This window comes from Hydractinia symbiolongicarpus, chromosome 12, assembly GCF_029227915.1.
Source record: "Hydractinia symbiolongicarpus strain clone_291-10 chromosome 12, HSymV2.1, whole genome shotgun sequence".
Lineage (NCBI taxonomy): Eukaryota > Metazoa > Cnidaria > Hydrozoa > Anthoathecata > Hydractiniidae > Hydractinia > Hydractinia symbiolongicarpus.
In genome coordinates this window covers 12,918,703-13,062,881 of record NC_079886.1, presented here as the reverse complement: position 1 = coordinate 13,062,881, position 144,179 = coordinate 12,918,703, and the positions used below count along the sequence as shown (strand labels likewise).

At 41.4% G+C, this 144,179-nt stretch overlaps 7 protein-coding genes and 1 long non-coding RNA gene across 12 annotated transcripts in view; 3 read left to right on the top strand and 5 right to left on the bottom strand.

The window, feature by feature from the left end:
* Positions 1–18,355, top strand: part of LOC130622762 (protein PopA1-like) — a 32,430-nt gene extending 14,075 nt beyond the window's left edge. For 2 of the 5 annotated variants that reach the window (XM_057438260.1, XM_057438261.1), the window contains exons 2-14: positions 3,533–3,988; positions 4,138–4,266; positions 4,799–4,843; positions 5,168–5,230; positions 6,070–6,111; positions 7,372–7,586; positions 7,740–8,052; positions 8,215–8,349; positions 8,467–8,601; positions 15,741–15,880; positions 16,560–16,586; positions 16,698–16,724; positions 17,859–18,355. In XM_057438260.1, coding sequence (XP_057294243.1) covers positions 3,533–3,988; positions 4,138–4,266; positions 4,799–4,843; positions 5,168–5,230; positions 6,070–6,111; positions 7,372–7,586; positions 7,740–8,052; positions 8,215–8,349; positions 8,467–8,601; positions 15,741–15,880; positions 16,560–16,586; positions 16,698–16,724; positions 17,859–17,915 — 1,784 coding nt within the window. In that variant the 3' untranslated portion in view covers positions 17,916–18,355. The remainder of the gene's footprint in view (positions 1–3,532; positions 3,989–4,137; positions 4,267–4,798; positions 4,844–5,167; positions 5,231–6,069; positions 6,112–7,371; positions 7,587–7,739; positions 8,053–8,214; positions 8,350–8,466; positions 8,602–15,740; positions 15,881–16,559; positions 16,587–16,697; positions 16,725–17,858) is intronic. The other 3 variants (XM_057438264.1, XM_057438262.1, XM_057438263.1) reach the window with 3 other exon arrangements.
* Positions 18,356–32,258: 13,903 nt separating this feature from the next.
* LOC130621262 (uncharacterized protein K02A2.6-like) lies at positions 32,259–35,286 on the bottom strand. Its single transcript, XM_057436569.1, has 2 exons — positions 35,141–35,286; positions 32,259–35,037 (listed from the first exon to the last, which is right to left on the bottom strand). The coding sequence occupies exons 1-2, from the start codon at positions 35,284–35,286 to the stop codon at positions 32,259–32,261; spliced, it is 2,925 nt and encodes a 974-aa protein (XP_057292552.1).
* A 1,629-nt stretch (positions 35,287–36,915) lies between these two features.
* Positions 36,916–40,246, bottom strand: LOC130621818 (uncharacterized). The gene has a single exon (XM_057437172.1). It carries the CDS (start codon positions 39,424–39,426, stop codon positions 37,321–37,323), a length of 2,106 nt encoding a protein of 701 aa, XP_057293155.1. The 5' UTR covers positions 39,427–40,246; the 3' UTR covers positions 36,916–37,320.
* A 5,055-nt stretch (positions 40,247–45,301) lies between these two features.
* On the bottom strand, positions 45,302–78,015 carry LOC130621566 (uncharacterized). The gene is made up of 2 exons (XM_057436870.1): positions 75,750–78,015; positions 45,302–45,432 (listed from the first exon to the last, which is right to left on the bottom strand). Exon 1 carries the CDS (start codon positions 77,416–77,418, stop codon positions 76,594–76,596), a length of 825 nt encoding a protein of 274 aa, XP_057292853.1. The 5' UTR covers positions 77,419–78,015; the 3' UTR covers positions 45,302–45,432; positions 75,750–76,593.
* LOC130621261 (protein adenylyltransferase FICD-like) lies at positions 69,980–71,233 on the bottom strand. The gene is made up of 2 exons (XM_057436568.1): positions 70,447–71,233; positions 69,980–70,255 (listed from the first exon to the last, which is right to left on the bottom strand). Exons 1-2 carry the CDS (start codon positions 71,191–71,193, stop codon positions 69,980–69,982), a joined length of 1,023 nt encoding a protein of 340 aa, XP_057292551.1. The 5' UTR covers positions 71,194–71,233.
* On the bottom strand, positions 73,797–76,094 carry LOC130621260 (uncharacterized). Its single transcript, XM_057436567.1, has 2 exons — positions 75,983–76,094; positions 73,797–75,880 (listed from the first exon to the last, which is right to left on the bottom strand). Exons 1-2 carry the CDS (start codon positions 76,092–76,094, stop codon positions 73,797–73,799), a joined length of 2,196 nt encoding a protein of 731 aa, XP_057292550.1.
* A 4-nt stretch (positions 78,016–78,019) lies between the features above and the next one.
* Positions 78,020–80,815, top strand: LOC130621565 (nuclear factor erythroid 2-related factor 2-like). Its single transcript, XM_057436869.1, has 2 exons — positions 78,020–79,236; positions 79,403–80,815. The coding sequence occupies exons 1-2, from the start codon at positions 78,192–78,194 to the stop codon at positions 80,083–80,085; spliced, it is 1,728 nt and encodes a 575-aa protein (XP_057292852.1). The 5' UTR covers positions 78,020–78,191; the 3' UTR covers positions 80,086–80,815.
* A 3,317-nt stretch (positions 80,816–84,132) lies between these two features.
* On the top strand, positions 84,133–89,618 carry LOC130621969 (uncharacterized). The gene is made up of 3 exons (XR_008980969.1): positions 84,133–84,362; positions 84,564–84,758; positions 88,743–89,618. It is a non-coding gene; the product is annotated as an uncharacterized LOC130621969 (long non-coding RNA).
* The last annotated feature ends 54,561 nt before the right edge of the window (positions 89,619–144,179 follow it).

Below are 144,179 nucleotides of genomic sequence, written 5' to 3'. Positions count from 1 at the left end.
ATAATCACTTATAAGATGTACCTATTTGAGATGCGTTATTTCTGACATTGTTATTATCCGTGTTGTGACTGTTGGTGTTCCTACTGTCAGGTTTGTGAGTATTGGTGTTTGGAGTGTCGATGTTGTGAGTGTATGTTGTGAGTGTCGTTGTTGTAACTTTTTATCAACTAGATTTTGCACCTTGCAAGCTGTTCTATTTTATTTTGTGTAAGATTTGACATTTGACATTTTGTGTAAAATTTTAAGAACATTTTTTTGTATATGCATTGCTTACATCAGCAAAATATCTAAAGCAACTTTTTTTTTAATAGCCTTTTGCCTAAGTTGATTTTTCCATGGGCCTTATCGACTAGTCTCTATAATAATTTGAATTGTGTCTGTGTGTGTGTCTGTAACAGGCAGAGTGGATGTGTTCATTTTTCTTTGATGTAGCCGAAAAAGTTATGTCTACTACTTTAACTTCAATATCATATATTAAATTAATGAAGCCGTTACAGTGCACCTAAAACTTTGAGGTCAAATAACTTGGAAACGAGGTAGTGACGTCAATGATTTTTCACCGCATAGGTAACTAGGGACCACCTAAGACCAATTTGGGTAATTTTCCAAACCTGCATCCCCAAATCTGTTTTGGAAGAGACAGGTTTATGACGTCATTGAATAACCTATAAACCCCAATACCTCTGCAACCGTTTGTCAAAAGCACATGATCCTATACATTTTCTTGATCAGCGCTTCTAGATCTATAAGATGAAGGCAACCGGTATACAATTTTTTTTTTAAAAAAAAAATTGGTTTTGACGGGCCATTGCTGACGTCAGCAAAATCTTTAAACCCTAATATCTCATTAACCGTTCATCAAAATCAAATAATCATATACATTTTCTTGATCAGCGCTTTAAGATACACAACAGATGCAACGTGAAAACAAGGTTTTAAATACTTTTTGTGTGGTTGGGTTGCTGACGTCATGAAATCCAAATGACGCTTCTCTTTTTCATTTTTATTCTGCCTTAGTGGATTTTTCCACGGGCTTTATCGACTAGTCTCTTATAATAATACGGGGAGTGTGTCCGTCTTTCTGTGACAGGCAAAGTGGATGTGTTCATTTTCCTTTGATGTAGCCGAAATTTTCTATGAAATCCCGAAAACGTTATATCCATTTTGCTAGCGGGTTTACTTTGTTTACATCACATGATGAAAATGGAGCGACTTGATTTGCTAAAATAAATTTAACAGCTTTCTTTACAAAAATGGTGTCCCTCGACACCGAAAAAAACAGCAATAAAAGAACTGTCCCTTCGTCTTGAAAAAAGTGCAAAAAGTAATTCAGAAAAAGAAAAGTCAAAGAAATGAAGTAAGAAGTGGTAGCTAGAGCTAGAAGTAAAGTAGTAAAGTTAGAAGTAGAAAATAGAGGCTAGAGTTTAAATTGGTTTAAAATCACAAATAGTAAGAACTTTGATGTTTTCAGACGTATAGTTTTTATGTCACTAGAGCAAGCACACTGGCATTTTCCAAAAAAGCCTCAAATTCTTGAAGTTTTATATTTTACCGCTTTTTTTTTAAAAAAACCAAGCCACCATATTTGTTTACATTTTGTTGCATAATTAATGTGTCCCCTGGTGCGTAACTAATGTGTTTGTCCTAAAATTGAAAATGCTACATGCCGTTTTTGCAATCCGGGAAGAACATTTGTTGAACTTGTTCTGCCCGGATAATAAACGCTGCCCTTATTATGTACGGCAGCTTGCCCCGGTTAAGAACAGGGCAGAAAATACATAATCAGGGCAATATAATCAGGACAGGCCCCTTATTACTTACCACAGTTTAAAAAATATTATTTGGCACTTATAAAGTCAACATAATCAGGACAGGCCGGTTTATGTACGTACAACACTTTTATATTATATCACTTATAGAACTAAAACTTTCAAGAACAATGTGTGGTTGGGAAAATCAAAACAAATTTTAAATAACGATCAGTTGTGCTCCAATGTATTAGAGGTTTAAACATTGTGTTATATACAAATTATAATGTTTAACATGGGAGAGAAAAACAACACAGATTCTAGCTTCAAAGTCAAAACCTCTTTTGCAAACAAAATTCACAGCTTTAAAATTAGTTATTTGGTATAAAAGGTGTTGAAAAACATAAAATAAACTTCCTCGGGTACATAGAGCACGAAATCCGTCATTCTGTGACAATAATTCGTGAATGTTTCATTCACAATAGTTCGGAGAAAATGCCAATCACAGTCTGCCGGGCCAGCGTACAACCACAACATAACTAGAGCAAAAAAACATAATCGGGCCATGCGTACATAATCCGGCCGTCCTGTTTATAAACAGGCCGTTTTCACAATCCAGGCAGAACAAACTTTCTGCTCACTGTAATGTTAGTATTTTTACATTACTATTGGTTCTCTTTATATGTGTTTTACTAAGCATAAATAGCTAGCTTTAGTTTTAGCTAAGTGTTTCCAGTTTAAGTATATTTAAATGGGGGTCTTAGCTAATGTAAGCCTCCAATGCCTGCTCTTCATCCCATGGCTAGCTCTAACCTATGTCTTTATTGTTATTCCTCTTTTTTAATTATTAGTTAGTTTTCGTCTTTTTTAATTATTACTTTACTTACTTTAATTATTAGTTTTCCTCTTTTTTAATTATTACCTTAGTTTCCAAACTTCTTTTCTTTTATGAGCAGGAATTATGATGTAACAAGCTAGCTAGTTACCTACAAAATCTTTAAAGACTTGAACTTTTGCAGAAGTATTTTATATTTCTTTTCACATTTCCTGTAAACTTACAAAGGGACCACATGCATATGACAAGTGGAATAATTTTTTTTCAGAATTTAAAGCGTGTGTGTTAATTTATTTTTTATTGTTTTGTTTCTGACATCCTGTTTAACTTTTGTCAGCCTACATGTAAAATGCCAGGTTATTTACATGGGTTTTTGACTTTATTGTAATTTATGAGAGGATGAGAGGTTGTGTGTTTTTGTTTGTGTTGCAAACTGCTGTTTTTTAAACTTTTGTGTAAACTTTTGTGGGAAAAAGACCACATGCAATATACTGAAAAATCAAATTTTTGTGGAATTGGACTCCACTAAAGGCTGTTGTGAAAGCTAATGGCTTTTTCATATTTCGTATTAAAATTTTGTGGGTGAGAACTAAACTGTATGTGATTTCATTTTTGCTGGAAGAAAGTTCCATGGTGTCACGTTTTTGCTAATTGTTCTGATAAAAACTTTTTTAGATTTAAGCAACAAACTAAGAGACAAGAATATACTGCAGCAGTTTGTTATGATTGTAATTAAACAATTCCGCTTTTCTCAGGTTCGACGCGTAAAACTTAAGCTTTGTGCGCTATTAATATAAAGAACAATTTAACATTACCTAACACAACAAACATGTCAATCGAACAATTAGAAGAAGAATTTAAATAGTTTAGACTATAGACTTAGACTTATAAACCCAGAAGGCCTTATTGCAGAGAATGATGTTGTGCAACCAGATTTTCATTTTTTTAGTGTTTGCGAAACCGCTTGATATAGTAGCAGGTAAATCAGGAGAGCAACAAGTCAAAGAAGCCTTAGATAAAGCTGAGAAAGAGTCCGAACAAGCCGCCAAGGAGACAAGGAATAAAGAGGGTGAACATAATCAAGAAGAGGCTGAACATTTTACTTCTTCAGGTGATAAAAGTACACGATCCTCTACAGATCTGAAAGAAACATTAGATAAAAAAGTTGCTGAGCTTGCAAAATTTCATGAAAAACCAAAGAGCAAAGAAGATACACATGTTGCAGATGTCAAAGAAAAGGAAGTGGCAGATCTCAACAAAGGGGATAAAGAAATATCTGCAGAGCTGACATCAGCAGAAACAAAAGAAAAAGAAAATGCAGCTCTAGAGGAAGAATCGGATAAAAAGATGGTTGAAATGGCCAAAAAGTTAAATAATTTAGTACTGAAGTTTCAAAAGAAAATGGGTAAGTGAAGAAATGTCCACTTAACGTGATTAAAAATATTCAGAACATGCGATTTCCTAGATTACAGCAAGTGGAAATATATCTTGAACAACGCGCGCTCGTGAGCTTTCCAGCACCATATTTTTATAAAAAATTTTTATTATTTATAGGTCGTTTAGACCATCGGCCAAAGAACGCAGAGGAACTTATTCCAGAAAAAGACGGAGATGGGGAGACAACCGTAAAAAGTATTCGTGGAAAACCAGCCACCCATGCACCCATTGATCTTGCAGCATTAAGTAAGTGCATTTCAGCTAGTCACATTTGTCACGTTAGTCATTAGTTAAGGTGATTCATGATTAGCATGATCGAGCTCCCTGGTCATCTGGCACGAACATTACATCATTTCTTGTTCAATGTATAGGTAACGAGTGAAACTTTTATAAATCTGGCATTTACTTCCTTTAACATGTACTATTCATAACAGGCCCGGGCTGACGGAGTCTGAAGATAATAAGGAATTATCTTAGAAAGTTTCAAAATACAGTTAACGAAAGCTTTAAAATTTGAATTCCGATTTAGGCAATCTGGAGAAATATCAAAAGATTTTTTAAAGCAGCCCCAACCATGATGGGGCCTACTTAGTTATTATAATGGCTCCTCCACCTTCAAATCCAATTCGTCGGCCCTGTCTTTTACAGTAATACAGTATCTAACTTTTTTAGCTACCGAAATATTGTAAAACCTATACTATTTGACCAGTTTGCTTCTGCTTTGATTTTCGTTAATGTACACCGCTCGCGTGTCACCTTCAACGTTTTTTTCTTGCAGTGTCAGCGATTCGCGGAAAACAAGTTCAAACTCGTCACCCTCTAAGTAGGTGTTCTTTATAAAACGCCTCACCTCCACACTGTCATTCATTTATCATTATTCCTGTTGCCATGGTGACTATTTGTTGCATGAACAATAATTTTCATATTTTATTTCCATTAAATCACTTGATTGGGAGATTTGAGCTCTCCCTAGGTAGTTTCTAGGAAGTAATAGCAAATTTGATACAAACTTTAATAAATTTATAGCTGCTTATAAAAAACATCTGAATGCTCAAGGAACTTCACAACAACAAAAACAGTAAATTATGTAATAAAAAAAACTTTCATACGTCCAAACTTTTACAGATAAAATCTTTTCTTTCTGCAGTGCTGAATGTTAGAACCAAACCTGCTCCACCTGTTGCATCCGACCTAGTATCAACTGGATTGCGTAGGTTTATTTTGTAGCACGCGCATATGCAGTCACCATATCTTTAAATATCTTATTCAAAGCGCATCTAGTTCTTAAATAAAAATACATATCGAAAAAGCCTATTATAGAAATTAAATTTAAAAATCGAACGATTTCACTTAATGAATCTCTTAAATTTTATACCATAAAATCCCGCATATAAGAGGCGTGGCGTGGCGTTTGCATCCCCTACGTTGATTTTTATTTTCTAACTTTGACATGCTATTGACCAGACTATTTTAGATTATCTATTAACTTATCTCTGTGTTTAATCTTGCAAACTACAGGATGTTAACAAAATAGTTGGATAGGTCACATTTCACTTTTCTTTAAAACATGTTTTTCCACTTTGCTCGAGCATCAGGTTATTGTTTTGTTTTGCTTGGTAGTGGTGTGGTATGAAGCTAAAATAAAACAAAAAAAACGAAGAAAACTTTCTTGGACGCAATTAATTGTTCTGTGAAAGATGTTAGTTTGCCTTATAATCGTATAACCTAAATATAGCTTCTTTTTTTCGTCGTTCAAGTGGGCTTATAACTGGACGGAAATATGGGTTTATATACAGAACAGGATATATACTGGATTATTTGGTACGTTTAAAACGGTCAAAAGAGTTTTATTTTTCATTTTTACTTATTTATTGTAACAGCAGATACCAGAACACCCTTCTCACATCATAAATTAAGCATAAAACTGCGCAAGAAAGGCGTACTTCAAGCATGCATGGCATTATTTGAATGTAGGAACGTTGACATTATTCTAGATAATTTCTTCCTGACTTCAAACAACTGTAATTTTTATTATTTCATATCTTTTAGGAAATGCTTTGGGTTTGCTGCATACAAAAGCAGTGACCAAAAGTAGGTGAAAAAATTTATGTACTTGTTTTTTATTTACAGATTAATCTAAGTGGATAAAGAAGGAGATTAATCTATTAAATTTCTAACGGGCTGTGTTCTGGTATTTCTTAACAGGCTCTTCTTTTAATTGATCTTTTTTATGAAACTTTAGCGGTTTAGCGTGTGAATTATGCTACGCTAAAAATAATAAAACTTGATTGTCCCATGGAGGTTGGATTTTACTACTAATAAAATATTTTATTTTTTAAAAAAAATAAGAACATAATTTTAAAGTTTTGTGCTACCAATCCCATTACTAAAAGCATCTAAGACGTTAGCCATACAATTTTATCAAGGACAATTTACATTGTTTATTATGTCTTAATCTAACCGTATATTGCAGAATCAAAAATCAATAGAATTTAGCTAAATATTCTAAAATAGCTAGCTATGCATGCCTCACAACTTAGGACAACTATTCTCAGTAAAAAAATTGCCCATACAAATCAAAATTGCATTAGCAGTTCTCACAAAGAACTATTTTCTGAAACAAAAGAACAAAATGGAACGTCCAGCATCGCACACAACTGAGAATTTGAACCTGCGCTAGCAACAGACATTTCAAAGAAAATTAGAAATCGCAAAGGCTGCTGCGCTGGCTATAATAATCCATCGATTGATTATATTTGACTTTAAGTGCGTTTTATCGTAAATACTAGAAACTATTGACAGCTATATTTTTGGTATACAAAAAACATATTTACGTAATTGTAGGTTGAATTTGGAACTCAGCAAGTCATAGTTCTGCGGGAATTTTCCGAAATAAAGCTGCAGCGCAACCCTTTTCAACTCACAAAAATACGGCTAATATTACAGGTTAAGATAAATATATTGTCACGTTTTCTATCCATGTAAAAATCTTAAACAAACTAGTAATTTTGGCTACAAACGTATATATTGAGGAAGTCACTACTAGTAGCTACTAGCTGTTCTTATTTAAATTGTTGCAATAAAGTTTTTTCCGAAAAAGGTATTACGCCTATACGGATGTGGGAAAGAGTTTATCTGTACTAAGCGCTCAGCCTGTTGTTAACATCGAGCTGTTTCCTTTTAAATTAAAAACAATATAAAATGAATAGATTTACGTTTCTTTAAATGAAATTATACCTCCTTCTCTTTGTCCATCCTTCTAGGTTTGATTTTATTGAACACTGCACATCTCTTAGTATTTCTGCACATACCTAAGCACCTTAATGAATTGATAAAAAAAAATTCTGTTAGGTGGTGATGAGTCGGCTACAAAAACATCATATAAAGAAGACACGAAACTGGAAGATCGTTTAGCGATGGAGGCCGAAGAGGAGAAAAAATTTTCTAACGGAGATACATACGATGATGGAGAAGATGAAGCGGCATCTAAAAGTTCTACTGGCAGTTCTTCATCGTCAGCTTCGTCATCATTATCTCCCAAGGAACAAGCATCACAAGAAATGCAGGTAAAGAGCTAAGCACATGATACTTTAGCATGTCATAGTTTTCTTGTATGAGCACACAGCAGTTGCATCTTTCTCAGAGTATTGAATAAAATTCGATTTATTTTTTCCCTGCTGGTGCAATATGTAAACAATAACTATGATTATCCTTTTTAGAACTATAATGCTCTTATTTCATCTGAAAGCAACCGAGAATTAACTCAGATTCAAGATGAGATAACTAAAGCAACGCAAAGCAGCATGGGTCAAGTAAGTGTAGTTGGACAGAAAGAACAAGTCAATACAGAGTCCCCGAATCTACCCAACATACCAGGAATTGGTGAATCCAGTTTTTCCGGTTTAGGAGGAGCTGGAGGTTTATCCGGTTTAGCTGGCGCTGGTGGTTTATCCAGTCTAAGTAGTACAAGTAGTTTCAGTAACGCAGGAGGACTAGGCGGAACAGAGGAAATAAATTTAGGAAGTTTAGGAGGTATACTTATTTCTTTCTCTTGACACCTACTCATTATTACAAGTACAGTCGTACTACCACACCTAGCAGTAATGGTAACTGTCGTGTGATAACTAATTTAAAACTTGACGATAGCAAAAATGTTCTACCAAACAGTGTTACTGTGTAAATTTTTTCATTTAGGAAGTTCTGCAGCAGATCAGTTTCAAGGCTTACAAGGAGGCGCAACAGAAGGATTGGACCCAAACACTGGTTCTCCACAAATACCAAATCAAGCAACTTCACCTTTGACTGAGTCAAGTATGACAGATAACAATGGTAAGCCTGCACATATTGGTTTTGTTTTTGGATAAGCACGCATCAAATTATTTTTCAAGCAAAAATTAAAAGACTTGATAGATATTTTTATAAATTAATGTGTTGCCATTTTTACAGGAATCTCTGGTCAAACCATGAGCGCAGCTACTCAATTAAATATGGGAGGGCAATCTCCAATTGAAATAGGAAGTTCAAATCAAACTCCTGTAGAAATGGGAACTCTCAGTGGTGGTGCAAACAATCCATTTCGAGGTGAGTCCTTTCTAGAGAGATACTTTCGTCTCGTTTACAAATTAATATAATTTGAGACGATAACGAGTTTAGCAACGAGTTTAGAGGCCCTTTTAGACTGAAATATTCGAGTAGATAGCTCCTCCTCCCCACACACTCGGATTCGATAAATCCAGAATCTTATAAGGTGAGCTAAAACCGGCGAGCTGGAAGTAAAGGGTAAAATGCGTGGGTATACTTCAATCCTATCTTCACTATAAAAATAAATCTAGAAACAGATTTTGTCATACCAACAACTCTGCTTCCATATACGGAATCTACATAAGATAACTCAAAAATTTAACCATTGCAATTCGATATAAATATGTTAAGGAAATGCAACAAGCCGCAAAATCAACACTTAAAAAAATCGTCAGACCGGACAACATAAACACCGCCTGGTCTGCAATAAAAACTTTTATAGTAGAGCAAAAATATCACTTAGAACTCATCGAAAAACTGAAAAAAGTATTTAATTCATGGGAAAAACCGAGATCGATGGAAATCCTGAAAACATACAACAATATACAAAAATTAAGAGCAACAGGATCTATAAAAAATATTGTTGTAGATGTTGGTGTGTGGTTATAATTAAATGTAAAAGAAAAACATCACCAGTTTCATCGATATCTATATTGGCAAGACATTTAAAGGTAAGACCCGGTGAACACATGGGGATCTCAGCTTTAACCAGAAAAGCGACCAAAAGTCCTTATTTTTCAGCCGTATCCGAGCATGTATTATACTGTCAGTCTAAGCCTTGTTTGGAAAATTTTTCAATGCTCTTCACCGCTAGGAATAACTACGATCTAGAGCTGAAGGAGAGTTTATTAATCCATAGGGATAAACAAGCTTTGAATAGAAATATTGCATCTGTTCCATTATTCCTCTTTGTTGATTGATATATCGTACGATAATTGTATCGTACGATCGTAATGTATATAAAATAAATATAATCTTTTACGTAATAATGTTTGTAGCATGACTTGATAATGGCCGCATACGGCCGAAACGTCGTCAATATAATTAATTGATGAAGCTGGCGATGTTTTTTTTTTAAGTTTGATCTATAATAAACGTCAAGAACACTGACAACAATTGTTTTATGTACACAATAATATTAGCATTTTATCATGCACCTTAGGCGGGAGCGTCTGACAGAATATTTTTGGATATTCGTGCAGTCGTTGGCCGAGAGTCGAATATCTCAGCAGATATCCGATATCGAATATCTCGAGATATTCGATAGTCTCTCCGGCACTTGTATTTCTTTTGTATATATAGTTCCTTTAAAAAATTACATGCAAGTCATTCAGATGGAGAGTTTAAACTAATTAAAAATAAAGTTGCATACAAAGGATGTATTATATCGCACTCCATCTTTTATTGTTCTCGATAGTAGTACACAAAGGATTATCAATCAGAGGAAGAGCTGAAAATAACTGAATCGCGAACGTTTTAAAACAACAAGAAATAAGAACAACGAAAAAGACAAAAACAAAACAAAATAAAGTATGGAGAGGTTCACCACTTTAGATAAGGATTCCTTTCCAATAGTGCATGATAAAACAGATATTCAGCGCGGTAAAATCGGATATCGTAATTATTAAGTCTCGCTTTGTTTATATTCGACTCCGCTGCGCGTCGTCAAATATCACACGCTCCACTGATTAATTACGGATATCCGATTTTACCTTGCTGAATATCTGCTTAATATCAACCAAACAGACGGCAATATGAATGATATATGTCATGTTGTTTGAGATATTTTCAGTCAAACAATGCCTTCCAAAAACATACGAGTGTCTGCAGGACTAAGGGACTAATAATATTAAGTAAGAAAGAAAGATTAAAACCGAAGTACAACCTGCTGAATAAGAGTGCAAAATTCCCACTGAGCTAGCAACCCACACGAAGCCATAAACCTTTTCCAAAATCTTATCGGTGCCTTACCTTCTCGGAAATACTTTTCTCGGCAAACTTCCGTATCCCAGAGGATTGTGACCTAATCCTAAGGTGCGGAGATTTTTTATTTTTTATTTTTTTGTTTGTTTGTTTCTCTTTGTTTTGGTGGTTTATGGGACATTTCTACCCACGCCAGGGATCTGAACAGAGCCCAACACATGGATTTAGAACCACGCGATTGTATGCAGGTACGGCTGATCCTTCCTCGCTGATCCCGTGTTCTCACGGTCCGTTCACCACAAGACAATACTAGTAAAGGTCCAAGTTTGATATTTATATAGTCACTTTTTTATTCTGTGTTTAATACTGACCAATAAATAATTTATTACTTGAAAGCTCATCAATAATAGAAAGTCATTCATTTTTATTTCTATAATATTTTCAAAAATAAAAATAAGTTTACTGAATAAACAAATAAGCAACGGGACACTCCAATCTAATATATAAACACGAGTGTTTATTGTCTTTTAACCTCTTAATAATACCACCCCAATCCTCAAGCACACTGTTTCCCTCTTCAATCATTTTTACCTCGGAATGTTAATAAGAATTAAAATACAAAAGTATCTTCTGTTGTCGTCAAATGTTTATTGGTATTGCTGAATAAACCTGGGACAGTGACCACAAAGAATGTAATCTATGTCTACCACTAATACTCAAATTCATCAACGATTGTCTCTCCTTATCCAACCTTTCATCTGTAATAACGTTATCCATCATAAACACAACCTCCCAATCTCTCAATTCCCTACTAAAAATTCAATAACTTCGAACAACTTATCACCAGGTTCTACCAAAAAATACACAATCATCAGTCCACAACTATTCTTTTTCCAAATAAGTCTTATTCCACTTCAAAGTAGAACACAAAACCACAACATATTCAAAACAACCATTAAACTCACCACCCCACAAATCCAAAAATAACTTAGTCTTACCTCAACCAATCTGTCCCACAAATAACGCTGTACAAGAATCCTTCACAAACATTTTAATACAAAGGATTTGAGAATGTTTCACCCATAATATTAATTTGTGCGTGAATATACAAAAACATATGCGCGTTCAGCTTTCCCTCACCCTCAGCAGCCTTCTCTATCTGCAAAGTAACACCTTCCCAAGTGTTCTCCACCCTTCTACCACTTCCAGGAAGCTTTATATCTCCAGTAGTTCTAATATGAATCCACAACGCAAACTTCTCGTATAATAACCACCCAAATTTATTCCTCCCAACAACATTTCCTTCCGCACATTTTCATACTCCTGCAAGCGACCACCAGCAAAATGTTTCTTCACCTCTTCCCACCGATGATAACTCCCAAGACCCGAACTACGCAATTGATTTGGGTCACCTCATTGATCTGAGGATCTCCTAAGGCTTCTCGCAGGTACTAACTTATTTCTCTGCATTTTTTATTCACCCAGATTTCTTTCTAAAGTGTAAAACAACCTCATTTATTTATGTATATAACATATATTCTATATATTATAAATATATATATTTTTATCATTATTTATCTTATACACAGGGCCTCCATTGAGAACAGTTTATTTTTTAAATTGACGGTAGCCACCCTGTATAAATATGTTTTACATAAATAAATAAATCAATAGGATAATCTATGCTAATTTTATTTCCATTACCATCAACAATACTAACATTCAAAGAATGAATCTACGCCCATGACAACCTCTTATACAAAATATTTTTAGGTTCCACATTTACAACGATTCGAATCTCCCCCCACTGGCATGTCAAGTATATAAATCCCTACACCAAACTCCATCAACTAAATTATCACAACTATTTAACTCCTTAAATCTAAACGACAAAGACCTAAGGCCAGCCAAAGTATCAAGCTTAAAAATCATTTCCCTCAAATACTTAGGCATAACAACGTCATCATTAATATTAACCTTTCCACTTTGCTTATCAATATTAGTAACCACAACAAGTTCTATAAGCTCGGTAAACGTATAAAATCTGGCCTTCAATAACTTTTCTTTACCACCAAATGAAACCACCTTGTCCACAAAAACATTATAACATGAAAATATAAAACTTGCACTAACCAACCCTACGTCAATATCATAACCACCACTAATAACACTCTCAAACTCAAAACTCTTACTAATATCCATAATCCTCACATACATTTATCTTCTCCACAAATAATATCCCAATAACGCAATCCCACCAGCAACAACACTATCTCTTCAATCTTCTGTTTCTTACTATGTACGTAATAGTCATTTAACTTTGGCTCCTTCAACACTGACAACCTAACCACTATAACCTGATAATACTCCCTTATAGCACTATCATACTCACGAAAATCATCCCTTGCCTTTCTCTCTCCCTCATCAAAGTCTTATTAATCATCAATCATCTGAGCCTTTTCCTTATTAAATCTATCCCTGTCCTTTGTAAGTCTCTCCAAAGCCTTATCATGTCTAATTCTCTCTTCATCAGTACCACCAAGCAATCTAGCCATCACACCACCACCAGTAGCGTGGTTAATGCACTAGCATTAACCACAGCAGAACTAGCCATCATTGCTTTTGCACTCGCTGTTTCCTTAAAACTAAAAACAATCCAATCTCACCCCAACCAACAAGACCAATGTATTCTTCTCTTCTTCATGTTCCTTATAAGGTTTCCTTACTTTGGGTACATGATGGCTACCCACTTTATTCTTTATTATTGGATATCTTTTATTTTTAAAAACATCTGTAAATACCATTATGACTTGGCTATCCTAAGCATGTTGGGTTGGTAGTATTAGACTGGATATTGGTCTTCATCATGTTATGTATTCAACAAAATGTAATATGAGCAATGCAATCACCCAAAGTAATACTCATAAGTATCCTCTAGCCTTGATTATTTTAAAAGTTTTAGCCTGTTAGAATGTTACGGTTGCAGCTACAGCTAATTGTTGTTGTTTTTTAAATTCACAAAATGTTCTGTCAATAAGTAGTATTTCTATAAGTATTGCCAGTAATATTATATTTATAAGTATTGCCAGGTTGTTATTTCACGCCAGGTGTAACTATGGGTATTGTAATTTATTTGTACGTAAAAGCAAAAATCAACAACTTTGTAAAAATAATTTTTTTAAAGGGTGCTCTGGACAAATCTGATAGAATTAACATAGTATTATACTTGTTGAGTTTCCGAATCTAAGCTACTGTAAAAGGGCAATAGATTTTTTATACACAGAAAACTATGTATTTTAATGAAATAATAATAAATAGGCATTTTTGAGGGGAGGGGGGATGATGATTTCTTCAAAAGCTAGGAGAATTGTAGATGAAAAAACCGCTCACGATTTGTTTGAAGTCACATTTTGTTTCAATGCAATAACATTTAGCCATTTAAGCTGGACAGCACTCTCTTAGATATGTTTAATACTTGATCGATTTACCACAATAACGTATAACCGGTGGCCTAAGAAAGTTAAGAAAGTTTTAAATATATACAGACGGCCTTACAACTAATAAATGGCTTTGTTTTATTTTTCTGAGGATAACCCAAACGCCTTACAAGTTTAACACTGTCATTTTCAAAATAGTTGATAGAGGCCTAATCTTGTTGTCATCTTGTTGCCAAAGAGAATAAGAACAATTTTAAGAATCTTAAATCTATTCTCTTAGAGAATAGAGCAACACTACACCTACTTAATATTTTTATTTATATAAATGTGTGGCCTGTGATAAAAATATTTCCGTAAGAACGGCAGCATTTTCAGTTGTTTCTTCACCTTCTGAAAAAATTAGTTTATGCCAGAACCGAAAAAATAAACAATTTGTGATTAGTATTGTAGGTTTATCGTTTCTTGAACATGTTCAAGAAATCATAAGCCTACAATACTAATATGAACCTGAACAGACAAACCAAAACAATAAACAATTTGTGATTACTGAGTACACTGGGTTAAGCCAAAATATGTTTATTATAAATGTATACTAAATGGAAAGGTTAAAGCATATTAGCAGAGGAGTGTGACAATAATAACGATACATAGCTGGACAGCACATTATCCCTGAGTACATGCTAGCTATAACAACCAACCTATAGCTGGCCAAAACCTGGGTAACTTTTTTAGGAAAATAATTATAACCTATATAATTATAATATATGTAAATTATAAATTATAATTATATAAGTTATATGAAGTTTCAGTAAACTAGGTAAACATTTTATAACTTACAGTATAGAATATAAACTTTTTGTAGGAGTAACAAAAAAGACGTTTGTTGGCTAGCTAGCCATATAGCTAGCTGCCAATATTAGAGTTGCCATAAATACACACTTAATATCGATAAATATTCATTATTTTTTGTCACACTACCACTACTAATACCCTCAATATACTTGTATCCACTACGATCCTTTCAATATGGCAGTTGAAAATTATAAAACCAACATTTGTTGATAACTAAGGTTAGAACAGCTAGTAAACAACTTTGCGTCCTGAACTTATCTAAACTAACCTCTTTCCATGCAATGTTTTGATTTTTGTCACCACGGCTGGTCATGAAAAGGCGATATTGAAATAGGTCTATTTACCATAAGTACAAAAACCGGATACTTTCAACAACAAATCGAACTTGCAATATGGCGGTTTCAGCTTTGTTTACAAATCTTTATTTTCTTTATACCTATGAATTAGTTTCAAAGTTTAGTAACAAAAATAAAAATATTTTTGTCGAGTTCTTCAACTTATAGCATTTTTTGCTATTTTGATCTTTAACTTGTGTACTAAAACGGTGTGATTATAAGGTGTTGTTATGCTGCAAAGTTTTAAGCCATAAATTCACCTTTCTTAAACAAGCAGCTTTAATTTATTACCCCTTTAATATGAAAACAGCAAATCTTTTTTGTTTAAAGCCATTTTTCACTTGATTTGATGCTAACTAAATATTACAAAACCTTAACAATTGTGAAGATTTTACGGGAAATACTAGACCAGCGGATCTGGTCCTTGAAATTAACTCGAGCATCATGAATTTCCAATCAGCAGCCGTGCCCGCGGCTGTTCGCCCCTCCTTTAACAGTAAAGTAAAGTAAAGCAAGACCTTCCTAAGAAAACAATTCTGCGGTAGGGTTTGTCCATTTTGGCTAACCTAAAAACTCTTTTTTATATTGTTAGGTTCACAGTCAGGTCAACAGATGGAAAACGTGTCACCAGAACAAATGCAGAATAATTTTATGTCGCAGGGAGGACAACAACAGTCTCTTGAACTTGGTCAGATAGGAGGAGAACAGCAACAACGTATGTCTTTTAAAAAGGTCGGTCTTGTTGTTCAATTGATACACAAGCATGAGCCTATGCGTGCTTTGATGATCTATTTAGCTATGTTTGTCATTTATACCAGACAGGAAAATCTTTTGCGTTAAAGTAGCAATTGTAAAAACAACAACAAGAACTTTTGAATTGCCCGAATACGCCCCAGTTATACATGGTGGTGCGGCATAGATGGATAACTTCTGGATACATCGATAAAGTTTTTTCTTGCTAGTGATTGTTGCAGCATCATCTCTTTAAAAATGTGGATTATGAAGGGTACATTTTGAATAAATTTATCCAATACCAGTTATCCAATGACTTGAATCACAGTGTGTAGAAGGAAAATTGCATGTTTTTGTGTAAAAATTTGAAAAACAAGATAATATAAATTCATACGCCTGCCATTTATCTTCTATTATTGTGTTTCGTTTTTTGCTTACATTGCACAGGGATTTTATGAAGTCTGTCCTCTTCAGAAAAACCTGTATTGCCACTGTTAATACCAAAAATAATACGGCTGAGTAAAACACGGTTATTTCCATTAGGCTTAGCACTGTCTACTGGGTTAAACCTGTCTGTGGTAAAGTCTTGCATATATGCTATGTTGCACATTTCTATGCCTGGCTAATCGCAGATGGTAAATGTATAAATTTTTACAAATTTTTTTAAATTATTTTTTAGTCCAAAATTTCCGATGAGAGAGAAAAGGTATAATGTTAAATAAAGCTATCAAAAGTATTCTCCTAACCTATCTGCTTTTAGTTTTATTTCCTTAACATCATCAGCAAGTATTAACACATTTTGCTTTTTCGTATTTAGAAAGACAATCGTCGTAAAAAATATCAGGTAGGCCGATATACTTTGGATTATTGCTTTGAGGACTTTTCCTAATTCGTGTAAAACTTTTAAATCTCATAAAATTGTTTGCATATATGTTGATCCTATTAGAGGGGAGAAGTGCTTTAATTGTTCATGGCTTTTTTCTCATCAACCAAACCATCAACCAAATGCTATTTAGGTCCGGAATGTAGTACCACACTATGTTAAAACTAGTCCATAAGCCCATGAAAAAATCCAACTAGGCAAAAAAAAGCGAAAAAAAACGTGATTTGAATTTTGATTACGTCAGCAGTCAATGCACAAAAATTCTTGAAAATTTAGAGTACCCGTTACCTCCATTGTGTAAAAATTTAAACGCCGATCAAGAAAATGCATAGGATCATTTAAATGTCTTTTGATGACGTCATTAACCCGTCTGTTCCAAAGCAGGTGTGTTAAACAAGATTTAGAAAATAGGTCCTATTTTGGTCCCAGATGATCCCTAGTTGCCAGCGCGGTAAAAAATAACCGACCTCACCGCCTCGTTTCCAGAGTATTTTTCCCCAAAGCTATAAGTGGACTGTTATGGCTGCATTAATTTAAAATGAGTTACTGACGTTAAATTGATGGTATTGACGTCCCACCGGTACATTAGAAAGGTTAACAAATAAGACATAACTTTTTCGCCTACACCAAAGGAAAATAAACACATCTACTTTGGCAATACAGGTGACGGCTAAAAACAAAAATAGCAGATATTTCCACGAGCCTTATCGACTAGTCCCTTCAATAATAGCCGCCGTCTGTTTAATTCTACGCAAATAGTACCGATAGTAGCAAGAGACACAAGTCCGGTCAATAAAGGACGGGCGAACCCGTGGATTTATTCCGTATGTCTGATTTTGCGCAAGATTGTACCACAATAACGACACACAAAATGCGGCATATAAAGGACGGGCGAACCTGTGGATATATCCACAGGCCATTGACTTCTCAATGATAACTGCCGGTGTCTAGCGATGCGCACAAAATGGAGATAATTTGCGGTGTATTGATTGGGAAAAGGTGTACTTCTACTAGTATCCAGTATTTAAGATTTCCAAAAGGTTTGTACAGAATTTGGTTGTTAATCAAAGAATTTTTTCTTATTCTTTCTATTAGCTATTTCAACATAAACACCACGCGAAAACGAAAGTGCAAAATCGTCAAAGAAGTTAACAGCACAACATCAAAATTCAAGATGACACAGCGTGTTTATAGTACAAAACATATTGCACACCCTCGCCATGGACAAGTAACATAACAGTCTACATTAGCTAAGCCTAAATGTCACGTTTAGTCTTTTTTATATTATAACTATTCATCAACGATTTATTTCACAGCGAAAACTTACGATTTTGGTAGGTCTACTCAGCCTATAATTTGTCTGCCGCCATGTACATGGTAATGTTTTAATTTTCTACCAAGATACCAAGTAATATTCTGTCTATTTTGTTGACTATAGACTGTACGACATATTCATATAACCTTTATAAGGTAATTAGTCATTTTCATGTAGAAAACAATAACCACGCATGACACGATTTGTATATTATTGTATATTAAATATACGTAACGCTCTCAGAGAAACCTAGTTTCTGTAGTTGAGCAACATTTTATTCTCTGGTCATCCAGTCATCCCAAGTTTCTTTTTTTGTCCGATCTTTCAACGGAATCGTTCAATCCATCTCTTTAATTGTCGCGAATTGGACATGGTTTCACCCAAACAGACCTCAAAAACATTGTGGAAAGGTCTAAAATGTAACAGCTTACCAAAGTTTATAAAGCTCGGTGTCTAACTGACGTCAATCTTGCTGAGTATGATTTTGTGTGAAGGCAAGGCGTACCCGCAGCGCGACATTGCGCCACTTAAACGCTTGTTAGGCGTCTTATCGGCGTTTATATCGAGATCAAAGAAAGCTGACATATTTCTGCATATTTTCTGCATACTTCTGCATTATATTTTGCATAATATAAATACAAAAAAAGTTTTATGCAAAAATGCTTCTAGTGTGAACGTCGGCAGATATCTTATAGGTTAGCGTTTAATCGAGACGTTTACCATACAGATAGTTATTAACGCCAGTTAGACGCAAAAGGTGTGATATTTAAAATGCTTTTAATTAACCAAAACTTTATTTTGATAATTAATGTATATAATTTTAGAAAGAACGCTTATCTGATTGAAATTTTAATGGGCGGATGAAAACTGACTCTCCTTCAAATGACATCTTAAAATATTGCTTTAATGAAGTAAAATATGGGTGGCAAACAATATTTGTGATTAAAATAAGTCAAAAATAGGTTTATTATTTTATCCATAATTAAGTACTTATTAGCATAATTAGCGGTTATTATATGAAAACTTACAACCTATATAAAATGTGTTCTGGTCAAGCTTTTGTTTCAAACTTGCAGGGGCTATTCTTTATATGCTTTTGTAGGACATGTACTAAAATGATGAAATTTTATGAAATATTTTTTTAGATATGCCATTTTGAATACTTGATGGATTTCGTCAATATTATAACACTTTGCGACAAATTAAAAACTTATCTTAATAGTGGCTGTTTTTCTTGATTCTAGTTCATGTCCTAGCATGTATGTTAATGAAACAAAATTTCAAGGAAAAATCTTGTTCAGAACTCAAGATATGAAATTTGATACAAGTAAAAGCGGATAAAAAAGAAAATTGCACAAAAAGTTACAAATTAAAGAAATCAAAATTTAAAAAATTCTTAGTTTTGTATGAAAAAATAAATTTTGGCTTCAAATGCAACATTAAAATTAAAAAAAAAGTGCATATGTTTTACCTTCTACATGCTTTTCTGCATCTATAAATCCTTTTCTAACTGCTCGTAATTTCTTTCTACGTCCAATTCCACGTTTTGATGATTTCAAATTCATGTTACGCAAACGAAGACTGTCTTTTCGTTTTGTTGCCAAATCCATTATCCTTCCACACTTAATTCCACATCTCTTTAAAACACCATATAACCCTGTACCACCATTATTGCACTCGATAGCAGCAGAATCAACTGCCATTTCAATAATTTTTCGACTGACGTAGGTATTTTGGGGGCATTTATTCCAATTAAGATTGTTGATTGATTCGTTGGTTATTTTGCGTCTGTTCATTTAAACATCGTGCCAATAAGTTTTCAGAACTTAAATTCCTGAAGAGTGGAATTAGCAATTCATTAATAGCCAAAGGTAAACTTAACTTTACTTTGTACTTAGATTCACCAGTTAGCTGGCCTGACTGCCACAGACACCAGCTGTTGGGTTTCAGGAACAAAATTTATGGCGCTTCTTTAGATCATCGATCTTTGAATTGTGGTATAGCACTGCCCACACAGATTTCTTTATTGAATAGATGTTATCTGTATTCTGCCTTATTGCCATTCCATAATAGTTTTGGAGCGTATTTATTGGTTTATCAGTTAGTCTTCCTTTTTCCATAATTTTTCCTCCATCTGATAACACTGCAACTTTTTCATGTTGTCGTAAAGTCCGTAATCTATTCCCCATTCTTTTTTGCACATGTCCTACACATTCCTTTTTGTCAATAACAATATCTACACCATATGGTTGTGAGTCAACTACTTCATTAAAAGTGGAAGTATCACCATCCCCAATGTAAGATGTATATCTCAAATTGTTTTTTTTTTCGATAGAACGTCCAAACATCTTCACGGCTCCGGCACCTTCCATAGCGCCTGAAGATTTATCGTGATTTGCATTGCAAACATGATTTGTTAAAAATCTGTCAGCTACTCAAACTATAGAGATTTCTTCATTATGTGTTTTTAACTGGAGGTGATGGAACAGGTAAATCCAATTTAATAAAAACTGTTCATCATGCTTTAACTAAAAAAAATTTATACTGTATATATACAACTCAAAAACTTTGGACAAACCAAAGGTATTATTACTTGCTCCAACAGGTGTAGCTGCTGTTAATATTAATGGAACTATTATTCATTCTGCTCTTGGAGTTCCAGTTGGTAGATTTGCAAAGAATTTACCTAGACTTAATGATAAAAAGAGTTCTGCATTAAGAAATAATCTGTGCGAATTGCGAGCCATTATTATTGACAATGGTCTCCAATTTACTACTTTTGTATATTCACTTACGGTTAAATGAAATATTTGGGTGTTCTGATGATGTTCCATTTGCCGGTATAACTGTTATAACAGTAGGTGTCTTCTATGAACTGCCTCCAGTACAACAACGAAAAATATATTCTGAGTATAATGATTTGTGGCAAAATTTAGCACATTTATGGAATCTTTTTAAGGTGGTTGAACTACATGAAGTTATGCGCCAAAGGGGTGAGCAAACTAATTGATCTCTTGAACAAAATTCAAACTGCCTCAATTGAAGAAGATGATGAGAAACTACTAAAATCTCGCTTCTTATCCTAATCACGCTCTTAATTTCTTTGCAGAAAATAAACCATGATGTGAACAACATAATTGTCAAATGTTAAGATTAAATGAAAACTGTTTGTATTCAATACTAGCAATTGATGATTTGCCTAAAAATGTTGCTAGAAATGTTATAGTTCCAATCAAAGTCAAACGGGTGGTTTGGCAGGCAAACTGGAAGTCAAGGTTAATGCAAGAGTAATGTTAACAGTTAATATTGACATTAGAGATCGTTTAATTAACGGCCAACTTGGGACAATTAAACATATATCATTTAATGCTAATGGTTGTGTTAACAATATTTATATAAAATTTGATAATGTTCAAGCTGGTCTTAAAAAGATGCAAAACAATTCTTTAGCAAGGCAACAAAGATGGGTACCTTTTGAAAAAGCAGAGGCGAATATTATAATTAGGGCTAATAAAGATAGTTCTCCAATTATAAAGCTAACACAATTCCCATTGATGTTAGCTTAGGCATGTACCGTTCATAAAGTGCAAGTCTTGATCAGGCAATTATTAGTTTTTCGTTGTCAAAACAAAAAAGTTTCAACAATGGTCAAATGTATGCAGCTTTGACCTTAAATGGACTATTTTTACCAGGTGAATACAAACCATCTGCTATTAAAGCTGATGCCAAAGTAACATGTCAATATGATTGCATGAGAAGAGAAGCAACACTCCCACCATTACATTAAGATTATAATTTAGAAACTGCATTGACAATAACATTATTAAATACAAGGTCCCTAAACAGACATGCTGTAAATATTTTTCATGATTAATTTTTGGTAAGCTCTGATATATTGTGTCTCACTAAAACTCAACTTTTACCAGAACAAAGTACAGATAGTATTTCTGATATTTTAGGTAATTTTCGTATGTTACATAACAAGTCCAATGATAAGTTTCAAAGTATCTCATTTTGCCGTGATCTTAATGTTGAAATAGTTAATATTTACCAAAGCACTGGGATTTCTATTATAGAATTTAAAAAACCTTCTTTCTCACTTAATTTGTTTAAGTTAGTGTTATTATACAGAAAAAATACATCTTGTTTGTCTGAATTCTATGAAACGTTATTTGATATTGTTCAGTTATCATCAATTTAAATTGTTATGGGTGACTTTAATATCAATGCCTAAGATTACACATGTTCAAATGTGTTGTCACAAATATTGGAGACTTTTTACCAGATAGTACAAGAACCAACTCATCTTCTTGGAGCAACACTTCACCATATATATGTCAAGAAAGAATTGTTCAATGATTTTAAACTTCGTCATTTTGTGTATACTTTTCTGACCACGATGCCATCAAATTTCAATTAAAAAAGCTTTAAAACATTATGAAACAGAATAGTTATTTGGTTTAATTTGGTTAGGTAGACGGTTTAAATAACCCAATTTTGTTTTTTGATATGTGGTTTTCGCAAGTGCAATGCAGGTTAAATTAGAGGGGGGGAGGGGGAGGAGCTGGGTTTTAGCCACTCTATGTACATAGATTTGTTACACTGTGTTTTATTGTGTGTGCTGTGACACGGTGCGGGAGGAGGTGGGTTGGGGAGTGATAAGCTTTTTATTATCTTTTAAATTGTGTTGCCTTAACACCTAATATGGCAAGGCCTTGGTGTGTATCAAGTGCAACCAGGCAAGAACTGTACCACAGCACTTGTATATATTTGTTAGTTTGCCTGCACAAGTAGGCTTTTGTTATATTTTAAGATTTTTGTACATGATCTGGAATTATGGAAAGTAGTTGAAGAACTTCCAAAGAAGAAACAAGGGCCAGTTGTTTATTTAAGTTTGAATTCAAAAGTACGTCAGGTATGTTCAGCCTTAACAAAAGAAGAATTAAATGAAGGCGATGGTTTAAATAAACTTGGTAATAAATTAAAAGAGCTTTATGGTATTACTGAAGATCAAGCAATGTCCAATGCTTACGAAAAATTTGAAACCTTTTACCGTTCCAAGACAATGTCGATTGGTGATTATGTAAATGAATTTGAACAGTTGAATTAAAAACTTGAGTTACCAACCCGACATTGCGGTGGGATAAGACATACCTAGAGAGAGCCTCATTATGGAGGGATAGCTATGTGTTCCTGATAGACCCCAAGGACCAACTTTTCGAATGGATTAAGAAATTGTCGTTGTTGCTAGCGAGCGAGAACACGTTGTTTGTTATTGATGACGTCATCGCTAACGAGGATCTCGATAAAAAAAGGCAGCCCTTGCTTGAATTAGCTATCAGTGGTAGGCATAGAAGGTATAGTTTGTGGTTATTAACCCAAAGTTTCAGTGCTCTTCCAAAGAATCTGAGAAGGCAGAAGAAAGCCCTGTTTTTATGGTACCCCCACAAACGCAGCGACATGAGGCTAATTAATGAAGAGACGAATCTCATCCCGGACTGGGACGAGATCAAAGCCGAGCTGAAGGCTCGAGCACCCTAGGAATTGGAAAATTTTGGATTGAGCACAGCAAAAACCTCTGGCTTACGTTGATATATTAGAAAGATGTCCAGGAGCCATTGAGACACTATCCAATAATCAGGATCAACCTATGTTTAAACGCGCCGACTTGGGACGGTTTCTGGGTATTGAAAAAGTTAATAATATGACAATACCTTTGGCATTCATATGAACCAGGTCAGAAATAGTGGGGTCCAATGGGGCATCTCCCATGGGCCCCCGATCAGGTATGCGGGGAGGAGGGAAAAATGGACATAATGTCTTTGTCACACTCGAGGGCGCCCTGGAAATTGTGCGTAGATCAAAGAAGCCAAAAGCTGTTGGGGTCATTAAATGGTTGGGTGTCCAAAAATTATAAGATGTAATTGAGGAGCAGCGTCAAGCTATGGAAGATAGGGATGGGGCCCTTGCCTTACTTAATGATGAAATTGATGATAGAGATAGTCAAATCGTGATGTTGGGAAATGAACACTTTGAAGATACCGGAAAGGATAATAGCATGGTCATCATCCGGAAGAATAATGGCGATCCCTACCTTGCCATCTGTGGTCAACAGGAGTATGTAGCACAGAAGATTCGGAATAAACTCGTTGATTACCACAAGGGTGAGATCGTGGTACTGGCAGAGACCCCGAATGCCATAGTCCATTACAACTGGCTCCGGGAACGTGGATGTATTGAAGTAAACCCGGAGAGGGTTAGGCATTTTAGGCTTGGTGAGAATTACACGCATGAAAGACTCTTAGAACTCGCGGAATAGGTGTGGAAAGATTTGTCCACACCCAACCAAGCACGATTTTCACTACCCGCAGGGGTTGCGAAAATTATATGCAGAAGTGGGTTGGTTACCCCACCCCCCCCCCCCCCCCCCCCATTGAAGATACTCCTTACCACTCTTTAACATGCTCCGGTGGCACCCGAACATCCTCTGGTATCAGCATGAGCTCCTCCGAAACAAAGCTGCGATCGGGGCCGTCTCTTAGGTAGTATAGCACGCGACTACCCGTCACAATACGATCCAACCTATATATTTTCCTACTCCACCAGGGATCGGTGGCACGTCGTTTAACATCACCGTGCTCTTCCCCGGGTTGTAGCAGATACAAGTATAAACCATCCCCGGGTAGAGGCTTTTCCTCGGGATATTCTTCGCTTTTTGCGAGTGGTACATCATCCAGCTTGATAGCCTTGTTGGGTTTCATGCCGATCATGGTAGTTTTGGTATTGTTTAGACTCTTCACTATAGTGTACAAATGCTTGACCCAAGTGCTACTAGTCTCGTTAGAGACCAACTCCTGTGCATCTTGTGGCTTAAATAGTCTCTCTGCAAGGACCTTGTTGTACGATTCGACGAAAACCGTGAATGTATGGTGATATTTCGTGGTAGCCGTCTTGATCTCAATCCCTTTGTCTTCTGGGAGGTTGCTCACATCCGATTTGAACTCAGAACCATTGTCACATTGGAATGTTTTAGGGTAATGAAGGGGTCCCGCTTTATATATATCTTTGATCATGTCCGCGACTTCGCCAGCTCTCTTCGTTCTTAGGGTCCTCGCTACTTTGTAACGTTAGGCCACGTCAACGCCTGTCAGGATGTATTTATATGTACTACCGTACAAACGATCGTGAGGCATGTACAATAGATCAAACTAATGCATCTTATTTGGTTTTGTGATGGTAAAATGGGGTAGTCTATACGCTTTGGGCCTCGAATGTGTCTCAGCCAGAGAAGCTGCCTACTCAGCCAATGTATTACCATCTTTTTGGAGAGGCCACTCTCCTTCGCTTGTAATTTGACGGCTTTGCGGCCGACCCACAAATTTTCTGGGGTATAGTAGATATTGCTTAGCCTTTCTGCTTCCTCCTCTGTAACGATATGTGATGCTTTTGACATGTTTATTAGATATGTAAAAAACGTTCCTATAAGTATTTGTAGACTATAAAGCCTAGCAGGGACAGGCAGCCAACAACGAATGTTAACTCACCATCTTGTTGGGTTTGTGAAGGGGTGTAGAAGTCCTTCAATTGCGGGGCCTTTTTGTCCGAGTTGATGTAATACTGATACATATCGTCGTCCAATTCTTTTAGGCTTCTGCCAGCTTTTATTTGCATCTCTCTTTGTTCGTTGAGCCAGTACAATTTAGCCTGCCGTTTACGTATCCACTCCGCCTGGGCTGTATTGAGCTTTTCAACGACCTCGTCGTGACGCCTACGCTCCGCCTCACCGTGCCCTGTTTGCTGAATAGAAAATTTGTGCCCGAAAATGCAAAGGCGTTGATTAGCGCGCCCCCCGCCATGATCATAAGAGTAGCCATTTTATTAGTACTCCACCCTATCCAATCTGCCATCCAAAATATTCAGCTGGGCATCTTGTAAGAGGTATACATAACATTTGAACTCACCAGTTCCGTCGGCTTCTTTGGTGATATGCAGGGTGATTCCAACACTCAGTCTCTGTAATGGTCTACCACTTGCATGTAGCACATCATTGGGGGAGCTCTGGAAGTCCACAAACAGGGCATACCTTTCATTGAAAAATTGTCCGATAGTCACATTGGAGTTCCCGCGTCTGCCAAAGATTTGACGATCTGTTCCAGATGATCCTTGGGAAGAATGGCATGGGAGTACAATTCATTAGGTTCCCCCTTAAAATTGACGCTGATCTTCTCAATTTTAGGATTGTAGAAGACTTCATTAACGCCGGCATAGGGCTTCACCTTTCTCGTATCTATAAAGAATAGTAATACACCTTTGAAGGACTTGGAAGGACTATCAACCTGAATGTTGTAGCTGGTGTCTGATTTTTTCATAGTAAGTACCTTCATCCTGAGTACTCTTTCATAGGGCAGGGCAAGCCTTGCATACCGGGACATCATGGCGCTCGCAAGGCCTTCATTTATAATTTTGTCGAATTCGAGTCTGATATTACTAATTTTATACGCAGAGTCAGCCGGCTTGGCCCCCGTGCTCCCTACGGCTGCCGTCCCCGCAACCTTGATGACGTCACCATAAGGCGCGAAATTGATGATGAATTGTAATCTGTCGTACAGGCCTGCTGGATATAGGAGCACATCCCGGGTCAGCTCAAACATCTTTACAATGGGTATACAGAAGGTGTTGCCATAGGCTTAAACAAAGGCCTTTTCCTCATCTGTTTCCACATGACCAGTTTCCTTGACCTGTAGGGCCCTGATAGGCCCATCATTAGGGTTAATACTCTCAAGAATAACGTTATTATTGCGCTCAAACTTGGACAGCCAGAGATCCCTATACAATGCCAGGATATTGTATTCGCTGACATTCTGTACCTCCTTATTATTTAGAGTAATACGTAGGTTCCTCACCAGACTTTTCCCAATATTGCTGACGATCGTACGTGTTGTATTTGTCCCAGTCAGCGTCAGATCAAATAGAAGCTTTAGACTACCCGGGATAATGACATCATTTTGTGGCATGTTGGGAGTATCGACATATAGATCTTCTTTCTGGTCAATGGTTGATGGTGTATGTGAAATCTGGACTCTTTGCCGGGGTCCCTTCATACCAAGCAGCTGTTTGCTCTCGGCATAGGGATCCATCAGTATACCGTATGCGTTCATACTTATTTATTATATAGCTGTAAATAAAGGATGGCTGATAATCCAGTATTCACACCTGAAGAGGATATTGGTAAGCATGATGATAAAGGCGACAAGCAGGATACCCAACAATCAACTCAACTCCCTGATGTTCCGGGCACATCAACGACAGGTCAGCAGCAGGTAGGTGCGCGTAGACGGTTGGGGTTGATAGCCTATATACACATCTTAGAGACGGACTCGGTATGACGCCTCATACAATGCATTACGATAGGTTCCGAATGGATGAGGGTGGTGAACTTATATTAAAGAGGGTTGTAACGGGAAAAAGATCACTAGCGGAAGTACCACTGACGTTGCAAAATGGTAATTTTCCAACCATTGGACAGCTCGAAAAGAGGCTGATTAGTGCGCGTATGAAGGCAATAGGTTTTGATAAATATCAAACACTCAACAAAGGTAGTAGGACAGAGGCCCAGAATCTTATACATGATGTTAATGTCCTTATGAATAGGGATGAAGAAGATGAGAGGACCCCTTTGATAAGGCCTAATGTGATGGAGATGGAGACGATTGATAGTATTCAAAATTTTGCCCAGGACGTTGAAGGCTAAATAGATACCTCATTTGCAGGCATTGACGATGATGCCCTCGAGTTTGATATAAAATCATTAAAAGTCGAAATTGAGACCCTTCAGAAGAATATCAAGGAGGTAAGGGCGAAAATATAAAATATGATAGCGACATCAGGACAAAGGAGGGTAAATTGAAAGAGGAACTCAAGAAGCAGACGGCCGGGGCGAAAAGGCCTCAGGAGATTGCCAGGCTGGAGAAAGATATTGATCAATTGAAGAAGGATAAAAATGTTGCACTCGGTAGGCATGGTCTAATTTCCTCCAAGGTTTTTAAGCATCTACGGAATATTAAGTCTGATTTGATGAAGATTGCCGGGGATGGCATGCCTTTGCTTGAAAAACTTAAAACACTCTTCCGTGAACAGGGGGTAACCATAGCCAGCATCGTCTCTGCTGTTGGTCTACTAATTTCCACCATTATTCTTGCTGTTACAAGGAGAGGGTGCGGCAGCAGATGCTGCAGGGGGAATCGCAGGGGGTGGTGAAAAAGGGTTTGTGCAAAAGCAACTTGAAAGGCTTGAAAATTTCCTTAAATATCTAGCAGGTAAAGCCGGTGCTGCATTGCCGGGTATTATCGGTACAGTGGTCTCCTTCCTTTTAAGAGTAGCGTCAACCATCGTTACGTATGCAGCTAAACATCTGTATATGGCCATTGCGGGAGCTGCCGGGCTTGTCGTGTTATACATAAAATAAGCCTTATTTTTTTCTCAACCATATATAGGCCAGTATGATGCCTACCCCTATGGTGATTAATGAGGCCTTGGTATCCTCGAGTTGATTTTGTGAGGGTTGTTCGGGTATGGGGGACGATGTTGTGGCGCCGGGAGGTATGGATGGTATAGCCGTATGGTATGATCGGGAGCATGTATGGGAGGTATAGGGGGCCCGGCATGCCTTGGGGTATGTATGGGTGTTTTGATCGTATGCCTGGGGGATGTGGCAGACGCATGCCGCACAACAGGCTTATTATTTAGATCAAGCCGGATACCAATCACCGCACTTGCAGGTGCAATCAAAATATTATTGTTATACCCGACAATCCTCCCCATACGCAGAGTCATGTCGGAGGGCAGCATATACACATGGCGCATGATAGCGAAGTTCACCGGGGTCCTCGCATGCTGCAATACTTTTTGGAATTCGGTGATGTCATAGCTTACATTTTCTTGCCTTTGGACCATAGCCTCAAATTTCTGTACTAGAATCTGGAGCACATCATGTGCTTGGCACATATGGCTAGGGCCGTCGTCACACAATGGGTAGCAAAACTAACCTGGATATTCCAATAATTCAACGCCTGCCCTTTCCAACCCATGTGAACGGGGTCATCGAGGTAGGTTGTTGGAACTTTGATGGCATACTTGGTAAGCTCCGGAAATACTCCGGAAATATGGGAGTCTGTACTCACGTACAGGTCCTGATGCTCCAAGTTGGTTACACCAAGCGGCCATTCACCCCTGTTACTTTTATACTTTGCAGAGTGGTTGTATTGTAGATACAACCACATTTCTTAAAACAAAAGGACATGAAACAACTCTATATCACCGACATAGATAAACCTACCATATTTGAAGACTACGTGGGACAGGACACCCGTATTGCTCTAAAATCGATAAACATTCGATTTGGATGGCTGAACTTATATAGCAACAACGATATCACTATACGTAAGGTGGGACCTGACCATAGGGTTACAAGGATTGAGATCAATAATGGCCTGTAAAAAATCGAGGACATCGCGGCTATTGTCAACAGACAGGCAGAAGATAAGATCAAACTGTTTGTATTTAAAAATGCATATTGTAGACTCCGTGTCAGTGACAGGTATACGGTGGTTATCGGTAGGCAATTGCAAGAGCTCCTGGGATTAACCTATGATCCTGCAAAAATATATTACACAAAGGGTGACTATGATACCATATATAGAACCGATATATATATATCAAAAATTAAGACTTATTTGTCCACAATTGGGTGAAGACGACTGCCTATTGGATGGTAAAAGATCGAAGGTTCTGGCCCTGTTTCCCACCAAAAAATTGAATGCATGGGAAAATATGTTAACCTGGACTTTTGACAGTCCTATTTACATTCCCTTAAAGGGAACCACCGACTGTCTTGAGTTCATGCTAACGGACGTCTACCACCATGAAAAGAATGTGACGTTTTTTGACATCACAATGTGCATTCTCATAGAATAAAGATGAGCGATATAGCTAAGCTGTACCCAAATTTACCGAGTGCACCCGCGCAAGGCTCTGATCTGACGAGGGACAGGTTATTAGACTGAAAAAAATTGAGGAGATAGAACAATATCTCTGGGATGAAATAAAGGAGCGGAATAGATTGGCGAAAAAATTCAAAATGCACAACACGTGGGTCAGGATGTGCGACCATGGTCTGCTTGGCGTAAGTGTTATCACGCCAGGGCTTGGGATAGGAGCCATGGCCCCAGGCATGGGGGTACCCTTGGCTTGTGACATGGGGGGGGGGACTCGATTGCCGCCGGAATAGGGCAAGCCGGTCTTCGAAACGCTTCAAAACGTCTACGTTTTAAATCCAAAAAACATGAGGGTATAAGGCTGCGGAGACGAATCTAAACTCGATTGTGGACCTAATCAGCAAGGCAATGGAAAATGGCGTTATCAGTGCCCAACTAGTTGCCAAGGGTAGGGAGGAAGGGAAGGACGAAATTTAAAAAAAACTTCAATCTGTGCAATATGCAAGCACTATGTAGAGTCCCCACCCGAGTATAGACCTTAATTTTGTATTATATTTTATAGATCTTTTGGGTCTATAAAATGTATGTTTTTTCTAATTTTTGCTTAGTAACCACTCCTTTTTAAAGTCTTTATACCGACATTCTGTGATGTGTGTCTGGGGGTAGTGGTTTTTACCTTGTACGTATACAGAAGAAAAGGCTAGAATGGCAGGGCTTGGCAGGGCTCATCAAAGGGTACCAGCATACCATAGAACTTGGTGGTAATTGTGTCCTTGTATTATTCGAGCTTAGCATTCACATAACGGTCCTTTTTCACGGGCTCTGTCGTTAATTGCTCGGATATCAACACCTCAACTTTTGACCATATTTGACGATACTTAGCGATCCAATCCGGATACTCTTCAAAATCGAGACTAATTGCTGGTGACGCATTGGCGTTATATTTAGTCACCCCATTTGTGGACCAGATTTTCGGTGTCTTTACCCTCAAGGCAACCACAAGGACCTGTGTATGGTACCCTACCACATATCGTTTGTCCTTGCCTCCATTGGCAGGCATGGCATTCGATATTGTTAGGTATTCTACATTGATATCTTCGATGTTTGTGAAGGTAGCAGCAAAATTATAGAATATATTTGATTTAACAAGTTCATTTTCAAATTTCGACATTATTGTATATTTTGAATGACTGCAGAGAATTACATGTCATGGTACATGCACAGCCGCCCCCGTTATATGTGATATATTCGTGATAGCAGTACCAGCATAGCATTTTACCACCCACCATGAACTTCCGACCACAGGTACATTTGTCATATGATTCGAGTACTGTCAAACAGTTACTGCATTCCTCATTCATTTATTAAGACATCAAGACGAGCCTCCAAATCCTTAATCCTCTGTTCATTAGACCCTTCCTTCTCCTCTTGTACACATGCCAGGGTTACAAGTGGTAGGGATAGACCGATGGCGGTAAGGAAGGTCATGAATAACATACTTTTCAAGCTATATTGACAGTTGATACATATTCATTATATATTACACATATTCGAGCACCTCGGGATCCTTTTCAACAGCCTTATTGCACATGTCCTGGGTCTTGAGTCGGTCCAGTACATGCCTTAGCAGCCATGGCTCCTTTTCAACAGCCTTATTACACATGGCTTGTATCTTGAAACTCATCTTTATTAGTAGTATTTATCTTGCAACAATTGCTGTAAGATCCTCTGAAAAGCACCAATCGATGACCCTATCATGATGCCAGGCTAATGGGAGAAGATCCTCCTTAATTCCGGCCTTTCCCATCTTCCTGTAATAGTAGGCTTCGAGTAGTTCAGGCTCCTCCTCAACAACCATATCCCATATGTCTTTAATATCGGGAGAATAGGTTAAATAAGAACACGTGTTTACAATATATCTCTGTTTATCTCTTTTTTCTATTCACTATCATAACTCTCGTGTCATCAGAATCGTCCCTCTTCTTCTGCCCAAGTCCTCTCCATCGTCGATGTCTTTACGACATTACATCTTCCCCTTCGCTAGACGATATGCACGTAGTCCGTATCTAAATGTAACAAAACAACAGCAGGCAACGTTCAAATAAAATGTCAGGGGTTTTGACTGCTGAACTAACTTTCTTTAACATAATGTCTTATATGGTCCTAATATTTACACATGGATAGTGTTCAGTATTTCCTCCACTGGTGAACTGGTCTTCTTGATCTGGTGGGATAAATTTTGCGATTTTGGTTGGGCGGTGTATAGTTTCTGAATGGAGGTTTGTTTGCGGGTTGCGATACTGGAAGTTGTGGCTCTATGGCGATGTCTTCCTCCTCCTTTACAATGATAGGAGTTGGTGCAGTTGTCGGGATACTTTTAAAATGAGAAATATTTCTTGTGATGTTGGATGACTCAATTTCCGATTGAGCGGTAACCATTGTGTCATTTATTTTCGTAACTCTGTAGGGTTGTATGCTGTAAGGAGTGGAAAGCTTATTGTACTTCAGTTGCTTGACAATGACACGGTCTTCTTCACATAACGATGGTTCTTTCGTATGTCGACGTTCATCTGCGTACTGTTTGTTCTTTATTTTGGCCGCTTTGTTATTGTCAGTGGCTATTTGTTGCTGGTTTTCGTATGTTAGTTTGTTGTCTATTAATGGTATTGAGTAACTAATTTTTCTATTGAACATCAGTTCTGAAGGGGCAACTTTGGTGGTACTATGAGGTGTGGAGCGGTAAGCAAATAAGAATCTATAAACTTCTTCCCTCCAATCCTTGTGTTCTAGTTTAGCTGTCCTCATTATTTTATTAAGCGGTTGCATAAATCGTTCTGCTTCTGCGTTTGCCTGTGGCCATAGTGGAGTGATGCGTCTGTGTTTTATCCCCCTTTGCTTGAAGTAAGATGTGTTTTTCTGCGAGCTGAATGGTGGGCCATTATCGGAGATAACGTTGCGTGGATTACCGTATGTGCTGAACATTCTATCTAAACAAGGTATCAGTGTTTCAGCTTTGGTACTCTTGAGAAATTCCACCTCTGGAAACTTAGATCTTTGGTCGATCACGACAAATAGGTAGTATCCTGTGGGAAATGGTCCAAGAAAATCAATGTTCAAAGTTTCCCAAACTTGTTCTGGTATATCCATTATTCTGATAGGCGCATCTGCACTTGTTGGTGTAACAGCTTGGCATGGAATGCAGTTTGAAATTTTCTTTTCAACCATATTGTCTATTCCTTGAAAATAAACTTTCGATCTGAGTAACTCTTTTGTTTTCTGAACACCTTGGTGTCCTTGATGAGCTAATGTAACAGCAATGTTATGGTAGCATTTTGGTAAGATAATGCGTCTTTGTTTTAAGACAATGTCTTTGTTGTTCGATACGGTGAGTTCGTGTTTGAACTTGCGGTAATGCCTCAGCTCGTCTAGTTCTTTGCTACTTAAATCAGGGTAGTTAGTCGGTTTGTCTAGTAGGTGCCAGTTGTTCTTTTCTATAATACTGGCTAGATGTTGACATATTTTATCTTGTGAAGTTTGTGTTTTAATATCGTCTAGGGTAACCGCTTTTGGACACGCATATGTGGCTGTAAAGTTTACATATTCTTCTATACCGTTGCTTTTTTTGTCGTCGCTGAAGGTGTGAGGGTGTCTGCTAGCGTAATCTGATATGTTTTCTGCACTCTTTACATGTTTTATTGTGAAGTTGTAACCTTGAAGTCGAAGTGTTAGTCGCTCGATTCGCAGAGGTATCGTGGATTTTGGGTTATTTAAGAGATTGACTAATGCTTTATGGTCGTTGAATATTGTGAACTCTCTACCGATTAAGTACAAGCGATTTTTTTCGCATCCGTAAACGATGCTTAAACATTCTCTTTCGATTTGTGCATATTTCATTTCAGTTTCTGTGAGGGATTTGGATGAATAAGATATAACCTTAACATCATCTTTACCCTTGCTTTTCTGCAACAATACGGCGGATATACCATATGGGCTAGCGTCTGTAAACATAAATGTCTCTTTGTTTTCATCAAAATATGCTAAGCAGGATTCACTACTCAAAGCGCTTTTCAAAGTAGCAAAGGCATGTTCACATTCGGATGTCCATTTCCATTCGGCTTTCTCTTTGATCAATTGTCTAAGTGGATAAGTTATTGTACTGTAGTCCAGTATGTATGTTTGCATGCAGTTGGTGAGTTCCAAAAAGCTTCGAAGTGACTTGACATCTTCGGGTTGAGGCATGTTTGTAATGGTTTCAATTTTCTTTGGGCTTGGTTTCATACCTTCTTCTGAGAAGATATGCCCAAAAAATTCTAAATTGCTTTTGCAGAATACACATTTTTCCAGGTTCAATGTGAATCCTTTCTCTTCGAAACGTTTTAACACCTTGTTTAAAATAACGTCGTGCTTTTCTTGAGATTTTGCGAATATAAATAAATCGTCCGCAATATTTTCAACTCCATTAATGTCTGCTATTAAGGATCTAAGCACATGTTGCATTTCTTTCGACGCGGAGTTCACGCCAAAAATCAGGCGGGTGTAACGTTTTATTCCAGTTTCGGATTGGAAAGCAGTGATAGGTCGTGAATCTTCGGATAATTCCAGTTGATGAAAAGCACTTCGCATGTCTAACTTGGTAAATACTTTTGAGCCACTTAGCTTGATTTTTAAATCCTCTACGGTGGCGGTTGGATATCTTGTTCGGTTAATAGCCTTGTTTGCTTCTCTCATATCGAGACAAATTCGTACTCCTTCCTCGGGTTTGGGAACAATAACTAGCGGATTTAACCATGGCGTCGCTTCGTTTGTGACATCTTCTATTATGCCTGCTTTCTCCATTTTGGCGATTTCTGCATTGACTCGCTTTCGTAAAGCAAGAGGTATGCGTCTTTCTTTTTGCACTACTGGGGGTACGTTGTTATCTATGTGAAGATGCACTTGATAGTCCTTCAGTTTTCTGATTTTCTCACTGAACACGGTATCTTTATAACTTTCTAAAACTCTGCGGAGGTGTGTTGGAATGTTTTCTTTTGATTTTAGTTTATCAGGTGCTTTGTAGTTTGGCTGCATGCTTCGCTGATTTTGTAAAGAAAAATGCTTGTTTCTTCATCTGAATGATACGATGGCCCTCAGGTGTCACTTCACTTCTTGGCTTTTTATTACTTCTCTTCTGCATTTTGTGAATTCCCTTCACCAGTTTTCTATTTCTCTTCTGCATTTTGTGAATTCCCTTCACCAGTTTTCTAATTCTCTTCAGCCTTTTAGTTCTTATTTTCACCGATTTTCTATTTCACTTCAGAGCTTTTTTTGTATTTATCTACACCATATTTAAATATTTCCAGCGTTTTTTAATGTGTTAAATTTCAGTATATTTGTGTTCTCTTCAGTATATTTTTTTTGTGAAGAGAAATAAAAAAATTTTTGAAGGAAATAACGGAGAGACATTTCACACGCAGCCTTGCTGTTGATATGGCATTGTCATTGCCAAGTTTACCTTGTATTAGTGATGATACTGGTAATCTTACTTTAGATGAATTAATATCCAAGTACTTTGAAAAGGGATTCACTTACTTAGAAATCAAAGAATTTATAAATACTCGGCATGGAAAAAAAGTTAGCTTATCTACAATTAAAAGGCACTTGAAAAAACTGAAGCTTTTTCGACGACCTTTGCTTAATCGACGAGTAGACGATGATATATTGCATAATGCAGTGAGAGATGAAATCGCTGGGAGCGGATCGAACATCGGTTATAGGCGATTATGGGCTCATTTGCGGACTGAAGGTATTCTAGTTCGGCGAGAAGACGTAAGAAAAGCCGTTTTGAGCATTAACCCAGAAGGAGTGCTGCAAAGAAGAAGACGAAAATTACGAAGGAGGAAATATTGTAGTCCCGGACCAAACTACGTCTGGCATATAGATGGTCACGACAAACTTAAGCCGTACGGATTTTGTATACACGGGTGCATAGACGGATTCTCCAGACGGATTATTTGGCTCGAAGTATCTTCGTCCAACAAAAAGCCTGAACTGATTGCGCAGTTTTATTTAGACGCCATCAAAAATTTAAAAGGTGTGCCGAAAAAGATCAAAGCTGATGATGGAACAGAACACTCGTTAATTCAACCAGTGCATATATTACTTCGGGACTTGATCGGTGACCAAAATGCTTTAACTTCGTTCTCTATCGTTCGATCACCACACAATCAACGTATCGAGGCTTATTGGTCCAAGTTACGTCAAGGAAGAATGGGTTGGTGGCAAGCATTCTTCAAAGATATGATCGACCTCGATATATTAGATCCAGCTGACCCTGTTCTAATCGATTGTCTTCGCTTCTGTTTTATTGGTATTTTACGCCGTGAATTGCGAGATATTAGTAATGAGTGGAACCAACATCTTATTTCAAAGAGCGTAAATGCAGGACCATCAGGTCGACCTGATACAATGTATTTTTTACCGCATCTTTACGAATGTGAAGATCACATCCAAAGTATATCAAATGATGATGTAGATGAGTTCTCAATCGACGCTGATCAAATTCCACGCGATTTCTCCTCGGAATTTGAAGAATTCGCTCAAACAATTATGACCGATGAGGGACTTACTATCCCAGGAACTATAAGAGAAGGATTTGATTTGTATTTGCGTCTGTTTGAGAAAATTGCCGAACATAGTTAGTATTTCCGACATAGTATTTTTCAGTATATCTTTATTTTGTTCTAAGTCCGGGTTTTTTGTGTCATTATATGTTTTTTATTCAACAGTTAATCACAGCAAGTGGAGTTCTTTCTGAGGATATCTACTGAAAAGACATTTTTCATACCTTTCAAAGAAAAATTCAATGTTCTTCAATGTTACAAAGCATTTTTTCAACACAACTATCGATCCTCTGAAAATAACAAAATACAAACAAAAAGTGCCATACTATCAAGCAACATATAGAACATAACATATTATATCAGATGTATCCTGCTATATAAATCCTCTTTTTAACTGTATACATAGCTGTGAACATCAGTATACCTCAGTTTGAAATGCAAAAAAAAAAACAGGTTAACCAGTAACCAGGTGAACTAGAGCCTACTGTATGTCAACATTATTTTAGGAGAGAACATATGCTAAAAATTTTCAATGCTCATCTATCGGTTTACGTTTGATCATGAAATATAAACAAAATAAAAAACTTATATTCAAGTTATTTCACACATATAATGATAACAAAAAATCTCAAAGTCCATATGTTTTGTATTCATATAATGTCCATGCTCCAACTAGATGCAGATAAGATGTTATGCATTTCTGCCCTGAATTCACAGAAATTAGAATACGAGGAAGGCATTTCCAACATAGGTGCACATGTGTGTGCAATCGGGCGCCTAGCTGCTGTTGAACACGGTACAAATTCTACTCTTAATTTTTCTACCAACAATACATCTGAACCTGTACAAAATCTTAGGAACGTTTTAAGTCCGATTTCATCCAACCCACGGATAAACTGCTTCAGGTAATCAAAACATTCCCTCTCAGCTGCATTTTTTGGTTCAGCGTTGAGTATTTTAACAACTTTACGATTAGTTGGAAGTATTTTTTTGTAAAACAAATTGATGTCATTGAAAGTGCTAAATTCCTGAAAATCTCTTAAAACATTCATTGACTTTGTCCAAGAGCAAACCATAAGATATGGTCGTTGTATCAATTCTTGACGTGCGATCTCTAATATCACACCATACACATTCATTATGGTAACACAGCTTTTACAATTAAATCGATCCAAAATATCCAGGAATTCTTCATCTTCAAATAAACCATTGTTTTTTCCATGGAGGGCATCATCAACAATCTTCGACTCCATTGGAGTCAAATAATTCAAAAAAGATTGAATTAGATTGTCATTTTGAACATTACCAAACAAACAATACATAATAAAAGCCTTGCATAGTTGCATAGGAAAATACTTTGTGTCATAATACCCTTTCACCAATATCGTAGCAATAGAACTCCATTCATCTAAATAAAAATCATGTCGTACAAATGGAACACGCTCTGTATGTCCTACACACAATCCATCTAATATGTCCTGCCAAACAGAAGAATATATATCACGATCAACCCCTATGCCAATACCAGTTTCTTTTTCTCCTCGTGCATCTATAACAACAAACTTGATTTTTTGAGGTACTGTTATTGTTTTGAATGCTTCCACCATATCAGCTCGAATATTTGTACGGTGAACAATAACTTCCTTTTCTATGTCACTCTCTGTGAGGTCAATGGTTGGTGCATGTACGGCTTGTGTTTCTGTGGTTGATGCATGTACGACTGGTGCTTCTGTGGTTGATGCATGTACAACTGGTGCTTCTGTAGTCGATGCATGTATGACTGGTGTTTCTGTGGTTGATGCATGTACAACTGGTGCTTCTGTAGTCGATGCATGTACGACTGGTGTTTCTGTGGTTGATGCATGTGCGGCTGGTGCTTCTGTGGTTGATGTTGATGCATGTACGGCTGGCACTTCTGTAACTGGTGCTTCGTTAGTTGGTGTAGGTGCGGTTGGTTTATGCTGCGAAGTGCCAGAATCTGTATTCAAAAGATCATCTTGTTGGTGATCAGAATTTTGAAAGAGATCATTTGAACTACCAAAATAACCTTGGTGGTCAGATGAAGGTTCATGATCAGCTTCAATTATTGAACTTTGTTCTACAGACGATGAAAATACTATGTCATTGGATGAGGGAATTGAGGTTGATGCTGCTAATGGATCAATGTTTCTTATTGTCTGATATACAGAAGGATAACAGATTCTACATATCCCACCAACCATTTGACAAAAACATACAGAACACACATCTGTTTCGAATACGGTTGAATCAAAATAACCATATTTTGTGTGTAAAACAAAGTAAAATTTACTTATATAGACACCTCGATTTTTCAAGCAGTCCTTGAGGGTTAGTGATTCGTCAATCGCAACACCAGATGCATCTCTAATGGTAATTTCACAATCATTTCGACTTTCACCAAAGAAGTTTGTTCCTTCAGGAAAATAATGGTTGATGGCTTTTTCCTTGATTGATTCAACAGTATCGAAATCATTAACAACAACAAAGCGGTGGCCACCACCGTGTTTTTGCGTTACAGTTGTGTGTGTACCTTTTAACAAATCTGCACGTTTCCACTTGACATTAACATGCTTCTCCTTACCTTCCTTTTTAACATCATCAGCAGAGTTTGAGGTACGAATACGTTTCAACAGGCTGCCAAGTCGAGTCTCTGTTTGTTTGTTTTTTATTTTATTTGGAGGGTCATCTTTATTCTGCATTTCGTCCCTCACGATTCTTTTGACCAGATTTTCCATATCCTAAAAAATGGTAAAAATTGTAAAACATATCACCAATGTTTTATTCAATCATTGAACTTTTACTGTAATTATTCACCAAGCTGTATATTAGCTATAAACCATGTTTGTTTATATCGCTTTGATATTGTTTGTTTGTTTTTTTTTGTTTTTTTTCAATGACGACACTTGTAAAAGTTTTTATGTGTCTGGTCTGTGTGTACACTGTGTGCCATAACTAACAATATCTATCTTAGAAAAGACATGTGTTATCCTTGATTTATAATATTTTTGCCATATGTCCCAACTTTTTTGTTTCCATTCATTTTGCTCTGACCACTCTAGATAGCAAAAAATTACAAAAAAGCTGTCAAGGCTGTTGTCTGAACTTTCGCTTTCGCTCCTAACACACAGCAAATAGGTAGCCATATTTGATTCCTAGCTTCAATTATTGCTGATGCAAACAAAAAACTTTTTCGACTCCTCCCCAGAGAGGTGTAGATTTTCGAAATGAAATTAACAAAGACAAAAAACAGTAGGTGTAAAAATTTGATGACTCACCGAACAACACTTCGTCAACAACGTGTCACACAGATAGAGACCTCTGGTACGCTAATCAAAAATTTCCCTTCACTGTTTTTTCAAATAGCGAAGGTCAACTAAAAAAATTCCCTTCACCACTTTTTAAATATGCAGAAGGTCACAAAATGTGTGCCATAGAAAAACCCTGAAGGGAAAATCCCAAAAATCCTGAAGGGAAATGGCAAAATTATTGAAAAATTCAGAAGGGAACTGAAAAACGATGAAGGGTAATAAAAAAATATACAGAAGTGAAGTGACACCTGAGGGCCATCGTAGAATGACGTCAAGATCAACTGCTGTTCGGCCTGATAATAGGTTTTTATGGGAAGTGTCGATCACGAAAAATGGCGCGTAATCATTTTAGAGGTGGTTTCTACTAAGAGGTTAACGCGTCCTAAAACTTTCAAATTTGAAGTGTCACTTCCGTACGTTACGACGCTTGTTTTTGTTTTGAGTAGATTTAATTTTTTTGGAAGGCGTTCGTGTTAACTGATTGAAAGTACGCAATGTGAGAATGTTAACGCTAGCTCCTGTATCGACTAGAAAATTTACTTTTCCTCCTTCTAATTTAACAACAGTATTGAAATCAGAATTTTGCTTACTATTCTTATAACTGTGATTACTGTTACTTGTGTTTTCTGTGCTATCGAATGGAGAATTCACAACATCAGACGAATAAGACACAGTACTAATCATAGGATGTTCACAATCATACAAAGTTTGGATATAAAATAACATTTCATCATCACTTTTAGCTTCAAGGGTATTTTGCATAGCAGAAAAATCGTTTAACGGCGAATGAGTAACGTTATTCAAGGGCTGTCTTGATTGGTAAAAGGATCCCCTCCCCAGACGTGCTCGGGTGTTTTGATGTCGATATGTTTTGGTTCTACAACATTTTGAAAAGTGACCCTGGTTTCCACATGAGTTACAAATTTGGTTTTCAGCAGGGCATCTGTTTTGATGGGGAAATGGTCCATCACAACGATAACATTTGGCATTTTGAGATCGGCCTCTTTTACTCATTCCTCGTTGGTTTAAAGAATGTGGCTTACCTCGGCGGTCGGTGTATACCGACCGCGATTCGTTGATTCGCTCTGTATCGTTCGCCTGTGTTTTTTGAAGAACTTCTGCTTGCTGTATGGTGCTTTCTAAAGTCTTTCCTGTCACCAGTATTTCTTCCAAGGTTTTATCAGGATTTCTGAAGCTATATAAACGTAACTTGTTGTTAGTAGTAGAAAGTTTAATCTGTCTTTTGATTTCCAAATTTTTATCGTGAAAGTCACATTTTACTGCTTGTTCTTTTAATCGTATAAAATACTGATGTATCGTTTCATCTTCCTGCTGTATTATATTGCGAAATAAATATGTTTCGTAACTTTTATTTACTTGTGGTTCGAAGTGTTTTTCTAACGCCGCGATGACATTCGGATATGTTACATCTTCTTCGCGTTCAGGCTTAACATTTTCATATATTTCATACGTGCTATCTCCAACGTAGGTCAACAACATAGCTAGTTTTTGAGACTCATCTGTGACACCAATAGCGTGACACAAAAGTTCAAATCTTTCTTTATACTTCTTCCAGCGCGAACTGAGTGTAGACACATCTTCTGTGGAAAACTCTGGAAAGGTTGGCAGATTAAGATTTCGAACAGCCATCGCAAGTGCATAAAAATTTAAAATTACTTCACAGATAAGAATTAAATCTTGTCGAATTTAATCTTGTCGAATTTAATCTTCGTCTGTTATTCCCTTCTCCTCGTCGCCAGTTTAATATCGGGAGAATAGGTTAAATAAGAACACGTGTTTGCAATATATCTCTGTTTATCTCTTTTTTCCTATTCACTATCATAACTCTCGTGTCATCAGAATCGTCCCTCTTCTTCTGCCCAAGTCCTCTCCATCGTCGATTTCTTTACGACATTACAATGTCTAGGGTGATAAACCAGTCCGGCACATACCTGAGAACCCAGGGCTTCTTTGCAACAACCTTATTACACATGCCTTGTGTCATGAGCCGATCCGGCACCCAGTAGAGCATTTCGGGATCCCCCTCAACGGCCCTGTTACACATGTCCTGCGTCTTGAACTGGTACGGCACATTCATGATCAGCCGGAAATCCCCTTCAACGGCTTTGCTGCACATGTCCTGGCTCTTGGCATGGTTCGGCACCTGCCCAAACATATAAGGGTACATTTCAAAATACATATTGCACATGTCTTGCGTCTTCAGCCGGTCCGGTACGTAGAGGATGTCGGGATATTTTTCAAAATACTTATTGCACATGTCTTGTGTCTTGAATTGATCCGGCACCTGCCCGAACATATGGGGGTACATTTCAAAATACTTATTGCACATGTCTTGTGTCTTGAACCGATTCGGCACATATTCGAACATCCAGGGCTTCTTTGCAACAACCTTATTACACATGCCTTGTGTCTTGAACCGATCCGGCACATATTTGAGTGCACAGGGATCCTCACCAACAATCCTGATCCATCTGGGTGGCCTCCTCGGTACGCCCCCCAATAAGCTAATTAATTCAGCTTTACGTAATCTAAAATACCCTGTTAAACCACGACATTTTGCAATATCACGTAATTGTTTGACAGTTTTTTATTCCATTCTCTTTATTATATAGAATTTTTGCATTGTCGGAAGATTTCATTCTGTTCGAAAACTAACGCATCTTATTGCGCATGCGTTGATTTATGATGAATATTATTATCATTAAGGAAATTCCCTTTTTGCTCATTTGCTGTATACTTTGATGTGCGTTGATTTTTAGGGAATAGCGCTAGAATCTTGATAACGTCATTGAGGTGAATAATAGGTCTTATGTAGATTAATATGGGATGGTCTTGGATGGTGCGGTGAATATTAGGTCTTATGTAGATTAATATGGGATGGTCTTGGATGGTGCGGTGACTAATAGGGGATTGTCGTTGACTTTGCTGGGGGTTGCCGTGACGTCACTGTTGTACGCGCACGCGACTGCGCCAGAACATACATTTTCCCATCTCTTTCGACTCATTTATTTAATATCGTTTAAATCTCAATATGACAAGAACAGTTAATGTCTCACTTCATGAGCCTTATATTCTCCACTTGATTAAGGGTGACAACTGATTCATACATCGACTACGAAGCAAAAGTCATTTTCGTGCAGAAGAAGACGACATTGACGTTAAAAAATAGAAAAATCTTTTCTGCAATAAGTACCTTCGTAATATAAACGCCTTTCTTGGGTAGTAAAGTGCATGGATTTATAATTTGGGAATATTTTGTGTCAACAGTCAATTACGTCAGCTTTTAAAATTAGTAGATTTACCTAGATGTACTGTAATATTCAACTGTAGTGAACCTTTTTTTTCAGTTGATATGTGTAGTCATTTAATCATAAAATATTAGTGTGTATAAATTTTGAAAATTAATGCTCTTCTCATACAGCTAGAGTAGGGAGGTAATTAAAGTACAGTTTAGGTTTTCGACGGTCAAACCCCTATTAAAAAACGCTGCTTTTAGACCCCTTAAAACAGCTGTGACGTCACAGATTTCATCATACCTCAAATGAGTAAACAAGTCACGTGATATCCAACAAATTTGCTGACATCATCAAAAATGACGGCACTCGACAAAACTGCTGACATCAACAAACGCGCAAATCTGTTTGAATAGAAAGGGAAATTCCCTACTCAAAATTGCGACCTCTGTTAGTTGAAGTCTGAATGTACTTATAATAAAGAGATATGAGTTGGTTCAAGAATGCAATTAGTAAATTATATAGCGCTGTCTCAGCGCCAGTAGGAGCAACTCGCGATGCCCTTGCAGGTCGACTACAGAGCGTGCGAGACACTGTTAGGCATTATTATAACAGGGTGAGGGAGCAAATTGCTGGAAGGGCAACACTGCACGATGAAATCGAGAGAGAAGCGCGAGAGGACTTTTATGATGCTGGAGACATACAAGACGAATACAGCGGAGTCGAAGACATCAAGCACATGTTCCCACAAGAGAAAAACCGATCCGAAGGCGTCGAAGACATTCAGCATATTTTTGATGAAAATGACACACAGATGTTGGAAGACGGAAATCGCGTCAAGACATGGCGGTTCAACAAGAACCTTAATCAGCCACTGGCGGAGACCATCATGCGCAAAATTACGCCCTACATAGACATGAGAGTCAAGGTAGTCTACAGTTTTGCTTGCACCATCTACGAAGCAGGAGGTGGCACGGCTCCGTATCACAAGACCAAGGGAAGCGAAGGATCGCTTACGAGCCTAGCTGACATCTGACAAGCCTTTATCGAAAAATGCGAAATGCAGCGATTAGATCTAGGAGATCATGAGTTTTGGGGGAAGGCGTACTTGCCACCAGAAAGAACAATCGAGACCCAAGGATCGTACGAAGGGAAAATAGTCTTCCAGCATGTGCAGATCAAGATCATCTCCACAAGGGAGCCCCTGTTAGGCTGTGGACCTTTACCAGACTGGTTGCGAAAGAAGAGGTGCATCTACAGCTTTGACAAGGAGGATGAGAGAACCGACAATTTGTGTGTCTGGAGATGTTTTGCCGTACACTACCGTGAAGAAGGACAGCAGCCCGAGATACGTGTCACGAGACCAGCTCTCGCGCTAGCACGCGAGTACTACGAGAATCCCAAACTAAAGAGGGAAGATGTACGTGCTACGAAGCTCGTTGACTTTGAGGGGATAGCGAAGCGTTTCAAGATCAACATCAGAGTCTTTGAGCCCCTGACAAACTCTGAAAAGGCACCCTGGAGACTTGTGTACGGTCAAAATCAATACAAAAAAGATTTAGACACGATCAACCTTGGTATGTTGGATGGGCACTGTTTTTACATTAAAAAGATAGATGTTTTAACGCAACACTGGGAATGCGAAGCCTGCAAACAGCTATTCACCAGAGTTGAAAACCTAACAAGGCATAAAAAGAACGAGTGCGAGGGAAAAAAGCCGACTATCATCTGCAAAGGCGAGAAGGTCAAGCGCATGCCTAGCAAGCCAGAGAAGGTCTTTTACGGTGAGGGCTTCAGCTATGACGCTTGTAAATGGCTTGAGCACATGTCGAGGGAAACTGGAAGACACATCCATCACGCGCTGTGTGGGCATGGAGGAGAACGCGTGATTCGCTATGGCAAAAAGGAAAACCAAGTCTGCCTTGTAGACGGCTATGAACCTCAGACCAAAACAGTCTATGAGTACCACGGGTGCAAGTGGCACGGATGCCCCTGCCAAGGAACAAACACGAATAAATATCGATATACGGCCACCAAGTCTAAGGAGTAAGGCATCCGAAAACTTGGCTACAACCTCGTCACAGTGTGGGAGTGTGAGAGCCCACCCAAAGCCAAGAGGTACTTCAAGAAAAAATTTCGACCCTACCCTCACTACATCGTGTTTGATTTCGAGGCCCTCCTAGCACCTTTACACCAGCGGCAAACATCCGATCTAACATACATCTCGGAGCATGTACTGGTCAGCGTCGCCATTCACGATAGTCTGAACGGAGATCCAACGTTCTTGGTGCACGATGATCCCAAGATCTTGGTTGAACGATTTGTGGAGCAGCTCGAAAAGAGACACACCCTCATCGTGAAAGACGTGGAGAGAATGTATCCAAGACCCGATGATTTTGACATGCTTCCAGACAAGACTCAGAAGGCATGGAACGAGTGGGTAAACCAAATGGCCGTGATAGGTTTCAACAGTGGAAAGTATGACCTGAACATGATCAAGCGGTACTTTGTCGATCAAATTGTCAGAGGCGATAGCGAAAAGATCAACGTGGCGAAGAAAGACAACGACTACATGTTCCTCACGACCTCGAGGTTCAAATTTATCGATATCAAAAATTTTATAGCTCCTAGTATGAGCTACGACCTATGGTGCAAGTCTCTGGATTGCAAGCTCGAAAAGCTGGTGTTCCCCTACGAGTGGCTGACGAGCTATGACAAGCTAAACCACGTCGGCCCCGTGGAGCACGAACACTTTTATAGCAGTTTTATTGGTAAAAACACCCTCTCTCTTGATGAGTACGAAACATTCCGTGCAGAGTTTTACAAGCGAGGCTGCGTTACCATGATGGACTGGTTGCGCGAGTACAATTTAGCCGACGTGGAACCTTTCATCGAAGCCGTGGACAAGACAAGGCGGCAGTACTACGACGACGAGATAGACATTTTGAAAGATGCGGTAAGCATTCCAGGCGTATCGATGCGCTACGTCTTGAACAAGTCTCTACGACTGAATCCAAAGCAAGAGCTATACGCTCCAGGAGAGCCTTGTAAGCATACTGCTTCAACAAGAGTTGCAAGGCGTGCAAAAAGGTGCAAAAGGCTTGCACTGAGTGCACGAAGAATGAGGCGTATGAACTGCTTCAAACGGGCATGGTGGGAGGGCCTGCCATCGTGTTCTGTAGGTACCACGAGAGAGACGTGACGGGTATCAGATCCCACATCTACAAGGAGCCACGGAAGTGCAAAACTGTTTTGGGTTTGACGCGAACATGCTGTACCCGAGTACGTTGATGCAAGACTTTCCTTGTGGGAAGGAGAAGCTGATCAAGGTGCCTACACCGACAGCGAAACACAATCTCGAGCTACTAACACAAGGTGTGCAAAATGGATCCCTCTTCGGTTTTGCGCAGGTCGATATCGAGGTCCCTCTGGAACTGTATGACAAATTCAGCGAGATGGCTCCGCTATTTGTGGTCAAGGAGATACCCGACGATCAAATCCCCGAGCACATGCACAAGTACCTAAAAGCAACAGGGCGCAAACGTATTTCAGGCACACGTAAGCTTCTAGGGTTGATGAAAGCTAAAAAGATCTTGTTATACACTCCGGTGCTAAAGTGGTACCTCGACCATGGCCTAAAGGTGACAGCGTTTCACCAGTTCATCAAGTACAAACGAGGTAAGCCATTTGCATGGTTTCCGGAAGAAATTGCGGATGCACGACGACAAGCCGATAAAGACCCTGACAAGCGTATTGCGGGAGATACAGCCAAGCTGAAAGGGAACTCGTTCTATGGGAAAATGATCGAGGACCTAGCGAGACACGCGAACACCATCTTTACGAGAGATGAAAAGAAGGTGGATGCAGCGATGAGATCGCCATACCTTGAAGACCTTGAAGAGATAGGCGATGCTTACGAGATCCGAGAAGGAAAGAAAAAGGTGCATATCGACAGAGCGTACCAGTGCGGCATTGCGGTGTACCAGCTGGCCAAATTGCGCATGCTGGAATTTTACTACGACTTCATTGACAAGTACGTGGATCGTCGAGACTTTGAATACATTTACATGGATACGGACAGTGCCTATTTTGACATCTCTAGAGAAGAGTTACGTGATGTTGTTCGCCCTGAACTGCTTGACGAGTACGACAAAGACGTGAAAAACTGGCTGGTAACCGACAAGTATTCGAGTCGAACAGGAGGCTTGTTTAAGCTTGAGTTTATGGGGTTTAGGATGATTGCCACGACAGCCAAGTGCTATTTCTTCGAAGGGAAAGAGGGCACAAAATTCTCGTGTAAAGGCATATCGAAGAAGCAGAACTCTATGACATGGGAGAGGTATAAGAACGCGTTGAATGGCTCTATTGACACTGCGAAAAACGTAGGTTTCCGGGTGCGCAACCAGGGGATGGTTACGTACGAACAAAACAAGCTGGGCCTCTCGGCGTTTTATGATAAGCGGAAGGTGCACGCTGACGGCATCCACACAGTACCGCTAGAGTTGTAGGTAGTGAGGTTTCCCCGTCCAGAGTTTTGTGAAGTACCACTTCACAAAAAGTAACAAGATGGAGGACAGTAAAAAATGTACACAATGTAAGCGAACCCAACAAAAACCCTCTGGGTTCAAACAACAACAACAACAAAAACCCAGAGGGTTCCCTTGCGAGGGTTTTGTTTTGAAAAATAAAAATGATGAACGACATAAGCCTCACCGTAGCAATAATCCTTCCGTACGTCTTGATCGTGCTCTGCTTTTTGCGCTATAGAAGGCTTCTAATAAAGATGAGTGAGATTACAGCTATATTTGATGTTGCAGACACACAAGCAGAAGCTTTTGAACATCGTGAAAAACCTATCGACAAACGTCAAGCTTTGAAAGAAGCTATACGCAAAGGCAAACAGCATCTCTTGCCGAAGAAATGTACTGAAAGCTTTGCTGACAAGGCATCAGATGAGGTGATCGAAAAAGCGTATGCGGAATTCGTTCAACGTGAAATTCACGAGAAAGGAGAAAAGACCGCCAAGGCACTATCTTCACATGCGATTAGCATGTACGCGAAGGCCGTAGGTAATGTTGTTAAACTAGATAGTGCGGAGGGTCTGAAAAAAGACATCGAGGAAGATCCGATTATCAAGGACTCCATGGCAGATTTGGGGATCCTTGTGTACTCTGCCTTTGAAAAATTTCTAGCGCCACTATTGGTTGCTGCTCATACCATTAATCACACTCAGCTCTCTGTGAAGCATGTGTCCAAGACAGATGAAAAGCGAGATGATGAACAGCAAGAAGAAGATGGGGAGCAGTCAGATATTTAACAAAAAATTGAAAAGGCAGTATTGGATGGTAGACGAAGAAATTTTGAGCAAAACTTGGCTCTACTAGAAAAGTCGAAAATTCACTGATTTGTCACTAAAAGGAAATTTTGTAAAGCTCTTTACAAAATTTTTAGCCCAAGCTTGCCTTTGGTCGTTTAAAACGATGGCTTTTCCTTCATTATAGGTCCCTGTTGAATCGACAGTCACCTCTACCCCCGATCTGGGCACTTCGGATAACGACCTCTTTTCATCTACTATTTTTCCAAGGGCAAGTCTAAATAAATGAGTGAAGAACAATCTAACCAAGTCATAACCAAGAAGAATGAGGGTCGTGTTGCTGCTGGAAAAAAACTTGCTGAATGGAATCGCAAGAACAAGGCTGACTTACAGAAGAACTTGGGCAAAAGTACTTCGCAAGAGGGTCAGGAACCTGTCGCAAGTCCTCACAAGTTCCCAGACAGTCTCTATGTCGCTGGAGGTCTAGCTGCCGTACTTGCTGTTTGCGTGGCAGTCTATTACATACGTAAGAAGCCTGCTGAAACCGTCTCCACAGGTGCGCCAGCGGATCGCCTGGCGGCTCAGCATGAGCAAGGGCCGTCTCAACCCACGCAAAAGCAACGCGATCGCCTGGCGACCGTGTCAGCGGAAGGGCGTCATATCGACATTTTCAAGATGCGATAACCTTAATAAATGAGCAGCAAAGAGTATCAGAAAGAAGTCGTCGATTCCTTGTGGGAATCTCTCAGACTAGTATCCTATACTATTGTCTTGGCGCTAGGCGCGAAAAAGGCTCTGGGAGTTTCTAGACCGGGGGCCAAGATGGACATGGAGGACGGCTTGAAGCTCGCTGGCTATATGACAGGAGCGATGTTATTCGACGATTACGCGATAAAACAAGGGTGGTATAAGCGTTCCATGATGCCTCCAAAATAATTGCGAAAAAGCCGTGTTTGTCGTGGAGGGCAAACACGGCTTTGAATAAAATGGACATTGTCAAAGACCCGCATACAGCAATCTTTACTGGACCGACAAGCTGTGGCAAGACGCAGCGTGTCCTGGATTTGCTTGAAAACGAGTATAGGCACCATTTCCACAACATTGTCATTCTCTGCCCTACAATCCGCTGGAACAAGACCTATCAAGAGAGATCCTCGCTATGGAGGGATGACTACGTGTTCCTGGTGGAGCCCAAGGAGCAGCTGTTTGAGTGTATCCAAAAACTGTCGTCATTGCTGGCGGGCGAAGAGACGTTGTTTATCGTTGACGATATGATAGCCGACGATAGCCTTGATAAAAAGGGACAGCCCTTGCTTGAGCTTGCCATCAGTGGTAGACATCGCAAACACAGTCTCTGGCTACTAACGCAGTCGTATACCGCCTTGCCGAAGAACCTTCGAAGGCAAAAAAAGCAGTTGTTCATGTGGTACCCCAACGAACGATCAGACATGAAACTCGTCGACGAGGAAACAAACGTGATCAGCGACTGTGAAAACATCAAGGCTCAGCTCAAAAAGTCAAAGCACGCTTGCCTATATGTAAGACTGGAGCATCCTAGAAGTTACAAGATTGTTGGTTAGACTCTTAACATATAAGAAAAGATGAATAATGAGAGCGTAATTAAAGCTGTGTATCAAGCTCTTTTGAGAGCCCACGACAGACTGATAGATGCAGTGCATGATGACGATGACAGCAAACTGGTAAACACGACTCGGGATATTGATCGCCTGCGGCTCCGTCCTGACGGGCAAGAGTTATGCAAAAAATATCCATGGCTTCCTCAGCTTGGTGTTCGTTATTGGACTTCGTAATTTTGTGACTTTTTTCGAATCACAAAAAAACTGTGGTTGAGCCTTGGCGTGTATAAGAAATATGTCCTTGGTCAGTAATTTTTTTGAAGGAAAGCAAGTCCGATCATTTCGGTATAAAGGTCAGTATATAGGTCAATACATCGTTGCCTCCGATGTTTGGAGAGCTGACGGGCAAGAGTTATGCAAAAAATATCCATGGCTTCCTCAGCTTGGTGTTCGTTATTGGACCTCGTAATTTTGTGACTTTTTTCGAATCACAAAAAAACTGTGGTTGAGCCTTGGCGTGTATAAGAAATATGTCCTTGGTCAGTAATTTTTTTGAAGGAAAGCAAGTCCGATCATTTCGGTATAAAGGTCAGTATATAGGTCAATACATCGTTGCCTCCGATGTTTGGAGAGCTGTCGGGTATAACGATAATCGTGATGGTAGAAAAGCTATTCAGGCACATGTACCGGAGAAGCATGTAAAGCGGGCCTGGGAGGTTAAAAGTGCCGCAGAAGACAAGGGGGTCGATATCGCCCCCCTTCATCCAAACACAGTTTTGCTGACAGAGCCAGGCCTTTACTGCTTCCTCTTGAGGTGTGGTAGACCTGAAGCAGAACCATTTTTGGATTGGTTTGTTGGAAAAAAGAAAGCGGAGCTGGTTCTGCGCTACAACGACTTGAATTACAAGGATCGAACGATAGCCGCACAAGAGCAAGAAATCATAGAGCTACGACAGCGACATGTTCCATGTGCGCAAGATCCTAGAAAGGATAACGGAATGGTTATAATCCAAAAGAATAACGATGATGAATATCCGTATGTCGCTATATGTGGGCAACAAGGCTATGTAGCGCAAAAGATTCGCAACAAGTTAACAGATCATCCCAACGGTCAACTCGTCGTTCTTGCAGAAACCCCAAATGCCATTGTACATTACAACTGGCTCCGAGAGCGTGGATGCATTGAAGTAAATCCCGAACGTCCAAGGCACTTTCGATTAGGTCGTAATTATACACATCAGAGATTGATGGAGCTTGCCGAGATCTAGGATTTTTTTTGTAACCCTGATAGATTACAAAAAAAAATATCGTCAGTTTACCACTCCTTGACATGCTCTGGAGGTACTTGAACATCCTCTGGTATCAGCATCAACTCTTCTGAAACAAAGCTCCGCTCTGGCCCGTCTTGCAAGTAATATAGCACACGGTTGTTTGGTAGCACGTCTTCTCGCATCACCATGCTCTTCTCTAGGTTGCAGTAGGTACAAGTAAAGACCGTCCTCAGGTAACGGCTTTTCCTGCCCGTCAGGACGGAGCCGCAGGCGATCGCCTTTCGTAAGTAGGACTTCATGCCCGTCAGGACGGAGGCGCAGGCGATCTAGCTTGATTGCCTTGTTGGGTTTCATACCAATCATGGCAGTCTTGGTATTGTTCATGCTCTTCACGATAGTGTACAGATGTTTCACCCATGTGGTACTAGTCTCATCAGTGACCAACTCTTGTGCATCCTGGGACTTGAAAAGTCTCTCAGCGAGCACCTTGTTATAGGACTCGACAAAGGCTGTGAACGTATGATGATATTTGGTGGTTGCACGCTTAATCTCGACCCCATTGCCTTCTAGCAGTTTTGTCACATCTGACTTGAACTCACTACCGTTGTCACACTGGAAGATCTTCGGATAGCGTAAAGGTCCTGCTTTGCCTCCGGGCTTCGCGTAAATGTCCTTGATCATGTCAGCGACTTCGCTGGCTTTCTTCGTTCTCAATGGTCTAGCTACCTTGTATCTCGAGGCTACATCGATCCCTGTGAGGATATATTTGTATTTCGAGCCATACAGGCGATCATGAGGCATGTAGAGCAAATCAAATTGGTGCATTTCATTAAGCCTTGTGATTGTAAAATGCGGGTAATCAATCCTTTTAGGTCCTGGAATATGTCTGAGCCAGAGCAACTGACGAGATAGCCAGTGTACGACTTTCTTTTTAGGTAGTCCACTGTGCTCAGCCAGCAATTTAACAGCCTTCCGACCAGTCCAGAGATTTTCAGGGGTATAATAAATACTGCTTAATTTTTTCGCTTCTTCTGGAGTAATAATATGTTTCGACATGTTTATTTTAATATTCGACATGTCGAAAACATTTTACGCCCATTTGTACGCTGCAAAACCAAGGAGGGCTAAGGATCCAACGATAAACGTTAGCTCACCGTCTTGTTGCTGCTTGCTGGGCGTGTAAAAATCGGATAGTTTTGGAGCTTTTTCGATCGTTGCGATGTAATAGTCTCTCATACCTTCATCGAGCTCCTTCAAGCTCTCTCCAGCTTGCCTTTTCAGCTCTCGTTGATGGTTATACCAATCGATCTTTGCCTGCCGATCTCTTACCCACTGTGCTTGAGCAGCTTGCTGTTGTTCAATTGCTTTATCATGCTTTTTACAGCTTACTGAACAGATAGTTACTCCCCGAGAATGCTAGAGCATTGATTATAGCCCCACCCGCGAGTACTAATATGCTTGCCATCTTTATTTCAATATTCGACACTGTGAAAACGCCCATCTAAGATGTTCAGCTGAGCATCTTGAAGTAGGAAAACGTAGCATTTAATATCCCCCGTTGTTCCGTCTGCTTTCTTTGTCATATGCAAGGTTATACCGTCTGACAATCTCTGTAACGGCCTTCCAGAACCGTGGAGACTATGATCAGGTGATGCTCGGAAATCAACAAACAGAGCGTATCTCTCTGTGAAGAACTGCCCAATTGTCACCTTTGAATCGTGGCTACCGAATAAGTTTACGATCTGCTCGAGGTGATCTTTCGGGAGCATCGCGTGCGTGTAGAGCTCATTAGGCTCACCCTCGACAGTGATCGAGATGTTTTCGATCTTTGGGTTGTAGAAGACCTCGTTAGCACCCGAGTAAGCCTTCACTTTCCCAGGGTCTACAAAGAGCAGTAAAACGCCTTTCAAACTTTTTGCAGGCGTATCAATTTGCAAATTGTAGCTTGTGTCAGCCTTTTTTATCGTGACAACCTTGCTACGGAGTACCCGTTCATAGGGTAGCGCCAAACGACTATACCGCGACATCATAGCGCTCACGAGACCCTCGTTATTAACCTTGTCAAACTCTAGTGCGATATTAGTGATCTTGTAGGCAGCATCTGGTGGTTTAGCTGCGGTATTTCCAACAGCTGGGGTACCACCATCTTTGATGACGTCACCGTACGATGCAAAATGGATCACAAACTGTAACCTATCGTGTAGCCCTGGCTGGTAGAACGGCAAGTCTCGTGTCAATTCAAACATTTTTCCCAAGGGCACGCAAAACGTGCTGCCATAGGCTGCGACGATCGCTTTTTCCTCATCTGTGCCTACATGATCAGTCGCTTTTACCTGTAGGGCGCGGATTGTACCGTCGTTGGGATTGATCCCCTCTAGGATCAAGTTGTTTTCCCGATCAAACTTGGGCAGCCATAGGTCCTTGTAGGTAGCGAGCACCCTGTAGTCGCTAATATTTTGCACCTCGTTGCTATTCAAAGTGATACGAAGATTTTGCACCAGGGCTTTGCCGATATTGCTGACGATAGTGCGCTTCGTGTTTGTTCCCGTAAGTTCCAGATCGAAAAGTAGTTTGATACTAGATGGAAAAATTACATCGTTCAGCCCCATGTTGGGGATGTCAACATACAAGTCCTCGTTCTGATTAATCGTACTAGGGACATGACTTTTACACGCTGCTTCTTGCCTTTTATAGCCATCATTGTTTTAATCTCCGCGTAGGGATCGAGCTTAGTTCCGAATATGTTACTCATGCTTTATTATTAGCTGATATTCGTTTCAAATAAATGCAATGCCGATTAATCCAATATACGAAGGAGACGACTTTACGCAAGAGGAAAAAATTTCAGACGAGGATTTCAGTACGCTCCAGCCTGATGCCAATTTAACGCCAGATCGCCTGGCGGCTCTGCAAGAGCATCAGGGTCAATCGCCTACCGTCTCCGCAAGAGACACCACGACAAGACAGAGGGAAGAGCTACTAAAATCAAAGGTCGACGATCTTTACGAACACCTTGCTGAGGAGCTGGGGCAGCCAATCGCAAGATTTTATAACGAGTTTGAGGTACAAGGAAACCAGCTTCTTTTCGATGGCATAGAGATCACTAAAAGGAATGGTGAATTGAGGAGCGTTGCCGAGATACAGAGGAGATTAGGTACAAATCGCTTGCGAGAATTGAGGTTTACCGACTAACTACACCAAACAAAGGCAGTAAAGCAATGGCTCAGAAACTCCTTAACGAGATTGTTCATGTTGATCGCCTAGCGGCTCAGCAACAGAAGGCCGATGATATTGAAATGATGCCGCTGCTCGAGAACGTCCTTGATGAAACGGAGAGCCTGATAGATCGCCTACCGGCTCAGCAAGAGCAAGAGACTCCTTTTGGCGCCAGCTTCACAGAGCGTGAAAGAAGAGGGCTCAACCTCGAGCTTCAAACGCTAAAGGGTAACCTAAAGCACTTGAAAAACAAGATGATCTTCTACGACAGCGAGATCGCTAAAGCAGAAGCCAAGGTGAAAAGGCTTGAGACGAAGAAGGCTACACCTGGGGCATCCAAGGAGCAGCTAGCTATCTGGAACGAGGATATCGCGAGGGCCAATGAAGAGCTAGAACGACTCCAAGATCAAAAGGAAGCAGTACGAGAAGCACACGGTTTACTTTCCTCGGATACCCAGAGCCAACTGAAAGCTATTAAGGAGACGCTGATGAAAATCACAGAAGACGATAAATCTCTAGCCGAAAAGCTTAGAATCTTGTTCAAGGAGCAAGGGATTACTATAGCAAGCATCGTGGCGGCTGTTGGTCTACTGATTTCCACCATCGTACTCGCAGTTACAGGTGGTGGAGGTGCTGCAGCGGCAGGAAGTGCCGCAGGGAAGGGTTTCATACAAAAACAGCTGGAAAGGCTTGGAAAATTTTTGAAATACCTGGCAGGTAAGGCAGGTGCGGCGCTACCAGGGATTATTGGCACGGTTGTCTCGTTCTTTTTTAGAGTAGAAGCAAAAGTTGTTGAATACGCAGCCAAACACCTCTACATGACAATCGCTGCTGCCGTCGCTTTTGTTGTGGCATATGTTGGGAAGAGAGGCAAACTATCGTAGATGATCTAGTATGTTGACAAAAAAAACATATTAGATCGCCTTGCGGCTCAGCATGAGCACCTTTATTTAAGCCATAGATATGCTAAGATGAGACCTACCCCCACACTAACCAAGGTGGCCTTGCTGTCCTCGTGAGGGTTTCCATCTCCTAGACCTGACTGAGGTATCTTTTCAGACCCCGGTTTTCCTAGACCTGACTGAGGTATCTTTTCAGACCCCCCGGTTGGGGTGGCACCACCCCTCGATATTTCTTGCCCAGGTGACCTGACTCGTTTTAAACCCCAAGGCTGTGTGGTAATGGGCTTGTTGTTTAGGTCTAGCCTTATGCCAATCATCGCACTCGCCGGCGCAATCAAGATGTTGTTGTTATACCCCACAATTTTACCAATACGCAGGTTCATATCGGATGGTAGCATGTACACGTGGTGCATCACGGCAAAATTCACTGGGGTCCTGGCATATTGAAGCACCTTTTGAAACTCGGTGATATCATGGCTTACGTTCTCCTCACGTTGTACCATGGCTTTGAATTTCTGTAGTAGTATCTGTCTCGCTGTAAAATTGTCAGCATCCGAACCTATAAGGGACCCTAGTAGTAAAATCACGTAAACACGAATACTCTCGCTAAGCTTCGACAGACCTTCCGATGTCAGGCCTTGGCTTGTAGGTATGATAAACTTGGCCCAATCACCATCTACTTGCGGCCACCATCTACCATTTGTGAGCGAGGACATGAGAGCCTTAAACTTGTATTGGACATTGGGGTCGGCACCATATTCACGACAAATCTGGGCATATCCAGATGTAGAGTAGGGGTTCTCGTATTGAGAAAATCCGTCATCGTATGGCATGGGTACCTTCATTCTCGCTAGGATACGCCGCATGTGGTAATAGACGTGGAATTTAAAGACTATTGATGAGGGGTACCGAGCCATTCAAGTGTTTGGCGGATATACCCAGGGCGGTGCTAGCGCAATGACAAGCGAAATTAACTTGTATATTCCAGTAGCCAAGGGCTTGACCGGTCCAATTTACACTTACCGGGTCGTTCAACAGGTTAGTGGGGACTTTTATGGGGTATTTCGTGAACATCGAGAAGGTCACGGGAATGTGCGATTCTGTAGAAACGTAGAGGTCTTGATGTTCTAGATTAATTACACCGAGAGGCCATTCGCCTCTATTGGACTTGTATTTTGCCTTGTGGTTATAGCTATAAATGTTCATGTTTCTTTAAGAATAAACATGAGACAGCTGTATGTGACCAATATAGAGAAGCCTACGATTTTTAACGATTACCTAAGGGAGGATACGAGAATTGCCCTGAAATCAATAAGTATCAGGCCCGTATGGCTGAACCTTTACAGCGATAATGATTTTGTCATTCGTAGGACAGGGCCTGATCAGAAAGAGATTAGAATTGAAATTATGAACGGTTTGTACAAGATTGAAGATATCGCGGCCATCGTCAACAGTCAAGCACAGGACAAGATCAAGTTGTTTGTATTAAAGAACGGACTATGCAGGCTTAGGGTTAGTGACGGGTATACTGTGGTAATCCATAGACAACTGCAGGAGCTTATGGGGCTACTCTACGACCCTGCAAAAAAGTATTTTACCAAAGGCGACTATGACAGCTTCTACAAAACTGACGTGTACCAAAGATTGAGACTCGTTTGCCCTCAGTTAGATGAGGATGACTGCCTGCTGGATGGGAAGAAATTAAAAATTCTTGCTTTGCTTCCAACGAAAGAATTAAACGCATGGGGAGACATGTTAACTTGGAATTTTGACAGTCCAATCTACCTTCCTTTGAAAGGCTCAACAGACAAACTGGAGTTCATGCTGACGGACGAGCATCATCATGAAAAAAATGTTTCGTTCGTCGGAATAACGATGCATTTACTCCTAGAATAAATGGCTGATAAGCTTTACCCAACTTTGCCGCCAAGTGCGCCTGAGCATGAGCCTGAAGAAAGTCAGGTCTACAGACTAAAAAAGATCGAAGAAATCGAGCAGTACCTGCGGTCTGAGATCAAAGAGAGAGAAAAACTCTACAAAAAGTTCAAGCTTTGGGGGATGGGGCTTCGCTATGCTGATCATGGTATGATTGCTGTTACAGTCATCACCTCCGCAGCAGGTATTGCCACGCTTGCAACCGGATTCAAAGGCCCTATAGCAATTGGTCTTGAAGCCGCGGCTCTTGCAGTGGGCATAGGCCAAGTAGGTTTGAAGAATGCTTCCAAAAGGATACAGTATAGGGTGCACAAGCACGAATCCATCAAACTCCTAGCTGAATCAAAACTAGACACTGTATACGATAAGATTTCCAGAGCGATCCAAGATGGTATAATTTCAGACGATGAGTTTACATGGATCATGCAGGAAAAACAGCGCTATATGGTGCTCAAGGAGCAGATTCGACAACGAACGAAAAAAGCTGTGAAATCCATCAACGACAATGAACGCGCAGAGTTGGTGGCGCAAGGCAGGCAAGAAGCCAAAGATGCAATTTTGAAAAAACTTCAATCTGCGCAGTATGCCAGCGCTACTTAGAGTCTCCACCCGCCTACAGAGTCTAATATGTTCGTCAACATACTAGACGATCACTTCTCCCGTATCTTGATCTATGAGCAAGTCGCCATCATGTACGACACGTCGCTGAGCGAGATCCCTCAAATATTGTTCATGATTTTTCTCCCATGCAATTTTAGCACAAGGCTCGCAGTACGGTCCGTCCGTTTGTGTCGACGCATCCTTACACTTGACCTTGCGTATGGCTTCAACAAGGTCTGCTCGCTTCAACGTAGAGTACCCCTTGAGACCTAAGGCCTTAGCTTCTTGTCGCAGTTTGTCCATTTGTTTATGTGTGAACTGCGCCAGGCTTTCGTTATTTTTGTGACTGTCTCCAGTCACAAAAGATTACTTTTTTTGTCTTTTTAGTCTTCCACTTCCACAAGGTCGTAATCATAGTAAAATTGACCAGGATTCTTCCCAGTGATTTGATGAACATCTGACCTGTTCGACCTATCAAAGCTTCTCTCAGTACACTCGTTGCCCATGCTTGAAATCGTTCACCATCGTAATCGATCAATGTGATGACAGTTGCATCACCCTTTTTAGTCTTGATCTCTTCAACATACTCAATTTTGAAGATGATTCTAGTGTGGGAACATCACGCCACTTCATAATGCTCTCTGATTTCAAGGCATCAAATTGTTCTGCGGATAGGAAAGGCATCTCTTTATTATAGATTTTTTAAACCTCAACCAGGATCCAAATACTGGACATTACTTCCATAATTTAGATATCTCGCGCTTTTCTTCCTCATCTACACACCAATTCCAAAATCGATCCGGATGCCACGCCACTGGCAGTACCTCATTCCATAGTTTTGCATAAAAATTACGCTTGTGATGATGCCGCAGCAATTCATCATGAATGACATCAAAACCACGCAGCAATACAACAATCTCGATGTGACCATTGAAAGCTGCAAGTTTCATGGCCCAATTAAAGTTCGTCGCACCCCACTCTTTGCACAGTTTAAGAATCTCAATGTGACCATTTTCAGCTGCAATTTCTAGAGCCCAATCAAACTCTGTCGCACCCCATTCTTTGCACAGTTTAACAATCTCGATGTGACCATTTTCAGCTGCACGTTCCAAGATTGCATTCTTGAACCAACTCATATCTCTTTATTATAAGTACATTCAGACTTCAACTAACAGCGGTCGCAATTTGAGTAGGGAATTTCCCTTTCTATTCAAACAGATTTGCGCGTTTGTTGATGTCAGCAGTTTTGTCGAGTGCCGTCATGATGTCAGCAAATTTGTCGAGTGCCGTCATGATGTCACGTGACTTGTTTACTCACTTGAGGCATGATGAAATTTGTGACGTCACAGATTTTTAGGGGGTCTAAAAGCAGCGTTTTTTATTAGGGGTTTGACCGTTGAAAACATAAACTGTACTTTAATTACCTCCCTACTCTAGCTCATACAATTTCTAACGAGTCCTTAACAAAATCACCCACCTAGAAAAAATAGCCATTGAATATGGCGTTTACAAATAAAGCTGTTCCAGGATGTCACGTACACAGCGCAGCTAGCTAGCTACAGCTCATGAATTTTAATGGCAATAAACCTTCAAAACATTTTCTAAATTAAAGGCTCTTTGCCAATATTAAACAATCAAGCTCCAGATCAATAGAGTAAAGTAAGTAATATTCTAGACTGACAATTTTGCTTGCGTCGACAAAAAAGTTTCTTTGATGTCGTGTTTTTTTTCGCCTGCCATCCTTAAATCTTGATTTTAAAAGGCAAGTGCCAAATTTGCATCTCATTATCTTTGGATTTTCAAAAGTGCCCTGGGCATTTTTGTATCACGTGACCAGCCTGTTCCAGGTTCATTGTTGGCCACTCCGTAATAACGGCTTAGGGGCCACAAGACGAGGACGAGGTTGCCGTGGACTTTTAAGTTGAAACGCCTAAAATGACCACGGGTATGGTTATATAACCAATTGACGGCAAGGCGGACATGGCCACCATGTAATAAAACTACGATCACGTACAAATGGGGTCATGTTTCATTGTTTTTTATTTGCTATTTTTTCTACAAAGACAATAAAAACAGTAAGGGAAGTAAGAAGAGTAAATATTCAATTCAAAACAACTGACATGGAAGTCACAACAGTAAAAACAAAACGTCTATACCACAATCAGAAAGAAAGACGGACAAACAAGCCAAGTTTTATAAAAAAGCCAAAAAAAATTACTTCTTAACCTACCGTAAACTTTTTAACAATTCCTTTTTCGGCTTACACCTTTAACACATGACCATTGCCACGTTTGCCAAATTTTAAAAATGATTTACAACATTTTGATGGATGCATAGGTGTTAGTAAGTCATTTTTAATGTGGAAAATTATATTCTCTTTACATATACAAAACAATTGGGTAGTCCTGAATTAACTCCTAGCTAGTTCTTTTAGAAGACAACCATTGCTTACGGCTATAACGATCAGTTATTGGCGCGTGCGTGCGCATAATTTGTGTATGGACAGAAGAATCTAATGTCAAAAGCAACTTTTAAATGTTGTATTTCATAATACCGTGATTATTCTAATTTTACGCTGCTTCTAATTAACGCAGTCGGACAAAAATGGCCAAAAGTTTGTAATTTATCGCTTCTAATTATTAACGCGGGTCAAAAATTTGGCGTGTTTTATTTTCCTCTAATTTAACACGGATCGTATTTTTTTTTAAAAAAACAAGCAGTGGTTTAGATTAAATGAACATATATATTTCCATATATTATGATACTGAGATCAAACAAAGTGATCATCATTTTCGTCTTCGTCCATGTCAAGCTCGTCCTGTGCTTTTTCCATACATTTTTGGTAAAATGCTCCATTGCGGATCTTCACAGGATCTGAGGAAGCCATTTCCTTGTCCTGAGCAAGGTAGTCATATCCTTCCTTTATCCACCCAAGAAGAGGAAGAGGAAATTTTCAAAAGACCTTCCTCAAGGAGGAATGGAGTTCCCAGCCTTGTACATATTCAAGTCGACGAATTCAGAGATGCATTCAAAATTACCAGGCCTTGTTGCGGAAACCCTTAATGAGTACAAAGATACAAGAGAACGTGCAACGAAGGGAAACAAGAACAAGAAGAAATAGCTTTGTAAAAAATTATTTTGAAAAAAAATATTAAGGAAAATTTTCAAAAAAATGTTTCTTATTTTTAGCGAATTAGTTTATTTGCCTCTAATTATTAACGCGGGTTGACCGTGCTCAAAAGTTTTGTACTTTATCGCTTCTAATTATTTTCGCGGGGTGGTTAAAATAATTATTTTAGCTAGAGTAGGGGATGAATATAATCAGGTTTTAGGTTTTCGACGGTCAAACCCCTATTAAAAAACGCTGCTTTTAGACCCCTTAAAACAGCTGTGACGTCACAGATTTCATCATGCCTCAAATGATTAATCACATATTTTATCATGCCTCAAAAGAGTAATCACAGATTTCATCATGCCTCAAATGCGTAAACACGTGACATCATGACGGCACACGACAAAAACTGCTGACATATCTGTTTGAATAGGGAAATTCCCTACTCAAATTGCGACCACTGTTGGTTGGAACCTATCTATAATAAATAAAAGAATACAATCATGAACCCTGCAGGTGAAAATGGTCACATTGAGATTGTTAAGATGTTGAAAGAGTGGGGTGTGACAGACTTTAATTTGGCTATGAAACTTGCAGCTAAATATGGTCACATAGAGATTGTTAAGCTGTGCAAAGAGTGGGGTGTGACGGACTTTGATTTGGCTCTAGAAAGTGCAGCTCTCAATGGTCATATCGAGATTGTTAAACTGTGCAAAGAATGGGGTGCGACAAACTTTGATTGGGCCATGAAACGTGCAGCTCTCAATGGTCACATAGAGATTGTTAAACTGTGCAAAGAGTGGGGTGCGACAGATTTTGATTGGGCCATGAACCTTGCAGCTGAAAATGGTCACATTGAGATTGTTAAACTGTGCAAAGAATGGGGTGCGACATACTTTAATTGGGCTCTTGAAAATGCAGCTGAAAATGGTCACATCGAGATTGTTAAGCTGTGCAAAGAGTGGGGTGCGACATACTTTAATGGGGCCATGAGACTTGCAGCTGAAAATGGTCACATCGAGATTGTTGTATTGCTGCGTGGTTTTGATGTCATTCATGATGAATTGCTGCGACATTATGACGGCACTCGACATGACACCATGACGGCACTCGACAAAACTGCTGACATCAACGTTTGAGTAGGGAAATTCCCTACTCAAATTGCGACCGTTGTTAGTTGAAGTCTGAATGTATGTATAATAAATGTTAAACAACAAGACACCGCAAGATTGGTACACACTTTTTATACTTTTAACGTTTTTTGTAGGTGTGGGAGCTGTCCTAGCCCTCACCTCTACTACGCTTGTGATAGTTGCCCTAGCCCTCACCTCTACCGAATTTGTGCTGAAAGGTATGAAAAAAGAAGAAGAGTGCGGGAGGGTTATCAACGCTATAGTAAAGAGAATTGACGATCTAGAAGAAATGGTGCGCAAAAAACTAAATAAATGAAAATTGTTGCGAGAAAAACAAACGTATTACTGGTATAATAAATGTCAAGCAACGACCGAAGGCCTAAAATGACAGCGTTAGATTGGTACACACATTTTATGATGGTAACTTTTTTGAGAGACCTATTCTCTACCGCAAAGAAAAGTGAGAAAGAAGAAGAGTGCGAGAGGGCTATCAACGATCTAGTAGAGAGAATTAAAGAACTAGAAGAAACAAATGGACAAACTGCGACAAGAAGCTAAAGCCTTAGGTCTCAAGGGGTACTCTACGTTGAAGCGAGTAGACCTTGTCGAAGCCATACGGAAAGTCAAGTATAAGGATGCGTCGACACGGACGGACGGACAATACTGCGAGCCTTGTTTTAAAATTGCATGGCAGAAAAATCTTGAACAATATTTGAGGGATCTCGCTCAGCGACATGTCGTACATGATGGCGACTTGCTCATAGATCAAGATACAGGAGAAGTAATCGTCTAGTATGTTGACCAACATATTAGACTTTGTAAGCAGGTGGAGACTCTAAGTAGCGCTGGCATACTGCGCAGATTGCAGTTTTTTCAAAATTTCATCTTTAGCTTCTTGCCTGCCTTGTGCTAGCAACTCTGCGCGTTCATTGTCGTTGATGGATTTCACAGCCTTTTTCATTCGTTGTCGAATCTGCTCCTTGAGCACCATATAGCGCTGTTTTTCCTGCATGATCCATGTAAACTCATCGTCTGAAATTATACCATCTTGGATCGCTCTGGAAATCTTATCGTATACAGTGTCTAGTTTTGATTCAGCTAGGAGTTTGATGGATTCGTGCTTGTGCACCCTATACTGTATCCTTTTGGAAGCATTCTTCAAACCTACTTAGCCTATGCCCACTGCAAGAGCCGCGGCTTCAAGACCAATTGCTATAGGGCCTTTGAATCCGGTTGCAAGCGTGGCAATACCTGCTGCGGAGGTGATGACTGTAACAGCAATCATACCATGATCAGCATAGCGAAGCCCCATCCCCCAAAGCTTGAACTTTTTGTAGAGTTTTTCTCTCTCTTTGATCTCAGACCGCAGGTACTGCTCGATTTCTTCGATCTTTTTTAGTCTGTAGACCTGACTTTCTTCAGGCTCATGCTCAGGCGCACTTGGCGGCAAAGTTGGGTAAAGCTTATCAGCCATTTATTCTAGGAGTAAATGCATCGTTATTCCGACGAACGAAACATTTTTTTCATGATGATGCTCGTCCGTCAGCATGAACTCCAGTTTGTCTGTTGAGCCTTTCAAAGGAAGGTAGATTGGACTGTCAAAATTCCAAGTTAACATGTCTCCCCATGCGTTTAATTCTTTCGTTGGAAGCAAAGCAAGAATTTTTAATTTCTTCCCATCCAGCAGGCAGTCATCCTCATCTAACTGAGGGCAAACGAGTCTCAATCTTTGGTACACGTCAGTTTTGTAGAAGCTGTCATAGTCGCCTTTGGTAAAATACTTTTTTGCAGGGTCGTAGAGTAGCCCCATAAGCTCCTGCAGTTGTCTATGGATTACCACAGTATACCCGTCACTAACCCTAAGCCTGCATAGTCCGTTCTTTAATACAAACAACTTGATCTTGTCCTGTGCTTGACTGTTGACGATGGCCGCGATATCTTCAATCTTGTACAAACCGTTCATAATTTCAATTCTAATCTCTTTCTGATCAGGCCCTGTCCTACGAATGACAAAATCATTATCGCTGTAAAGGTTCAGCCATACGGGCCTGATACTTATTGATTTCAGGGCAATTCTCGTATCCTCCCTTAGGTAATCGTTAAAAATCGTAGGCTTCTCTATATTGGTCACATACAGCTGTCTCATGTTTATTCTTAAAGAAACATGAACATTTATAGCTATAACCACAAGGCAAAATACAAGTCCAATAGAGGCGAATGGCCTCTCGGTGTAATTAATCTAGAACATCAAGACCTCTACGTTTCTACAGAATCGCACATTCCCGTGACCTTCTCGATGTTCACGAAATACCCCATAAAAGTCCCCACTAACCTGTTGAACGACCCGGTAAGTGTAAATTGGACCGGTCAAGCCCTTGGCTACTGGAATATACAAGTTAATTTCGCTTGTCATTGCGCTAGCACCGCCCTGGGTATATCCGCCAAACACTTGAATGGCTCGGTACCCCTCATCAATAGTCTTTAAATTCCACGTCTATTACCACATGCGGCGTATCCTAGCGAGAGTGAAGGTACCCATGCCATACGATGACGGATTTTCTCAATACGAGAACCCCTACTCTACATCTGGATATGCCCAGATTTGTCGTGAATATGGTGCCGACCCCAATGTCCAATACAAGTTTAAGGCTCTCATGTCCTCGCTCACAAATGGTAGATGGTGGCCGCAAGTAGATGGTGATTGGGCCAAGTTTATCATACCTACGAGCCAAGGCCTGACATCGGAAGGTCTGTCGAAGCTTAGCGAGAGTATTCGTGTTTACGTGATTTTACTACTAGGGTCCCAAGCTGATGCCAAGGCATCCCTTATAGGTTCGGATGCTGACAATTTCACAGCGAGACAGATACTACTACAGAAATTCGAAGCCATGGTACAACGTGACGAGAACGTAGGTCATGATATCACCGAGTTTCAAAAGGTGCTTCAATATACCAGGACCCCAGTGAATTTTGCCGTGATGCACCACGTGTACATGCTACCATCCGATATGAACCTGCGTATTGGTAAAATTGGGGGTATAACAACAACATCTTAATTGCGCCGGCGAGTGCGATGATTGGTATAAGGCTAGACCTAAATAACAAACTCATTCAGCCTCGGGGTTTAAAACGAGTCGGGTCACCACCTGGGCAAGAAATATCGAGGGGTGCCTTAAAACCGGGGTCTGAAAAGATACCTCAGTCAGGTCTAGGAGATGAAAACCCTCACGAGGACACCAAGGCCACCTTGGTTACTGCGGGAGTATTATCGATCCTAATGTACATTTGGTTGAAGAAATATTAATGCTCCGCAGGAGCACTAATATTTACGATAGCTTGCCTCTCTTATATACCACAACAAAAGCAGCAGCAGCGGCAGCGATTGTCATGTAGAGGTGTTTGGCTGCGTATTCAACAACTTTTGCAGCCACTCTGAAAAAGAACGAGACAACCGTGCCAATAATCCCAGGTAGCGCCGCACCTGCCTTACCTGCCAGGTATTTCAAAAATTTTCCAAACCTTTCCAGCTGTTTTTGTAAAAAGCCCTTTCCTGCGACAGTTCTGAGTCATTGCTTTACTGCCTTTGTTTGGTGTAGTATAGTCGGTAAACCCCATGGCCCGCAAGCGATTTGTACCTAACCTCCTCCGTATCTCGGCAACGCTTCTTAATTCACCATGCCTTTTCGTGATCTCTATGCCATCGAAAAGAAGCTGGTTTCCCCGTGCCTCAAACTCGTTGTAATATCTCGCGATTGGCTGCCCCAGCTCCTCACCAAGATGTTCGTAAAGATCGTCGACCTTTGATTTTAGTAGCTCTTCCCTCTGCCTTTCTGCCTTGTCGTGGTGTCTCGTGCCGAGACGGTAAGCGATTGACCCTGATCTGGCGCTAGCGTGGGGCTGGCATCAGGCCTACTGAAATCCTCGTCTGGAATGTTTTCCTCTGACGTAAAGTCGTCTCCTTCGTATATTGGATTAATCGGCATTTATTTGAAATGAAAATCAGCTAATAATAAAACATGAGTAACATATTCGGAACCAAGCTCGACCCCTACGCGGAAATTAAAACGATGATGTCTATGAAAGGTAAGAAACAGCGTGTAAAAGTAAGTCATGTGCCTAGTACGATTAATCAAAATGAAGATCTCTACGTGGACATACCCAACATGGGGCTGAACGATGTAATTTTTCCATCTACTATCAAACTACTTTTCGATCTGGAACTTACGGGAACAAACACAAAGCGCACTATCGTCAGCAATATAGGTAAATCCTTGGTGCAAAATCTTCGTATCACTTTGAATGGCAACGAGGTGCAAAATATTAGCGACTACAGGGTGCTCGCTACCTACAAGGACCTATGGTTGCCCAAGTTTGATCGGGAAAACAACTTGATCCTAGAGGGGATCAACCCCAACGACGGTACAATACGCGCCCTACAGGTAAAAGCGACTGATCATGTAGGCACGGATGAGGAAAAAGCGATCGTCGCAGCTTATGGCAGCACGTTTTGTATTCCTCTAGGAAAAATGTTTAAATTGATACGAGACTTGCCGTTCTACCAGCCAGGGCTACACGATAGGCTGCAATTCGTTATACATTTTGCATCATATGGTGACGTTATCAAAGATGGTGGTACGGTGTCTTCAGGAAGCACGGCAGCTAAGCCCGCAGACAGTGCGTACAAGATCACTAATATCGCACTAGAGTTTGACAAGGTTAATAACGAGGGTCTATGAAAGGGTTCTCCGTAGCAAGGTTGTCACGATAAAAAAGGCTGATACCAGCTACAATTTGCAAATTGATACTCCAGCAAAAAGTTTAAAAGGCGTCTTATTATTGTTCGTAGATCCGGGGAAAGTGAAGGCTTACTCGGGTGCTAACGAGGTCTTCTATAACCCAAAGATCGAAAAAATCTCGATCACTGTCGAGGGTGAGCCTAACGAGCTCTACACGCACGCGATGCTCCCGAAAGATCACCTCGAGCAGATTGTAAACTTATTCGGTAGCCACGATTCAAAGGTGACAATTGGGCAGTTCTTCACAGAAAGATACGCCCTGTTAGTTGATTTCCGAGCATCACCTGATCATAGTCTACACGGTTCCGGAAGGCCATTACAGAGATTGTCAGACGGTATAACCTTGCATATGACAAAGAAAGCAGACGGAACAACCGGGGATATTAAATGCTACGTTTTCCTACTTCAGGACGCTCAGCTGAACATCTTAGATGGGCGTTTTCACAGTGTCGAATATTAAAATAAAGATGGCAAGCATATTAGTACTCGCGGGTGGGGCTATAATCAATGCTCTAGCATTCTCGGGGAGTAACTATCTGTTCAGTAAGCTGTAAAAAGCATGATAAAGCAATTGAACAACAGCAAGCTGCTCAAGCACAGTGGGTAAGAGATCGGCAGGCAAAGATCGATTGGTATAACCATCAAAGAGAGCTGAAAAGGCAAGCTGGAGAGAGCTTGAAGGAGCTCGATGAAGGTATGAGAGACTATTACATCGCAACGATCGAAAAAGCTCCAAAACTATCTGATTTTTACACACCTTCCAAACAGCAACAAGACGGTGAGCTAACGTTCATCGTTGGATCCTTAGCCCTCCTTGGTTTTGCAGTGTACAAATGGGCGTAATCGACATGTAATAAACATGTCGAAACATACTCCAGAAGAGGCGAAAAAATTGAGCAGTATTTACTATACCCCTGAAATTTTATGGACTGGTCGAAAGGCTGTTAAATTGCTCGCTGAGCAGAGTGGACTACCTAAAAAGAAAGTCGTACACTGGCTGTCTAGGCAACTCTTATGGCTTAGACATATTCGAGGACTTAAAAGGATTGATTACCCGCATTTTACCATTAAAGAACCTAATGAAATGCACCAATTTGACTTGCTCTACATGCCTCATGACAAAGTCTACAGCAACGTGTACAAATATATCCTCACAGGGATCGATGTAGCCTCGAGATACAAGGTAGCTAGACCATTGAGAACGAAGAAAACCAGCGATGTCGCTGCTATGATCAAGGATATTTACAAAGCAGGACCTTTACGCTATCCAAAGATCTTCCAGTGCGACAACGGTAGTGAGTTCAAGTCAGATGTGACGAAGCTGCTAGAGGGCAAGGGCGTCGAGATTAAGCGTGCAACCACCAAATATCATCATACGTTCACAGCCTTTGTCGATTCCTATAACAAGGTGCTCGCTGAGAGACTTTTCAAACCTCAGGACGCGCAAGAGTTGGTCACTGATGAGACTAGTACCACATGGGTGAAACATCTTTACACTATCGTGAAAAGCATGAACAATACCAAAACTGTCATGATCGGCATGAAACCCAACAAGGCAATCAAGCTAGATGAAGTCCCACTTACGAAAGACCCACACGAGCAAGAAAAGCCTCTACCTCAGGACGGTCTTTACTTGTACCTGCTACAACCGGGAGAAGAGCACGGTGATGCGAAAAGACGTGCAACGGACGCTTTTTGGAGTAAAAAGACATATAGACTCGACCGTATCGTGGCGGGTAGCCGTTTGTTGTACTATCTTTCAGGTAGGCCCGGACGTAGTTTTGTGTCAGAAGAGTTGATGCTGATCCCAGAGGATGTTGAAGTACCTCCGGAGCATGTTAAGGAGTGGTAAGCTGACTTTTGTAATCTATCAAGGTTACAAAAAAAATCCTAGATCTCGGCAAGCTCCATCAATCTCTGATGTGTATAATTACGACCTAATCGAAAGTGCCTTGGACGTTCGGGATTTATTTCGATGCATCCACGCTCTCGGAGCCAGTTGTAATGTACAATGGCATTTGGAGTTTCTGCAAGAACGACGAGTTGACCGTTGGGATGACCTGTTAACTTGTTGTGAATCTTTTGCGCTACATATCCTTGTTGCCCACATATAGCGACATACGGATATTCATCGTCGTTGTTCTTTTGGATTATAACCATCCCGTTATCCTTTCTAGGGTCTTCAAGGTGAGGAACGGTTCGCTTATGTAGTTCTTTCAATTTCTTGCTCTTGTACGGCTATCATTCCCTCGAGGTCGTCAACATCTTCCTCTAGTTTAAGAATTTGACGATCTTTGTCCTCCAAGTCGTCGTTGAGCAGAGCCAGCGCTGCTTGATTTTCTTCTACAATTTCAGCAAGCTTGCGGACCTCTCGAGGTAAAACCTCTTCAACAACCCAATCTAAAAATGGTTTTGCTTTGGGTTTCTTACATCTTAAAAGAAAGCAATAGAGACCGGGTTCTGTCAGTAACATCGTGTCTGGATGAAGGGGGGAGATATCGACCCCCTTGTCTTCTGCGGCACTTTTAACCTCCCAGGCCCGGTTTACATGCTTCTCCGGTACATGTGCCTGAATAGCCTTTCTACCATCACGATTATTATCATACCCGACAGCTCTCCACACGTCTTTGGCTACGAGGTATTGGCCTCTTTCCTTAATGTACAAAGAACGAACTTTGCTGTCTTCGAAAAAATTACTGACCAAGGACATCTTTATCTTGTGACTTCTTGGAATTCCAGGGATCATGTTGCATGGACGCTGCTCGTAATTTTTGAAACTGTTTCGGTCTGAGTTTGTAATATGTAGACCTGTAGTCTACATATTTACAATTATTTAGCGAAAGAGAAATGGATTAGAAAATGCTAGAGCCTTAGCCGCGGAGTCGAATTTTCTGTTGCGTGATGTCATTTTCATAGATCCAACATAAATATTTAATGACTCCAGGCTCAATTAGTGAGCCTTTTTCGTAAACCAATGCCATCGGAATATCCAACTCTTTAATATGGTCTACTTTCAAGTATCCAGATTTTAGATGCAATACTTTCTTTTCGTTGAGAAAAGAAATATCAAATTTTGGAGATTCGTTTGTCATTTTGTATGATCTTCCAGCTTTATCCATATACTGAAGTGGACGTAGACATGTAGTCTACATATTTACTTGAATCCCTCGATGAACATATCGTGAGCTATTTTTGGTTCTTGAAAGGTTTGCTTTAAAAGCAACCCTTTTATTTCGGATGTTTTTGACTAGTACCAGTGAAAATTTTTTGTAAAGTTTACAAAAATTTAGTGAATTTTTTCTAGTAGAGCCAAGTTTTGCTCGAAATTATCCCATACCTTCACCAAAGACCTACAAACTATCGTATAGAGCAGCGATGGTCTCTCTTCAAACCTTTTAACAGCCTGAATGTAATGGCGCCTGCCGCGTTTGTGGAACGAACTAAGAAAAACTGGAAAGAGACTCATTCCACTCTCCACAAGTACATGTGATATAACGAGCCTACATAACCTCCCGTTCCCATCTTCGAATGGATGGATATTAATCAAGTCTATGAACAACCTCACTGCGTTCCATATCGGATCGTCAGTCTCTGTAGAGTAGTATCGATCCAGGGCTTCTGTCACTAGCCTTGGGATTGCAGAAACAGGGGCAAATTCGTGATAACCAGCGTTAGTCGTCCTGTATTTTTCCGTCAGCACGGGTTTGCCGTGTTTTTTTCCGCGCATCATGATCTCATGGATGTCTTGGATTTTGTCAGGCGTGAGACGTCCGCAGCCCTTCATCCAGTTTAGAGCGAGCATAAAGTTTATCATCTGCCTTTTGAAACTTTTCGTCTTGCCGTCAAGATATGCGTCTTCAGGATCTTGCATCAGGTTCCAAGTCTCAGTTGCTGAAAAGTCCACCTCCCCTTCGGATGTGTAGGTTCCGTACGCGAACAGGACTTCCCACCCTTTTAAAAACTCCTCTACGTATGCGTGATTTTTTCGCTTTCGCGAGATTTTGGCTAGCGTCGCAGTCTTTCTCAAAACATTTTGGTACTCGTCTTCGTCTGCCATCCAATGCTGCCTTTTCAATTTTTCCATTTTGTTAAATATCTGGCGCCAAGGCTCAATTAGGGATTTTGTGATTCACAAAATGTCACAAAATTACTGGATCCAATAACCAACACCAAGCTGAGGAAGCCATGGATATTTTTCGCATAACTCTTCAATATCCCGAGTCGTGTTTACCAGTTTGCTGTCATCGTCATTATGCACTGCATCTATCAGTCTGCTGTGGGCTCTCAAAAGAGCTTGATACACAGCTTTAATTACGCTCTCATTATCCATATTTTCTTATATGTCAAGAGTCTAACCAACAATCTTGTAACTTCTAGGATGCTCCAGTCTTATATAGAGACATGCATGCTTGGACTTTTTCAATTCAGTCTTGATAGTCTCCCAGTCCTCGATCATATTGGTCTCTTCGTCTACCATTTTCATGTCGCTCCTTTCCGAGGGGTACCACATGAAAAGCTGCTTTTTTTGCCTTCGAAGGTTCTTCGGGATGGCCGTGTAGCTTTGAGTGAGTAACCAGAGAGTGTGTTTGCGATGTCTACCGCTGATGGCAAGCTCAAGCAGGGATTGACGTTTTTTGTCGAGACTCTCGTCGGCTATCATATCGTCAACGATAAACAACGTCTCTTCGCATGCCAGCAATGACGACAGTTTTTGGATCCAATCGAATAGTTGATCCTTGGGCTCCACCAGAAACACGTAGTCATCTTTCCACAGCGAGGACCTCTCGAGATAGGTCTTGTTCCAGCGGAGAGTAGGGCAGATAATGACAATGTTGCAGAAACAGTGCCTGTACTCGTTCTCCAGGAGGTCGAGGACACGCTGCGTCTTGCCGCAACTTGTAGGCCCTGTGAAGATTGTCGTATGCGGGTCTTTGATAATGTTCATATTTATTTTGTGTCTGCCTTGGGCAGACACGAACCTTGTAGCGCGCTTACTTAGGTTTTGGCACGATGCTCGCAGGTATCCAGCCCTTACTCACAAATATCTCACGGGTTCCTCTCCCAGCGCTAAAATAAGTGGTCATTTTGAGAACGTCGCTGGTATCCATCTTGGTGCTGGGGCTCGATATGCCCAGAAACTTTTTACCTGACACCGCGTAAACGAAAGTAAAGCTCAGGTCGACAACTGTTTCATATACCATGTCTATAATCTCTTTTTCCCGAGGGATAACACTCATTTATTAGGGTTTATCGCATGTGGAAAATGTCAATTTTCGAAGTGTCCTTTCGGTCCTGCTGATCGCCTGGCGACCGTGCTCCGCTAGGCGCTGTCGGTGGAAGGGCTTCGCCCTGCGGAGCCTGCTTACGTGTAATGTAGTAGATTCCACCAACTGCTATACAAGCAAGTACGATGCCTCCGGCGATCGTAAGACCTGACTGTATAGAAGTGCCTCCAGAAGAGGTTTTGACTGTAGATTCTACAGCACCTTCTTGGAACTCTGTTCCGCGTTGCTGTTGCTTCAGATCTTCCTTCCTTTTCTTCATCAGTGCCGCCAACTTGTGACCTTGCGCGACTCTCCCCGGATGCTTTACTGGCTTTGTTATGACTCTTTCTTCTTGTGATTGAACTTCACTCACTTGTTATAAGTCGTAAGACTTGTAACAAATCTGTGTACCGTGCTCTTGTTCTCTCCCTTGTTTACACGATCAATAATTTCACGATTGCTCATCTTCGAAAGACTGTTTGTTTTCTTGCTGTTCGTCATCTCGCTTTTCATCTGTCTTGGACTTCACGGAGAGCTGAGTGTGATTAATAGTATGAGCAGCAATTAATAGTGGCGCTAGATATTTTCCAAAGGCAGAGTACACAAGGATCCCCAAATCTGCCATGGAGTCTTTGATAATCGGATCTTCCCCGATGTCTTTTCTATGTCCTTCGACAGAGTCGATTTTGACGTAATTTCCCACAGCGTTAGCGTACAGGTTGATAGCATGCGTAGAGAGTGCCTTGGCGGTTTTTTCTCCCTTATCGTAGAGCTCTCGTTGAACATAGTCGGCGTACGCTTTTTCGATCGCCTCCTCAGGAGCTTTGTCGACAAATCCTTCAGTACATTTTTTGGGTAAGAGATGCGATTTCCCTTGCCTTATCGCATCCTTCAAGGCCTGGCGATTGTCTGCCGGTTTTTCTTTGGTTTGAAAGGCTTCCGTGTCTACAACATTAAATATAGCTGCAATCTCACTCATCTTTATTAATACCCTTCTATAGCGCCAAAAGTAGAGCACGATCAAGACGTACGGAAGGATTATTGCTACGGTGAGGCTTATGTCGTTCATCATTTTTAATTTTCGACACAACTCTAGCGGTACTGTGTGGATGTCATCCTCGAGTACCTTCCTTTTGTCATAAAACGCTGATAGGCTCAGCTTGTTTTGTTCGTACGTAACCATCCCCTGGTTGCGCACCCGGAAACCTACGTTTTTTGCAGTGTCAATAGAGCCATTTAACGCGTTCTTATACCTCTCCCATGTCATAGCGTTCTGCTTCTTCGACATGCCTTTACAGGAGAATTTTGTGCCTTTCTTTCCTTCCACAAAGTAACACTTTGCTGTCAAAGCTATCATTCTAAAACCTATAAATTCCAGTTTGAATATCCCTCCTGTTCGACTCGAGTACTTATCAGTGACGAGTCAGTTTTTCACGTCTTTATCGTACTCGTCAAGCAGTTCAGGGCGAACAACATCTCGCAACTCTTCTCCAGAGATGGCAAAATAGGCACTGTCCGTATCCATGTAAATGCATTCAAAGTCTCGACGATCCACGTACTTGTCAATGAAGTCGTAGTAAAATTCCAGCATGCGCAATTTGGCCAGCTGGTACACCGCAATGCCGCACTGGTATGCTCTGTCGATATGCACCTTTTTCTTTCCTTCTCTGATCTCGTACGCATCTCCTATCTCTTCAAGATCTTCAAGGTACGGCGATCGCAATGCTGCATCCACCTTATTTTCATCTCTGGTAAACGTAGTATTAGCGTGCCTCGCTAGATCTTCGATCATTTTTCCATAGAATGAGTTACCTTTCAACTTGGCTGTATCTCCCGCAATACGCTTGTCAGGGTCTTTATCCGCTTGTCGTCGTGCATCCGCAATCTCTTTCGGAAACCATGCAAATGGCTTACCTCGTTTGTACTTGATGAACTGGTGAAAAGCAGTCACTTTCAGGCCATGGTCAAGGTACCACTTTAGCACCGGAGTGTACAACAAGATCTTTTTAGCTTTCATCAACCCTAGAAGCTTACGCGTACCTTGAACACGCTTTTGCCCTGTTGCTTTTAGGTACTCTTGCATGTGCTCAGGGATTTGATCGTCGGGTATCTCTTTCACGACAAACAGTGGAGGCATCTCACTGAATTTCTCATACAGCTCCTTCAGCAATTCGATGTCAACCTGCGCAAAACCGAAGAGGGATCCATTTTGCACACCTTGTGTTAGTAGCTCGAGATTGTGTTTAACCGTGGGTGTTTTGATCTTGATCAGCTTCCTCTTCCCACAAGGAAAGTCTTGCATCAACGTACTCGGGTACAGTATATTCGCATCATAGCCAAGAATGGTTTTGCACTTTTTACTGTTTCGACCATAGATGTGAGATCTGATACCCGTCACGTCTCTCTCGTGGTACCTACAGAACACGATGGCAGGCCCTCCCACCATACCCGTCTGCAAGAGCTCGTAGGCTTCATTCTTCGTGCACTCAGTGCAAGCCTTTTGCACCTTTTTGCACGCCTTGCAAGATCCTTGGTAGCAGTCTTTATTACACTTGTGTTTACACGGCTCCCCCGGAGCGTAGAGCTCTAACTTTGGATTCAATCGTAGAGACTTGTTCAAGACGTAGCGCATCGATACACCTGGAATGCTTACCGCGTCTTTCAAGATGTCAATTTCGTCGTCGTAGTACTGCAACCTTGTCCTGTCCACGGCTTCGATGAAAGGTTCCACGTCGGCTAAATTGTACTCGCGCAACCAGTCCATCATGGTGACACAGCCTCGCTTGTAAAACTCTGCACGGAATGTTTCGTACTCTTTAGGAGAGAGGGTGTTTTTCCCAATAAGACTGCTGTAGAAGTGTTCGTACGCCACGGGTCCGACGTGATTTAGCTTGTCATAGCTCGTCAGCCACTCGTATGGGAACACCAGCTTTTTGAGTTTGCAATCCAGAGATTTGCACCACTCGTCGTAGCTCATGCCAGGAGCTATAAAATTTTTGATATCGAGAAATTTAAATCTTGAGGTCGTGAGGAACATGTAGTCGTTGTCTTTCTTCGCCACTTTGATCTTTTTGCTATCGTCTTTGGCAATTTGATCGACAAAGTACCGCTTGATCATGTTCAGGTCATACTTTCCGCTGTTAAAACCGATCACAGCCACTTGGTTTACCCACTCGTTCCATGCCTTCTGAGTCTTGTCTGGAAGCATGTCAAAATCATCAGGTCTCGGGTACATTCTCTCCACCTCTTTCACGATGAGGGCGTGTCTCTTTTCAAGCTGCTCCACAAATCGTTCAACCAAGATCTTTAGATCATCGTGCTCCAAGAACGTTGGATCTCCGTTCAGACTATCGTGAATGGCGACGCTGACCGGTACATGCTCCGAGATGTATGTTAGATCGGATGTTTGTCGCTGATTCAGAGGGAGCAAGAGGGCCTCGAAATCAAACACGATGTAGTGAGGATATGGTCGAAATTCTTTCTTGAAGTACCTCTGGACTTGGTGGTCTTATATGTGTTTATGTTCCGCGTTCCTTGGCAGGGGCATCCGTGCCACTTGCAACCGTGGTACTCATAGACTGTCATGATCTGAGGTTCATAGCCGTCTACCTTGTAGACCTAATTTTCTTTCTCCCCGTAGCGTATCACACGCTCTCCTCCATGCCCACATAGTGCGTGATGGATGTGTCTTCCAGTTTCCCTCGACATGTGCTCGAGCCATTTACAAGCGTCATAACTGAAGCCCTCACCGTAAAAGACCTTCTCTGACTTGCTAGGCAAGCGCTTGACCTTCTCGCCTTTGCAGATGATAGTCGGCTTTCTTCCTTCACACTCTTCCTTTGTGTGCCTTGTGAGATGACAGACTTGCATGAATCGCTGTTTGCAGACCATGCACTTCCAGTGCTGCGTTAAAACATCTATCTTTTTAATGTAAAAACAGTGCCCATCCAACATACCAAGGTTGGTCGTGTCTAAATCTTTTTTGTATTGATTCTAACCGTACACAAGTCTCCAGGGTGCCTTTTCAGAGTTTGTCAGGGGCTCAAAGACTCTGATGTTGATCTTGAAACGCTTCGCTATCCCTTCAAAGTCAACGAGCTTCGTAGCACGTACATCTTCCCTCTTTAGTTTGGGATTCTCGTAGTACTCGCGTGCTAGCGCGAGAGCTGGCCTTGTAAGGTACTCTGTTCCACGTTCTACCCCGGCCCTTTTTTCGATGGCTAGACATCGCCAGACACATAGGTTGTCCGCATTCGCTCTTCTTTACCATCCACAGCGTAGATGCACCTCTTTTTTCGCAACCAGTCTGGCAAAGGTCCACAACCTAACAAGGGCTCCCTTGTGGAGATGATCTTGATCTGCACATGCTGGAAGACTATTTTCCCTTCGTACGATCCTGGGATCTCGATTGTTCTTTCTGGTGGTAAGTACGCCTTCCCCCAAAACTCGTTATCTCCTAGATCTAATCGTTGCATTTCACATTTTTCGATAAAAGCTTCGATGTCAGCTAGGCTCGTAAGCGATCCTTCGCTTCCTTTGGTTTTGTGATACGGAGCCGTGCCACCTCCTGCTTCGTAGATGATGCAAGCAAAACTGTAGACTACCTTGACTCTCATGTCTATGTAGGGCGTAATTTTTTGTATGATGGCCTCCGCCAGTGGCTGATTAAGGTTCTTGTTGAACCGCCATGTCTTGACGCGATTTCCGTCTTCCAACATCTGTGTGTCATTTTCGTCAAAAATATGCTGAATGTCTTCGACGCCTTCGGATCGGTTTTTCTCTTGTGGGAACATGTGCTTGATGTCTTCGACTCCGCTGTATTCGTCTTGTATGTCTCCAGCATCGTAAAAGTCCTCTCGCGCTTCTCTCTCGATTTCATCGTGCAGCGTCGTCCTTCCAGCAATTTGTTCCCTTGCTCTATTATAATAATGTCTGACAGTGTCTCGCACGCTCTGTAGTCGACCCGCAAGAGCATCGCGAGTTGCTGCTACTGGCGCTGAGACAGCGCTGTATAGCTTGGTGATTGCATTCTTGAGCCAACTCATTTCTCTTTATTATATACAGATTTTGGACTTTCGGAGTTTTTTTTTGAAGTTGACAAAATTTGAGTAGGAAATTTCCCTATTCAAACAGATATGTCAGCAGTTTTTGTCGTGTGCCGTCATGATGTCACGTGTTTACTCATTTGAGGCATGATGAAATCTGTGATTACTCTTTTGAGGCATGATAAAATATGTGATTAATCATTTGAGGCATGATAAAATATGTGACGTCACAGCTGTTTTAAGGGGTCTAAAAGCAGCGTTTTTTAATAGGGGTTTGACCGTCGAAAACCTAAAACCTGATTATATTCATCCCCTACTCTAGCTATTTTTACCGGAGCGTTAAATTAGAATAATTACGGTATGTCATAATGGCCTGTAGATTAACATTTTTTATTTAATAAAAAATAAAAAATGTATGTTCGTTGGTCAGTTGCACGCACTTTACCTTCTCAACACTAAATTCCTAAACTGGACTAGGACCTAAGTTGACCAACGGTCAATTGTTTCTGCAATAGCGGAGTGCGTAGGAGGGACTAAATTGCTTTAATGACGTAATTGGAGCAAAGCATCACGGATACGTTATTAAATTTTCTTTCGGAAACAAACTTTCTTACAAAGTTTTGAACAACAAAGAAGAAGGGACGCAGAGAGTTACCTAGTATATAAATTCTTATTTCGTTATTGTTCAGCAGGACTGTACTCAGCAGAATATATTTTAATTGAATACTTATTAACAAAGGTTTATCTTACAAGAATTTTTATCCATAATAAATATGCGCTGGGATCAGTACTCAAATGTTCTTCAATTGGCCGCAGCTTTATCCCTAGCTGGATGGGTTGCTCGCACACCAGATAACGCTCAAGTCGATCCCAATGCAGTGAATCCCTATTACGATAATCCACATGGTGCACGGTATCATCCTTACAGTCAAATCCACTACGAAAATGTACATGGAAGCGTTGATTCTCCCCCATTAGTGCTTCAAAACCAAGGACAATATCATAATTACCCACGAACAGGTTCAAATTTACACCAATCAAAAGATGCCGAAGAAAATTTTAGGTCTTTCCTAGAATTACAAGAGCTTGTTAGCTGGCAAGAAGCTTATCGTAGAGGAGATCTAAACTTTAATAACCAACCACAACATGTTATGCCTATTATTAATAAGAATAGTGACCCACCTGCTACACGTGTGCATGGTGCTTCGCCTTATCCAACAATTAGTGATGATGGGTATGGGTCAGCAGCTGCTAGCATTGGGTCCCCTGCTTCCAGCGTATTGTCTCATACTGCAACTAATAACTTGGATGATTATAATTCTCTATCACCATTAAGTGATCATGTGTTTGAACTAAACGAATTGGATACCCTTGGTGTGCAAGGAGCTGTTGGGTTTTCGCCATCTTCTGATAATCGAAATTTTGATATTGATGAGTTGCTCGATTTTAATGATGCTAATTTCACACCTGAAAGTGATAAATCTCAATATGGTGAAGCAAGACAACCCTTTGAAAATTTGAAAGGCATGGATAAAGACCTTGAGTATGTGAATTCTCCACTAAAAAGTCCAACATTTAACGAATTCTTGGCAAGCCCAATGCCTGAACAAACTCCAAGGAATACTTTTCCTAATCATTCCTATGATGATCCATTTCTAATGCGATTTACAAATTCATCAGTACCTGGATATAAGCATGTCACAGACTCGATAATGGAGTTCAACGATTTTGAAAATGCATTAGCAAGTGATGAAGAGATTGACAAAGCATTCGTAAGATCATTGTCATCAAAGAATAGCAATTTTGGAGGAGCATCTAGTAAGATTGTGATCCATATTTTCTATCTTTTTTTTATATTTGTTGTTTTAGTGGTTTCAATTGCTCTAACCCTACCCAACCTAATACTACATTAATTGTTACAATATAATTTTTCTTTTTAATCTTAATTTTATTTTTTTAAAAGTTATATAATATATATATTTAGTGCTACCACATGCTACTGTAAAAGAAGAATTTCCACTGAAGACTTTACGTCACCCCAATGACCATGATTATCAAAAGCATTTTACTGATGAAGTTCTCTTTAAAAAATCACGGTATCCCTTAAACAACTTTATGAACTTCGATGCACACAAGCACAGCCCTGCAGCAGGAAATCACCAAACTTTTGCACCAAACAGTTACTCATCCAGTAATCTAAAGCAACAAAAAAACAAATCTGCTCTGATATGGCCTGATTTCCATTACACCTCTGATGAGTTAATATCAATGCCAGTTGAGACATTTAATGAAGTCATCAAATCCCTGGATACTGTGAGACAACATGCAGCAAAAGATGTTCGTCGGAAAGGAAAGAACAAACTGGCCGCAAGAAATTGTCGTAAACGAAAGATGGATGTTATCGACAACTTGGATACTGGTGTTGGAATGTTAGAATCAAGGCGATTGTCTCTGTTGGCAGAAAAACAAAAGTTAATTGAGGAAACACAAGCAATCAGAAAGAAAACTGAATGGTTAAATAGTTACATCTTTGAACATCTACGTGATTCTAATGGGGAAAACTATTCACCTTCAGAGTATTCCTTGCAATACACTTCAGATGGAAATGTCTATTTGGTACCTAGTGGACAGATGGAAATGAAGAAACCAACCAACATTGAAGCTTAGATAGAGACATACAGGGATATAGGGATAGAACACCAGGCCCTACGGCACCGGAGGGGGCTAAGGTGGCCATATTTTTGGCTGATTAGTTATCATTTTAAGAACCTTTCTTTTGCGTGCATTAACAAAGTGTTATCTGCAAGCACCACTATTAATAATGACTATATCTGAATTTTAGCCCCCTCACTTTTAATTTTGTGTCGTAGGGCTTGAACACTTGCATATTGATATATATGGTAGGAATTTGATCACATACAAAAACGCGACAGTTTTTTTGTATACAAATCCTATAGTTAATTTTATCTTTTTGTGATACAGTAAGCATTTCTTTTGCATAACTTTATTTATTTTTCAGGTTTAGATGTAGATGTTTTAAATCTGCAGTTTTTCCAAATGCTATTTTAACTTTTTGTATCTATCTTTTGCTGCAATCAATATAAGTTGACGACAAGACCAGTTTTGCTGCTACGAACTGTAAATACTGTAAATATTTTGTTATTTATATCTTAATGAATTAAAATTTTATTAGGAGTTTAATGCTTTATGAATAAGGCTGTTATGGTGGTGGATTCGTTTAATGTATATACGTTTATTCTGAACTTTTGTTTTGGCAGCTCGTACGTCACAGCGTCTGTAAAAGAAGACGTATAACGTAAATCATGGAATTTTCTATATCTTAGGAATTGTAACTTTTATATATAGTGCTCGTTGATCAGTAAATTTCAAACAAAAATTTTCTTATCATTTAATTATTTACCATTTTCTGTTGTTAAAAGTAATTTTCTCAACATTGGTTGCGGAAACGAAACTTACGCATCGAATCGAAAGAAGGATGAAGTTTTTTTTTAGTTTTATTCATTTATATTGAATCTTTAATCTACGATAAGCCTAATGCGCTTTAATTAAAAGATGGTTTGGTTGTTTGAGTAGAGGCCGTTGTCTCCTTTTAAATATATCAATGTATTTTTTAATTTATCGTTGTATTCAACTTACGGAGTGTCAACCCTTGAAACGGAATGATCCATTATCGCCCTAATTCGAGTATCTCGCATTATTGGAACAAATTGGAAGTCCCGTAAATTTTATTTAAGATCAACAAAAAATTCCGCTATTTCGAGTCACGTATTCTAAGTTCAACAAACAGTTTCTTGCGAAAGTGGCACAAGAGGACAAAAACTACGAATACTTGACCTCCGTAAAATTTTAAAACGAGCTCAATTAACGACCTCCGATAGAAAAGTGCCAAAATTTTAAAAGAATCAAGTTGTAGATTTGGTACTTTTTTTAAAAAAATTATGCCTCCGTTTAATCATTCTCCCCTATCATGAAATATTGAGCTCTGGAATTACCACCCCGTCTTTGTAACTAACATAAACGCCATCAACACTAAGGAACTCCTCGCGAATCTTGAATACCACACGTGCTGGAATAACTCGTCGCTCCCCTCTACCCAAATGATTGTGCACGAAATAGCAGAACTGTCGATAAGCGGCATTGCGGTAGGATCTAAAGAAAGTTGTAAATACTTTATCGTAAAGCGCAAAAAAATGATAAGCAACTTTGAACCCAGGGTCTCTTTATTGCTAAATTGTTCTATACGTCGTCACGTTTCACCAATTCTCTGCTATCTCTCTTGTCTTGAGTGCCACCAAAGCTGTCCACAGCGTACATTTTAATAAAATCACCGCTTGTAAATCTTCGTTTTTCCTGATACATTTTTTATCTGAAAAATATAATATAACAGTATTACTCATCACACTCACATCTAAAAATTACTCATGAAGCAGGAGAAAATTTTATACCATGTAATTGAAAGTATTTAATACAGTCTATCTCGTGACAGCACAAACATTCGACTTTGAGAGCATTCTCTAATATTTATCGCACAGGCACCATAGACCTGCTTTGACATTTAGGCGAGTAGGAGCAACAAGGTATCTGGCAATATTATATTTGTTTACGTCTTAAAAAGTCGGAACTAGTTCATCACTCGCTGCCCTTTAGGGCTCGAATTGAAATCCTAGAACCTGCGAATTATTTTCCTTCATTGCTTTCTTCATGAAAAACTTTTTTAAGTAAAGGAAAAAATTATAGATAAACATTCAATCGTTCGATGCGCAAGGCAGGGGGTTAGCTAATAAGAATGCAGGTAACTACGTCACTTACCTGCATTCTTATTAGCAAAGTTCGTGAAGATGGTAGGCGATTGTAGCAAGATCATAACAAACAGACTATGGTGCCAGGTATTGGATAAATCTTTGTTGTTTAAGAGTGCAATCTTTGTTAATTTTGATGCTTGATAACACAAAACATTTTTTTAATCAGAAAGTACCTTTAATAATGAAAAAAAATACAAAACCTAGTTATTCTAATTATATGGACTAAAACTTAATAATTCGATTGTTTGAGTCCCAGTGATCACTTCATTAGGTCAAGATAAAGTAAAAAAAACAACCTGGAAAAAAGTATGAGGAGAATTTGTTAAACGGTCCGCCCTGTGTTAAGCAGAGTTGTTTAAACCAGTAACATGAGGCAACTCAGGGAAGATTTACAAATCGAAATGTATGTGCTAAACGAAATGGGTTAAATCAATTGATCTTAAATATTTTTATACAATAAAATCCATTTTTTAAAAACAAAAATATTTTAAACTGATTCGTCATCTACACGTCACACGAGCGTATGCTGAATGCCTGGTGTAGTTTAATACATCTCATTCTTGCAAACTATAATGTATGGGAAGAAGTATTTTATTACCTTATATTTGCCTAAAAACTTAAGTGTTTAAAAATAAGTCTTTTAATTACTTCTTACTTAAAAATACCCCATCGATTTTTTGAAACCGCACTTGGTGAAAAATAAAATATGATTAGTCCATAATGGCGGAAGAGACGGTCAATTTTAACATCCTGTAATATGACGTCAATGAGATAATGATATCGATCAACTAAATTTTCGTAGAAAGTGCACATGTTAGCAAATTTAATTAGCCTAGACCAATGAGCTACAATTGTTTTCCATACGGCTACTTGTCCTACATTAAGGGCAGAAATTTTCGCCGCTTTTTGACAAAACTTCTGCCCTGCAAGAAAATTTAACCTGAAATTCGCGAAAGTTATTTTCGCGAAAAATCAACTTTTTCTAAAAATCGCGAAAGCTTTTTGTCCAAGTCCAAGTTTTAAAAGCCGAAAACTTAAATAACGATGGCTCCTAGACAAGGGTAGAAATAATAGAATCACAACGAAAAAAATAACCAGCCCGAAAAATGGCTCTAAAACTCTAACTTTAAGAATTGCTCCAAAGCCCGACTCATTGTGGAGAAATTAGCAAAAATCGAAAAACGGAAGGGTTTGAATATCTTCGTATCAGAAATTTCAATTTTCAAGAGAAAAAACGAAGAGAAGAGTGAGACAATAATTTGGTGAACTTTTTCTATATAATATTTGATTGCTTTCTTATATCAAGAATTACTCGAGAACAATACAATTTTCTTGTTATTTCATTGGAAACAGAGGCGGATCCAGCATTTTTAACATGTCAGTCACATTTTTGGCGAAGCAAAAAAGGGGAACCATTTGCAGCGTCCAGAACAGCTGGGGGTTATGGGGGCGCTGTAAGCCCCCATGGCGGGTCCGCGGCGCATCCCCGGAAACTTTTGCTATTTTGAGCCTCTACGCACTATGAACGGCCTACATAATATCCAAATTATTAGCTTTGTTAGAGACGTGTTTTTCTCTTAAGTTTCGAATAGTGTAGAAAAAATAAAAACAACGGTTTAAATTCATATATGCTAAGACTGTTTCGCCCAATATCAGGGCTCGTCAGCATGTCTAGGAAATGCCTAATAATGTAATGTAAGCTGTTCCAGACATGGACAGTCTGCTATATGTTAAAGTAGGCTGAACTAGGGGAAGCAGGGAATTAAACAAAATAAATTGATATAAAATAAAGAAAGAAAAAAGATATTTATGCGCTGTAAAGCTTATTCAATTAGGCTGTTCAGTCACGTGACTTTTTGCCGTGTTCGGAAATTCAGCTTAAAACAAGCTCGCACACGGCAACGCGTATTTTGTTATTGCGCGTGATGGCACTTATTTTAAATCGTCGAATTCGGCACCTATTTCGCTTAAGACAGATGGTGTATGGGCAGATAGTGATTGTTAAGTACCTTAAATTTGTTTTTTTGAATGAGACTTGTTTAAACGACCAACAGTGTATTCAGATTTCGACGAGGGAAATGTAAACTTGGCGCAAACAGAGGAAAGTGCATGACGTATCAGGTAGTCTCACTTGAAATTAGTTTATATTAAAAATATACTTTCAATTTCTATTCTTATTCCTAACTTTCCTGCATGACAAATCTGGAGAAAAAGCATTTTTTGTTTATATCGAACCCCCGTCTTAAAGTTCTATGTGACTTGCTGCAGTGCAACAACGAATTTCGACTTTTTATTTATTTTATTTTGTTATATAATTTATAGTCTTGGAATGATGGCTATTAATCATGGCTATGTGCTAGATATTCCAGTTAACATTAGACACAGCTACTAAACTAAAGCACCAAAGCTAGCTAGCTACCTAGCTATATATATATTAGCCGAAGTAGTGGACCAGAAGATGGAGTGTGTGATGTTGTGTTTAATTATTCCATACCACTGTGTGGTTAATAGATAAAGGTATATTTTGCTTACTACTAGTGTGATTTGGTTTTTAAACACTTAAAGTATTAGGCTTGGAAATTTGTTGATTCCAGATACCAATTTGTTACCCACTCAGTTCTTGCAAACTGTTTACTGTTTACCATTATTCTTTTTTACAAAAACGCCTCTCTTCCAACTTTCCAGGCCTAAAGTTAGCTAAGAGTCAGAGTAGGTTACTTTATAGCTAGCTTATACTGTTTTAAAAAGCAAGATTTAGATAATAATTGAAGAGATAATGATTATATAATGTTATTTTTGTAAATATTCCATTGTTTAGTATGTATAGCTATATCATAATTGCTGACGTAAACTAGAAAGGCAGATAATACACAGTCTAGGTAGGAATGGTATTTTAAAAATAATATGCATTGGTTAAAAGTTTTGCAGCTTATGTTAGACAATAAAATTATTAGTGCAGTTTCGCTTGATATATTTTCAGCTTTAAAAATGAGTATTAAAAATAAACAAGTTTATGATCTTTTTTCTTCATTGAATGAAAAAAGCATTAAAGAAGTAAGTGATGGATTTGTTTTACTTGGTGTTGAAATAACATGTCCAGAAAAAGCGTTATATACAAAAGTTAAAAGACTAGTAGAGAAAGTAAATGGTCTGAAAAAAAGGAAAGCTAATTCTGCTATAGAAACTTTGTTGGAAGCTGAGTTTAGTGTTCCAGTGCAAATTACCCCACATCAGCGATCTATTGATGCGGCTAGTTCTAGAAATGAAGTTTTGTTTAAAGAGAAAATGAAACAATTAAAGGAGGAAAACAAAAGTTTAAAAAGAAAGTGCGAAAATTTTCAAGAATTAGAAATTCAATACAACACACAAGTCAAAGAGGTTAAGAAACTTAGTAACGAGTTATTTGTAGCAATGAAGGATGAAAATAAGTTGACAGCAGAATATCGTCGTATAAAGAACAATTATCTTGAAGTAGAGGAAAAACTTAGAAATGTGGAATTGAAATTTAAAGATAATAGCAAAGCGAGGGCAGATAAATTGAGAAATTTATCAAAGAAAATTAAAAACAGAGATGATAAAATTAATAAAATGGAATCAGAAATAGCTGAATTGATATCTGGTACTGAGAATAAAAGTGATGAGTTGGATGACATGAAAGTAAACTTGAACAGACTCAATGATAAATTAGAAAACAGTGAAACTATAGTTGATGATCTGCGGAATGAGAAAGCAAAACTGAAAAGAAAGACGCACAGTTTGTTGTTAAAAATTGAAAACCAGAAAAAATTGATTGACCACAAAGAAGTGAATGATATGAAGTGTTTAAAAAGTGATTATGACAAACTCTGTACAAACATGAAGCAACTTACTGAAGAAAATCGTGATTTGCAAATGCTCGTTTCGTTATTAAACGACAATGAAATTGTAACATTTGAAGGTGGTCGTTATTCAGACGAAATAAGAGAAGTTGTTATGGAATTACTTTCCTTGAATGTCAGCATGGGAAAGGTAAATGATGTGATCAAGGTTGTACTTGAAAAACTTGCAAAAAAAAGGGTTGACAGGTTGCCTTCACAAGGTTTAAAAAGTCATTTAATGCAAGAAGCATTAATTTTAGCACAATTACAGGTTGCAGAAGCAATGATTGATAATGACAAGGAGGCGTTTGGTAATTGTTTACATGGAGATGGTACATCAAAATACCATAAACATTATCAAAATTTTCAGATTACAACATCGAAAGGAAAAACTTTAACATTTGGATTATCAGAAGTTGCAGGTGGCGATGCGGCAATAGTAATGAAAAATTTTACTGACACAATTGATGACATGTGTGACATTCTGAAAGAATGTGACAAGGATGCAAATTTTTCCCGGCTTGTCACATCAATCAAATCTACAATGTCGGATCTTGGCCCTATTAATCCTTTATTTAACTCACAACTGAAATCTTTAAGGGAAAAATTATTACCAAATGTTGTAGAAAACTGGAATTATTTAAGCGAAACACAAAAAACGGACATGACCGATATGGGAAATTTCTTTTGCAAATTACATCTTCTGGCAAATTTTGCCTCAGAGGCAGATAAAGTTCTGCATTCATTTGAGAGAATGGTCCTCTGTGATGACTATGAAACAGTATTTGCCTTCAATAGTGCAAAAGAATCTTCTGCTTCTAGATTAGTGCGTACAGCTTGTAAAGCTTTTCATGTGCGTGGAAGTGACGAATGTGGAGTAGCATCGTATTTTAACTCGTTTTTAGCTGGTCGCAATCAGAAATCTTACTTTGTACCATTTATTGGAAATCGTTTTAACATATTGTTTTATAACGCTGCTGCATTATATTACCATCGTGATGCAGTCGTATCTTTTCTTTCATCATGGCCTGATCCTAATAATTTACTGAAAGCTGTAAATGAAGACGTATCAAATAAGTTGTTTCTTAGTGAAGTCAGAGCACTTGGCATTATTGATAAATTATTGACTGGTCCATTGTGGCGATTAATAGAGTCTTGTGAAAGTATCCTCGAAATAAATCCATACCTGTTACAACTTAAAGTCAAACTATCTGCACTCTGCAACAATTGTTCATCACTTCTATCTGGCAGTCATATTTTCCAAGAGGATGGTATTATTGTACACAACAAAGATGAATTATTTATCAAGCTATTTGAGGATACAGGTGATGATGAATTGGATATTCTAACACAGCAAGCCCTTGAAATTATTTGCCATGCAATTCTCATCATCTTAGAGCGTCAATGTAAGGATCAACTGCCTGGAGGAAAGTACTGGAGCCCCAGTCAGATAATAAAGGAGACGTCATCAATTGTACCAGTAACCAATAAGGCTTCTGAAAGTGACTTTGCAATTTTGGATTTGTTAGTGAAAACGAAGCCAAGTGCCAATGTTGAAACATTGCAGGCTTTAACCATGTGGTCGCGTAACAAAACACTTGATTGGTTTGAACAGAAGTCTTATGATGAGAAAAAAAGTATGATGGAATCAGCCAGACATAATGTGGAAAAAATGAAGGCGAAGTATAAATCAAGGAGAAAAGAACTGTTGGAGGAGAGGAAAAGGAAATTGCTTGCTAAACAAGATATGAAAAAGAAAGCTGAAGAGAAAATAGCATTGAAGAAAGTGGAAGCTTTTAACAAATTGCTTGAGCTAAATGTCCAGGCTTGGATATCTGTTGATGAACTGAAAAAAAACATCATGGATATATCATCACAAAAACGTGCAGAAGTTTTGCTAGCGCAAATGAATTTTTACAGGCATGTTATGCCTTTCAAATGCAATTCCAAATTGTTTAACAAAACAAAACAGAGTGGAAACAAAAGAGTTGATTTGTCTTGGGAAGAGCTTCTTGAAAACTTTGTTAAAATCATGCATGTAACATTTTCATCATCTGCAGAAAAGGTAACAAAGGATAACCTGAAGTCGAAGGAAGATAGAGATGAAGTAGTTGCAACCCAAAAAAAGGAACTGATGGAAAAGATCAAGAAAGAAAGGATGAAAAAACTGTCTGAACAACAAAAAAGCAACAAACTCCCTTCCTTCATCAAAGACCCTGATTGTTTAGTTGGTTTACACATACGGCATCATTTAAAGGAAGAAGATGAAGAGGATGCATATTGGTGTAAAGGGGAAATTCTAAGTGTAGCAAAACGACATTCCAATCCTAAACGCACGTTGTTTAATGTAGTATATGAGTCAGAACCTGAGACAGTTTGGAGTTTTCCAATAATTTTAGATTTTGAGAAGGGAGACGTTATTATGTTATCTTAGAATATAGTTAGTTATAGTATAGTTATATATTTGAGGGAAGAAATTTTTGTGGTAATGTATTTCGTTCAAACCGTGGAACTTTTTTATGGCAAAAACTTCTTCCTTTGAGGATCATTGTTTTGTCAACTTGTGACATGTGGTATATATTGTTCTATTAAAACATTTAGCACTTATGGTAGCTTAATATTTTGCGTTCTTTTTTTTATTTAGGTGCTAAAAGGTGCAGTTGTTCCATTTTCATCTGGTCTGCATATTTATACTCTGTCAAATATTTTGCAAGCTTTAAGAGTGTTTGTCAAAGTTTTATAGTTACCAACTTAGTGTTTTACAGTGGTTCCTGTGGACTTTCTTTTTACATTTCCTTAAATTTGAAATATCTTTTCAGCTATTACGTTATTTTCTCTGGCTGGTCTGCAAAAATATAAATTTCGTACATTTCTATGAAGTCTCTCAATGTTAAGATTACAGTTTATAAACATTTTTGCCGGTTATTGTATAATTGTTTTGCTTTTATACATTGATTTTATGTTATTTTTGAGCTACAGCATCATTTTTACTATCTGGTCTGCAAATTACACTCTTGTCAAATATTTTGTACTCTTCAAGAGTGTTTGTAAAATTTTTGAATAGTTACTAATTTGTGGTGTTTTATTATGTTCCTGTGAATTTTTTTCGCATTTTCATCAATTTGGAAAGATTTTTTCAACTATGACGTCATTTTTTCTATCTGGTCTGCAAATTACACTCTTGTCAGATATTTGTACTCCTTAAGAGTGTTTGTATAATTTTTGAATAGTTACTAATTTGTGGTGTTTTATTATGTTCCTGTGAACTTTTTTGCATTTTCATCAATTTGGAAAGATTTTTTCAACTATGACGTCATTTTTTCTATCTGGTCTGCAAATTTACACCCTTGTCCGAAATTTCGTACACTCTAATGAACTTTGTTTAACGTTAAGATTACAGTTTATAAAATTGTTTACTGGTTGTTGTATACTTTCTTGCGCTTTTAGAGCAATTTGTAGTAATATTTGAGCTATGACGTCATCATTACGTCATTTCTAAAAATAAACCATCAAAAATTAATATATTTTTTCTTTTACAAATATACTATCTACTGTAAAAATTTTAAGTTCTTACCATGTCTCAATCTGGAGTTATTGATTTTTAAAGATAGAAATTGTGAAAAAAAACCTATACATGACCCCCGTCTTTGTGCCGTGTTTTGTTGCGAAATTGGCCGAAAAACGCAACAAAAAAGGGCTATACTATCTATCATAAAAATAACAATAACTAGAGAATGGCTTGGAGTTAGGAGTTGCGCGACCCCTCGTTGAAACCGTATAGAAATGTAGAAAACGTTGCATACGGCTAGAAGGTCGAGCGGCGCATAGAAAAATTTGACCTGAACAGCCTAATTCAATGAATTTCAAAAAATAAAAAAAATGATTTTAAATCGAATATTTTTCCAAAAGATATATTCGATTTAAAATCAATTTTTTTTTATTGAAATTCATTGTCATTCGCGAAAGTTTTTATTCCGAAAAATTAAGATTTTGGAAAATTCGCGAAAGTTTTTTCTGTAAAATTTCTTCCAGAAGTAGAATTCGCGAAAATTAACTTCGCGAAATTTTCCGATTTTTTATCCTCGCGAAAATTTTTGTCCCCAAAAATTTCTGCCCTTAAAGTAATTAGGCATTTCGGAAACGCGACAGGTAACAAAATAGTGGTTTTAGGAATTTCAATGCACGCATATACATTGTTTTTATTACTTAGAATTTGTTAAACCGTTGCATCTATACGCCTTTTTGGAATTAGCGTAGCCATATTTAATTTTAATGTATATTTAAACGACTTAAAATGGACTTCCGCTTAAAGTGGATTATTTGAGATCCACATTAAGATTTTATATACATCTTGTTTGGAAAAAATTATTTTTTGCAGAAAATGCTTTTGTTGTGAGAACCTACTCTGCTTTTCCAAGTTCCAGACAAGACCTGGTCTGTTTTAATGGTGTGTATGGAACACTTTTCACTTTTTGTAAGTTAGAATGTATATTGGGATTTTGTGTAAAATTTGACTTAAACTACCACGGATATATAGCTCCTAAATGTAGGAGAACTGGGCCGTATATCTTAAACATATTTTCATAGCTCTTAACCCTATTCGGTCCCGGGGGGGGGGGGGGGGCGGATTCCGCCCCCCCCTGACGGTTTTTTTTTAATAACTTCTGATTGCTTTCTTATATGGCTATGATACTTACTGAGTTTCAACATTTATCTATTAGACACCTGCATGCTAAATTTTTAGGTCCCATACCTTTCAGAGGCTTTGATATTGGCCATTACTCGAAACTATCCCTAAAATCTCTATGAAATCCTTATAATGGAGAAAATATAATAACTCCTGTTAGGATTATCCTTAGAACTTGGAACTTGCAACACAACTTTGTTTCATCAAGAAGAATCATTTTGAATAATTTTGACACGTGACTAATCCGATTTCCCGATCGGGAAAAAACGGATTTTCGGGCAATTTTTGGCAATTTTTTATTCGATCCATGTAAAAACCGGAAGATTTGTTAAAAAAATTTTATTTAGCTTTCAGAAACTCCTAACAGAATGTAAAAATTCGCTCTAGAACAAAAGTAATTATATTTTAGGCAGATAGTGGCATTTTTAACAATTTTCAAGCTTCTGATGACGTCACAGAAAATGTGCTCACGCAAGCAAAAATTTATTGCCGCCATTTTGTTCCTTTTATGACGTACTATAAGTGTGCCAAGTTTGATTCAATTTGAACAATCCTATGAAAAGTTATTAAGGGGGGGGCGGAATCCGCTCCCCCCCCCCGGTCATAGTATGTTCGAAAAAACCCCGGACCGAATAGGGTTAAGTTACGTGGTTGTGCATATGTTAAAACAATTTTACAGTACTTACTCAAAATTAGCTTGCCTTGGGATTAAAAAGTCTTCAATAAATATGTATGGAAAGCAGAATTTTTGCATGTACCAAATTGCTAATTACGTTAATCCAATAATGGCTCATATTGTTTTTATGGCCACGAAGTTCTCCCAGAAGGACATTAATCGGTAGGCAATCTTGGATCCACTATAAGTCCATTTTTTACATAAATGTATATGTCCATTTTTAGTCACTTTTTTCCACAAAAATATTTTTATATCATAATTAAGAAAAAGTGTGACGCAGGCTTAATTACGTTAGTAAGCACGCGGTTCGGAATCTCGTTTTAGGTAATAACTGAATATAATAACCTTATTCCGGTTGGGTCTAAAGGACCCGGTGAAAGGTTTATTTTTTTTTGGGGGGGGGGGAGGAAGAGGGCACAAATGCCCTACCGTGTAGTTTTTGAACTACTGCCTTGTTTTAAACGTTACCTGGTACATTAACACTTGTCACGAACTAACAAAAATGGCAGTCTCAATTTCATGTTTGGTCACGTGGTTAATTGCTGATGTCAGCAACACTGTCAAAAATTGTGATATACTGATTGTGGCAATGCGCCCATTTTAGAAAGGTGATGAATATCGGAATTATGTCAAATTACTTTTATAGACAATGAATAATCAGATTTTAACAGTTTTAAGTTCTTTCTAAGCTTCTTGTAGCTTTAATGGGGCGCCAATATAAACACATTTCCATTTAAGTTTGTTACAGTTGTTTTACATCTAAATGGAATGAAAAATACCAATCTTTGTTAAAGTATGTATGCCTACACGCTCGCAAACATCAAAATATTACCCTTAGAGCTGTAATAGCATCGAAAATCGCAAAGATAGGGCAAATTTTAACCACGAAGCACCAATAGAAGTCATGAAGCTAGTCTTGATTTAAGCGCTATCGGGTTCTGCAATCCTGGTCAAAAGGTATTTTTGGATACGCGGTTTTTTATACGGAGATACCAGGATTTGGAACTCAATAAATGCTTTAACTGCAACAAAGATAAGAAGAAACACCAGTACAATGAACGTGTGCTTGTTGTTGATAACAGGTCGTTCACCCTATTGGTTTTCCCAACAAATGGTGGAATGGGGCGAGAGTGTAAGATGTTTTACAAACGTTTATCGGAAAAGATTGCAGAGAAAAGAGACATACCTGTATCACAAGCAGTCAATTATATTAGAACAAAAATTTCCTGTTACGGTCATTGATGTTATGCCTTAGAGGCTTAGAAAATTACAACCATGGAGATGGAACTATCAAATGTCATGTTGACGATATAACGAATGATTTATTTTTTTTATACAAAAAAAAATGTTTTATACAAAAAAATGTACACCAGCGGCCTATCGGCCTTTATTAGACTGCAAAAGGCCATAATACGGCCTTTATAGGACGATGCACGTAGTTAAGAGTGTTCTAAAGCGACGGCGCTAAGGAAAACGACTTGGGACGTTGTAGTGCATTGAGACTGAAAGGACTAGGCCAATGAAAACCTGCACAGGCAGATGGAAGCACGTGATTTACGTGTGAGGCCTTTATTAGACTGCAAAAGGCTATATTACACCTTTTATTGGACTGTGCACGTAGTTAAAAGTGTTCTAAGGCAACGGCGCCAATGAACACGACTTAAGACGTTGTAGAGCATTGAGACTAGAACGTCCAGTCCAATGGTAACCTGTGCAGGCAGGTAAAAGCACGTGATTTACGTGTGAAGCCTTTATTAGACTGCAAAAGGCCATATTACAGGCTTTATAGGACTGTGCACATAGTTAAGAGAGTTCTAAGGCAACAGCGCTAAGGAAAACCACTTGGAACGTTGTAGTGCATTGACATTTGAAGGACTAGTCCATTGGTAACCTGCACAGGCAGCTGAAACCGCGTGATTTACGTGTGCGGCCTTTATTGCACTGCAAAAGGGTATATTACGATCTTTATAGGACTGTGCACGTTGTTAAGAGTATTGTAAGGCAACGGCGCTAATGAAAACAACTTGGGACGTTGTAGCGCATTGAGACTGGAAGGAATAGTCCAATGGTAACCTGCACAGACAGGTGAAGTCACGTGATTTACGTGTTAGTCCTTTATTAGACTGCAAAAGGCTACATTACACCTTTTATTGGACTGTGCACGTAGTTAAGAGAGTTCTAAAGCAATGGCTCTAATGAAGACAACTTGGGACGTTGTAGCGCATTGAGACTGGAAGGAATAGTGCAATGGTAACCTGCACAGGCAGATGGAACCACGTTAATTACGTATGAGGCCTTTATTAGACTGCGAAAGGCCATTTGCAGCCTTTATAGGACGATGCACGTAGTTAAGAGTGTTCTAAAGCGACGGCTCTAAGGAAAACGACTTGGGACGTTGTAGTGCATTGAGACTGGAAGGACTAGGCCAATGGTAACCTGCACAGGCAGATGGAAACACGTGATTTACGTGTGAGACCTTTATTAGACTGCAAAAGGCCATATTACAGCTTTTATAGGACTGTGCACGTATTTAAGAGTGTTGTAAGGCAACGACGCTAATGAAAACAACTTGGGACGTTGTAGCGAATTGAGACTGGAACGGCTAGTCCAATGATAACCTGCGCGGGCAGATGAAACACGTGATTTACGTGTGAGGCTTTTGTTAGACTGCAAAAGGCCATATTACAGCCTTTAGAGGACCGTGCACATAGTTAAGACAGTTCTAAGGCCACAGCGCCAATGAAAACGACTTGGGACGTTGTAGCGCATTGAGACTGGAAGGACTAGTCCAATCGTAACCTGCGCAGACAGGTGAAACCACGTTATTTACGTGTGAAGCCTTTTTAGGCTGCAAAAGGCTGCATTACACCTTTTATTGGACTGTGCACGTAGTTAAGAGAGTTCTAAAGCAACGGCTCTAATGAAGACAACTTGGGACGTTGTAGCGCATTGAGACTGGAAAGAATAGTGCAATGGTAACCTGCGCAGGCAGATGGAACCACGTGATTTACGTGTGAGGCTTTTATTAGACTGCAAAAGGCCATATTACAGCCTTTATAGGACTGTGCACGTAGTTAAGAGTGTTGTAAGGCAACGGCGCTAATGAAAACGACTTGGGACGTTGTAGCACATTGAGACTGTAAGGAAAAGTCCAATGGTAACCTGCGCAGCCAGATGGAACCACGTGATTTACGTGTGAGGCTTTTGTTAGACTGCAAAAGGCCATGTTACAGCCTTTAGAGGACCGTGCACATGGTTAAGACAGTTCTAAGGCCACAGCGCCAATGAAAACGATTTGGGACGTTGTAGCGCATTGAGACTGGAAGGACTAGTCCAATCGTAACCTGCGCAGACATGTGAAACCACGTGATTTACGTGCGAGGCCTTTATTAGACTGCGAAAGGCCATATTACAGTCTTTATAGGACTGTGCACGTAGTTAAGAGTGTTGTAAGGCAATGGTGCTAATGAAAACGACTTGGGACGTGTTAGCGCATGAGACTGGCAAGAACAGTGCAATGGTAACCTGCACAGGCAGATGGAACCACGTTAAATACGCATGAGGCCTTTATTAGACTGCAAAAGATCATATTACAGCCTTTATAGGACGATGCACGTAGTTAAGAGTGTTGTAAGGCAACGGCGCTAATGAAAACGACTTGGGACGTGGTAGCGCATGAGACTGGAAAGAACAGTTCAATGTTAACCTGCACAGGCAGGTGGAACCACATTAATTACGTATGAGGCCTTTATTAGACTGCAAAAGGCCATAATACAGCCTTTATGGGACGATGCACGTAGTTAAGAGTGTTCTAAAGTGACGGCGCTAAGGAAAACGACTTGGGACGTTGTAGTGCATTGAGGCTGGAAGGACTAGGCCAATGGTAACCTGCACAGGCAGATGGAACCACGTGATTTACGTGTGAGACCTTTATTAGACTGCAAAAGGCTATATTACACCCTTTATTGGACTGTGCGCGTAGTTAAGAGTGTTGTAAGGCAACGGCGCTAATGAAAACGACTTGGGACGTGGTAGCGCATGAGACTGGAAAGAACAGTGCAATGGTAACCTGCACAGGCAGATGGAACCACGTTAATTACGTATGAGGCCTCCATTAGACTGCAAAAGGCCATATTGCAGCCTTTATAGGACGATGCACGTAGTTAAGAGTGTTCAAAAGCGACGGCGCTAAGGAAAACGACTTGGGACGTTGTAGCGCATTGAGACTGGAAGGACTAGGCCAATGGTAACCTGCACAGGCAGATGGAACCACGTGATTTACGTGTGAGGCCTTTATTAGACTGCAAAAGGCTATATTAACCCTTTATTGGACTGTGCACGTAGTTAAGAGTGTTCTAAAGCAACGGCGCTAAGGAAAACGACTTGGGACGTTGTAGTGCATTGAGACTGGAAGGACTAGGCCAATGGTAACCTGCACAGGCAGATGGAACCACGTGATTTACGTGTGAGACCTTTATTAGACTGCAAAAGGCCATATTACAGCTTTTATAGGACTGTGCACGTATTTAAGAGTGTTGTAAGGCAACGGCGCTAATGAAAACAACTTGGGACGTTGTAGCGAATTGAGACTGGAACGGCTAGTCCAATGATAACCTGCGCGGGCAGATGAAACACGTGATTTACGTGTGAGGCTTTTGTTAGACTGCAAAAGGCCATATTACAGCCTTTAGAGGACCGTGCACATAGTTAAGACAGTTCTAAGGCCACAGCGCCAATGAAAACGACTTGGGACGTTGTAGCGCATTGAGACTGGAAGAACTGGTCCAATCGTAACCTGCGCAGACAGGTGAAACCACGTGATTTACGTGTGAAGCCTTTTTAGGCTGTAAAAGGCTGCATTACACCTTTTATTGGACTGTGCACGTAGTTAAGAGAGGTCTAAGGCAACAGCGCTAAGGAAAACCACTTGAAACGTTGTAGTGCATTGAGACTAGAAAGACTAGTCTAATGGTAACCTGCGCGGGCAGCTGAAACCGCGTGATTTACGTGTGCGGCCTTTATTGGACTGCAAAAAGGTATGTTACGGTCTTTATAGGACTGTGCACGTAGTTAAGAGCGTTCTAAGGCTACGGCGCTAAGGAAAACCACTTGGAACATTGAAGTGCATCGAGACTAGAAGGAACAGTCGAATGGTAATCTGGGCAGACAGGTGAAACCACGTGATTTACGTGTGACGCCTTTATTAGACTGCAAAAGGCAATATTACAGCCTTTATAGGACTGTGCACATAGTTAAAAGTGTTGTACAGTATCGGCGCTAATGAAGACGACTTGGGACGTTTTAGCGCATTGAAACTGGAAGGAATAGTTCAATGGTAACCTGCGCAGGCAAATGGAACCACGTGATTTACGTGTGAGGCTTTTATTAGACTGCAAAAGGCCATATTACAGCCTTTATAGGACTGTGCACGTAGTTAAGAGTGTTCTAAGGCAACGGCGCCAATGAAAACGACTTGGGACATTGTAGCGCATTGAGACTTGAAGGACTAGGCCAATGATAACCTGCGCAAGCAGATGGAAGCACGTGATTTACGAGTCAGGCCTTTATTAGACTGCAAAAGGCCATAATACAGCCTTTATAGGACTGTGCACGTAGTTAAAAGTGTTGTTAGGCAACGGCGCTAATGAAAATGACTTGGGACGTTGTAGCGCATTGAGACTGGAAGGACTAGTCTAATCGAAACCTGCGCAGACAGGTGAAACCGCGTGATTTACGTGTGAGGCCTTTATTAGATTGCAAAAAGCTATATTACACCTTTTATTGGACTGTGCACGTAGTTAAGAGTGTTCTAAGGCAACGGCGCTAATGAAAACGACTTGGGACGTTGTGGCGCATTGAGACTGAAAGGAATAGTCCAATGGTAACCTTTGCAGACAGGTAAAACCACGTGATATACGTGCAAGGTCTTTATTAGACTGCAAAAGGCGATTTTACAGCCATTATAGGACCGTGCACATAGTTAAGACAGTTCTAAGGCCACAGCGCCAATGAAAACGACATAGGACGTTGTAGCGCATTGAGATTGGAAGGACTAGGCTAATCGTCACCTGCACAGGCAGATGGAACCACGTGATTTACGTGTGAGGCCTTTATTAGACTGCAAAAGGCTATATTACACCTTTTATTGGACTGTGCACGTAGTTAAGAGTGTTCTAAGGCCACGGCGCTAAGGAAAACCACTTGGAACATTGAAGTGCATCGAGACTGGAAGGAACATTCGAATGGTAATCTGGGTAGACAGGTGAAACCACGTGATTTACATGTGACGCCTTTATTAGACTGCAAAAGGCAATATTACAGCCTTTATAGGACTGTGCACATAGTTAAAAGTGTTGTACAGTATCGGCGCTAATGAAGACGACTTGGGACGTTTTAGCGCATTGAAACTGGAAGGAATAGTTCAATGGTAACCTGCGCAGGCAAATGGAACCACGTGATTTACGTGTGAGGCTTTTATTAGACTGCAAAAGGCCATATTACAGCCTTTATAGGACTGTGCACGTAGTTAAGAGTGTTCTAAGGCAACGGCGCCAATGAAAACGACTTGGGACATTGTAGCGCATTGAGACTTGAAGGACTAGGCCAATGATAACCTGCGCAAGCAGATGGAAGCACGTGATTTACGAGTCAGGCCTTTATTAGACTGCAAAAGGCCATATTACAGCCTTTATAGGACTGTGCACGTAGTTAAAAGTGTTGTTAGGCAACGGCGCTAATGAAAATGACTTGGGACGTTGTAGCGCATTGAGACTGGAAGGACTAGTCTAATCGAAACCTGCGCAGACAGGTGAAACCACGTGATTTACGTGTGAGGCCTTTATTAGATTGCAAAAAGCTATATTACACCTTTTATTGGACTGTGCACGTAGTTAAGAGTGTTCTAAGGCAACGGCGCTAATGAAAACGACTTGGGACGTTGTGGCGCATTGAGACTGAAAGGAATAGTCCAATGGTAACCTTTGCAGACAGGTAAAACCACGTGATATACGTGCAAGGCCTTTATTAGACTGCAAAAGGCGATTTTACAGCCATTATAGGACCGTGCACATAGTTAAGACAGTTCTAAGGCCACAGCGCCAATGAAAACGACATAGGACGTTGTAGCGCATTGAGATTGGAAGGACTAGGCTAATCGTAACCTGCACAGGCAGATGGAACCACGTGATTTACGTGTGAGGCCTTTATTAGACTGCAAAAGGCTATATTACACCTTTTATTGGACTGTGCACGTAGTTAAGAGTGTTCTAAGGCCACGGCGCTAAGGAAAACCACTTGGAACATTGAAGTGCATCGAGACTGGAAGGAACATTCGAATGGTAATCTGGGTAGACAGGTGAAACCACGTGATTTACATGTGACGCCTTTATTAGACTGCAAAAGGCAATATTACAGCCTTTATAGGACTGTGCACATAGTTAAAAGTGTTGTACAGTATCGGCGCTAATGAAGACGACTTGGGACGTTGTAGCGCATTGAGACTGGAAGGAATAGTGCAATGGTAACCTGCGCTAGCAGATGGAAGCACGTGATTTACGAGTCAGGCCTTTATTACGCTGCAAAAGACCATATTACAGCCTTTATAGGACTGTGCACGTAGTTAAGAGTGTTGTAAGGCAACGGCGCTAATGAAAACGACTTGGGACGTTGTAGCGCATTGAGACTGGAAGGAGTAGTCCAATGGTAACCTGCGCAGACAGGTGAAACCACGTGATTTACGTGTGACGCCTCTATTAGACTGCAAAAGGCAATATTACAGCCTTTATAGGACTGTGCACGTAGTTAATAGTGTTGTAAAACAACGGCTCTAATGAAGACGACTTGGGACGTTGTAGCGCATTGAGACTGGAAGGAATAGTGCAATGGTAACCTGCGCAGGCAGATGGAACCACGTGATTTACGTGTGAGGCTTTTATTAGACTGCAAAAGGCCATATTACAGCCTTTATAGGATTGTGCACGCAGTTAAGAGTGTTGTAAGGCAACGGCGGTAATAAGAACGACTTGGGACGTTGTAGCGCATTGAAACTGGAAGGAATAGTTCAATGGTAACCTGCGCAGGCAGATGGAACCACGTGATTTACGTGTGAGGCTTTTATTAGACTGCAAAAGGCCATATTACAGCCTTTATAGGACTGTGCACGTAGTTAAGAGTGTTGTAAGGCAACGGCGCTAATGATAACGACTTGGGACGTTGTAGCGCATTGAGACTGGAAGAAATAGTGCAATGGTAACCTGTGCAGGCAGATGGAACCACGTATTTTATGTGTGAGGCTTTTATTAGACTGCAAAAGGCCATATTACAGCCTTTAAAGGACTGTGCACGTAGTTAAGAGTGTTCTAAGGCAACGGCCCAAATGAAAACGACTTGGGACATTGTAGCGCATTGAGACTTGAAGGACTAGGCCAATGGTAACCTGTGCAAGCAGATGGAAGCACGTGATTTACGAGTCAGGCCTTTATTAGACTGCGAAAGGCCATATTACAGCCTTTATAGGACTGTGCACGTAGTTAAAATTGTTGTAAGGCAACGGCGATAATGAAAATGACTTGGGACGTTGTAGCGCATTGAGATTGGAAGGACTAGTCCAATCGTAACCTGCGCAGACAGGTGAAACCACGTGATTTACGTGTAAGGCCTTTATTAGACTGCAAAAGGCTATATTACACCTTTTATTGGACTGTGCACGTAGTTAGGAGTGTTGTAAGGCAACGGCGCCAATGAACACGACTTGGGACGTTGTAGCGCATTGAAATTTGAAGGACTAGTCCATTGGTAACCTGCGCAGGCAGCTGAAACCGCGTTATTTACGTGTGCGGCCTTTATTGCACTGCAAAAGGGTATATTACGGTCTTTATAGGACTGTGCCCGTTGTTAAGAGTGTTGTAAGGCAACGGCACTAATGAAAACGACTTGGGACATTGTAGCGCATTGAGACTTGAAGGACTAGGCCAATGATAACCTGCGCAAGCAGATGGAAGCACGTGATTTACGAGTCAGGCCTTTATTAGACTGCAAAAGGCCATATTACAGCCTTTATTGGACTGTGCACGTAGCTAAAAGTGTTGTTATGCAACGGCGCTAATGAAAATGACTTGGGACGTTGTAGCGCATTGAGACTGGAAGGACTAATCCAATCGAAACCTGCGCAGACAGGTGAAACCACGTGATTTACGTGTGAGGCCTTTATTAGACTGCAAAAGGCTATATTACACCTTTTATTGGACTGTGCACGTAGTTAAGAGTGTTGTAAGGCAATTGCGCTAATGAAAACGACTTGGGACGTTGTGGCGCATTGAGACTGAAAGGAGTAGTCCAATGGTAACCTTTGCAGACAGGTGAAACCACGTGATTTACGTGCAAGGCCTTTATTAGACTGCAAAAGGCGATTTTACAGCCATTATAGGACCGTGCACATAGTTAAGACAGTTCTAAGGCCACAGCGCCAATGAAAACGACATAGGACGTTGTAGCGCATTGAGATTGGAAGGACTAGGCTAATCGTAACCTGCACAGGCAGATGGAACCACGTGATTTACGTGTGAGGCTTTTATTAGACTGCAAAAGGCCATATTACAGCCTTTATAGGATTGTGCACGTAGTTAAGAGTGTTGTAAGGCAACGGCGGTAATAAAAACGACTTGGGACGTTGTAGCGCATTGAAACTGGAAGGAATAGTTCAATGGTAACCTGCGCAGGCAGATGGAACCACGTGATTTACGTGTGAGGCTTTTATTAGACTGCAAAAGGCCATATTACAGCCTTTATAGGACTGTGCACGTAGTTAAGAGTGTTGTAAGGCAACGGCGCTAATGAAAACGACTTGGGACGTTGTAGCGCATTGAGACTGGAAGAAATAGTGCAATGGTAACCTGCGCAGGCAGATGGAACCACGTATTTTATGTGTGAGGCTTTTATTAGACTGCAAAAGGCCATATTACAGCCTTTAAAGGACTGTGCACGTAGTTAAGAGTGTTCTAAGGCAACGGCCCAAATGAAAACGACTTGGGACATTGTAGCGCATTGAGACTTGAAGGACTAGGCCAATGGTAACCTGTGCAAGCAGATGGAAGCACGTGATTTACGAGTCAGGCCTTTATTAGACTGCGAAAGGCCATATTACAGCCTTTATAGGACTGTGCACGTAGTTAAAATTGTTGTAAGGCAACGGCGATAATGAAAATGACTTGGGACGTTGTAGCGCATTGAGATTGGAAGGACTAGTCCAATCGTAACCTGCGCAGACAGGTGAAACCACGTGATTTACGTGTAAGGCCTTTATTAGACTGCAAAAGGCTATATTACACCTTTTATTGGACTGTGCACGTAGTTAGGAGTGTTGTAAGGCAACGGCGCCAATGAACACGACTTGGGACGTTGTAGCGCATTGAAATTTGAAGGACTAGTCCATTGGTAACCTGCGCAGGCAGCTGAAACCGCGTTATTTACGTGTGCGGCCTTTATTGCACTGCAAAAGGGTATATTACGGTCTTTATAGGACTGTGCCCGTTGTTAAGAGTGTTGTAAGGCAACGGCACTAATGAAAACGACTTGGGACATTGTAGCGCATTGAGACTTGAAGGACTAGGCCAATGATAACCTGCGCAAGCAGATGGAAGCACGTGATTTACGAGTCAGGCCTTTATTAGACTGCAAAATGCCATATTACAGCCTTTATTGGACTGTGCACGTAGTTAAAAGTGTTGTTATGCAACGGCGCTAATGAAAATGACTTGGGACGTTGTAGCGCATTGAGACTGGAAGGACTAATCCAATCGAAACCTGCGCAGACAGGTGAAACCACGTGATTTACGTGTGAGGCCTTTATTAGACTGCAAAAGGCTATATTACACCTTTTATTGGACTGTGCACGTAGTTAAGAGTGTTGTAAGGCAATTGCGCTAATGAAAACGACTTGGGACGTTGTGGCGCATTGAGACTGAAAGGAGTAGTCCAATGGTAACCTTTGCAGACAGGTGAAACCACGTGATTTACGTGCAAGGCCTTTATTAGACTGCAAAAGGCGATTTTACAGCCATTATAGGACCGTGCACATAGTTAAGACAGTTCTAAGGCCACAGCGCCAATGAAAACGACATAGGACGTTGTAGCGCATTGAGATTGGAAGGACTAGGCTAATCGTAACCTGCACAGGCAGATGGAACCACGTGATTTACGTGTGAGGCCTTTATTAGACTGCAAAAGGCTATATTACACCTTTTATTGGACTGTGCACGTAGTTAAGAGTGTTCTAAGGCCACGGCGCTAAGGAAAACCAATTGGAACATTGAAGTGCATCGAGACTGGAAGGAGCATTCGAATGGTAATCTGGGCAGACAGGTGAAACCATGTGATTTACATGTGACGCCTTTATTAGACTGCAAAAGGCAATATTACAGCCTTTATAGGACTGTCACATAGTTAAAAGTGTTGTACAGTATCGGCGCTAATGAAGACGACTTGGGACGTTGTAGCGCATTGAGACTGGAAGGAATAGTGCAATGGTAACCTGTGCAAGCAGATGGAAGCACGTGATTTACGAGTCAGGCCTTTATTACGCTGCAAAAGACTATATTACAGCCTTTATAGGACTGTGCACGTAGTTAAGAGTGTTGTAAGGCAACGGCGCTAATGAAAACGACTTGGGACGTTGTAGCGCCTTGAGACTGGAAGGAGTAGTCCAATGGTAACCTGCGCAGACATGTGAAACTACGTGATTTACGTGTGACGCCTCTATTAGACTGCAAAAGGCAATATTACAGCCTTTATAGGACTGTGCACGTAGTTAATAGTGTTGTAAAGCAACGGCTCTAATGAAGACGACTTGGGACGTTGTAGCGCATTGAGACTGGAAGGAATAGTGCAATGGTAACCTGCGCAGGCAGATGGAACCACGTGATTTACGTGCGAGGCTTTTATTAGACTGCAAAAGGCCATATTACAGCCTTTATAGGATTGTGCACGTAGTTAAGAGTGTTATAAGGCAACGGCGGTAATAAAAACGACTTGGGACGTTGTAGCGCATTGAAACTTGAAGGAATAGTTCAATGGTAACCTGCGCAGGCAGATGGAACCACGTGATTTACGTGTGAGGCTTTTATTAGACTGCAAAAGGCCATATTACAGGCTTTATAGGACTGTGCACGTAGTTAAAAGTGTTGTAAGGCAACGGCGCTAATGAAAACAACTTGGGACGTTGTAGCGCATTGAGACTGGAAGAAATAGTGCAATGGTAACCTGCGCAGGCAGATGGAACCACGTATTTTATGTGTGAGGCTTTTATTAGACTGCAAAAGGCCATATTACAGCCTTTAAAGGACTGTGCACGTAGTTAAGAGTCTTGTAAGGCAACGGCGCTAATAAAAACAATTTGGGACGTTGGAGCGCATTGAGACTGGAAGGAATAGTGCAATGGTAACCTGCGCAAGCAGATGGAAGCACGTGATTTACGAGTCAGGCCTTTATTACGCTGCAAAAGACTATATTACAGCTTTTATAGGACTGTGCACGTAGTTAAGAGTGTTGTAAGGCAACGGCGCTAATGAAAACGACTTGGGACGTTGTAGCGCCTTGAGACTGGAAGGAGTAGTCCAATGGTAACCTGCGCAGACATGTGAAACCACGTGATTTACGTGTGACGCCTCTATTAGACTGCAAAAGGCAATATTACAGCCTTTATAGGACTGTGCACGTAGTTAATAGTGTTGTAAAGCAACGGCTCTAATGAAGACGACTTGGGACGTTGTAGCGTATTGAGACTGGAAGGAATAGTGCAATGGTAACCTGCGCAGGCAGATGAAACCACGTGATTTACGTGTGAGGCTTTTATTAGACTGCAAAAGGCCATATTACAGCCTTTATAGGATTGTGCACGTAGTTAAGAGTGTTGTAAGGCAACGGCGGTAATAAAAACGACTTGGGACGTTGTAGCGCATTGAGACTGGAAGAAATAGTGCAATGGTAACCTGCGCAGGCAGATGGAACCACGTATTTTATGTGTGTAGCGCATTGAGACTTGAAGGACTAGGCCAATGGTAACCTGTGCAAGCAGATGGAAGCACGTGATTTACGAGTCAGGCCTTTATTAGACTGCGAAAGGCCATATTACAGCCTTTATAGGACTGTGCACGTAGTTAAAAGTGTTGTAAGGCAACGGCGCTAAGGAAAATGACTTGGGACGTTGTAGCGCATTGAGATTGGAAGGACTAGTCCAATCGTAACCTGCGCAGACAGGTGAAACCACGTGATTTACGTGTAAGGCCTTTATTAGACTGCAAAAGGCTATATTACACCTTTTATTGGACTGTGCACGTAGTTAGGAGTGTTGTAAGGCAACGGCGCCAATGAACACGACTTGGGACGTTGTAGCGCATTGAAATTTGAAGGACTAGTCCGTTGGTAACCTGCGCAGCCAGCTGAAACCGCGTTATTTACGTGTGCGGCCTTTATTGCACTGCAAAAGGGTATATTACGGTCTTTATAGGACTGTGCCCGTTGTTAAGAGTGTTGTAAGGCAACGGCGCTAATCAAAACGACTTGGGACATTGTAGCGCATTGAGACTTGAAGGACTAGGCCAATGATAACCTGCGCAAGCAGATGGAAGCACGTGATTTACGAGTCAGGCCTTTATTAGACTGCAAAAGGCCATATTACAGCCTTTATAGGACTGTGCACGTAGTTAAAAGTGTTGTTAGGCAACGGCGCTAATGAAAATGACTTGGGACGTTGTAGCGCATTGAGACTGGAATGACTAGTCCAATCGAAACCTGCGCAGACAGGTGAAACCACGTGATTTACGTGTGAGGCCTTTATTAGACTGCAAAAGGCTATATTACACCTTTTATTGGACTGTGCACGTAGTTAAGAGTGTTCTAAGGCAATGGCGCTAATGACAACGACTTGGGACGTTGTGGCGCATTGAGACTGAAAGGAATAGTCCAATGGTAACCTTTGCAGACAGGTGAAACCACGTGATTTACGTGCAAGGCCTTTATTAGACTGCAAAAGGCGATTTTACAGCCATTATAGGACCGTGCACATAGTTAAGACAGTTCTAAGGCCACAGCGCCAATGAAAACGACATAGGACGTTGTAGCGCATTGAGATTGGAAGGACTAGGCTAATCGTAACCTGCACAGGCAGATGGAACCACGTGATTTACGTGTGAGGCCTTTATTATACTGCAAAAGGCTATATTACACCTTTTATTGGACTGTGCACGTAGTTAAGAGTGTTCTAAGGCCACGGCGCTAAGGAAAACAACTTGGAACATTGAAGTGCATCGAGACTGGAAGGAACATTCGAATGGTAATCTGGGCAGACAGGTGAAACCATGTGATTTACATGTGACGCCTTTATTAGACTGCAAAAGGCAATATTACAGCCTTTATAGGACTGTGCACGTAGTTAATAGTGTTGTACAGCAACGGCGCTAATGAAGACGACTTGGGACGTTGTAGCGCATTGAAACTGGAAGGAATAGTGCAATGGTAACCTGCGCAAGCAGATGGAAGCACGTGATTTACGTGTGCTGCCTTTATTGGACTGCAAAAGGGTATATTATGGTCGTTATAGTACTGTGCGCGAAGTTAAGAGTGTTCCAAGGCCACGGCGCTAAGGAAAACCACTTGGAACATTGAAGTGCATCGAGACTGGAAGGAACAGTCGAATGGTAATCTGGGCAGACAGGTGAAACCACGTGATTTACGTGTGACGCCTTTATTAGACTGCAAAAGGCAATATTACAGCCTTTATAGGACTGTGCACGTAGTTAATAGTGTTGTACAGCAACGGCGCTAATGAAGACGACTTGGGACGTTGTAGCGCATTGAGACTGGAAGGAATAGTGCAATGGTAACCTGCGCAAGCAGATGGAAGCACGTGATTTACGAGTCAGGCCTTTAATACGCTGCAAAAGGCCATATTACAGCCTTTATAGGACTGTGCACGTAGTTAAGAGTGTTGTAAGGCAACGGCGCTAATGAAAACGACTTGGGACGTTGTAGCGCATTGAGACTGGAAGAAATAGTGCAATGGTAACCTGCGCAGGCAGATGGAACCACGTATTTTATGTGTGAGGCTTTTATTAGACTGCAAAAGGCCATATTACAGCCTTTAAAGGACTGTGCACGTAGTTAAGAGTGTTCTAAGGCAACGGCGCCAATAAAAACGACTTGGGACATTGTAGCGCATTGAGACTTGAAGGAATAGTGCAATGGTAACCTGTGCAAGCAGATGAAAGCACGTGATTTACGAGTCAGGCCTTTATTAGACTGCAAAAGGCCATATTACAGCCTTTATAGGACTGTGCACGTAGTTAAAAGTGTTGTAAGGCAACGGCGCTAATGAAAATGACTTGGAACGTTGTAGCGCATTGAGATTGGAAGGACTAGTGCAATGGTAACCTGCGCAGGCAGATGGAACCACGTATTTTATGTGTGAGGCTTTTATTAGACTGCAAAAGGCCATATTACAGCCTTTAAAGGACTGTGCACGTAGTTAAGAGTGTTCTAAGGCAACGGCGCCAATAAAAACGACTTGGGACATTGTAGCGCATTGAGACTTGAAGGACTAGGCCAATGGTAACCTGTGCAAGCAGATGGAAGCACGTGATTTACGAGTCAGGCCTTTATTAGACTGCAAAAGGCCATATTACAGCCTTTATAGGACTGTGCACGTAGTTAAAAGTGTTGTAAGGCAACGGCGCTAATGAAAATGACTTGGGACGTTGTAGCGCATTGAGATTGGAAGGACTAGTCCAATCGTAACCTGCGCAGACAGGTGAAACCACGTGATTTACGTGTAAGGCCTTTATTAGACTGCAAAAGGCTATATTACACCTTTTATTGGACTGTGCACGCAGTTAGGAGTGTTGTAAGGCAACGGCGCCAATGAACACGACTTGGGACGTTGTAGGGCATTGAGACTGGAACGTCTAGTCCAAAGGTAACCTGTGCAGGCAGGTAAAAGCACGTGATTTACGTGTGAAGCCTTTATTGGACTGCAAAAGGCCATATTACAGGCTTTATAGGACTGTGCACATAGTTAAGAGAATTCTAAGGCAACAGTGCTAAGGAAAACCTCTTGGAACGTTGTATTGCATTGAAATTTGAAGGACTAGTCCATTGGTAACCTGCGCAGGCAGCTGAAACCGCGTTATTTACGTGTGCGGCCTTTATTGCACTGCAAAAGGGTATATTACGGTCTTTATAGGACTGTGCCCGTTATTAAGAGTGTTGTAAGCAACGGCGCTAATGAAAACGACTTGGGACGTTGTAGCGCATTGAGACTAGAAGGAATAGTCCAATGGTAACCTGCGCAGACAGGTGAAACCACGTGATTTACGTGCAAGGCCTTTATTAGACTGCAAAAGGCGATATTACAGCCTTTATAGGACCGTGCCCATAGTTAAGACAGTTCTAAGGCCACACCGCCAATGAAAACGACTTAGGACGTTGTAGCCCATTGAAGCTGGAAGGAATAGTCCAATGGTAACGTGCACAGGCAGATGGAACCGCGTGATTTACGTGTGCGGCCTTTATTGGACTTTAAAAGGGTATATTACGGTCTTTATAGGACTGTGCACGTAGTTAAGAGTGTTCTAAGGCCACGGCGCTAAGGAAAACCACTTGGAACATTGAAGTGCATCGAGACTGGAAGGAATAAGCAAATGGTAACCTGCACAGTCAGATGGAACCACGTGATTTACGTGTGAGACCTTTATTACACTGCAAAAGGCCATATTATGGCCTTTATAGGACTGCGCACGTAGTTAAGAGTTTCCTGAAGCGACGGCGCTAATGAAAGCGAGTTGGGACTTTGTAGTGCATTGAAGCTGGAAGGAATAGTCCAATGGTAACCTGCACAGGCAGATGGAACCACGTGAATTACGTGTGAGGCCTTTATTAGACTGCAAAAGTCTATATTACACCTTTTATTGGACTGTGCACGTAGTTAAGAGTGTTCTAAGGCAACGGCGCCAATGAACACGAATTGGGACGTTGTAGCGCATTGAGACTGAAACTTCTAGTCCAATGGTAACCTGTGCAGGCAGGTTAAAGCACGTGATTTACGTGTAAAGCCTTTATTAGACTGCAAAAGGCCATATTACAGGCTTTATAGGACTGTTCACATAGTTAAGAGAGTTCTAAGGCAACAGCGCTAAGGAAAACCACTTGGAACGTTGTAGTGCATTAAAATTTGAAGGACTAGTCCATTGGTAACCTGCGGAGGCAGCTAAAACCGCGTGATTTACGTGTGCGGCCTTTATTGCACTGCAAAATGGTATATTACGGTCTTTATAGGACTATGCACGTTGTTAAGAGTGTTGTAAGGCAACGGCGCTAATGAAAACGACTTGGGACGTTGTAGCGCATTGAGACTGGAAGGAATAGTGCAATGGTAACCTGCGCAGGCAGATGGAACCACGTGATTTACGTGTGAGGCCGTTATTAGATTGCAAAAGGCTGCATTACAACTTTTATTGGACTGTGCACGTAGTTAAGAGAGTTCTAAGGCAATGGTGCTAATGAAAACGACTTAGGACGTTGTAGCGCATTGAGATTGGAAGGAATAGGCCAATCGTAACATGCGCAGACAGGTGAAACCACGTGATTTACGTGCGAGGCCTTTATTAGACTGCTAAAGGCCATATTACAGCCTTCATGGGACTGTGCACGTAGTTAAGAGTGTTGTAAGGCAACGGCGCTAATGAAAACGACTTGGGACGTGGTAGCGCATGAGACTGGAAAGAACAGTGCAATGGTAACCTCCACAGGCAGATGGAACCACGTTAATTACGCATGAGGCCTTTATTAGACTACAAAAGGCCATATTACAGCCTTTATAGAACGATGCACGTAGTTAAGAGTGTTCTGAAGCGACGGCGCTAATGAAAGCGACCTAGGACTTTGTAGCCCATTGAAACTGGAAGGAATAGTCCAATGGTAACCTGCACAGGCAGATGGAACCGCGTGATTTACGTGTGCGGCCTTTATTGGACTGCAAAAGGGTATATTACGGTTTTCATAGGACTGTGCACGTAGTTAAGAGTGTTCTAAAGCCGCGGCGCTAAGGAAAACCACTTGGAACATTGAAGTGCATCGAGACTGGAAGGAATAGGCCAATGGTAAACTGCACAGGCAGATGGAACCACGTGATTTACGTGTGAGACCTTTATTAGACTGCAAAAGGCTATATTACACCCTTCATTGGACTGTGCACGTAGATAAGATTGTTGTAAGGCGACGGCGCTAATGAAAACGACTTGGGACGTGGTAGCGCATGAGACTGGAAAGAACAGTGCAATGGTAACCTCCACAGGCAGATGGAACCACGTTAATTACGCATGAGGCCTTTATTAGACTACAAAAGGCCATATTACAGCCTTTATAGAACGATGCACGTAGTTAAGAGTGTTCTGAAGCGACGGCGCTAATGAAAACGACTTGGGACGTTGTAGCGCATTGAGACTGGAAGGAATAGTGCAATGGTAACCTGCGCAGGCAGATGGAACCACGTGATTTACGTGTGCGGCCGTTATTAGACTGCAAAAGGCTGCATTACAACTTTTATTGGACTGTGCACGTAGTTAAGAGAGTTCTAAGGCAATGGTGCTAATGAAAACGACTTAGGACGTTGTAGCGCATTGAGATTGGAAGGACTAAGCCAATCGTAACCTGCGCAGACAGGTAAACCAAGTGATTTACGTGCGAGGCCTTTATTAGACTGCTAAAGGCCATATTACAGCCTTCATTGGACTGTGCACGTAGTTAAGAGTGTTGTAAGGCAACGGCGCTAATGAAAACGACTTGGGACGTGGTAGCGCATGAGACTGGAAAGAACAGTGCAATGGTAACCTGCACAGGCAGATGGAACCACGTTAATTACGCATGAGGCCTTTATTAGACTACAAAAGGCCATATTACAGCCTTTATAGAACGATGCACGTAGTTAAGAGTGTTCTGAAGCGACGGCGCTAATGAAAGCGACCTAGGACTTTGTAGCCCACTGAAGCTGGAAGGAATAGTCCAATGGTAACCTGCACAGGCAGATGAAACCGCGTGATTTACGTGTGCGGCCTTTATTGGACTGCAAAAGGGTATATTACGGTCTTCATAGGACTGTGCACGTAGTTAAGAGTGTTCTAAAGCCGCGGCGCTAAGGAAAACCACTTGGAACATTGAAGTGCATCGAGACTGGAAGGAATAGGGCAATGGTAACCTGCACAGGCAGATGGAACCACGTGATTTACGTGTGAGACCTTTATTAGACTGCAAAAGGCTATATTACACCCTTCATTGGACTGTGCACGTAGTTAAGATTGTTGTAAGGCGACGGCGCTAATGAAAACGACTTGGGACGTGGTAGCGCATGAGACTGGAAAGAAAAGTGCATTGGTAACCTGCACAGGCAGATGGAACCACGTTAATTACGTATGAGGCCTTTATTAGTCTGCAAAAGGCCATATTACAGCTTCTATAGGACTGTGCACGTATTTAGGAGTGTTGTAAGGCAACGACGGTAATGAAAACAACTTGGGACGTTGTAGCGCATTGAGACTGGAACGGCTAGTCCAATGGTAACCTGCGCAGGCAGATGAAACCACGTGATTTACGTGTGAAACCTTTATTACACTGCAAAAAGGCCATATTATGGCCTTTATAGGACTGCGCACGTAGTTAAGAGTTTCCTGAAGCGACGGCGCTAATGAAGGCGACTTGGGACTTTGTAGTGCATTGAAGCTGGAAGGAATAGTCCAATGGTAACCTGCACAGGCAGATGGAACCACGTGATTTACGTGTGAGGCCTTTATTAGACTGCAAAAGGCTATATTACACCTTTTATTGGACTGTGCACGTAGTTAAGAGTGTTCTAAGGCAACGGCGCCAATGAACACGAATTGGGACGTTGTAGCGCATTGAGATTGAAATGTCTAGTCCAATGGTAACCCGTGCAGGCAGGTTAAAGCACGTGATTTACATTTAAAGCCTTTATTAGACTGCAAAAGGCCATATTACAGGCTTTATAGGACTGTGCACATAGTTAAGAGAGTTCTAAGGCAACAGCGCTAAGGAAAACCACTTGGAACGTTGTAGCGCATTGAGACTGGAAGGACTAGTCTAATCGTAACCTGCGCAGACAGGTGAAGCCACGTGATTTACGTTTGAAGCCTTTATTTGGCTGCAAAAGGCTACATTACACCTTTTATTGGACTGCGCACGTAGTTAAGAGAGTTTTAAGGTAACAGCGCTAAGGAAAACCACTTGGAACGTTGTAGTGCATTGAGACTGGAAGGACTAGTCTAATGGTAACCTGCGCGGGCAGTTGAAACCACGTGATTTACGTGTAAGGCCTTTATTAGACTGCAAAAGGCTATATTACACCTTTTATTGGACTGTGCACATAGTTAAGAGTGTTCTAAGGCAACGGCGCCAATGAAAACGACTTGGGACATTGTAGCGCTTTGAAACTTGAAGGACTAGGCCAATTGTAACCTGCGCAAGCAGATGGAAGCACGTGATTTACGAGTCAGGCCTTTATTAGACTGCAAAAGGCCATATTACAGCTTTTATAGGACTGTGCACGTAGTTAAAAGTGTTGTAAGGCAACGGCGCTAATGAAAATGACTTGGGACGTTGTAGCGCATTGAGACTGGAAGGACTAGTCCAATCGTAACCTGCGCAGACAGGTGAAACCACGTGATTTACGTGTGTGGCCTTTATTGGACTGCAAAAGGGTATATTACGGCCTTTATAGGACTCTGCACGTAGTTAAGAGTGTTCTAAGGCCACGGCGCTAAGGCAAACCACTTGGAACTTTGAAGTGCGTCGAGACTGGAAGGAACAGTCGAATGGTAATCTGGGCAGACAGGTGAAACCACGTGATTTACGTGTGACGCCTTTATTAGACTGCAAAAGGCAATATTACAGCCTTTATAGGACTGTGCACGTAGTCAATAGTGTTGTAAAGCAACGACGGTAATAAAAACGACTTGGGACGTTGTAGCGCATTGAGACTGGAAGGACTAGTCCAATCGTAACCTGCGCAGACAGGTGAAACCACGTGATTTACGTGTGAAGCCTTTATTAGGCTGCAAAAGGCTGCATTACACCTTTTATTGGACTGTGCACGTGTTAAGAGAGGTCTAAGGCAACAGCGCTAAGGAAAACCACTTGGAACGTTGTAGTGCATTGAGACTAGAAGGACTAGTCCAATGGTAACCTGCGCGGGCAGCTGAAACCGCGTGATTTACGTGTGCGACCTTTATTGCACTGCAAAAGGGTATATTACACCTTTTATTGGACTGTGCACATAGTTAAGAGAATTCTAAGGCAACAGCGCTAAGGAAAACCACTTGGAACGTTGTAGTGCATTGAAATTTGAAGGACTAGTCCATTGGTAACCTGCGCGGGCAGCTGAAACCGCGTGATTTACGTGTGCGGCCTTTATTGGACTGCAAAAGGGTATATTACAGTCTTTATAGGACTCTGCACGTAGTTAAGAGTGTTCTAAGGCCACGGCGCTAAGGCAAACCACTTGGAACTTTGAAGTGCGTCGAGACTGGAAGGAACAGTCGAATGGTAATCTGGGCAGACAGGTGAAACCACGTGATTTACGTGTGACGCCTTTATTAGACTGCAAAAGGCAATATTACAGCCTTTATAGGACTGTGCACGTAGTTAAGAGTGTTGTAAGGCAACGGCGGTAATAAAAACGACTTTGGACGTTGTAGCGCATTGAAACTGAAAGGAATAGTTCAATGGTAACCTGCGCAGGCAGATGGAACCACGTGATTTACGTGTGAGGCTTTTATTAGGCTGCAAAAGGCCATATTACAGCATTTATAGGACTGTGCACGTAGTTAAGAGTGTTGTAAGGCAACGGCGCTAATGAAAATGACTTGGGACGTTGTAGCGCATTGAGACTGGAAGGACTAGTCCAATCGTAACCTGCGCAGACAGGTGAAACCACGTGATTTACGTGTGAGGCCTTTATTAGACTGCAAAAGGCTATATTACACCTTTTATTGGACTGTGCACGTAGTTAAGAGTGTTCTAAGGCAACGGCGCCAATAAATACGACTTGGGACGTTGTAGCGCATTGAGACTGGAACGTCTAGTCCAATGGTAACCTGTGCAGGCAGGTAAAAGCACGTGATTTACGTGTGAAGCCTTTATCAGACTGCAAAAGGCCATATTACAGGCTTTATAGGACTGTGCACATAGTTAAGAGAGTTCTAAGGCAACAGCGCTAAGGAAAACCACTTGGAACGTTGTAGTGCAATGAAATTTGAAGGACTAGTCCATTGGTAACCTGCGCAGGCAGCTGAAACCGCGTGATTTACGTGTGCGGCCTTTATTGCACTGCAAAAGGGTATATTACGGTCTTTATAGGACTGTGCACGTTGTTAAGAGTGTTGTAAGGCAACGGCGCTAATGAAAATGACTTGGGACGTTGTAGCGCATTGAGACTGTAAGGACTAGTCCAATCGTAACCTGCGCAGACAGGTGAAACCACGTGATTTACGTGTGAGGCCTTTATTGGACTGCAAAAGGCTATATTACACCTTTTATTGGACTGTGCACGTAGTTAAGAGTGTTCTAAGGCAATGGCGCCAATAAATACGACTTGGGACGTTGTAGCGCATTGAGACTGGAACGTCTAGTCCAATGGTAACCTGTGCAGGCAGGTAAAAGCACGTGATTTACGTGTGAAGCCTTTATCAGACTGCAAAAGGCCATATTACAGGCTTTATAGGACTGTGCACATAGTTAAGAGAGTTCTAAGGCAACAGCGCTAAGGAAAACCACTTGGAACGTTGTAGTGCATTGAAATTTGAAGGACTAGTCCATTGGTAACCTTCGCAGGCAGCTGAAATCGCGTGATTTACGTGTGCGGCCTTTATTGCACTGCAAAAGGGTATATTACGGTCTTTATAGGACTGTGCACGTTGTTAAGAGTGTTGTAAGGCAACCGCGCTAATGAAAACGACTTGGGTCGTTGTAGCGCATTGAGACTGGAAGGAATAGTCCAATGGTACCCTGGGCAAACAGGTGAAACCGCGTGATTTACGTGCGAGGCCTTTATTAAACTGCAAAAGGCCATATTACCGCCTTTATAGGACTGTGCACGTAGTTAATAGTGTTGTACAGCAACGGCGCTAATGAAGACGACTTGGGACGTTTTAGCGCATTGAGACTGGAAGGAATAGTGCAATGGTAACCTGCGCAGGCAGATGGAACCACGTGATTTACGTGTGAGGCCGTTATTAGATTGCAAAAGGCTGCATTACAACTTTTATTGGACTGTGCACGTAGTTAAGAGAGTTCTAAGGCAATGGTGCTAATGAAAACGACTTAGGACGTTGTAGCGCATTGAGATTGGAAGGAATAGGCCAATCGTAACATGCGCAGACAGGTGAAACCACGTGATTTACGTGCGAGGCCTTTATTAGACTGCTAAAGGCCATATTACAGCCTTCATGGGACTGTGCACGTAGTTAAGAGTGTTGTAAGGCAACGGCGCTAATGAAAACGACTTGGGACGTGGTAGCGCATGAGACTGGAAAGAACAGTGCAATGGTAACCTCCACAGGCAGATGGAACCACGTTAATTACGCATGAGGCCTTTATTAGACTACAAAAGGCCATATTACAGCCTTTATAGAACGATGCACGTAGTTAAGAGTGTTCTGAAGCGACGGCGCTAATGAAAGCGACCTAGGACTTTGTAGCCCATTGAAACTGGAAGGAATAGTCCAATGGTAACCTGCACAGGCAGATGGAACCGCGTGATTTACGTGTGCGGCCTTTATTGGACTGCAAAAGGGTATATTACGGTTTTCATAGGACTGTGCACGTAGTTAAGAGTGTTCTAAAGCCGCGGCGCTAAGGAAAACCACTTGGAACATTGAAGTGCATCGAGACTGGAAGGAATAGGCCAATGGTAAACTGCACAGGCAGATGGAACCACGTGATTTACGTGTGAGACCTTTATTAGACTGCAAAAGGCTATATTACACCCTTCATTGGACTGTGCACGTAGATAAGATTGTTGTAAGGCGACGGCGCTAATGAAAACGACTTGGGACGTGGTAGCGCATGAGACTGGAAAGAACAGTGCAATGGTAACCTGCACAGGCAGATGGAACCACGTTAATTACGCATGAGGCCTTTATTAGACTACAAAAGGCCATATTACAGCCTTTATAGAACGATGCACGTAGTTAAGAGTGTTCTGAAGCGACGGCGCTAATGAAAACGACTTGGGACGTTGTAGCGCATTGAGACTGGAAGGAATAGTGCAATGGTAACCTGCGCAGGCAGATGGAACCACGTGATTTACGTGTGCGGCCGTTATTAGACTGCAAAAGGCTGCATTACAACTTTTATTGGACTGTGCACGTAGTTAAGAGAGTTCTAAGGCAATGGTGCTAATGAAAACGACTTAGGACGTTGTAGCGCATTGAGATTGGAAGGACTAAGCCAATCGTAACCTGCGCAGACAGGTAAACCAAGTGATTTACGTGCGAGGCCTTTATTAGACTGCTAAAGGCCATATTACAGCCTTCATTGGACTGTGCACGTAGTTAAGAGTGTTGTAAGGCAACGGCGCTAATGAAAACGACTTGGGACGTGGTAGCGCATGAGACTGGAAAGAACAGTGCAATGGTAACCTGCACAGGCAGATGGAACCACGTTAATTACGCATGAGGCCTTTATTAGACTACAAAAGGCCATATTACAGCCTTTATAGAACGATGCACGTAGTTAAGAGTGTTCTGAAGCGACGGCGCTAATGAAAGCGACCTAGGACTTTGTAGCCCACTGAAGCTGGAAGGAATAGTCCAATGGTAACCTGCACAGGCAAATGGAACCGCGTGATTTACGTGTGCGGCCTTTTTTGGACTGCAAAAGGGTATATTACGGTCTTTTTAGGACTGTGCACGTAGTTAAGAGTGTTCTAAGGCCACGGCGCTAAGGAAAGCCACTTGGAACATTGAAGTGCATCGAGACTGGAAGGAATAAGCCAATGGTAACCTGCACAGGCAGATGGAACCACGTGATTTACGTGTGAGACCTTTATTAGACTGCAAAAGGCTATATTAACCCTTTATTGGACTGTGCACGTAGTTAACAGTGTTCTAAAGCGACGGCGCTAATGAAAGCGACTTGGGACTTTGTAGTGCATTGAGACTGGAAGGACTAGTCTAATGGGAACCTGCGCGGGCAGATGGAACCACGTTAATTACGCATGAGGCCTTTATTAGACTACAAAAGGCCATTTTACAGCCTTTATAGAACGATGCACGTAGTTAAGAGTGTTCTAAAGCGACGGCGCTAATGAAAGCGACCTAGGACTTTGTAGCCAATTGAAACTGGAAGGAATAGTCCAATGGTAACCTGCACAGGCAGATGAAACCGCGTGATTTACGTGTGCGGCCTTTATTGGACTGCAAAAGGGTATATTACGGTCTTCATAGGACTGTGCACGTAGTTAAGAATGTTCTAAAGCCGCGGCGCTAAGGAAAACCACTTGGAACATTGAAGTGCATCGAGACTGGAAGGAATAGGGCAATGGTAACCTGCACAGGCAGATGGAACCACGTGATTTACGTGTGAGACCTTTATTAGACTGCAAAAGGCTATATTACACCCTTCATTGGACTGTGCACGTAGTTAAGATTGTTGTAAGGCGACGGCGCTAATGAAAACGACTTGGGACGTGGTAGCGCATGAGACTGGAAAGAAAAGTGCATTGGTAACCTGCACAGGCAGATGGAACCACGTTAATTACGTATGAGGCCTTTATTAGTCTGCAAAAGGCCATATTACAGCTTCTATAGGACTGTGCACGTATTTAGGAGTGTTGTAAGGCAACGACGGTAATGAAAACAACTTGGGACGTTGTAGCGCATTGAGACTGGAACGGCTAGTCCAATGGTAACCTGCGCAGGCAGATGAAACCACGTGATTTACGTGTGAAACCTTTATTACACTGCAAAAAGGCCATATTATGGCCTTTATAGGACTGCGCACGTAGTTAAGAGTTTCCTGAAGCGACGGCGCTAATGAAGGCGACTTGGGACTTTGTAGTGCATTGAAGCTGGAAGGAATAGTCCAATGGTAACCTGCACAGGCAGATGGAACCACGTGATTTACGTGTGAGGCCTTTATTAGACTGCAAAAGGCTATATTACACCTTTTATTGGACTGTGCACGTAGTTAAGAGTGTTCTAAGGCAACGGCGCCAATGAACACGAATTGGGACGTTGTAGCGCATTGAGATTGAAATGTCTAGTCCAATGGTAACCCGTGCAGGCAGGTTAAAGCACGTGATTTACATGTAAAGCCTTTATTAGACTGCAAAAGGCCATATTACAGGCTTTATAGGACTGTGCACATAGTTAAGAGAGTTCTAAGGCAACAGCGCTAAGGAAAACCACTTGGAACGTTGTAGCGCATTGAGACTGGAAGGACTAGTCTAATCGTAACCTGCGCAGACAGGTGAAGCCACGTGATTTACGTTTGAAGCCTTTATTTGGCTGCAAAAGGCTACATTACACCTTTTATTGGACTGCGCACGTAGTTAAGAGAGTTTTAAGGTAACAGCGCTAAGGAAAACCACTTGGAACGTTGTAGTGCATTGAGACTGGAAGGACTAGTCTAATGGTAACCTGCGCGGGCAGTTGAAACCACGTGATTTACGTGTAAGGCCTTTATTAGACTGCAAAAGGCTATATTACACCTTTTATTGGACTGTGCACATAGTTAAGAGTGTTCTAAGGCAACGGCGCCAATGAAAACGACTTGGGACATTGTAGCGCTTTGAAACTTGAAGGACTAGGCCAATTGTAACCTGCGCAAGCAGATGGAAGCACGTGATTTACGAGTCAGGCCTTTATTAGACTGCAAAAGGCCATATTACAGCTTTTATAGGACTGTGCACGTAGTTAAAAGTGTTGTAAGGCAACAGCGCTAAGGAAAACCACTTGGAACGTTGTAGTGCATTGAGACTAGAAGGACTAGTCCAATGGTAACCTGCGCGGGCAGCTGAAACCGCGTGATTTACGTGTGCGACCTTTATTGCACTGCAAAAGGGTATATTACACCTTTTATTGGACTGTGCACATAGTTAAGAGAATTCTAAGGCAACAGCGCTAAGGAAAACCACTTGGAACGTTGTAGTGCATTGAAATTTGAAGGACTAGTCCATTGGTAACCTGCGCGGGCAGCTGAAACCGCGTGATTTACGTGTGCGGCCTTTATTGGACTGCAAAAGGGTATATTACAGTCTTTATAGGACTCTGCACGTAGTTAAGAGTGTTCTAAGGCCACGGCGCTAAGGCAAACCACTTGGAACTTTGAAGTGCGTCGAGACTGGAAGGAACAGTCGAATGGTAATCTGGGCAGACAGGTGAAACCACGTGATTTACGTGTGACGCCTTTATTAGACTGCAAAAGGCAATATTACAGCCTTTATAGGACTGTGCACGTAGTTAAGAGTGTTGTAAGGCAACGGCGGTAATAAAAACGACTTTGGACGTTGTAGCGCATTGAAACTGAAAGGAATAGTTCAATGGTAACCTGCGCAGGCAGATGGAACCACGTGATTTACGTGTGAGGCTTTTATTAGGCTGCAAAAGGCCATATTACAGCATTTATAGGACTGTGCACGTAGTTAAGAGTGTTGTAAGGCAACGGCGCTAATGAAAATGACTTGGGACGTTGTAGCGCATTGAGACTGGAAGGACTAGTCCAATCGTAACCTGCGCAGACAGGTGAAACCACGTGATTTACGTGTGAGGCCTTTATTAGACTGCAAAAGGCTATATTACACCTTTTATTGGACTGTGCACGTAGTTAAGAGTGTTCTAAGGCAACGGCGCCAATAAATACGACTTGGGACGTTGTAGCGCATTGAGACTGGAACGTCTAGTCCAATGGTAACCTGTGCAGGCAGGTAAAAGCACGTGATTTACGTGTGAAGCCTTTATCAGACTGCAAAAGGCCATATTACAGGCTTTATAGGACTGTGCACATAGTTAAGAGAGTTCTAAGGCAACAGCGCTAAGGAAAACCACTTGGAACGTTGTAGTGCAATGAAATTTGAAGGACTAGTCCATTGGTAACCTGCGCAGGCAGCTGAAACCGCGTGATTTACGTGTGCGGCCTTTATTGCACTGCAAAAGGGTATATTACGGTCTTTATAGGACTGTGCACGTTGTTAAGAGTGTTGTAAGGCAACGGCGCTAATGAAAATGACTTGGGACGTTGTAGCGCATTGAGACTGTAAGGACTAGTCCAATCGTAACCTGCGCAGACAGGTGAAACCACGTGATTTACGTGTGAGGCCTTTATTGGACTGCAAAAGGCTATATTACACCTTTTATTGGACTGTGCACGTAGTTAAGAGTGTTCTAAGGCAATGGCGCCAATAAATACGACTTGGGACGTTGTAGCGCATTGAGACTGGAACGTCTAGTCCAATGGTAACCTGTGCAGGCAGGTAAAAGCACGTGATTTACGTGTGAAGCCTTTATCAGACTGCAAAAGGCCATATTACAGGCTTTATAGGACTGTGCACATAGTTAAGAGAGTTCTAAGGCAACAGCGCTAAGGAAAACCACTTGGAACGTTGTAGTGCATTGAAATTTGAAGGACTAGTCCATTGGTAACCTTCGCAGGCAGCTGAAATCGCGTGATTTACGTGTGCGGCCTTTATTGCACTGCAAAAGGGTATATTACGGTCTTTATAGGACTGTGCACGTTGTTAAGAGTGTTGTAAGGCAACCGCGCTAATGAAAACGACTTGGGTCGTTGTAGCGCATTGAGACTGGAAGGAATAGTCCAATGGTATCCTGCGCAAACAGGTGAAACCGCGTGATTTACGTGCGAGGCCTTTATTAAACTGCAAAAGGCCATATTACCGCCTTTATAGGACTGTGCACGTAGTTAATAGTGTTGTACAGCAACGGCGCTAATGAAGACGACTTGGGACGTTTTAGCGCATTGAGACTGGAAGGAATAGTGCAATGGTAACCTGCGCAGGCAGATGGAACCACGTGATTTACGTGTGAGGCCGTTATTAGATTGCAAAAGGCTGCATTACAACTTTTATTGGACTGTGCACGTAGTTAAGAGAGTTCTAAGGCAATGGTGCTAATGAAAACGACTTAGGACGTTGTAGCGCATTGAGATTGGAAGGAATAGGCCAATCGTAACATGCGCAGACAGGTGAAACCACGTGATTTACGTGCGAGGCCTTTATTAGACTGCTAAAGGCCATATTACAGCCTTCATGGGACTGTGCACGTAGTTAAGAGTGTTGTAAGGCAACGGCGCTAATGAAAACGACTTGGGACGTGGTAGCGCATGAGACTGGAAAGAACAGTGCAATGGTAACCTCCACAGGCAGATGGAACCACGTTAATTACGCATGAGGCCTTTATTAGACTACAAAAGGCCATATTACAGCCTTTATAGAACGATGCACGTAGTTAAGAGTGTTCTGAAGCGACGGCGCTAATGAAAGCGACCTAGGACTTTGTAGCCCATTGAAACTGGAAGGAATAGTCCAATGGTAACCTGCACAGGCAGATGGAACCACGTGATTTACGTGTGCGGCCTTTATTGGACTGCAAAAGGGTATATTACGGTTTTCATAGGACTGTGCACGTAGTTAAGAGTGTTCTAAAGCCGCGGCGCTAAGGAAAACCACTTGGAACATTGAAGTGCATCGAGACTGGAAGGAATAGGCCAATGGTAAACTGCACAGGCAGATGGAACCACGTGATTTACGTGTGAGACCTTTATTAGACTGCAAAAGGCTATATTACACCCTTCATTGGACTGTGCACGTAGATAAGATTGTTGTAAGGCGACGGCGCTAATGAAAACGACTTGGGACGTGGTAGCGCATGAGACTGGAAAGAACAGTGCAATGGTAACCTGCACAGGCAGATGGAACCACGTTAATTACGCATGAGGCCTTTATTAGACTACAAAAGGCCATATTACAGCCTTTATAGAACGATGCACGTAGTTAAGAGTGTTCTGAAGCGACGGCGCTAATGAAAACGACTTGGGACGTTGTAGCGCATTGAGACTGGAAGGAATAGTGCAATGGTAACCTGCGCAGGCAGATGGAACCACGTGATTTACGTGTGCGGCCGTTATTAGACTGCAAAAGGCTGCATTACAACTTTTATTGGACTGTGCACGTAGTTAAGAGAGTTCTAAGGCAATGGTGCTAATGAAAACGACTTAGGACGTTGTAGCGCATTGAGATTGGAAGGACTAAGCCAATCGTAACCTGCGCAGACAGGTAAACCAAGTGATTTACGTGCGAGGCCTTTATTAGACTGCTAAAGGCCATATTACAGCCTTCATTGGACTGTGCACGTAGTTAAGAGTGTTGTAAGGCAACGGCGCTAATGAAAACGACTTGGGACGTGGTAGCGCATGAGACTGGAAAGAACAGTGCAATGGTAACCTGCACAGGCAGATGGAACCACGTTAATTACGCATGAGGCCTTTATTAGACTACAAAAGGCCATATTACAGCCTTTATAGAACGATGCACGTAGTTAAGAGTGTTCTGAAGCGACGGCGCTAATGAAAGCGACCTAGGACTTTGTAGCCCACTGAAGCTGGAAGGAATAGTCCAATGGTAACCTGCACAGGCAAATGGAACCGCGTGATTTACGTGTGCGGCCTTTTTTGGACTGCAAAAGGGTATATTACGGTCTTTTTAGGACTGTGCACGTAGTTAAGAGTGTTCTAAGGCCACGGCGCTAAGGAAAGCCACTTGGAACATTGAAGTGCATCGAGACTGGAAGGAATAAGCCAATGGTAACCTGCACAGGCAGATGGAACCACGTGATTTACGTGTGAGACCTTTATTAGACTGCAAAAGGCTATATTAACCCTTTATTGGACTGTGCACGTAGTTAACAGTGTTCTAAAGCGACGGCGCTAATGAAAGCGACTTGGGACTTTGTAGTGCATTGAGACTGGAAGGACTAGTCTAATGGGAACCTGCGCGGGCAGATGGAACCACGTTAATTACGCATGAGGCCTTTATTAGACTACAAAAGGCCATTTTACAGCCTTTATAGAACGATGCACGTAGTTAAGAGTGTTCTAAAGCGACGTCGCTAATGAAAGCGACCTAGGACTTTGTAGCCAATTGAAACTGGAAGGAATAGTCCAATGGTAACCTGCACAGGCAGATGAAACCGCGTGATTTACGTGTGCGGCCTTTATTGGACTGCAAAAGGGTATATTACGGTCTTCATAGGACTGTGCACGTAGTTAAGAGTGTTCTAAAGCCGCGGCGCTAAGGAAAACCACTTGGAACATTGAAGTGCATCGAGACTGGAAGGAATAGGGCAATGGTAACCTGCACAGGCAGATGGAACCACGTGATTTACGTGTGAGACCTTTATTAGACTGCAAAAGGCTATATTACACCCTTCATTGGACTGTGCACGTAGTTAAGATTGTTGTAAGGCGACCGCGCTAATGAAAACGACTTGGGACGTGGTAGCGCATGAGACTGGAAAGAAAAGTGCATTGGTAACCTGCACAGGCAGATGGAACCACGTTAATTACGTATGAGGCCTTTATTAGTCTGCAAAAGGCCATATTACAGCTTCTATAGGACTGTGCACGTATTTAGGAGTGTTGTAAGGCAACGACGGTAATGAAAACAACTTGGGACGTTGTAGCGCATTGAGACTGGAACGGCTAGTCCAATGGTAACCTGCGCAGGCAGATGAAACCACGTGATTTACGTGTGAAACCTTTATTACACTGCAAAAAGGCCATATTATGGCCTTTATAGGACTGCGCACGTAGTTAAGAGTTTCCTGAAGCGACGGCGCTAATGAAGGCGACTTGGGACTTTGGAGTGCATTGAAGCTGGAAGGAATAGTCCAATGGTAACCTGCACAGGCAGATGGAACCACGTGATTTACGTGTGAGGCCTTTATTAGACTGCAAAAGGCTATATTACACCTTTTATTGGACTGTGCACGTAGTTAAGAGTGTTCTAAGGCAACGGCGCCAATGAACACGAATTGGGACGTTGTAGCGCATTGAGATTGAAATGTCTAGTCCAATGGTAACCCGTGCAGGCAGGTTAAAGCACGTGATTTACATGTAAAGCCTTTATTAGACTGCAAAAGGCCATATTACAGGCTTTATAGGACTGTGCACATAGTTAAGAGAGTTCTAAGGCAACAGCGCTAAGGAAAACCACTTGGAACGTTGTAGCGCATTGAGACTGGAAGGACTAGTCTAATCGTAACCTGCGCAGACAGGTGAAGCCACGTGATTTACGTTTGAAGCCTTTATTTGGCTGCAAAAGGCTACATTACACCTTTTATTGGACTGCGCACGTAGTTAAGAGAGTTTTAAGGTAACAGCGCTAAGGAAAACCACTTGGAACGTTGTAGTGCATTGAGACTGGAAGGACTAGTCCAATGGTAACCTGCGCGGGCAGTTGAAACCACGTGATTTACGTGTAAGGCCTTTATTAGACTGCAAAAGGCTATATTACACCTTTTATTGGACTGTGCACATAGTTAAGAGTGTTCTAAGGCAACGGCGCCAATGAAAACGACTTGGGACATTGTAGCGCTTTGAAACTTGAAGGACTAGGCCAATTGTAACCTGCGCAAGCAGATGGAAGCACGTGATTTACGAGTCAGGCCTTTATTAGACTGCAAAAGGCCATATTACAGCTTTTATAGGACTGTGCACGTAGTTAAAAGTGTTGTAAGGCAACGGCGCTAATGAAAATGACTTGGGACGTTGTAGCGCATTGAGACTGGAAGGACTAGTCCAATCGTAACCTGCGCAGACAGGTGAAACCACGTGATTTACGTGTGTGGCCTTTATTGGACTGCAAAAGGGTATATTACGGCCTTTATAGGACTCTGCACGTAGTTAAGAGTGTTCTAAGGCCACGGCGCTAAGGCAAACCACTTGGAACTTTGAAGTGCGTCGAGACTGGAAGGAACAGTCGAATGGTAATCTGGGCAGACAGGTGAAACCACGTGATTTACGTGTGACGCCTTTATTAGACTGCAAAAGGCAATATTACAGCCTTTATAGGACTGTGCACGTAGTCAATAGTGTTGTAAAGCAACGACGGTAATAAAAACGACTTGGGACGTTGTAGCGCATTGAGACTGGAAGGACTAGTCCAATCGTAACCTGCGCAGACAGGTGAAACCACGTGATTTACGTGTGAAGCCTTTATTAGGCTGCAAAAGGCTGCATTACACCTTTTATTGGACTGTGCACGTGTTAAGAGAGGTCTAAGGCAACAGCGCTAAGGAAAACCACTTGGAACGTTGTAGTGCATTGAGACTAGAGGGACTAGTCCAATGGTAACCTGCGCGGGCAGCTGAAACCGCGTGATTTACGTGTGCGACCTTTATTGCACTGCAAAAGGGTATATTACACCTTTTATTGGACTGTGCACATAGTTAAGAGAATTCTAAGGCAACAGCGCTAAGGAAAACCACTTGGAACGTTGTAGTGCATTGAAATTTGAAGGACTAGTCCATTGGTAACCTGCGCGGGCAGCTGAAACCGCGTGATTTACGTGTGCGGCCTTTATTGGACTGCAAAAGGGTATATTACAGTCTTTATAGGACTCTGCACGTAGTTAAGAGTGTTCTAAGGCCACGGCGCTAAGGCAAACCACTTGGAACTTTGAAGTGCGTCGAGACTGGAAGGAACAGTCGAATGGTAATCTGGGCAGACAGGTGAAACCACGTGATTTACGTGTGACGCCTTTATTAGACTGCAAAAGGCAATATTACAGCCTTTATAGGACTGTGCACGTAGTTAAGAGTGTTGTAAGGCAACGGCGGTAATAAAAACGACTTTGGACGTTGTAGCGCATTGAAACTGAAAGGAATAGTTCAATGGTAACCTGCGCAGGCAGATGGAACCACGTGATTTACGTGTGAGGCTTTTATTAGGCTGCAAAAGGCCATATTACAGCATTTATAGGACTGTGCACGTAGTTAAGAGTGTTGTAAGGCAACGGCGCTAATGAAAACCACTTGGAACGTTGTAGTGCATTGAGACTAGAAGGACTAGTCCAATGGTAACCTGCGCGGGCAGCTGAAACCGCGTGATTTACGTGTGCGGCCTTTATTGGACTGCAAAAGGGTATATTACAGTCTTTATAGGACTCTGCACGTAGTTAAGAGTGTTCTAAGGCCACGGCGCTAAGGCAAACCACTTGGAACTTTGAAGTGCGTCGAGACTGGAAGGAACAGTCGAATGGTAATCTGGGCAGACAGGTGAAACCACGTGATTTACGTGTGACGCCTTTATTAGACTGCAAAAGGCAATATTACAGCCTTTATAGGACTGTGCACGTAGTTAAGAGTGTTGTAAGGCAACGGCGGTAATAAAAACGACTTTGGACGTTGTAGCGCATTGAAACTGAAAGGAATAGTTCAATGGTAACCTGCGCAGGCAGATGGAACCACGTGATTTACGTGTGAGGCTTTTATTAGGCTGCAAAAGGCCATATTACAGCATTTATAGGACTGTGCACGTAGTTAAGAGTGTTGTAAGGCAACGGCGCTAATGAAAATGACTTGGGACGTTGTAGCGCATTGAGACTGGAAGGACTAGTCCAATCGTAACCTGCGCAGACAGGTGAAACCACGTGATTTACGTGTGAGGCCTTTATTAGACTGCAAAAGGCTATATTACACCTTTTATTGGACTGTGCACGTAGTTAAGAGTGTTCTAAGGCAACGGCGCCAATAAATACGACTTGGGACGTTGTAGCGCATTGAGACTGGAACGTCTAGTCCAATGGTAACCTGTGCAGGCAGGTAAAAGCACGTGATTTACGTGTGAAGCCTTTATCAGACTGCAAAAGGCCATATTACAGGCTTTATAGGACTGTGCACATAGTTAAGAGTGTTCTAAGGCCACGGCGCTAAGGAAAGCCACTTGGAACATTGAAGTGCATCGAGACTGGAAGGAATAAGCCAATGGTAACCTGCACAGGCAGATGGAACCACGTGATTTACGTGTGAGACCTTTATTAGACTGCAAAAGGCTATATTAACCCTTTATTGGACTGTGCACGTAGTTAACAGTGTTCTAAAGCGACGGCGCTAATGAAAGCGACTTGGGACTTTGTAGTGCATTGAGACTGGAAGGACTAGTCTAATGGGAACCTGCGCGGGCAGATGGAACCACGTTAATTACGCATGAGGCCTTTATTAGACTACAAAAGGCCATTTTACAGCCTTTATAGAACGATGCACGTAGTTAAGAGTGTTCTAAAGCGACGTCGCTAATGAAAGCGACCTAGGACTTTGTAGCCAATTGAAACTGGAAGGAATAGTCCAATGGTAACCTGCACAGGCAGATGAAACCGCGTGATTTACGTGTGCGGCCTTTATTGGACTGCAAAAGGGTATATTACGGTCTTCATAGGACTGTGCACGTAGTTAAGAGTGTTCTAAAGCCGCGGCGCTAAGGAAAACCACTTGGAACATTGAAGTGCATCGAGACTGGAAGGAATAGGGCAATGGTAACCTGCACAGGCAGATGGAACCACGTGATTTACGTGTGAGACCTTTATTAGACTGCAAAAGGCTATATTACACCCTTCATTGGACTGTGCACGTAGTTAAGATTGTTGTAAGGCGACCGCGCTAATGAAAACGACTTGGGACGTGGTAGCGCATGAGACTGGAAAGAAAAGTGCATTGGTAACCTGCACAGGCAGATGGAACCACGTTAATTACGTATGAGGCCTTTATTAGTCTGCAAAAGGCCATATTACAGCTTCTATAGGACTGTGCACGTATTTAGGAGTGTTGTAAGGCAACGACGGTAATGAAAACAACTTGGGACGTTGTAGCGCATTGAGACTGGAACGGCTAGTCCAATGGTAACCTGCGCAGGCAGATGAAACCACGTGATTTACGTGTGAAACCTTTATTACACTGCAAAAAGGCCATATTATGGCCTTTATAGGACTGCGCACGTAGTTAAGAGTTTCCTGAAGCGACGGCGCTAATGAAGGCGACTTGGGACTTTGGAGTGCATTGAAGCTGGAAGGAATAGTCCAATGGTAACCTGCACAGGCAGATGGAACCACGTGATTTACGTGTGAGGCCTTTATTAGACTGCAAAAGGCTATATTACACCTTTTATTGGACTGTGCACGTAGTTAAGAGTGTTCTAAGGCAACGGCGCCAATGAACACGAATTGGGACGTTGTAGCGCATTGAGATTGAAATGTCTAGTCCAATGGTAACCCGTGCAGGCAGGTTAAAGCACGTGATTTACATGTAAAGCCTTTATTAGACTGCAAAAGGCCATATTACAGGCTTTATAGGACTGTGCACATAGTTAAGAGAGTTCTAAGGCAACAGCGCTAAGGAAAACCACTTGGAACGTTGTAGCGCATTGAGACTGGAAGGACTAGTCTAATCGTAACCTGCGCAGACAGGTGAAGCCACGTGATTTACGTTTGAAGCCTTTATTTGGCTGCAAAAGGCTACATTACACCTTTTATTGGACTGCGCACGTAGTTAAGAGAGTTTTAAGGTAACAGCGCTAAGGAAAACCACTTGGAACGTTGTAGTGCATTGAGACTGGAAGGACTAGTCCAATGGTAACCTGCGCGGGCAGTTGAAACCACGTGATTTACGTGTAAGGCCTTTATTAGACTGCAAAAGGCTATATTACACCTTTTATTGGACTGTGCACATAGTTAAGAGTGTTCTAAGGCAACGGCGCCAATGAAAACGACTTGGGACATTGTAGCGCTTTGAAACTTGAAGGACTAGGCCAATTGTAACCTGCGCAAGCAGATGGAAGCACGTGATTTACGAGTCAGGCCTTTATTAGACTGCAAAAGGCCATATTACAGCTTTTATAGGACTGTGCACGTAGTTAAAAGTGTTGTAAGGCAACGGCGCTAATGAAAATGACTTGGGACGTTGTAGCGCATTGAGACTGGAAGGACTAGTCCAATCGTAACCTGCGCAGACAGGTGAAACCACGTGATTTACGTGTGTGGCCTTTATTGGACTGCAAAAGGGTATATTACGGCCTTTATAGGACTCTGCACGTAGTTAAGAGTGTTCTAAGGCCACGGCGCTAAGGCAAACCACTTGGAACTTTGAAGTGCGTCGAGACTGGAAGGAACAGTCGAATGGTAATCTGGGCAGACAGGTGAAACCACGTGATTTACGTGTGACGCCTTTATTAGACTGCAAAAGGCAATATTACAGCCTTTATAGGACTGTGCACGTAGTCAATAGTGTTGTAAAGCAACGACGGTAATAAAAACGACTTGGGACGTTGTAGCGCATTGAGACTGGAAGGACTAGTCCAATCGTAACCTGCGCAGACAGGTGAAACCACGTGATTTACGTGTGAAGCCTTTATTAGGCTGCAAAAGGCTGCATTACACCTTTTATTGGACTGTGCACGTGTTAAGAGAGGTCTAAGGCAACAGCGCTAAGGAAAACCACTTGGAACGTTGTAGTGCATTGAGACTAGAGGGACTAGTCCAATGGTAACCTGCGCGGGCAGCTGAAACCGCGTGATTTACGTGTGCGACCTTTATTGCACTGCAAAAGGGTATATTACACCTTTTATTGGACTGTGCACATAGTTAAGAGAATTCTAAGGCAACAGCGCTAAGGAAAACCACTTGGAACGTTGTAGTGCATTGAAATTTGAAGGACTAGTCCATTGGTAACCTGCGCGGGCAGCTGAAACCGCGTGATTTACGTGTGCGGCCTTTATTGGACTGCAAAAGGGTATATTACAGTCTTTATAGGACTCTGCACGTAGTTAAGAGTGTTCTAAGGCCACGGCGCTAAGGCAAACCACTTGGAACTTTGAAGTGCGTCGAGACTGGAAGGAACAGTCGAATGGTAATCTGGGCAGACAGGTGAAACCACGTGATTTACGTGTGACGCCTTTATTAGACTGCAAAAGGCAATATTACAGCCTTTATAGGACTGTGCACGTAGTTAAGAGTGTTGTAAGGCAACGGCGGTAATAAAAACGACTTTGGACGTTGTAGCGCATTGAAACTGAAAGGAATAGTTCAATGGTAACCTGCGCAGGCAGATGGAACCACGTGATTTACGTGTGAGGCTTTTATTAGGCTGCAAAAGGCCATATTACAGCATTTATAGGACTGTGCACGTAGTTAAGAGTGTTGTAAGGCAACGGCGCTAATGAAAACCACTTGGAACGTTGTAGTGCATTGAGACTAGAAGGACTAGTCCAATGGTAACCTGCGCGGGCAGCTGAAACCGCGTGATTTACGTGTGCGGCCTTTATTGGACTGCAAAAGGGTATATTACAGTCTTTATAGGACTCTGCACGTAGTTAAGAGTGTTCTAAGGCCACGGCGCTAAGGCAAACCACTTGGAACTTTGAAGTGCGTCGAGACTGGAAGGAACAGTCGAATGGTAATCTGGGCAGACAGGTGAAACCACGTGATTTACGTGTGACGCCTTTATTAGACTGCAAAAGGCAATATTACAGCCTTTATAGGACTGTGCACGTAGTTAAGAGTGTTGTAAGGCAACGGCGGTAATAAAAACGACTTTGGACGTTGTAGCGCATTGAAACTGAAAGGAATAGTTCAATGGTAACCTGCGCAGGCAGATGGAACCACGTGATTTACGTGTGAGGCTTTTATTAGGCTGCAAAAGGCCATATTACAGCATTTATAGGACTGTGCACGTAGTTAAGAGTGTTGTAAGGCAACGGCGCTAATGAAAATGACTTGGGACGTTGTAGCGCATTGAGACTGGAAGGACTAGTCCAATCGTAACCTGCGCAGACAGGTGAAACCACGTGATTTACGTGTGAGGCCTTTATTAGACTGCAAAAGGCTATATTACACCTTTTATTGGACTGTGCACGTAGTTAAGAGTGTTCTAAGGCAACGGCGCCAATAAATACGACTTGGGACGTTGTAGCGCATTGAGACTGGAACGTCTAGTCCAATGGTAACCTGTGCAGGCAGGTAAAAGCACGTGATTTACGTGTGAAGCCTTTATCAGACTGCAAAAGGCCATATTACAGGCTTTATAGGACTGTGCACATAGTTAAGAGAGTTCTAAGGCAACAGCGCTAAGGAAAACCACTTGGAACGTTGTAGTGCAATGAAATTTGAAGGACTAGTCCATTGGTAACCTGCGCAGGCAGCTGAAACCGCGTGATTTACGTGTGCGGCCTTTATTGCACTGCAAAAGGGTATATTACGGTCTTTATAGGACTGTGCACGTTGTTAAGAGTGTTGTAAGGGAACGGCGCTAATGAAAATGACTTGGGACGTTGTAGCGCATTGAGACTGTAAGGACTAGTCCAATCGTAACCTGCGCAGACAGGTGAAACCACGTGATTTACGTGTGAGGCCTTTATTGGACTGCAAAAGGCTATATTACACCTTTTATTGGACTGTGCACGTAGTTAAGAGTGTTCTAAGGCAATGGCGCCAATAAATACGACTTGGGACGTTGTAGCGCATTGAGACTGGAACGTCTAGTCCAATGGTAAACTGTGCAGGCAGGTAAAAGCACGTGATTTACGTGTGAAGCCTTTATCAGACTGCAAAAGGCCATATTACAGGCTTTATAGGACTGTGCACATAGTTAAGAGAGTTCTAAGGCAACAGCGCTAAGGAAAACCACTTGGAACGTTGTAGTGCATTGAAATTTGAAGGACTAGTCCATTGGTAACCTTCGCAGGCAGCTGAAATCGCGTGATTTACGTGTGCGGCCTTTATTGCACTGCAAAAGGGTATATTACGGTCTTTATAGGACTGTGCACGTTGTTAAGAGTGTTGTAAGGCAACCGCGCTAATGAAAACGACTTGGGTCGTTGTAGCGCATTGAGACTGGAAGGAGTAGTCCAATGGTATCCTGCGCAAACAGGTGAAACCGCGTGATTTACGTGCGAGGCCTTTATTAAACTGCAAAAGGCCATATTACCGCCTTTATAGGACTGTGCACGTAGTTAATAGTGTTGTACAGCAACGGCGCTAATGAAGACGACTTGGGACGTTTTAGCGCATTGAGACTGGAAGGAATAGTGCAATGGTAACCTGCGCAAGCAGATGGAAGCACGTGATTTACGAGTCAGGCCTTTATTACACTGCAAAAGGCCATATTACAGGCTTTATTATTTTAATTTATTTGAATGTTGTAGTGCATTGACATTTGAAGGACTAGTCCATTGGTAACCTGCGCAGGCAGCTGAAACCGTGTGATTTACGTGTGCGGACTTTATTGCACTGCAAAAGGGTATATTACGGTCTTTATAGGACTGTGCACGTTGTTAAGAGTGTTGTAAAGCAACCCCGCTAATGAAAACGACTTGGGACGTTGTAGTGCATTGAGACTGGAAGGACTAGTCTAATGGTAACCTGCGCGGGCAGCTGAAACCGTGTGATTTACGTGTGCGGCCTTTATTGGACTGCAAAAGGGTATATTACGGTCTTTATAGGACTGTGCACGTAGTTAAGAGTGTTCTAAGGCCACGGCGCTAAGGAAAACCACTTGGAACATTGCAGTGCATCGAGACTGGAAGGAACAGTCGAATGGTAAACTGGGCAGACAGGTGAAGCCACGTGATTTACGTGCGACGCCTTTATTAGACTGCAAAAGGCAATATTACAGCCTTTATAGGACTGTGCACGTAGTTAAGAGTGTTGTAAGGCAACGGCGCTAATGAAAACAACTTGGGACGTTGTAGCGCATTGAGACTGGAAGGAGTAGTCCAATGGTAACCTGCGCAGACAGGTGAAACCACGTGATTTACGTGCGAGGCCTTTATTAGACTGCAAAATGCCGTATTACAGCCTTTATAGGACTGTGCACGTAGTTAAGAGTGTTGTAAAGCAACGGCTCTAATGAAGACGACTTGGGACGTGATAGCGCATTGAGACTGGAACGACAAGTCCAATGGTAACCAGTGCAGGCAGCTGAAACCGCGTGATTTACGTGTGAGGCTTTTATTAGGCTGCAAAAGGCCATATTACAGCATTTATAGGACTGTGCACGTAGTTAAGAGTGTTGTAAGGCAACGGCGCTAATGAAAACCACTTGGAACGTTGTAGCGCATTGAGACTGGAAGGACTAGTCTAATCGTAACCTGCGCAGACAGGTGAAGCCACGTGATTTACGTTTGAAGCCTTTATTTGGCTGCAAAAGGCTACATTACACCTTTTATTGGACTGCGCACGTAGTTAAGAGAGTTTTAAGGTAACAGCGCTAAGGAAAACCACTTGGAACGTTGTAGTGCATTGAGACTGGAAGGACTAGTCCAATGGTAACCTGCGCGGGCAGTTGAAACCACGTGATTTACGTGTAAGGCCTTTATTAGACTGCAAAAGGCTATATTACACCTTTTATTGGACCTTGCACATAGTTAAGAGTGTTCTAAGGCAACGGCGCCAATGAAAACGACTTGGGACATTGTAGCGCTTTGAAACTTGAAGGACTAGGCCAATTGTAACCTGCGCAAGCAGATGGAAGCACGTGATTTACGAGTCAGGCCTTTATTAGACTGCAAAAGGCCATATTACAGCTTTTATAGGACTGTGCACGTAGTTAAAAGTGTTGTAAGGCAACGGCGCTAATGAAAATGACTTGGGACGTTGTAGCGCATTGAGACTGGAAGGACTAGTCCAATCGTAACCTGCGCAGACAGGTGAAACCACGTGATTTACGTGTGTGGCCTTTATTGGACTGCAAAAGGGTATATTACGGCCTTTATAGGACTCTGCACGTAGTTAAGAGTGTTCTAAGGCCACGGCGCTAAGGCAAACCACTTGGAACTTTGAAGTGCGTCGAGACTGGAAGGAACAGTCGAATGGTAATCTGGGCAGACAGGTGAAACCACGTGATTTACGTGTGACGCCTTTATTAGACTGCAAAAGGCAATATTACAGCCTTTATAGGACTGTGCACGTAGTCAATAGTGTTGTAAAGCAACGACGGTAATAAAAACGACTTGGGACGTTGTAGCGCATTGAGACTGGAAGGACTAGTCCAATCGTAACCTGCGCAGACAGGTGAAACCACGTGATTTACGTGTGAAGCCTTTATTAGGCTGCAAAAGGCTGCATTACACCTTTTATTGGACTGTGCACGTGTTAAGAGAGGTCTAAGGCAACAGCGCTAAGGAAAACCACTTGGAACGTTGTAGTGCATTGAGACTAGAGGGACTAGTCCAATGGTAACCTGCGCGGGCAGCTGAAACCGCGTGATTTACGTGTGCGACCTTTATTGCACTGCAAAAGGGTATATTACACCTTTTATTGGACTGTGCACATAGTTAAGAGAATTCTAAGGCAACAGCGCTAAGGAAAACCACTTGGAACGTTGTAGTGCATTGAAATTTGAAGGACTAGTCCATTGGTAACCTGCGCGGGCAGCTGAAACCGCGTGATTTACGTGTGCGGCCTTTATTGGACTGCAAAAGGGTATATTACAGTCTTTATAGGACTCTGCACGTAGTTAAGAGTGTTCTAAGGCCACGGCGCTAAGGCAAACCACTTGGAACTTTGAAGTGCGTCGAGACTGGAAGGAACAGTCGAATGGTAATCTGGGCAGACAGGTGAAACCACGTGATTTACGTGTGACGCCTTTATTAGACTGCAAAAGGCAATATTACAGCCTTTATAGGACTGTGCACGTAGTTAAGAGTGTTGTAAGGCAACGGCGGTAATAAAAACGACTTTGGACGTTGTAGCGCATTGAAACTGAAAGGAATAGTTCAATGGTAACCTGCGCAGGCAGATGGAACCACGTGATTTACGTGTGAGGCTTTTATTAGGCTGCAAAAGGCCATATTACAGCATTTATAGGACTGTGCACGTAGTTAAGAGTGTTGTAAGGCAACGGCGCTAATGAAAACCACTTGGAACGTTGTAGTGCATTGAGACTAGAAGGACTAGTCCAATGGTAACCTGCGCGGGCAGCTGAAACCGCGTGATTTACGTGTGCGGCCTTTATTGGACTGCAAAAGGGTATATTACAGTCTTTATAGGACTCTGCACGTAGTTAAGAGTGTTCTAAGGCCACGGCGCTAAGGCAAACCACTTGGAACTTTGAAGTGCGTCGAGACTGGAAGGAACAGTCGAATGGTAATCTGGGCAGACAGGTGAAACCACGTGATTTACGTGTGACGCCTTTATTAGACTGCAAAAGGCAATATTACAGCCTTTATAGGACTGTGCACGTAGTTAAGAGTGTTGTAAGGCAACGGCGGTAATAAAAACGACTTTGGACGTTGTAGCGCATTGAAACTGAAAGGAATAGTTCAATGGTAACCTGCGCAGGCAGATGGAACCACGTGATTTACGTGTGAGGCTTTTATTAGGCTGCAAAAGGCCATATTACAGCATTTATAGGACTGTGCACGTAGTTAAGAGTGTTGTAAGGCAACGGCGCTAATGAAAATGACTTGGGACGTTGTAGCGCATTGAGACTGGAAGGACTAGTCCAATCGTAACCTGCGCAGACAGGTGAAACCACGTGATTTACGTGTGAGGCCTTTATTAGACTGCAAAAGGCTATATTACACCTTTTATTGGACTGTGCACGTAGTTAAGAGTGTTCTAAGGCAACGGCGCCAATAAATACGACTTGGGACGTTGTAGCGCATTGAGACTGGAACGTCTAGTCCAATGGTAACCTGTGCAGGCAGGTAAAAGCACGTGATTTACGTGTGAAGCCTTTATCAGACTGCAAAAGGCCATATTACAGGCTTTATAGGACTGTGCACATAGTTAAGAGAGTTCTAAGGCAACAGCGCTAAGGAAAACCACTTGGAACGTTGTAGTGCAATGAAATTTGAAGGACTAGTCCATTGGTAACCTGCGCAGGCAGCTGAAACCGCGTGATTTACGTGTGCGGCCTTTATTGCACTGCAAAAGGGTATATTACGGTCTTTATAGGACTGTGCACGTTGTTAAGAGTGTTGTAAGGGAACGGCGCTAATGAAAATGACTTGGGACGTTGTAGCGCATTGAGACTGTAAGGACTAGTCCAATCGTAACCTGCGCAGACAGGTGAAACCACGTGATTTACGTGTGAGGCCTTTATTGGACTGCAAAAGGCTATATTACACCTTTTATTGGACTGTGCACGTAGTTAAGAGTGTTCTAAGGCAATGGCGCCAATAAATACGACTTGGGACGTTGTAGCGCATTGAGACTGGAACGTCTAGTCCAATGGTAAACTGTGCAGGCAGGTAAAAGCACGTGATTTACGTGTGAAGCCTTTATCAGACTGCAAAAGGCCATATTACAGGCTTTATAGGACTGTGCACATAGTTAAGAGAGTTCTAAGGCAACAGCGCTAAGGAAAACCACTTGGAACGTTGTAGTGCATTGAAATTTGAAGGACTAGTCCATTGGTAACCTTCGCAGGCAGCTGAAATCGCGTGATTTACGTGTGCGGCCTTTATTGCACTGCAAAAGGGTATATTACGGTCTTTATAGGACTGTGCACGTTGTTAAGAGTGTTGTAAGGCAACCGCGCTAATGAAAACGACTTGGGTCGTTGTAGCGCATTGAGACTGGAAGGAGTAGTCCAATGGTATCCTGCGCAAACAGGTGAAACCGCGTGATTTACGTGCGAGGCCTTTATTAAACTGCAAAAGGCCATATTACCGCCTTTATAGGACTGTGCACGTAGTTAATAGTGTTGTACAGCAACGGCGCTAATGAAGACGACTTGGGACGTTTTAGCGCATTGAGACTGGAAGGAATAGTGCAATGGTAACCTGCGCAAGCAGATGGAAGCACGTGATTTACGAGTCAGGCCTTTATTACACTGCAAAAGGCCATATTACAGGCTTTATTATTTTAATTTATTTGAATGTTGTAGTGCATTGACATTTGAAGGACTAGTCCATTGGTAACCTGCGCAGGCAGCTGAAACCGTGTGATTTACGTGTGCGGACTTTATTGCACTGCAAAAGGGTATATTACGGTCTTTATAGGACTGTGCACGTTGTTAAGAGTGTTGTAAAGCAACCCCGCTAATGAAAACGACTTGGGACGTTGTAGTGCATTGAGACTGGAAGGACTAGTCTAATGGTAACCTGCGCGGGCAGCTGAAACCGTGTGATTTACGTGTGCGGCCTTTATTGGACTGCAAAAGGGTATATTACGGTCTTTATAGGACTGTGCACGTAGTTAAGAGTGTTCTAAGGCCACGGCGCTAAGGAAAACCACTTGGAACATTGCAGTGCATCGAGACTGGAAGGAACAGTCGAATGGTAAACTGGGCAGACAGGTGAAGCCACGTGATTTACGTGCGACGCCTTTATTAGACTGCAAAAGGCAATATTACAGCCTTTATAGGACTGTGCACGTAGTTAAGAGTGTTGTAAGGCAACGGCGCTAATGAAAACAACTTGGGACGTTGTAGCGCATTGAGACTGGAAGGAGTAGTCCAATGGTAACCTGCGCAGACAGGTGAAACCACGTGATTTACGTGCGAGGCCTTTATTAGACTGCAAAATGCCGTATTACAGCCTTTATAGGACTGTGCACGTAGTTAAGAGTGTTGTAAGGCAACGGCGGTAATAAAAACGACTTTGGACGTTGTAGCGCATTGAAACTGAAAGGAATAGTTCAATGGTAACCTGCGCAGGCAGATGGAACCACGTGATTTACGTGTGAGGCTTTTATTAGGCTGCAAAAGGCCATATTACAGCATTTATAGGACTGTGCACGTAGTTAAGAGTGTTGTAAGGCAACGGCGCTAATGAAAACCACTTGGAACGTTGTAGTGCATTGAGACTAGAAGGACTAGTCCAATGGTAACCTGCGCGGGCAGCTGAAACCGCGTGATTTACGTGTGCGGCCTTTATTGGACTGCAAAAGGGTATATTACAGTCTTTATAGGACTCTGCACGTAGTTAAGAGTGTTCTAAGGCCACGGCGCTAAGGCAAACCACTTGGAACTTTGAAGTGCGTCGAGACTGGAAGGAACAGTCGAATGGTAATCTGGGCAGACAGGTGAAACCACGTGATTTACGTGTGACGCCTTTATTAGACTGCAAAAGGCAATATTACAGCCTTTATAGGACTGTGCACGTAGTTAAGAGTGTTGTAAGGCAACGGCGGTAATAAAAACGACTTTGGACGTTGTAGCGCATTGAAACTGAAAGGAATAGTTCAATGGTAACCTGCGCAGGCAGATGGAACCACGTGATTTACGTGTGAGGCTTTTATTAGGCTGCAAAAGGCCATATTACAGCATTTATAGGACTGTGCACGTAGTTAAGAGTGTTGTAAGGCAACGGCGCTAATGAAAATGACTTGGGACGTTGTAGCGCATTGAGACTGGAAGGACTAGTCCAATCGTAACCTGCGCAGACAGGTGAAACCACGTGATTTACGTGTGAGGCCTTTATTAGACTGCAAAAGGCTATATTACACCTTTTATTGGACTGTGCACGTAGTTAAGAGTGTTCTAAGGCAACGGCGCCAATAAATACGACTTGGGACGTTGTAGCGCATTGAGACTGGAACGTCTAGTCCAATGGTAACCTGTGCAGGCAGGTAAAAGCACGTGATTTACGTGTGAAGCCTTTATCAGACTGCAAAAGGCCATATTACAGGCTTTATAGGACTGTGCACATAGTTAAGAGAGTTCTAAGGCAACAGCGCTAAGGAAAACCACTTGGAACGTTGTAGTGCAATGAAATTTGAAGGACTAGTCCATTGGTAACCTGCGCAGGCAGCTGAAACCGCGTGATTTACGTGTGCGGCCTTTATTGCACTGCAAAAGGGTATATTACGGTCTTTATAGGACTGTGCACGTTGTTAAGAGTGTTGTAAGGGAACGGCGCTAATGAAAATGACTTGGGACGTTGTAGCGCATTGAGACTGTAAGGACTAGTCCAATCGTAACCTGCGCAGACAGGTGAAACCACGTGATTTACGTGTGAGGCCTTTATTGGACTGCAAAAGGCTATATTACACCTTTTATTGGACTGTGCACGTAGTTAAGAGTGTTCTAAGGCAATGGCGCCAATAAATACGACTTGGGACGTTGTAGCGCATTGAGACTGGAACGTCTAGTCCAATGGTAAACTGTGCAGGCAGGTAAAAGCACGTGATTTACGTGTGAAGCCTTTATCAGACTGCAAAAGGCCATATTACAGGCTTTATAGGACTGTGCACATAGTTAAGAGAGTTCTAAGGCAACAGCGCTAAGGAAAACCACTTGGAACGTTGTAGTGCATTGAAATTTGAAGGACTAGTCCATTGGTAACCTTCGCAGGCAGCTGAAATCGCGTGATTTACGTGTGCGGCCTTTATTGCACTGCAAAAGGGTATATTACGGTCTTTATAGGACTGTGCACGTTGTTAAGAGTGTTGTAAGGCAACCGCGCTAATGAAAACGACTTGGGTCGTTGTAGCGCATTGAGACTGGAAGGAGTAGTCCAATGGTATCCTGCGCAAACAGGTGAAACCGCGTGATTTACGTGCGAGGCCTTTATTAAACTGCAAAAGGCCATATTACCGCCTTTATAGGACTGTGCACGTAGTTAATAGTGTTGTACAGCAACGGCGCTAATGAAGACGACTTGGGACGTTTTAGCGCATTGAGACTGGAAGGAATAGTGCAATGGTAACCTGCGCAAGCAGATGGAAGCACGTGATTTACGAGTCAGGCCTTTATTACACTGCAAAAGGCCATATTACAGGCTTTATTATTTTAATTTATTTGAATGTTGTAGTGCATTGACATTTGAAGGACTAGTCCATTGGTAACCTGCGCAGGCAGCTGAAACCGTGTGATTTACGTGTGCGGACTTTATTGCACTGCAAAAGGGTATATTACGGTCTTTATAGGACTGTGCACGTTGTTAAGAGTGTTGTAAAGCAACCCCGCTAATGAAAACGACTTGGGACGTTGTAGTGCATTGAGACTGGAAGGACTAGTCTAATGGTAACCTGCGCGGGCAGCTGAAACCGTGTGATTTACGTGTGCGGCCTTTATTGGACTGCAAAAGGGTATATTACGGTCTTTATAGGACTGTGCACGTAGTTAAGAGTGTTCTAAGGCCACGGCGCTAAGGAAAACCACTTGGAACATTGCAGTGCATCGAGACTGGAAGGAACAGTCGAATGGTAAACTGGGCAGACAGGTGAAGCCACGTGATTTACGTGCGACGCCTTTATTAGACTGCAAAAGGCAATATTACAGCCTTTATAGGACTGTGCACGTAGTTAAGAGTGTTGTAAGGCAACGGCGCTAATGAAAACAACTTGGGACGTTGTAGCGCATTGAGACTGGAAGGAGTAGTCCAATGGTAACCTGCGCAGACAGGTGAAACCACGTGATTTACGTGCGAGGCCTTTATTAGACTGCAAAATGCCGTATTACAGCCTTTATAGGACTGTGCACGTAGTTAAGAGTGTTGTAAAGCAACGGCTCTAATGAAGACGACTTGGGACGTTGTAGCGCATTGAGACTGGAAGGAATAGTGCAATGGTAACCTGCGCAGGCAGATGGAACCACGTGATTTACGTGTGAGGCTTTTATTAGTCTGCAAAAGGCCATATTACAGCCTTTATAGGACTGTGCACGTAGTTAAGAGTGTTGTAAGGAAGCGGCGGTAATAAAAACGACTTGGGACGTTGTAGCGCATTGGAACTGGAAGGAATAGTTCAATGGTAACCTGCGCAGGCAGATGGAACCACGTGATTTACGAGTCAGGCCTTTATTAGACTGCAAAAGGCCATATTGCAGCCTTGATAGTACTTTACACGTAGTTAAGAGTGTTGTAAGGCAACGGCGGTAATGAAAGTGACTTGGGACGTTGTAGCGCATTGAGACTGGAAGGACTAGTGCAATCGTAACCTGCCCAGACAGGTGAAACCACGTGATTTACGTGTGAGGCCTTTATTAGACTGCATATTACACCTTTTATATTACACCTTTTATATTACACCTTTTATTGGACTGTGCACGTAGTTAAGAGTGTTGTAAGGCAACGGCGCTAATGAAAATGACTTGGGACGTTGTAGAGCATTGAGACTGGAAGGACTAGTGCAATTGTAACCTGCGCAGACAGTTGAAACCACGTGATTTGCGTGTGAGGCGTTTATTAGACTGCAAAAGGCTATATTACACCTTTTATTGGACTGTGCACGTAGTTAAGAGAGTTCTAAGGCAACAGCGCTAAGGAAAACCACTTGGAACGTTGTAGTGAATTGAAATTTGAAGGACTAGTCCATTGGTAACCTGCGCAGGCAGCTGAAACCGCCTGATTTACGTGTGCGGCCTTTATTGCACTGCAAAAGGGTATATTACGGTCTTTATAGGACTGTGCACATAGTTAAGAGTGTTCTAAGGCCACGGCGCTAAGGCAAACCACTTGGAACATTGAAGTTCATCGAGACTGGAAGGAACAGTCGAATGGTAATCTGGGCAGACAGGTGAAGCCACGTGATTTACGTGTGACGCCTTTATTAGACTGCAAAAGGCAATATTACAGCCTTTATAGGACTGTGCACGTAGTTAATAGTGTTGTAAAGCAACGGCTCTAATGAAGACGACTTCGGACGTTGTAGCGCATTGAGACTGGAAGGAATAGTGCAATGGTAACCTGCGCAGGCAGATGGAACCACGTGATTTACGTGTGAGGCTTTTATTAGACTGCAAAAGGCCATATTACAGCCTTTATAGGACTGTGCACGTAGTTAAGAGTGTTGTAAGGCAACAGCGGTAATAAAAACGACTTGGGACGTTGTAGCGCATTGAAACTGGATGGAATAGTTCAATGGTAATCTGCGCAGGCAGATGGAACCACGTGATTTACGAGTCAGGCCTTTATTAGACTGCAAAAGGCCGTATTACAGCCTTTATAGGACTGTGCACGTAGTTAAGAGTGTTGTAAAGCAACGGCTCTAATGAAGACGACTTGGGACGTTGTAGCGCATTGAGACTGGAAAGAATAGTGCAATGGTAACCTGCGCAGGCAGATGGAACCACGTGATTTACGTGTGAGGCTTTTATTAGTCTGCAAAAGGCCATATTACAGCCTTTATAGGAGTGTGCACGTAGTTAAGAGTGTTGTAAGGCAACGGCGCTAATGAAAATGACTTAGGACGTTGTAGCGCATTGGAACAGGAAGGAATAGTTCAATGGTAACCTGCGCAGGCAGATGGAACCACGTGATTTACGTGTGAGGCTTTTATTAGACTGCAAAAGGCCATATTACAGCTTTTATAGGACTGTGCACGTAGTTAAGAGTGTTGTAAGGAAGCGGCGGTAATAAATACGACTTAGGACGTTGTAGCGCATTGGAACAGGAAGGAATAGTCCATTGGTAACCTGCGCAGGCAGATGGAACCACGTGATTTACGAGTCAGGCCTTTATTAGACTGCAAAAGGCCATATTACAGCCTTGATAGGACTGTGCACGTAGTTAAGAGTGTTGTAAGGCAACGGCGGTAATGAAAATGACTTGGGACGTTGTAGCGCATTGAGACTGGAAGGACTAGTGCAATCGTAACCTGCGCAGACAGGTGAAACCACGTGATTCACGTGTGAGGCCTTTATTAGACAGCATATTACACCTTTTATATTACACCTTTTATATTACACCTTTTATTGGACTGTGCACGTAGTTAAGAGTGTTGTAAGGCAACGGCGCTAATGAAAATGACTTGGGACGTTGTAGCGCATTGAGACTGGAAGGAATAGTTCAATGGTAATCTGCGCAGGCAGATGGAACCACGTGATTTACGAGTCAGGCCTTTATTAGACTGCAAAAGGCCTTATTACAGCCTTTATAGGACTGTGCACGTAGTTAAGAGTGTTGTAAGGCAACGGCGCTAATGAAAATGACTTGGGACGTTGTAGCGCATTGAAACTGGAAGGAATAGTTCAATGGTAACCTGCGCAGGCAGATGGAACCACGTGATTTACGTGTGAGGCTTTTATTAGACTGCAAAAGGCCATATTACAGCTTTTATAGGACTGTGCACGTAGTTAAGAGTGTTGTAAGGCAACGGCTCTAATGAAGAAGACTTGGGACGTTGTAGCGCATTGAGACTGGAAGGAATAGTGCAATGGTAACCTGCGCAGGCAGATGGAACCACGTGATTTACGTGTGAGGCTTTTACTAGATTGCAAAAGGCCATATTACAGCCTTTATAGGACTGTGCACGTAGTTAAGAGTGTTGTAAGGCAACGGCGGTAATAAAAACGACTTGGGACGTTGTAGCGCATTGTAACTGGAAGGAATAGTTCAATGGTAACCTGCGCAGGCAGATGGAACCACGTGATTTACGTGTGAGGCTTTTATTAGACAGCATATTACACCTTTTATATTACACCTTTTATATTACACCTTTTATTGGACTGTGCACGTAGTTAAGAGTGTTGTAAGGCAACGGCGCTAATGAAAATGACTTGGGACGTTGTAGCGCATTGAGACTGGAAGGACTAGTGCAATTGTAACCTGCGCAGACAGGTGAAACCACGTGATTTGCGTGTGAGGCGTTTATTAGACTGCAAAAGGCTATATTACACCTTTTATTGGACTGTGCACGTAGTTAAGAGAGTTCTAAGGCAACAGCGCTAAGGAAAACCACTTGGAACGTTGTAGTGCATTGAAATTTGAAGGACTAGTCCATTGGTAACCTGCGCAGGCAGTTGAAACCGCGTGATTTACGTGTGCGGCCTTTATTGCACTGCAAAAGGGTATATTACGGTCTTTATAGGACTGTGCACATAGTTAAGAGTGTTCTAAGGCCACGGCGCTAAGGCAAACCACTTGGAACATTGAAGTTCATCGAGACTGGAAGGAACAGTCGAATGTTAATCTGGGCAGACAGGTGAAGCCACGTGATTTACGTGTGACGCCTTTATAAGACTGCAAAAGGCAATTTTACAGCCTTTATAGGACTGTGCACGTAGTTAAGAGTGTTGTAAGGCAACGGCTCTAATGAAGAAGACTTGGGAAGTTGTAGCGCATTGAGACTGGAAGGAATAGTGCAATGGTAACCTGCGCAGGCAGATGGAACCACGTGATTTACGTGTGAGGCTTTTACTAGATTGCAAAAGGCCATATTACAGCCTTTATAGGACTGTGCACGTAGTTAAGAGTGTTGTAAGGCAACGGCGGTAATAAAAACGACTTGGGACGTTGTAGCGCATTGTAACTGGAAGGAATAGTTCAATGGTAACCTGCGCAGGCAGATGGAACCACGTGATTTACGTGTGAGGCTTTTATTAGACTGCAAAACGCCATATTACAGCCTTTATAGGACTGTGCACGTAGTTAAGAGTGTTCTAAGGCAACGGCGCCGATGAAAACGACTTGGGACAGTGTAGCGCATTGAGACTTGAAGGACTAGGCCAATGGTAACCTGCGCAGACAGGTGAAACCACGTGATTTACATGTGAGGCCTTTATTAGACTGCAAAAGGCTATATTACACCTTTTATTCGACTGTGCACGTAGTTAAGAGTGTTCTAAGGCAACGGCACTAATGAAAACGACTTGGGACGTTGATGCGCATTGAGACTGGAAGGAATAGTGCAATGGTAACCTGCGCAGACAGGTGAAGCCACGTGATTTACGTGGGACGCCTCTAATAGACTGCAAAAGGCAATATTACAGCCT

What these genes read in the sequence shown, in the direction of transcription:
- LOC130621262 (XM_057436569.1), bottom strand. Translation starts at nt 35,286, where the DNA reads ATGCAGAAGAGAAATAGAAAACTGGTGAAGGGAATTCACAAAATGCAG. An exon ending in TTCTTTACAAAATCAGCGAA is followed by an intron (nt 35,038 to 35,140) that starts GCATGCAGCCAA and finishes TACCGTGTTCAG; the next exon opens with TGAGAAAATCAGAAAACTGA.
- LOC130621818 (XM_057437172.1), bottom strand. Translation starts at nt 39,426, where the DNA reads ATGGAAAATCTGGTCAAAAGAATCGTGAGGGACGAAATGCAGAATAAA.
- LOC130621261 (XM_057436568.1), bottom strand. Translation starts at nt 71,193, where the DNA reads ATGGAAAAATTGAAAAGGCAGCATTGGATGGCAGACGAAGACGAGTAC. An exon ending in TTTGTAGGTCTTTGGTGAAG is followed by an intron (nt 70,256 to 70,446) that starts GTATGGGATAAT and finishes GTAAATATGTAG; the next exon opens with ACTACATGTCTACGTCCACT.
- LOC130621260 (XM_057436567.1), bottom strand. Translation starts at nt 76,094, where the DNA reads ATGGCTCGAGCACATGTCGAGGGAAACTGGAAGACACATCCATCACGC. An exon ending in AAGAAAATTAGGTCTACAAG is followed by an intron (nt 75,881 to 75,982) that starts GTAGACGGCTAT and finishes AACACATATAAG; the next exon opens with ACCACCAAGTCCAGAGGTAC.
- LOC130621566 (XM_057436870.1), bottom strand. Translation starts at nt 77,418, where the DNA reads ATGAGTTGGCTCAAGAATGCAATCACCAAGCTATACAGCGCTGTCTCA.
- LOC130621565 (XM_057436869.1), top strand. Translation starts at nt 78,192, where the DNA reads ATGCGCTGGGATCAGTACTCAAATGTTCTTCAATTGGCCGCAGCTTTA. An exon ending in CAATTTTGGAGGAGCATCTA is followed by an intron (nt 79,237 to 79,402) that starts GTAAGATTGTGA and finishes ATATATATTTAG; the next exon opens with TGCTACCACATGCTACTGTA.